Here is a 144,179-nt window from a genome sequence, read left to right as displayed (position 1 = left end):
CATGTCTGATTCTTTGTGACACCATGGACTGTATCACACTAGGCTTGCCTGTCCTTCGCCCTCTTCCAAATCTTGCTCAAACTTATGTCCATTGAGTCGATGATGCCATCCAACAGTCTAATCCTCTGTCGCTCCTCTTCTTTACCTGCCCTCAATCTTTCCCTGTATCAGGCTCTTTTCCAATGAGTCGGCTCTTCACATGTGATGACTAAAATATTGGACCTTCAGCTTCATCATCAGGCCTTCCAGTGAATATTCAGGATTGATCTCATTGAGGATTGACTGGTTTGATCTCCTTTCTGTCCAAGGGACTTTCAAGAGTCATCATCCCTTAGGTTCCTGTTGATGTAGTGATTGAGCGCTGGAGTGGGGCTTAAATTTCTGCAACAAAGCTTAAGAAAGTGCTTCAGGCTAATCTTTACCATTGAAATAGAGCTGGGAATCTTTAGAACTCATTTGTTATCTTTTCTATTCTTACTTCTCTTGCCTGATAACAGTAGTTTTGTTCTTTCAAAAGCATTATTGCTGAGACCATTTCAAGGGGAGCATTATAGCCAGGCTTAGATCATAAAATATCGTAAGGTCTAACATGGTTTACCCAATATCAAGATTTACCTGGTTCTTTTCTTCTGAGGGCCCTCTAGCCTATCTACTTCCGTTTCTTGAGATAAACCTTCTAAGCCTCCTCAATTCATTTTCTACAGGTTCCCAGAGTATACAGTGTACAGCACACAATTTTCATTTATAAAACTCACAATTCCTTCCTTAAAGCCTGCCTTTCCCACTATGGGCTTCCGTGGTGGCTCAGATGGCAAAGAATCTGCCTGCAATGCGAGAGACCCGGGTTTGATCCCTGAGTTCAGAAGATCCCCTGGAGAAGGCGATCTTACTTAGAGAATTCCAGGGACAGAGGAGCCTGGCAGGCTCCATGGGTCACAAAGAGTTGGACACAACTGAGTGACTAAAACTTTCAGTACTTTTTCCCACTTTGAACATAAACTATATGAAGTCAAGGAGTATCTCTTAGAGTAAAGAAGATATTCATACCTTTGGTATACAGTTAGCAACTTCTGTTGTTACAATGAAAGATGGACATCACAGTTTCCAACAGCCCAGCCTTTGCTGACTGACTAGAGAGTTTAAAAGTTTAAACATAAAAAGTTTAAACATCTGCCTACTCCAAAGAAAAGCTAACAATTAAATAGAAAGTCAAAATTGCAGATTTTGACAAGATTTCTAAGCCCCAGTCATACTGAAGAATCAGGAATTCTCTGTATGAGTCAAGTCTTCTCTTCTCTGGGTTTTTCCTTGCTGCCCTATCAATCTGGAAGCCCTTCTTCCTGTCTTACTCCAGCTAACTCCTAGGACCCTTCAAGGCTTAGTGTGCATATCACCTCCTTTAAGACTTCTTCAAATGCAGTGCCATGCTGGATGAATCACAAGCTGAAATCAAGATTGCCAGGAAAAATATCAACCATCTCAGATATGCAGATGATACCACTTTAATGGGAGAAATCAAAGAGGAGCCAAAGAGCCTCTTCATCAGGGTGAAAGAGAAGAGTGAAAAAGCCGACTTTAAACTTAACATTAAAAAAACTAAGATCATGGCATCCCATCCCATCACTTCTTGTCAAATAGAAAAAGAAAAAGTGGAAACAATGACAGATTTCATTTTCTTGGGTTCCAAAATCACTGTGGACGGTGACTTCAGCCACAAAATTAAAAGACGCTTTCTCCTTCGGAGGAAAGCTATGACCAACCTAGACAGTGTATTGAAAAGCAGAGACATCATTTTGCTGACAAAGGTCTGTATGGTCAAAGCTATGTATTTTCCAAGAGTCATGTACATATGAGATCAGTTCAGTTCAGTCGCTCAGTCGTGTCTGACTCTTTGCAACCCCATGAATCACAGCACACCAGGCCTCCCTGTCCATCACCAATTCCCGGAGTTCACCCAGACTCACATCCATTGAGTCAGTGATGCCATCCAGCCATCTCATCCTCTGTCGTCCCCTTCTCCTCCTGCCCCCAATCCCTCCCAGCATCAGAGACAGTTGGACCATAAAGAAGACTGAGTGCCAAGAATGGATGCTTTCAAATTGTGGTGCTGGAGAAGACTCTGGTGAGTCCCTTGGACTTCAAGGAAATCAAACCAGTCATTCCTAAAGGAAATCAACCCTGAATATTGATTTGAAGGATTGATGCTGAAGCTGAAGCTCCAATACTTAGGCCATCTGATGCAAAGAGTCAACTCATTTGAATAGACCCTGATTCTGGGAAAGGTTGAGGGCAGGAGGAGAAGAGAGCCACAAAGAATGAGATGGTTGGATGATATCACCAACTCCATGGACATGAATTTGAGCAAATTCCAGGAGATAGTGAAGGACAGGGAAGGCTGGAGTCTGTAGTCCATGGGGTTGCAAAGAGTTGGACACAATCAAGCAAATGAACAATAACAAACCCTTCTTTGACTCCCCAGACTATACACCTTTGCATGAACCAGTGAAGTTGCTCAGTAGTGTCCAACTCTTTGCAATCCCATGGACTGCAGCCTACCAGGCTCCTCCATCCATGGACTTTACCAGGCAAGAGTACTGGAGTGGGTTGCCATTTCCCTCTCTAGGGGATCTTCCTGACCCAGGGATTGAACCCAGGTCTGCATTGCAGGCAGATGCTTTACCATCTGAGCCACCAGAGCAATTAAATTATGAGAATGGATGCAAACCACTTAATGACTGTCAGAACCACAGTTCACTTCTTACCTTCTTCATGTTCTGTATGTAAAGACAAGGACACTATGTGGGTAGGGATTTAGTCCCTAGGGTGTTCATATTTCTTTAAAAATCTGGAAGTAGGAGTTTGTCGGGCGTTTGGCAGGAGCAATTGTTAGTGGGTGTCGCTGTCATGTCTGGTCGTGGCAAGCAAGGCGGCAAGGCCCGCGCCAAGGCCAAGTCACGCTCGTCTAAAAAAAAAAAAAAAAAAAAAATCTGGAAGTAGTTGGGAATGTAAAATGGTACAGCTGCTATATCAAACAATGCCAAGCTTCCAGAAAATTTTTTTTAATGCAAGTGCTATAGGATCCAGCAATCATACTTGTAGGTAGATATCCAAAAGAATTCAAAGCAGTATCTCAAAGAGATATTTGCACAGTAAAGTTCCATGGTGACTCAGGCAGTAAAGTATATACCTGCAATGCAGGAGACCCAGATTCAATCCCTGAGTTGGGAAAATCCCCTGGAGAAGGGAATGGCAATGCACGCAATACTCTTGCCTGGAGAATCCCATGGACAGAGGAGCTTGGCAGGATACAATCTACAGGGTAGCAAAGAGTCAGACATGACTGAGCAACAAAGCATGCACACATTCATTGCAACCTTATTTTCAATAGCCAAGAAATATAAGTAACCTAAATTTTCAGAGACAGATGGATAGAGAATAAGTGGTATATACATTCAATGAAATACTATGCAGCCTCAAAAAGGAAAATCCTGTCGTATGTTACAATATGGATAAACTTTTAGTATAGTATACTAAGTGAAGTAAGCAATTACAAACGTTTAAATATTGATGATTTAATTCATATGAGGAATTCTAGAGTAGTCTAGTCATAGAAACAGAAAACACAAAAGTGGATGGGGAGGGAAAATTAATGGCCGTTGAGTTTCGGGTTTGCAAGATAAAAAGTTTTAGAGATCTATTGGGAAATAGTTTGAACATATTTAACACTACTCAACTGAATATTTTAAAATGTTTTAGATAGTAAATTTAATGTTATGTAACTGCAACCACAATTAAAAACAAAATAAAATTTTAGACCCCTGAGGCAGTATGCTAAATAAAACACAAAGTGTAAGTTTGCAAAAGATATGTAGGCAACCATTTGGAATTTCACATTATTCATATTGCTATCTACTTCAGTAATGTGAACAGTTAGATAATCTGCATGATTTTTCATTTTGTCATCTGTAAAATGGCAGATAACAGCACAGAAGATGTTTGTGATGATAAAGGAGATTATGTGTGTATGCAAAGCACCCTAGTGTCTACCATACAGAGAGGTTCAGGGGTCCTTACATGTTCTCCCTCCCTGGTCCTCACCAGACTGTTCATGTGCTCAGCTGACTCCAAGGAGGAAAGAACACAAATGTCCAATAAAGGCAGATTAGATCCACAAATAAGTTGATATAAAAGGGCACTTTAAGTCATGCTTTTTATTTTATAAGACGAGTAAAGAAGATTTATGGATGGAGAGAAAATATTTTGCTTTTATCAAATCTCTAGCGATGGAGCCATTTGTGTGCATGTGTGTATATACACATATATGTCTATATATATATATACACACACATATATATAGAGAGAGAAGAGCATTGCTGTGTTTAAACTAACAACCTTCAGGGCATAAATATAACCATCTCTCTGAATCTATACATGCTTCAACTGCACACAAAAACAAAGAAGTTGAGGGGCTTTCTGTTCCCCTGAATGGTTCAAGCTCATGAAAAGAGTGGAGCTGGGATGTGGGTGACTTGGACCTGTCAGAGTCAAGCCTCTCCCCATGATGGCACAACTACAAATTATTTGGATGCTTCTTTGTTTTCATAATGCTAGAACCACCCTGAATATATTGATAGCTCTAAATCAGCAGAATTAAACATAGGCTTACTTTATGGAGCCAACAGAGGGACACTTACTCAGGTCCCTAAAGGAGGGATAGGGTGAGAATATTCATAAGTAGCATTGTTTGCAGTGGTGGGATGTTGGAGTCAGCTTGGTGTTTATCACTAGAGAAACTGATAAATAAAATATGGCAGATGCATAGAGTACTTTATTCAACTTATAAACAATGAATTATATGTGCACGAAAACCCACACGGATCTTTTTAAAAGAATGTTGAGTATAAAAGAGGTATAAAACATAGATTTACATAAAGTAAGTTTACATAACTTGGTTTAGATTTATTTACATAAATTAAGCATAGTTTAGATTTACATAAACTAAGGACAAAAGCATCCACAAAATGACATATTTTAGAAGAAACGCATATATCCAAGGACTTACACAACACACATTACAGTGGGTGAATACTGGGAGATGGGAAGTGCAAGTGAGGATAGAGAAGAAAAATGAAAATGGAGAGGGGAACCTTTTGTAGATTTAATGATAGAGGAGCAGAGACTAAAGGATATTATAAGGGTATTATGAACAGCTTACTTTTAGTAGAAACTCTTACCTCTCTCCTAGTCTTGGAGAAAAAACAACTTAATAAGTATCCCTAAATAAATCTTACAGGACAAGGAGTCTTGAGGTTGTGTGGTTATATCAACGTAAGCATCCCTATCGGAGGATGCTGCAGAAGGCTTGTCTCTAGATTTGTTATTGTAACTAAATGTGTCAGCAGACTCCTGTGGCGTGACATCCTCCGATCCTTCTCTTCTTGTATCTAGGCAGGAATTGGTTATTAGTCTAGGGGATAATAGCACGGGCTTGGAAGCTAATATGAGTTCATGACCACTGTATTAGGTTTCCTAGTACCAGAAACTGGTGGCTTAAAACAAAAACATTGTCTCCGAACTCTCCAGCGTAGATGTCTGAAATCAAGGTATAGGCAGGATCATCTCCTCTTCAAAGGACCTAGGGAAGAATCCTTCCTTGTCTCTTCTAAGTTTTGGGTTTCCAGAAGTAAGTGGTTCTTTCTTGGCATGTAAATGCATCACTCCAGCCACTGCCTGTCTTCACACTGCTTCCACTGTGTATGTCCACATGTCCTTAGTTTTCTTTTCTTGTAGAGACACCAGTCATTCGATTAGAGGTCAATTTTATAGAAGAAAAACTACATTCAGTTCAGTTCAGTCACTTAGTCATGTCCGACTCTTTGAACCCAATGGACTGCAGTGCACCAGGCCTCCTTGTCCATTACCAACTCCCAGAGCCTACTCAAACTCAACTCCATTGAGTCAGTGATGCCATCCAACCATCTCATTCTCTGTCATCCTCTTCTCCTCCCATTTTCAATTTTTCCCAGCATCAGGGTCTTTTCAAATGAGTCAGTTCTTGGCATCAGGTGGACAAAGTATTGGAGTTTCAGCTTCAGCATCAGTCCTTCCAATGAATATTCAGATTGATTTCCTTTAGGATGGACTGGTTGGATCTCCTTGCAGCCCAGGGGACTCTCAAGAGTCTTCTCCAACACCACAGTTCAAAAGCATCAATTCTTTGGCACCCAGCTTTCTTTATAGTGCAACATTAAAGGGAGGAAACTGAAATGCATATTAAGTGAAAGAAATCAATCTGAAAAAGACACAAACTGTATGATTCCAACTATATGACATTCTTGAAAAGGCAAAAGTGTGTAGACAGTAAAGGACCAGTCCTTCATGCTGCTGCTAAGTCGCTTCAGTCGTGTCCGACTCTGTGCGACCCCATAGACGGCAGCCCACCAGGCCCCGCCGTCCCTGGGATTCTCCAGGGAAGAACACTGGAGTGGGTTGCCATTTCCTCCTCCAATGCATGAAAGTGAAAAGGGAAAGTGAAGTCGCTCAGTCGTGTCCAACTCTTAGCGACCCCATGGACTGCAGCCTACCAGGCTCCTCCGTCCATGGGATTTTCCAGGCAAGAGTACTGGAGTGGGGTGCCATCACCTTCTCCCAGTCCTTCATAGGGACTGGGAAAGAGGGATGACTAGACAGAGCACAGAGGATTTTTAGGACAGTGAAATAATTCTGTATGATACAATGGTGGATACATGTCACACATTTGTCCAAACTCAGAATGTACAACATGAAGAGTGAGGCATAGTGTAAGCCATAGATGTTGGGTGATAAGATGTATCATGTAAGTTCATAGATTGTAACAACGGTGAGTCTGGTGTGAGATGATGATGAGAGAGAGTGTGCTTGTGTAAGAGCTTAGAGTGTGTGGGTACTTTTCAATTTGCTGTAATCCTAAACTGCACAAAAAAGGTTAACTCAACTTTTTAAGAATGAGCATAAGAGTCGGACATGACTGAGCAACTGAACTGAACCATTTAGATCCTGAACTATTTAGATCCTGGCTTGAATAAATCATTTGGAGAAGAGCAAGATGCCAGAGGGCAGGGGTGGCAGCCAAGAGGAGCTACCCCACATCAGAGGTAAGGAGCAGCAGCTGCACTTTGCTGGAGCAGCTGTGAAGAGAGATCCCATGTCCAAGGTAAGAGAAACCCAAGTAAGATGGTAGGTACTGAGAGACTGGATCAGAGGGCAGACAGACTGAAACTACAAGTTTGAAACTACAAACTTGCAATGCTGAAGTCTAAAAAATGGAACACTAGAGACTACAGTAAGTCCCCTAAATATGAACCTTCAAGTTGTTAATTTTCAAAGATGGGAACATGCATTTTCATGTCCAATCTCATAAGTTATTACAGTTCATGAATCTGGCATACATTGTCTTATATGTGCATCCACTCCAAGAGGTTGTGCTTTTCTGTACTTTACTGTACAGCATTGTATAGAGTACAGTAGTACAGTATCTTTGTTTCAGGCTAGATCTGCAAGAGGGACTCTTCACTGAACTTCTTGCTGTTCTTACTCACTTACTGTGCATACTTACTTACTGTGAGGAGCTTACTAATGAAGGCCTTGTGAAATTGGAGTCCCAGAGAAAGGACAAAGAGAGACAAGAAGGCCAAGATGAAGAAGAAGTAACTGAATAACCAAAGAGATTCAGGATGCAGGAAATGGCAAGATTCTCTTTCTTTGAGGAGGCACTGTTAGTTTTTGAGACACGAGACCTGAACTTTGGATGGTACAGGAAGGTTGCAGGCGCTGTTCAGAATGCAATCCAGCACTACTACATCATTCATGATGAGAAAAACAGAGCCACTACCCAGGCATCACTGGACCATTTTTTCAAGAGGGAAGACAGAATTGAATCCAACAAGGACCCAGAACCTGTGACATCAGTGTCAGGCATGAGTGAAATTGCAGCTTGCCCTCCAACTGCTATTGCTCATGATTCTTCAGCTCTTCCATCTCTCACCTCCTCTCCCTTCTCTAACCAGTAATTCTTCCTACCTTTTCACTTGATGCCAGCCACTATATGCCAGCTGCTGTACTGCACTGCCATATTTTTCAAGGTACTCTACTGTAAAATTAAAAATGTTTCCTTTTTTTGTGTTTGCTTTTTTAAATGTACTATTTGTGTAATAACTATTATAAACATATTACAGTACAGTATTATATAGCTAATTGTGTTTGTTGGGTAAGTAGGCTAACTTTGCTGGACTTACAAAAAAAATTGGACGTATGAACAGGCTCTTGGAATGGAAATCATTCATATGGAGGGGACTTACTGTCATACAAAAAGACTGGGGTGGAACTTCCCTGGTGGTGCAGTGGATAAGAATCTACCTGCCAGTGCAGGGGACATGGGTTTCATCACTGGTGTGGGAAGAATCCACATGCCATGGAACAACTTAAGCCCATGTGCTACAACTGCTGAGCCTGTGCTGTAGAGCCCATGAGCCACAAATATCAAGTCTGTGTGCTGAAACTCCTGAAGCCTGCACACCTAAAGCCTGTGCTCTGCAGCAAGAGAGGTCACTGCAGTTAAAACCTGCACACTGCAACAAAGGCTCAGTGCAGCTAAAAATAAATTTTTGAAAATTATTTTTGTAAAGACTGTGATGTAAGACTCATATGAACAGCTAACACAACATTAATGCAAAAGCCAAGGAAAGAAGCATATTTACAATCAATAAGTTCAAAATTTTTCATTATACATGTCAACTAAACCAAAAAAAATTAGGATGGCATAAAATTAAAAGATAAAGACTTCTATGTTTGTCATTTAAATACTGAAAGATGATATTTAAATTCCAAAAACACCCATCAGCCAAAACTTAAGGGAAATTTGAAAATATTGGATATCAATAATAATAACTGCTTGTGGTAAAACTGGAAAATTGAGGGAAATTTACAAACTTAAAATAGTAGGAAACTAGAATAGGTGAAAATTGAACTAAATTGCAAGATTAAAAAAATGAACTCAGAAAGCTGACAACATTGAAACTCTGGGTGGCATGGACTTAGCTAGAAAAAAGGTACAAATAAATAACATGATGAATGAAAAGGGGGTACAATCAGATAAAACAGGAATATTGTAGAACTTTCTCAATTAAATTTGAAAACTGAGACACAACATTTATCTTAGTAGTACCCAGACTCTTCTAGAGAACAGCAAAAAAGAAAGTATCTCAATATGCTTCAGGAGACTAGATAACTTCAATAACAAAGCAGAGGACAATGAGAAAAAAAGATATTTACTCAAACTCCTAAATATATAGACATGCAACAACCTTAAAGAAAATAGTAGCAAATCAAATTGCACAGCTATTTAAAGGGATTCATCAAGATCAACTTGGTTTATTCAAGAGTGCAAGGAGAGTCACTGAAAAACAAGGGGTATCCTAAAAAATTAACTATAGAATTACCATATAGTGCAGCATTTCACTTCTGGGAATATATACACAAGAACTGAAAACAGGGACAAGCAGTATTTATTTATATAATCATGTTCCCAGCAGCATTATTCACAATAGCCAAAAGGTGGGAGCAACCAAGTGTCCTTCAAAGGATGAATGGATAAACAAAATGTGATTTATATATATACAAAATAGATTATACAGCTCTGTGCTCAGTTTCTCAGTTGTGTCTAACTCTTTGTGGCCCCATGGACTGTAACCTGTCAGGCTCCCCTGTTCATGGAATTTTCCAAGCAAGAGTACTGGAGTAGAATGCCATTTCCTACTCCAGGATTCAGCCTTTAAAAGGAAGGAAAATATGATACATGTTACCACATGGATGAACCTTGAAGATATAAAGGTAAATGAAATAAGCAAGTCATGAAAAGACCAGTATTGTGTGAGTCCAATATATGAGAGACCTAAAATAGTCCAATTCAGAGAGAAACAAAGAAGAATGGTACTGCCAAGGACTGGGGAGGGGAAGGAATAGGGATATAGTGTTTAATGGGTAGAGTTTCAGTTTGGAAAGATGGAAAAAATTTGTTGTACCTGAAGCTACCAAGATGACTATGAAGAAGCAATGAGAAAAACTCACTAAGTAGAAGTTTCAACAGGGTTCCAGTGTTTTAATAACTTAGGGAATAAAATGCTGTTCCAGATTAGCAGATGGGGAGAATTATGTCCGTCTAGTCAAGGCTATGGTTTTTCCAGTGGTCATGTATGGATATAAGAGTTGGACTATGAAGAAAGCTGAGTGCTGAAGAATTAATGCTTTTGAACTGTGGTGTTGGAGAAGACTCTTGAGAGTCCCTTGGACTGCAAGGAGATACAGCCAGTCCATTCTAAAGAAGATCAGTCCTGGGTGTTCTTTGGAAAGAATGATGCTAAAGCTGAAACTCCAATACTTTGGCCACCTTATGTGAAGAGTTGACTCATTGGAAAAGACTCTGATGCTAGGAGGGATTGGGGGCAGGAGGAAAAGGGCACGACAGAAGATGAGATGGCTGGATGGCATCACCGACTCAATGGACATGAGTTTGAGTGAACTCCGGGAGTCGGTGATGGACAGGGAGGCCTGGCGTGCTGCGATTCATAGAGTCACAAAGAGTCGGACATGACTGAGTGACTGAACTGAACTATTTAGATCCTGAACTATTTAGATCCTGGCTTGAATAAGTCAGTTGGAGAAGAACAAGATGCCAGAGGGCAGGGGCAGCAGCCAAGAGGAGCTACCCCACATCAGAGGTAAGGAGCAGCAGCTGCACTTTGCTGGAGCAGCTGTGAAGAGAGATCCCATGTCCAAGGTAAAAGAAACCCAAGTAAGATGGTAGGCACTGAGAGACTGGATCAGAGGGCAGATAGACTGAAATTACAATCACAGACAACTAGCCAATCTGATCACATGGGCCACAGCCTTGTCTAACTCAATGAAACTAAGCCATGCCATGTGGGGCCAACCAAGATGGCCGGGTCATGGTGGAGAGGTCTGACAGAATGTGGTGCACTGGAGAAAGGAATGGAAAACCACTTTAGTATTCTTGCCTTGAGAACCCCAGAATAGTATGAAAAGACAAAAAGATAGGACACTGAAAGATGAACTCCCCAGGTCGGTAGGTGCCCAATATGCTACTGGAGATCAGTGGAGAAATAACTCCAGAAAGAATGAAGGGATGGAGCCAAAGCAAATACCCAGTTGTGAATGGGACTGGTGAAACAAGCAGGGTTCAATGCTGTAAAGAGCAATATTGCATAGGAACCTGGAATGTTAGGTCCATGAATCAAGGCAAATTGCAAGTGGTCAAACAGGAGATGACAAGAGTGAACACTGACATTCTAGGAACCAGTGAACTAAGATGGACTGGAATGGGTGAATTTAACTCAGATGACCATTATATCTACTACCATGGGCAGGAATCCCTTAGAAGAAATGGAGTAGCCATCATAGTCAACAAAAGAGTCCAAAATGCAGTACTTGGATGCAATCTCAAAAATGACAGAATGATCTCTGTTCATTTACAAGGCAAACCATTCAATATAATGGTACTCCAAGTCTATGCCTCAACCAGTAACTATGAATAAGCTGAGGTTGAACAGTTCTACGAAGACCTATAACACCTTCTAGACCTAACACCCCCAAAAGATGTCCTTTTCCTTATAGGGGACTGGAATGCAAATGTAGGAAGTCAAGAGACACCTGGAGTAACAGGCAAATTTGGCCTTGGAGTACAGAATAAAGCAGGGCAAAGGCTAATAGAGTTTTGCCAAGAGAACGCAGTGGTCATAACAAATGACCTCTTCGAACAACACAAGAGAAGACTCTACACATAGACATCACCAGATGGTCGACACTGAAATCAGATTGATAATATTCTTTGCAGCCAAAGATGGAAAAACTCTATACAGTCAGGAAAAACAAGACCAGGAGCTGACTGTGGCTTGGATCATGAACTCCTTATTGCCAAATTCAGACTGAAATTGAAGAAAGTAGGGAAAAACACTAGACCACTCAGGTATGACCTAAATCAAATCCCTTATGATTATACAGTGGAAGTGAGAAATAGATTTAAGGGATTAGATCCGATAGACAGAGTGCCTGATGAACTATGGATGGAGGTTCATGACACTGTAGAGGAGACAAGGATTAAGACCATCCCCATGGAAAAGAAATGCAAAAAAAGCAAAATGGCTGTCTGAGGAGGCCTTACAAATAGCTGTGAAAAGAAATAAAGCGAACAGCAAAGGAGAAAAAGACAGATATTCCCATTTGAATGCATAGTTCCAAAGAATAGCAAGGAGAGAGAAGAAATCCTTCCTCCGCGATCAATGCAAAGAAATAGAGGAAAACAACAGAATGGGAAAGACTAGAGATCTCTTCAAGAAATTTAGAGATACCAAGGGAACATTTCCTGCAAAGATGGGCTCGATAAAGGACAGAAATGGTATGGACCTAACAGAAGCAGAAGATATTAAGAAGAGGTGGCAAGAATACACAGAAGAACTGTGTATCTTGATCTTCACGACCAAGATAATCATGATGGTGTGATCACTCACCTAGAGCCAGACATCCTGGAATGTGAAGTCAAGTGGGCCTTAGAAAGCATCACTACAAACAAAGCTAGTGGAGGTGATGGAGTTCCAGTTGAGCTATTTCAAATCCCAAATGACGATGCTGTCAAAGTGCTGCACTCAATATGCCAGCAAATTTGGAAAACTCAGCAGTGGCCACAGGACTGGAAGAGGTCAGTTTTCATTCCAATCCCAAAGAAAGGCAATGCCAAAGAATGCTCAAACTACCGCACAATTGCACGCATCTCACATGCTAGTAAAGTAATGCTTAAAATACTCCAAGCCAGGCTTCAGCAATACGTGAACTGTAAACTTTAAGATATTCAAGCTGGTTTTAGAAAAGGCAAAGGAACCAGAGATCAAATTGCCAACATCTGCTGGATCATCAAAAAAGCTAGAAAGTTTGGGGAAAACATCTATTTCTGCTTTATTGGCTATGCCAAAGCCTTTGACTGTGTGGATCACAATAAACTGGAAAATTCTGAAAGAGATGGGAATACCAGACCACCTGGCCTGCCTCTTGAGGAACCTGTATGCAGGTCAGGAAGCAACAGTTAGAACTGGACATGGAACAACAGGCTGGTTCCAAATAGGAAAAAGAGTATGTCAAGGCTGTATATTGTCACCCTGCTTATTTAACTTATATGCAGAGTACATCATGAGAAATGCTGGGCTGGAGAAAGCACAAGCTGGAATCAAGATTGCTGGGAGAAATGTCAATAATCTCAGATATGCAGATGATACCACCCTTATGGCAGAAAGTGAAGAGGAACTAAAGAGTCTCTTAATGAAAGTGAAAGTGGAGAGTGAAAAACTTGGCTTAAAGCTCAGCATTCAGAAAACTAAGATCATGGCATCTGGTCCCATCACTTCATGGCAAATAGATGGGGAAACAGTGGCTGATTTTATTTTGCTGGGCTCCAAAATCACTGCAGATGGTGAATAAAGCCATGAAATTAAAAGACACTTACTCCTTGGAAGGAAAGTTATGACCAACCTAGACAGCATATTTAAAAGCACAGACATTACTTTGTCAACAATGGTCCATCTAGTCAAGGCTATGATTTTTCCAGTAGTCATGTACGGATATGAGAGTTAGACTATAAAGAAAGCTGAGCACTGAAGAATTGATGATTTTGAACTGTGGAGTTGGAGAAGATTCTTTAGAGTCCCTTGGACTGCAAGAGGTCCAACCAGTCCACCCTAAAGGAGACCAGTCCTGGGTGTTCATTGGTAGGACTGATTTTGAAGCTGAAACTCCAATACTTTGGCCACCTGATGCAAAGAGCTGACTCATTTGAAAAGACCCTAATGCTGGGAAAGATTGTGGGCAGGAGGAGAAGGGGATGACAGAGGATGAGATGGTTGGATGGCATCACCTACTCGATGGACATTGGTTTGGGTGGACTCTGGGAGTTGGTGATGGACAGGGAGACCTGGCGTGCTGCAGTTCATGGGGTCGCTAGGAGTCAGACATGACTGAGTGACTGAACTGAACTGAACTGAAGGCATTTTCAACGTAGATTGAGTATTCAACATTACAGAATATGCACTTTATTAGCTGGGACAATCATATTGTGATTATTTAAGAAAAAAATATATTTTAAGAGATAGATACTGAAATTTTTAAGGGTGAAATGGCATGGTGTATGTGATTTACTTTAAAATATTTCAACAAAAAGAAAAGCATAATAGATTAGGCAAATGAGGAATATAGTTCTTTTTGAATCTAGGTGATGGATATGAGAGTTTATACTTTTGTATGCTTGAAAGTACTCCTAATCTTCAAAAAAACAAAAGTCATTAAGAAAAACCACTGAGCTCTCCCAATTAAAACACAGATTGCTACTAAACCAAACTTCAGTTTTCTTACCCAAATGAGCAAATCAATCTATTGACACACAATTGTGGTGAAAGAAAGTACAGCATTTATTTGCAGGGTGCCAAGCAACAGAACTGGACATGGAACAACAGACCGGTTCCAAATAGGAAAAGGAGTACGTCAAGGCTGTGTACTGTTACCCTGCTTATTTAACTTCTATGCAGAGTACATCATGAGAAACACTGGGCTCGAAGAAGCACACGCTGGAATCAAGATTGCCAGGAGAAATATCAATAACCTCAGATATGCAGATGATACCACCCTTATGGCAGAAAGTGAAGAGGAACTCAAAAGGCTCTTGATGAAAGTGAAAGAGGAGAGTGAAAAAGTTGGCTTAAAGCTCAACATTCAGAAAACGAAGCTCATGGCATCTGGTCCCATCACTTCATGGGAAATAGATGGGGAAACAGTAGAAACAGTATCAGACTTTATTGTTTTGGGCTCCAAAATCACTGCAGATGGTGACTGCAGCCATGAAATTAAAAGACGCTTACTCCTTGGAAAGAAAGTTATGATCAACCTAGATAGCATATTGAAAAGCAGAGACATTACTTTGCCAACAAAGGTCCGTCTAGTCAAAGCTATGGTTTTTCCATTGGTCATGTATGGATGTGAGAGTTGGACTGTGAAGGAAGCTGAGTGCCGAAGAATTGATGCTTTTGAAGTGTGGTGTTGGAGAAGACTCTTGAGAATCTCTTGGACTGCAAGGAGATCCAACCAGTCCATTCTAAAGACATCAGCCCTGGGCATTCTTTGGAAGGAAAGATGCTAAAGCTGAAACTCCAGTCCTTTGGCCACCTCATGCGAAGAGTTAACTCATTGGAAAAGACTCTGATGCTGGGAGGGATTGGGGGCAGGAGGAAGAGGAGATGACAGAGGGTGAGATGGCTGGATGGCATCACCGACTCGATCGACGTGAGTTTGAGTGAACTCCGGGAGTTGGTGATGGACAGGGAGGCCTGGTGTGCTGCGATTCATGGGGTCACAAAGAGTCGGACAGACTGAGTGACTGAACTGAACTGAACTCAACTGTGTTCAAAAAGAACCAATACCAATTGGTAGCTCCAGTACCAATAATAAAGTAAACTTGTTTGTTTCCCACAAAAGGGAGACCTGGTGCTCCTGGTGGGAAGTGGGATGGAGCATGTTTCCCCAAGTGAACTCCCCAGCTTTCTTCACTCTGTCACTTTCTCTTGTTTCCAGTGAAGAATAATTTCTCCTCCTCTTCTGCTTCCTATTTTTATGTTGGGACAAATTTCTTTTCAGTGACCCTCTTGTCCTACAATAAGCACTGCTGGGCACCCACTATAACACGTCCCCTTACGGTTTCTTTTTGCAGGCTGCCCTTCACTCTCTTGAGTCCCTAGAATCTTACCCTCTGCTCAGATTTTTGTCTCCCCATTTTTCTCTGGTCAGTGAGTATCGCTGCCAAAAGTGGCATCTGCTGCTTCATTTAAAGGGTCTCTTTTTGGTCTTGTATGCCTTCTTGACTGTGAAAAACTGAAGGCAGTTTCTGTTGTATCAAGAGATATCAGCAGGGGGAAAAGACCCTCTATCTTCTATCAATCCAAAGAAATAGAGGAAAACAATAGAACGGGAAAGACTAGAGATCGCTTCAAGAAAATTAAAGCTACTAAGGGAACATGTTATGCAAAAATGAGCACAATAAAGGACAGACATCATATGGACCTAACAGAAGCAGAAGATATTAAGAAGAGGTGCAAGAATATACCAAAGAACTATACAAAAAAGATCTTCATGACCTAGATAACCACGATGGTGTGATCACTCACCTCTCACCTAGAGCCAGACATCCTGGAATGCGAAGTCAAGTGGGCCTTAGGAAGCATCACTATGAATAAAGCTAGGGGAGGTGATGGAATTCCAGTTGATCTTTTTCAAATCTTAAAAGATGATGCTGTGAAAGTGCTGCACTCAATATGTTAGCAAATCTGGAAAACTCAGCAGTGGCCACAGGACTGGAAAACGTCACTTTTCATTCCAATCCCAAAGAAAGGCAATGCCAAAGCATGTTCAAACCACTGCACAATTGCACTCATCTCACATGCTAGCAAAGTAATGCTCAAAATCTTCCAAGCCAGGCTTCAACAGTACATGAAACATGAACTTCCAGACGTTCAAACTGGATTTGGAAAAGACAGAGGAACCAAAGATCAAATTACCAACATCGCTGGATCACTGAAAAAGGAAGAGAGTTCTAGAAAAACATATACTCCCGTTTTATTGACTATGCCAAAGCCTTTGACTGTGTGGAGCACAACAAACTGTGGAAAATTCTTCAAGAGATGAGAATACCAGACCACCTGACCTGCCTCCTGAGAAATTTGTATGCAGGTCAAGAAGGTACAGTTAGAAGTGGACATGGAACAACAGACTGACTCCAAATCAGGAAAGGAGTACATCAAGGCTGTATCTTGTCACCCTGCTTATTTAACTTTATGCAGAGTACATCATGTGAAATGCCAGGCTGGATGAAGCACAAACTGGAATCAAGATTGTCGGGAGAAATATCAATAACCTTAGATATGCAGATGACACCATGCTTATGGCAGAAAGCAAAGAATTAAAGAGCCTCTTGATGAAAGTGAAAGAAGAGAGTGAAAAAGTTGGTTTACAACTCAACATTCAGAAAACTAAGATCGTGGCATCCAGTCTCATCACTTCATGGCAAATAGATGGGGAAACAATGGAAACAGTGAGAGACTTTATTTTGGGGGACTCAAAAATCACTGCACACAGTGATTGCAGCCTTGAAATTAAAAGACACTTACTCCTTGGAAGATAAGTTATGACCAACATAGACGGCATATTAAAAAGCAGAGGCATTACTTCATCAACAAAGGTCCATCCAGTCAAAGCAATGGTTTTTCTAGTAGTCATGTATGGATGTGAGTGTTGGACTATAAAGAAAGGTGAGCACCGAAAAATTGATGCTTTTAAACTGTGGTGTTGGAGGAAGACTCTTGAGAGTCCCTTGGACTGCAAGGAGATCCAACCAGTCCATTCTAAAGGAAATCAGTCTTGAATAATCATTGGAAGGACTGATGTTGAAGCTGAAACTCCAATACTTTGGCCACCTGATGCGAAGAATTGACTCATTTGAAAAGATCCTGATGCTGGGAAAGATGAAGGCAGGAGGAGAAGGGGACGACAGAGGATGAGATGGTTGAATGGCATCTTCGATGCAATGGACACAAGTTTGAGTAGGCTCCAGGAGTTGGTGATGGACAGTGTAGCCTGGTGTGTTGTGATTCATGGGGTTGCAAAAGTTGGACACGACTGTGTGACTGTTCTGAACTGAACTGAGACAAAGGTGCTCAGGAATCTGCTGGACAGAATCTTAGAGCCACTTCCTTCCAAGCAGCCATGTGCCACAAACCTGGTTGGGATGGTGGTCCTTTTATGGTCACCAAAACTGTTACATAGTTGAATTCAGGTTCACTTGCAGCAATGCAAATCTATTGACACAGGTTGTAGTGAAGGAAAAGTAAAGTATTAATCTTCAGGGCACCAACCAAGGAGTTGAGGTCCTTTGAGCATTAGCTGCCTATTCTCCTTCAGTTCAGTTCAGTCACTCAGTCATGTCTGACTCTTCGAGACCCCATGAATCGCAGCACGCCAGGCCTCCCTCTCCATCACCAACTCCCGGAGTTCACTCAGACCCACGTCCATCGACTCAGTGATGCCATCCAGGCATCTCATCCTCTGTCGTCCCCTTCTCCTCCTGCCAGCATCAGAGTCTTTTCCAATGAGTCAACTCTTCGCATAAGGTGGCCAAAGTACTGGAGTTTCAGCTTCAGCATCATTCCCTTCAAAGAAATCCCAGGGCTGATCTCCTTCAGAATGGATTGGTTGGATCTCCTTGAAGTCCAAGGGACTCTCAAGAGTCTTCTCCAACACCACACTTCAAAGGCATCAATTCTTCGGCAGTCAGCTTTCTTCACAGTCCGATTCTCATATCCATACATGACCACAGGAAAAACCATAGCCTAGACTAGATGGACCTTTGTTGGCAAAGTGATGTCTCTGCTTTTGAATATGCTATCTAGGTTGGTCATAACTTTCCTTCCAAGGAGTAAGCGTCTTTTAATTTCATGGCTGCAATCACCATCTGCAGTGATTTTGGAGCCCAGAAAAATAAAGTCTGACACTGTTTCCACTGTTTCCCCATCTATTTCCCATGAAGTGATGGGACTGGATGCCATGATCTTCGTTTTCTGAATGTTGAGCTTTAAGCCAACCTTTTCACTCTCCTCTTTCACTTTCATCAAGAGACTTTTTAGTTCCTCTTTACTTTCTGCCATAAGGGTGGTGTCATCTGCATATCTGAGGTTATTGATATTTCTTCTGGCAATCTTGATTACAGCTTGTACTTCTTCCAGCCCAGTGTTTCTCATGATGTACTCTGCATAGAAGTTAAATAAGCAGAGTGACAATATACAGCCTTGATGTATTCCTTTTCCTATTTGGAACAAGTCTGTTGTTTCATGTCCAGTTCTAATTATTGCTTCCTGACCTGCATACAAGTTTCTCAAGAGACAGGTCAGATGGTCTGGTATTCCCATGTCTTTCAGAATTTTCAGCAGTTTATTGTGATCCACACAGTCAAAGGCTTTGGCTTAGTCAATAAAGCAGAAATAGATGTTTTCCTGGAACTCTCTTGCTTTTTGGATGATCCAGCGGATGTTGGCGATTTCATCTCTGGTTCCTCTGCCTTTTCTAAAACCATCTTGAACATCTGGAAGTATAATCCACAAATCTAAATATCTTTGTGCTCCAAACAACATGGCTAAGACAAAACCAAGAAAAGACAAAATGCTGAGTGAAAGTAGAAATGTAAGAGAAAACTGTAAAGAATAAAATAAAAAACCAAGTAAGAATTTTCCTTAAAGAATCACCGTGTGCAAAATTAAGCATGAAATAGGACCTAGTGTGATGATTTTAAAAGATACATCTGTATTTCCATACAAATTGTGAAATTATTTGTTCTAGCTCTGTGAAAAATACCGTTGGTAGCTTGATAGGGAGTCCATTGAACCTATAGATTGCTTTGGGCACTATACTCATTTTCACTATATTGATTCTTCCAACCTGCCTGACTTCAGGCTCTACAACAAAGCCACAGTCATCAAGACAGTATGGTACTGGAACAAAGACAGAAATATAGATCAATGGAACAAAATAGAAAGCCCAGAGATAAATCCATGCACCTATGGACACCTTATCTTTGGCAAAGGAGGCAAGAATATACAATGGATTAAAGACAATCTCTTTTAACAAGTGGTGCTGGGAAAACTGGTCAACAACTTCTAAAAGAATGAAACTAGAACACTTTCTAACACTATACACCAAAATAAGCTCAAATGGATTAAAGATCTAAACAAAGACCAGAAACTATAAAACTCCTAGAGGAGAACACAGGCAAAACACTCTCCGACATAAATCACAGCAGGATTCTCTATGACCCATCTCTCAGAATACTGGAAATAAAAGCAAAAATAAAAAAATAAGACCTAATTAAAATTCAAAGCTTCTGCACAACAAAGGAAACTATAGCAAGGTGAAAAGACAGCCTTTGGAATGGGAGAATGTAATAGCAAATGAAGCAACTGACAAACAACTAATCTCAAAAACATACAAGCAACTCCTGCAGCTCAATTCCAGAAAAATAAATGACCCAAACAAAAAATGGGCCAAAGAACTAAATAGACATTTCTCCAAAGAAGACATACAGATGGCTAACAAACACATGAAAAGATGCTCAACATCGCTCATTATCAGAGAAATGCAAATCAAAACCACAATGAGGTACCATTTCACACCAGTCAGAATGGCTGTGATCCAAAAAGTCTACAAGCAATAAATGCTGGAGAGGGTGTGGAGAAAAGAGAACCTTCTTACACTGTTGGTGGGAATGCAAACTAGTACAACCACTATGGAGAACAGGGTGGAGATTCCTTTAAAAACTGGAAATAGAACTGCCATACGACCCAGCAGTCCCACTGGGGATTACTTTGCCAACAAAGGTCCGTCTAGTCAAGGCTATGGTTTTCCCAGTGGTCATGCTTGGATGTGAGAGTTGGACTGTGAAGAAAGCTGAGTGCCGAAGAATTGATGCTTTTGAACTGTGGTGTTGGAGAAGACTCTTGAGAATCCCTTGGACTGCAAGGAGATCCAACCAGTCCATTCTGAAGGGGATCAGCCCTGGGATTTCTTTGGAAGGAATGATGCTAAAGCTGAAACTCCAATACTTTGGCCACTTCATGCGAAGAGTTAACTCATTGGAAAAGACTCTGATGCTGGGAGGGATTGGGGGCAGGAGTAGAAGGGGACGACAGAGGATGAGATGGCTGGATGGCATCACCGACTCGATGGACGTGAGTTTGAGTGAACTCCAGGAGTTGGTGATGGACAGGGAGGCCTGACGTGCTGCAATTCATGGGGTCACAAAGAGTCGGACATGACTGAGCGACTGAACTGAACTGAACTGAACTGAATGTTCATATGTCATTCAGTTTTCATTGTAAAGTTCCTCGACTATAAGAAAGAAGATTTAGTTCACACCATTGATAGGAATTAGCTCTTAAGACTGAGATGGCTTCTTCTAGGTATTTCTTCTGTGATTATATGAATGGAATGAGTTATATATATATGAATTATATGAGTGGTGGGTTACTCATCATGTCAATTTTTTTTAAATGCACATGCCAATTATTATAATTATAATAATAGACAGGTAGACAGGTAATGCAACTGACTAGTATTTTTGAGGCCGGTAGGTTAAGCCTATGAAGTTTATCCAGCATTCAAGAACAAAAAGCCTACACAAGATATAGTATGGTGCCAAACTGGAAGGTTAAAAAAGAAACAGAGCATTTATGAATTGTTCTTTCTAGCAACAGCCATAGTGAATTTTCTCGCACTTTCTCCTTGGCTTTGTACTGTATTCTCAGTTCTGAGTCTGTGCAAGAACATGAAGGAGGAAAACTAGGGGAAAGACTGTGAAGCGAAGGCCCCCCACCCTTATGTTATGGCCCCCCCACCCGATGCTATGGCCCCCACTCCTGTGCTATGGCCCCCAAAGAGTTTAAGAGGCTCAGTTTCCAGGATTCAGGTTCCATATGTTCCAACTCTTCTGAGTCCTTGTACCCTGGGACTTCTGCTATTCAGGCACTCATCCTTCCTGATTCAGGCTGTTGGGTTGAGACCACCACTGTACCAGCTCTGTGACCTGAAGTAAATTAGCAAATCTCTCTGTGCTTCCATTTCTAAAATGTATGAAGTAGGCAAAATAGTACCTACCTCATGGTGTTGGGAGAACTTGAGATAATTCAGGTAAAGTGCCCTTCATGATGCTTAGAATTCAGTAATATATGCATATTGCAATGTTTGTTAATATGTGGAAGTATAAAGAATCAAAGGTACCCTCAACATTTGATGCACATTCTTTCAGATTTTTTTCTAGGACTTATACTTGCATAAAGTATGAACCTCTTATAACAGTGAACTCTCCTTCTTTAGGGATTTTCATGAGACTTGAGTTAAATATTAAAAAAAAAACAATTGAGGAATAGTTAGATATTATTCAAGTTTTTCAACAGTGAAGATGAAATCTCATCAAGCTAGTTATTTAAGCTCTTCGTACTTTCATTTCCTATACAATGAGAAATACGGTGGTACCTACCTCATAGATTATTGATTAAATGAAGTAAAACATGAAAAAGTGCTAGAATAGTGCTATGTCAGCCTCCTATAATCATCTAATAGTCTCATTATTATCATTTGTTTAAACTTGGCCTTTTTTTCTCAAATAGGTCTTACATATTTTCTTTCTTCAGTTAATATTATTCCTAGGTAAATATTATTTTCACTGCAATGTGAGTGATATTTCCCACACCCCAGTCTATGACTGATAAATTGGAGAGAAATAGCTGACAGCCTTTGGCTAGTAGCTCATAGTCTAGCATCTCCTGGGAAAGAGAGATCTTGTATGGGGAACACATGTATACCTGTGGTGGATTCATTTTGATATTTGGCAAAACTAATACAATTATGTAAAGCTTAAAAATAAAATAAAATTTAAAATAAATAAATTAATTAATTAACATAACACCTTAATTGAAAAAGTAAAGGCAAGCATGGTTTCTGTGAATGGCAGAGAAGGCTGTCAACCACATTTGCAGGGGGTGTCTGGGCAAGCTTCTTGGAAGTGGTCATAGGGGGCTGGGTCCTCAAGGAAAAGCATTTTTCACTTGTTTTTGGTACTATGCTCCCATCACTGCCTAACTCCTGTTCAGTTGAGGTGCCAAGGTGGTGGGTTCTACCACTGATGCCAGGAGTCAGTTCAGTTCAGTTCTGTTCAGTCGCTCAGTCGTGTCCAACTCTTTGCAACCCCATGAATCACAGCATTCGAGGCCTCCCTGTCCATCACCAACTCCCAGAGTCCACCCAAACCCATGTCCATTGAGTCGGTGATGCCATCCAACCATCTCATCCTCTGTCGTCCCCTTCTCCTCTTGTCCTTGATCTTTCCCAGCATCAGGGTCTTCAATAAGTCAGCTCTTCTCATCAGGTGGCCAAAGTATTGGAGTTTCAGCTTCAACATCAGTCTTTGCAAGGAACACCCAGGACTGATCTCCTTTAGGATGGCCAGGAGTCAAAGTGGAGGCAAAAGAAGAGACCAGGTTAGAGAGTCTGTTGTATCCATCTCTATCTGCCGGGGACTAGGCAGATAATCTAGTCTATCTAGAGACCCTGTCCCTTCACTTTTCACTCCTGTTGCTCCTAAATTCCACAGAGACCCACCCTATCCTAACCCACCTAACTCTGCAGCTAACGCAGAGCTTTCCTTTGGGGTGTAGCACTGTTTTAGCATTGTGGACATATTCTAACCTAGTAATCTTTCTCTAGAGGAAAGTGGTTTCTCTGAAGAAAGGACACCTAATTCCATATTGTATTAAAGATTCTAGTTTCTCATTTCAGGGTGAGGATGCTCTCCTGTATTTATGTAGTGAGATCAAGCAATTTCTTTTGAAGGAGATTTCATTCTGATGACATGAATCAGATAATGGAAAATGTGCACCATCTTCTGGCCAAGAGTGTAAGTACCTTTCTTGAAACTTTCTTTTTAAAACAGTGTTTATTGAAATATACTTGATGTACAATATTATGTAAGTTACAAGTGTACGGTGTACACAATTTTAAAGTTTATACTCCATTTATGGTTCTTTAATATTAAATACAGGTTTTTCTCTGCTTTTTTAGTTGCTAAATCTAAAGCTTTGCGAACTTCAACATGTATTCAGTGATAACTCACCTGTGGAATTAGGTGAAAAGTCAGATTCTGATTCCTAAGTGTGCACCTGCCTGCACCAGGATCATCATGTAAACTGTTCATGGACAACACTCTTGATAAACAGTAAAATTAATGGGATGAATGCCAAAATGTAAATTAATAATGGGTTTTTAAAAATCATTTTATGATTTCTTTAAAAAAAGGACTTTTTTTTGGAATTGCATGGTGGTCCAGTGGTTATGATTTAATGTTTACTTTGCTCTGGGCCTGGGTTTGTTGCCTGGTGGGGGAATCAAGATCCCACAAGTCACGTGGCCTGCCAAAACAGACAAACAAAAAGCCCCACATTTTTTTGTTAAAATGTGTAAGTTTGGAAAGTACAGCAGTATTATAGATGAAAATTAAAATCACATGTAACCCAGATAAAAGTATCAGTTCTTAATTTAATTTTTCTGCATTTTTCTGCATTTTATTTTTTGTCTCCAACAAAAACTCCTGTGAAAATATGGTTTGAAATAACTGCATCATTTTCTGCTGGTGACTATATGCCATGTAATGTTTAACTGATTCTACTTGAGATATGGAAGACCTTTACGCTGGTTTCACTGTTAGAAATCATAGTATGGTATTTGTATGACCATCCATTTACAATAATCTCTGTATAACAAAAGAGACTGAAATGCAGTACTTGGATACAATCTCAAAAATGACAGAATGATCTCTGTTGGTTTCCAAGGCAAATCATTCAATATCATGGTAATCCAAGCCTATGCCCCAACCAGTAACACCGAAGAAGCTGAAGTTGAACGGTTCTATGAAGATCTACAAGACCTTTTAGAACTAACACCCAAAAAAAGATGTCTTTTTCATTATAGGGGACTGGAATGCAAAAGTAGGAAGTCAGGAAACACCTGGAGTAACAGGGAAATTTGGCCTTGGAGTAGAGAATGAAGCAGAGCAAAGGCTAATAGAGTTTTGCCAAAAGAACACACTGGTCATACGAAACACCCTCTTCCAACAACACAGGAGAAGACTCTACACATGGGCATCACCAGATGGTCAATACCGAAATCAGATTGATTATATTCTTTGCAGCCAAAGATGGAGAAGCTTTATACAGTCAGCAAAACAAGACCAGGAGCTGACTGTGGCTCAGATCATGAACTCCTTATTGCCAAATTCAGACTTAAATTGAAGAAAGTAGGAAAACTACTAGACCACTCAGGTATGACCTAAATCAAATCCCTTATGATTATAGTGTGGAAGTGAGAAATAGATTTAAGGGACTAGATCTGATAGACAGAGTGCCTGATGAACTATGGACGGAGGTTCGTGACATTGTACAGGAGACAGGAATCAAGACCATCCCCATGGAAAAGAAATGCAAAAAAAGAAAAATGGCTGTCTGAGGAGGCCTTACAAATAGCTGAGAAAAAAACAGAAGCAAAGGAGAAAAGGAAAGATATTCCCATCTGAATGCAGAGTTCCAAAGAATAACAAGGAGAGATTATAAAGCCTTCCTCAGTGATCAATGCAAAGAAATAGAGGAAAACAACAGAATGGGAAAGACTAGCGATCTCTTCAAGAAAATTAGAGATACCAAGGGAACATTTCACGCAAAGATGGGCTCGATAAAGGACAGAAATGGTATGGACCTAACAGAAGCAGAAGATATTAAGAAGAGGTGGCAAGAATACACAGAAGAACTGTACAAAAATGATCTTCACAACCAAGATAATCATGATGGTGTGATCACTCACCTAGAGCCAGACATCCTGGAATGTGAAGTCAAGTGGGCCTTAGAAAGCATCACTACGAACAAAGCTAGTGGAGGTGATGGAATTCCAGTTGAGCTATTCCAAATCCTGAAAGATGACACTGTGAAAGTGCTGCACTCAATATGCCAGCAAATTTGGAAAACTCAGCAGTGGCCACAGGACTGGAAAAGGTCAGTTTTCATTCCAATCCCAAAGAAAGTCAATGCCAAAGAATGCTCAAACTACCGCACAATTGCACTCATCTCACACCCTAGTAAAGTAATGCTCAAAATTCTCCAAGCCAGGCTTCAGCAATACGTGAACCGTGAACTTCAAGATGTTCAAGCTGGTTTCAGAAAAGGCAGAGGAACCAGAGATCAAATTGCTAACATCCGCTGGATCACTGAATAAGCAAGAGAGTTCCAGAAAAACATCTATTTCTGCTTTATTGACTATACCAAAGCCTTTGACTGTGTGGATCTCAATAAACTGTGGAAAATTCTGAAAGATATGGGAATACCAGACCATCTGACCTGTCTCTTGAGAAACCTGTATGCAGGTCAGGAAGCAACAGTTAGAACTGGACATGAAACAACAGACTGGTTCCAAATAGGAGAAAAGTACGTCAAGGCTGTATATTATCACCCTGCTTATTTAACCTATATGCAGAGTACATCATGAGAAATGCTGGGCTGGAAGAAGCACAAGCTGGAATCAAGATTGCTGGGAGAAATATCAATAACCTCAGATATGCAGATGACACCACCCTTATGGCAGAAAGTGAAGAAGAACTAAAGAGCCTCTTGATGAAAGTGAAAGAGGAGAGTGAAAAAGCTGGCTTAAAGCTCAACATTCAGAAAACGAAGATCATGGCATCTGGTCCCATCACCTCATGGGAAATAGATGGGGAAACAGTGGCTGAGTTTATCTTTCTGGGCCCCAAATTCACTGCAGATGGTGACTGCAGCCATGAAATTAAAAGACACTTACTCCTTGGAAGGAAAGTTATGACCAACCTAGATAGTATGTTGAAAAGCAGAGACATTACTTTGCCAACAAAGGTCCATCTAGTCAAGGCTATGGTTTTTCCAGTCATCGAGTAAGGATGTGAGTGTTGGACTATGAAGAAAGCTGAGCGCCAAGGAATTGATGCTTTTGAACTGTGGTGTTGGAGAAGACTCTTGAGAGTCCCTTGGACTGCAAGAAGATCCATCCAGTCCATCCTAAAGGATATTAGTCCTGGATGTTCATTGGAAGGACTGATGTTGAAGCTGAAACTCCAATACTTTGGCCACCTCATGCAGAGCTGACTCGTTGGAAAAGACCCTGATGATGGTAGGGATTGGGGGCAGGAGAAGAAGGGGATGACAGAGGATAAGATGGCTGGATGGCATCACCAACTTGACGGACATAGGTTTGGGTAGACTCTGGGAGTTGGTGATGGACAGAGAGGCCTGGCGTGCTGCGATTCATGGGGTCGCAAAGAGTAGGACATGATTGAGTGACTGAACTGAGCTGAACTGAATTGTGTATAATTTGATAATTTCTTTAGAGTACACTAGTAATGAGTGTGGTACAGATTGATTCTTAAAATATTGTCAGCTCATTGTTTCCTCATTTAATATATTAGGCAGAATGTCAAAAACATGGAATTGTATAGATGAAAGGAGTCAATTCCTGTACAAACACAGCAATTTTTAATTAGAATCATAAAGTCTGTCCTTCCAAATGTTTGGTGGAATTTTAAAACCCAAGAGCTATTTCCTCTCCATGTATACTTTTTACTTGTGTTCTTTGTTTTCCCTTTTTCTTTTCCACAAGATAAAAATAATGTTGCATTTTGAAGATTTGTTATTCATTATAAGCCTAATCTTAAAGAAGAGGTTTAGTAATAGGAGAGTATAATGAGAAAAAGATACAATGTTCATTTTTCATAAGTGAATGTTATATAATATACCAAGTTAAGTTCAGTTTTATCGAGTGCTGACTTGACCAGGCACTGTGTTAGACTTCATGAGTATGAAGTGAGCAATGATCTAATTCATGACCTAGAGAATGACATAGGTATGAAAATAATTACAAAGTGATGCACACACTAGTAAAACAATGCAAAGGTACAGATGTAGTAATAATAGTTAATTTTACTATAGAGCACAAAGGTCCATCTAGTCAAGGCTATGGTTTTTCCAGTCATCGTGTATGGATGTGAGAGTTGGACTGTGAGGAAACCTTAGCACTGAAGAATTGATGCTTTTGAACTGTGGTGTTGGAGAAGACTCTTGAGAGTCCCTTGGACTGCAAGGAGATCCAACCAGTCCATCCTAAAGGAGATTAGTCCTGGATGTTCATTGGAAGGACTGATGTTGAAGCTGAAACTCCAAAACTTTGGCCACCTCATGTGAAGAGTTGGCTCATTGGAAATGACCCTCATGGTGGTAGGGATTGGGGGCAGGAGGAGAAGGGGACGAAAGAGGATGAGATGGCCAGATGGCATCACCGACTCGATGGACATGAATTTGGGTAAACTCTGGGAGTTGGTGATGGACAGGGAGGCCTGGCATGCTGCAATTCATAGGGTCACAAAGAGTCGGACACGACTGAGCAACTGAACTGAACTGAACTGAACTGAAGCACAGCTACTTTTACATATATGTCAACTCATTTAATTATTCTCTGTTATGTAATCCTGTGTTGTGTGTGCAAAGTCATTTCAATTGTGTCCAACTCTTTGCAACCATAGAGACCATAGCCCCCACCCTCACTGTACCCCCAATCTCCTCTGTATATGGATGGAAATCTCTAGCCAATAATAATGCAATGATTTGCCATGCTCTTCTCCAGAGGGTCTTTCCGACCCAGGGATCGAATCTTCATCTCTTACATCTCCTGCATTGGCAGGCGAGTTCTTTACCACTAGCACCTACGTTATCTTATAAGGTAGTTATTATTATTATCATTATCATCATCTTCTTCCCAAATTTACAGATGGAAACACTAAGCAGAGGAACTTGCTCAAAGATGTAAGAGCCAGGATGTGAATCTAAGTGTTCCTGCTCCAGAGTCCATGCACATAACAACCAAACAGTAATGTCCCTCTGTAATATCAAGGATGGTGTAATTAGGGAGGGGTAATTTTGAATTCATACTGGATCTGCTTCTGTGAATTTATCCTTTATCTTGCCCCTTTTGTTATTGTAGGCACACATAATGCCCTGCTTCAGGGAGATAGCCTGACCTTGCCCAACTGTGAAGGATTGTAAGGAAGTGAAACACATTCCCCTGCCTGAGACTTCCCACTTTAGGATATATCTGGAAGAATGAGATGGTCTTTTTACTTTGTTTCCTCATCTCAGATAGCTCTGAGGAACTGCTCCAAAGAAGAAGGGGTAGAGGCCAGTATAAATATGGGCTTGCCTAGTGGTTCAGTTGGTAAAGAATCCACCTGCAATGCAGGAGACCCAGGTTCGATCCCTGGGTTGGGAAGATCCTTTGGAGAAGGAAATGGAAACCTACTCAAGTATTCTTGACTGGAGAATTCCATGGACAGAGGAGCCTGGTAGGCTACAGTCCATGGGGTCACAAGAGTCAGACACGACTTAGCGACTAAGCCAAGCCCACCATACTTGCAATCTAGTAGAGGAGCAATACAATAAACAAACAAAAATACTGAAGAATACACAACTGCCTAAGTGTACTGACAACAAAGAGGAGCTCGGTGCTAAATAATCTGTCTGCAACACCAGAGACACAGGAGACATGGGTTTGATCCCTGGGTCAGGAAGATTTCCTAGAGGAGGGCATGGCAATCCGCCCCAGTGTTCTTGCCTGGAGAATCCCATGGACAGAGGAGCCTAGTCAGAATCCCATGGACACAGTCCATAGTCAGACACAACTGAAGCAACTGAGTGTGTATACAAGCACTAATGACAAAGAGCCAAGGATTAATATAAAAATAATAATACCAGGATAAGGAGGTTATGCTGGTGTTATGAAGAGACATGACATCTAGAGTTGAGGGAGGAGGAGAAGTTAATTAGGCACAAAAGTGGGAAGAAGACCTTGGGTGCAGATCCTGAGTTAGGAATTCCAGACAAGAGGAACTGAAAGAGTGGTTGCAACAGCAAGGGAAATGCTGATGAGAACAGATCATTCTAGGCCACATTAAAAGAAACTGAATTTATCCTAAAGTCAATGAAGGGTTTGAAGGAGGGGTGGGGAAGCAGTTACAAGGGCCTATGAACATTTCAAAAAGTTATTCAATTCAATGGAATATGAATTGAAGGTTGAAAGACTGAAAGAGCAATTAGAAGTAGCTCCAGGCCCGAAATGATGGTGCCTTGGACTAGGTTGGTGGTTCTGGAGATAGAGCATTCCTGGGAATGCTGCAGCAGAAATGTGGAAGCTGGGCCAGGCAGGGCCCACTCTGCACTGACATATCTCTCTACCCATAAATTTGTTCTAAAACATCTACAATCCCAGGGGCTCACATATGCATGACTTTACCTATGAATTTCTTAAACATCTGGTCTCTTATACACAAAGGAAAGACATCAAAGTTGAGCGAACCTCACATTTGTGCAACTCAAAACCTTGGTTTCTCATCTCAGATACCACTTTGCTTGATGCCCCTTGGGTGAGTCATGGAACCTCTCTGGGCCCCAGTTTTATCATCTGTAAAAATGAAAATCATTATACGACCTATCTCCTGCGGGTGCTAGGTAAAGAACAGCCGATGGAAGTCTTGGAATCCAATTTGTAATCCATGAATACTGTCTACACAAATGGCACAGCAAATGTCAGTACAACTCTGTGATTCATAAGAGAGGCTCAAAGTCCCAGAGCAGGATACTTGATGTGTGATAGTGTTGCTCAGAGAGAATGGAGCAAAGAATGATCTAAAATGCTTTAAATGGGTTTATTTTGATCTCAAAGTGCATTTTAAGAGCAGAACCCTATATTTTAATGTGCTGGTCCAGTGCTTCTGAAACTTTGATGTGCATTTGAATCACCTAAAGATCTTGTTAGAGCTTAGTCCATCTGAAAGTGAAGGGAGCTGGACAGTCTCTGTTTCTAACCATTTTTCAGAAGAAGTTGACCCTGCTAGGCCACACCACACTTGGAAAGCAAGACTCTGGCCTAACCTGATCGTTTATGTATTAAAATGCTGTCTCTCAATCTTTTCTGCAAAAGTTTCTTTATATTTCTGTGCTCTCAGTTCTTGGGAATTTGCAAGGTGGGTCCAATTTTCTGTTGTGGTTCTGAAGAGAGCAGTAGGGGGTCATGTCCCATGATGCCAAATTAGAGTCTGTTTCTGCATACAGTCAGCAAAAACAAGACCGGAAGCTGACTGTGGCTCAGATCATGAACTCCTTCTTGCCAAATTCAGACTGAAATTGAAGAAAGTAGGGAAAACCACTAGAAAATTCAAATACGACCTAAATCAAATCCCTTATGACTATACAGTGGAAGTGAGAAATAGATTCAAGGGATTAGATTTGATAGACAGAGTGTCTGATGAACTATGGATAGAGGTTTGTGACGTTGTACAGGAGACAGGGATCAAGACCATCACCAAGAAAAAGAAATGCAAAAAGCTAAAATGGTTGTCAAGGAGGCCTTACAAATAGCTGTGAAAAGAAGAGAAGCAAAAGGCAAAGGAGAAAAGGAAAGATATGCCCATTTGAATGCAGAGTTTCAAAGAATAGCAAGGAGAGATAAGAAAGCCTTCTTCAGTGACCAATGCAAAGAAATAGAGGAAAACAATAGAATGGGAAAGACTAGAGATCTCTTCAAGAAAATGAGAGATGCCAACAGAACATTTCATGCAAAGATGGGCATAATAAAGGACAGAAATGATATGGACCTAACAGAAGCAGAAGATATTAAGAAGAGGTGGTAAGAATACACAGAAGAACTACACAAAAAAGATCTCCACGACCTAGAAAACCATGATGGTGTGATCACTCACCTAGGGCCAGACATCCTAGGAAGTCAAGTGGGCCTTAGGAAGCATCACTATGAACAAAGCTAGTGGAGGTGATGGAATTCCAGTTAAGCTATTTCAAATCCCAAAAGATGATGCTGTGAAAGTGCTGTACACAATGTGTCAGCAAATCTGGAAAACTCAGCAGTGGCCACAGGACTGGAAAAGGTCAGTTTTCATTCCAATCCCAAAGAAAGGCAATGCCAAAGAATGTTCAAACCACCACACAATTGCACTTATCTCACACACTAGCAAAGTAATGCTCAAAATCCTCCAAGCCAGGCTTCAACAGTATGTGAACCATGAACTTCCAGATGTTCAAACTGGATTTGGAAAAGATAGAGGAACCAGAGACCAAATTGCCAACATCTGTTGAATCATTGAAAAAGCAAGAGAGTTCTAGAAAAACATCTACTTCTGTTTTATTGACTACGCAAAAGTCTTTGGAGAAGGCAATGGCACCCCACTCCAGTACGCTTGCCTGGAAAATCCCATGGATGGAGGAGCCTGGTGGGCTGCAGTCCATGGGGTCGCTAAGAGTCAGACACGACTGAGCGACTTCACTTTCACTTTTCACTTTCATGCATTGGAGAAGGAAATGGCAACCCACTCCAGTGTTCTTGCCTGGAGAATCCCAGGGACAGGGGAGCCTGGTGGGCTGCCATCTATGGGGTAGCACAGAGTCGGACACGACTGAAGCAACTTAGCAGCAGCAGCAAAAGTGTTTAACTACATGGCTCACAACAAACTGTGGAAAATTCTTCAAGAGATGGGAATACCAGACCACCTGACTGGCCTCCTGGGAAATCTGTATGCAGGTCAAGAAGCTACAGTTAGAAGTGGACATGGAAAAACAGTCTGGTTCCAAATCAGGAAAGGAGTACATCAAGGCTGTATCTTGTCACCTTGCTTATGTAACTTTATGCAGAGTCCATCATGCAAAATGCCAGGCTGGATGAAGCACAAATTGGAATCAAGATTGCTGGGAGAAATATCAATAACCTCAGATATGCAGATGATACCACCCTTATGGCAGAAAACAAAGAAGAATTAAAGAGCCTCCTGATGAAAGTGAAAGAGGAGAGTGAAAAAGTTGACTTAAAACTCAACATTCAGAAAGCTAAGATCATGGCATCCGGTCCCATCACTTCATGGCGAATAGATGGGGAAACAATGGAAACAGTAAGAGACTTTATTTTGGAGGGGCTCAGAAATCACTGCAGATGGTTAGTGGAGCCATTAAATTAAAAGATGCTTGCTCCTTGGAACAGAAGGTATGACCAACCTAGACAGCATATTCAAAATCAGAGACATTACTTTGCCAACAAAGGTCCCTCTAGTCAAGGCTATGGTTTTTCTAGTAGTCATGTATGGATGTGAGAGTTGGACTATAAAGAAAGCTGAGCACCGAAGAATTGATGCTTTTGAACTGTGGTGTTGGAGAAGACTCTTGAGAGTCCCTTGGACTGCACGGAGATCCAACCAGTCCATTCTGAAGATCAGCCCTGGGATTTCTTTGGAAGGAATGATGCTAAAGCTGAAACTCCAGTACTTTGGCCACCTCATGCGAAGAGTTGACTCATTGGAAAAGACTCTGATGCTGGGAGGGATTGGGGGCAAGAGGAGAAGGGGATGACAGAGGATGAGATTGCTGGATGGCATCACTGATTCGATGGACGTGAGTCTGAGTGAACTCCAGGAGTTCGTGATGGACAGGGAGGCCTGGCATGCTGCGATTCATGGGGTCGCAAAGAGTCGGACAGGACTGAGTGACTGATCTGATCTGAGCTGCGTTATCAGGACCATCACACACAGATACGCACACATGTCTAGGATTGTCAAGTATTGACAGTTGCTCCAAGGTACTTGATGTTGTGGTCCCAAGCTGTGGCTATCTGGAGTTGTTTTTTTTTTCTTTCATATATGGTAATATACATGTTTCAATGCTATCCTCTCAAACCATCCCACCCACCTTCTCCTACAGAGTCCAAAAGTCTGTTCTTTACCTCTGTGTCTCTTTTGCTGCCTTGCACATGGGATCATTGTTACCATCTTCCTAAATTCCATATATATGTATTAATATACTGTATTGGTGTTTTTCTTTCTGACTTAATTCATTCTGTATAATAGGCTCTAGTTTCATCTACCTCATTAGAACTGACTCAAATGTGTTCTTTTTAATAGCTGAGTAATACTCCATTGTGTATATGTACCACAGCTTTCTCATCCATTCGTCTGCTGATGGACATCTAGGTTGTTTCCATGTCCTGGCTATTATAAACAGTGCTGCGATGAACATTGGGGTACACGTGACTCTTTCAGTTCTAGTTTCCTTGGTGTGTATGACCAGCAGTGGGATTGCTGGGTCATATGGCACTTCTATTTCCAGTTTTTTAAGGAATCTCCACACTATTCTCCATAGTGGCTATACTAGTTTGCATTCCCACCAACAGTATAAGAGGGTTCCCTTTTCTCCGCACCCTCTCCAGCATTTATTGCTGGTAGACTTTTTGATAGCAGCCATTCTGACCAGCATGAGATGGTACCTCATTGTGGTTTTGATTTGCATTTCTCTGATAATGAGCGATGTTGAGTATCTTTTCATGTATTTGTTAGCCATCTGTATGTCTTCTTTGGAGAAATGTCTGTTTATTTCTTTGGCTCATTTTTTGATTGGGTGGTTTATTTTTCTGGTATTGAGCTGCATGAGCTGCTTGTATATTTTGGAGATTAATTCTTCAACAGTTGCTTCATTTGCTATTATTTTCTCCCATTCTGAAGGCTATCTTTTTACCCTGCTTATGGTTTCCTTCATTGTGCAAAAGCTTTTAAGTTTGATTAGGTCCCATTTGTTTATTTTTGCTTGTATTTCCATTACTCTGGGAGGTGTGTCATAGGGAATTTTCTTAATTTCTTCTATGTCATTAACTTTTTTAGGTTTTCCATGTCTTTCTAATCTAATTTTGATAAGGTATATTTTCATAGATGAGCATCAGTTTTATTTGCATTTTCAAATATACTAATTATATTAGTACATAATAGTCTCACATCTATCTGTCCTTCCTCTGCATATGGGGCAAGTTTCTCTTTGTCATTATTTTGTGTTGCTGTGCTTTTTCCCTCCTGTTTCTTCTTTAAAGGTAATACCGCCATCCATATTTTTCAGCTATTCAAATTTTAGAGTTACAAAGATAGCTTTTAGAGTTACATTTTTTTGTTTTCTTAATCCTTAGTTTCTGATTTTACTTTACTGTCTCCTTATTCTACTTTCTTTGGAATTTATTTTACTTTTCCTAACTTCTTGAAATAGTAATAGGTGAGTCCTTTTATACTTTATTTTATTTATTTATTTTGGTCACACAATGGAGTATGCAAGACCTTGGTTCTCCAACCAGTCGAACCCATGCCCCCTGCATTGGGAGTGCAGAGTCTTAACCACTGGACTGCCAGTGGTTCCCTTCATGTATTTTTTTCTCTTTAATGGCAATTAATATAACTGGGCTTTCCAGTGAAGTAGTGGATAAGCATCTTCTGTTTAACTTCTAGGATATTACACTCACTGGAGATAGCTTTTGGAATTTATTTTGCAGCTTATTATATTTATTATAAGTACTTTCCAAGAGACTTTTAACACAAAGGACTAGATAAGAATGCTGGGTGAGATCTGAACATGCAGAAATTGGACATGAAAGATTGTAATAACTGAGGAAAAATTGTAAGAAATTCTCAGATATAGGAAAAGATTAGGGGTATTGTCTAGCTGGAATGTATGGCAATAGGGTAGTGGTAGACCTTTGGAGGGGCTCCCCAGGTGGCTCAGTGGTAAAGAATCCATCTGCAATGCAGGAGCTGATGGAGAGGCAGGTTCCATCCCTGGGTCAGGAAGATCCCCTGGAGTAGGACATGGCAACCCACTCCAGTATTTTCACCTGGAGAATCCCATAGACAGAGGAACCTGGTGAGCTACAGCCCATAGAGTTGCAAAGAGCTACATAGGACTGAAGCAACTTAGCACACATGGAGACGTTTGGAAGCCAGACCAACTGGCTCTTGAATACAAGGCTAAAGTTGACTACAAGGCTAAAGAATTTCTGTAGTCTGAGGGAAGTCCTTGATGGTAGGCTTTTTTAGTATAGCATGCCACAAGCTCAGAAGGGGTTCTGGAGATGCTAGGACTAGGAATGTCAGATGCAGTGGATGGGGCAAGATGCCAGGGATGCCTGCATGATCAGAACTCAAGTCAGGTGAGATGAATGGGTGAACAGAGCTCTGAGGGTCAGGACAGGGAAGTAGGACTGAGGTGGTTTGTATGAAAGTAATCACAGGAGTCCTGATGTTCTAAGGCAGAGAAGGGAAGAGAGAAGTTGAGGATGAAACTGTATATAAAGGGATTTAAACAGAGGAACCCAAGAAAGGGATCTGGAGGAGGAGACCATGGAGAGCAGTCATAGAAGCCAAGGGGCAGAGCTGCACTGAGCCACAAGGAAGCAAACGGGTGGAGGAGGGAGGGTGGAGCTGAAGATGCCCCTTTCTAGAGGATGCCCTCACTGCTAATACCAAACCAGTGAGGCTTAGAGAGCAGAATGGAAGCACTGATGGGAAGTAAATTCTGAAGAGAATGGATTCTTAACCCTTCAGATCTTTTCATTTTATTCACAATTAACAAACAAAATATTAGAGAATTTCTGTTGCTATTGTTGAGACTAGGAGGTCAAACTTCACCTTACCTATCTGGGTAGCATGTGTTCAGTGGAAGATATTAACCGATGTCTTGTCAAAGAGAAGTCAGCCTAAAAAAAAAAAATAATAAAACCAAGTAGATGTTCTAATTGTAGAAAAGATTTGCTACAAATTTATTTCAAACAGAGATTTGTAAGAGTACTAAAATATTATTTGATTTCAAAGATTGTGGATATGCTGAGTTTTCCATGATGTGATGTGTATAAAAATAGCTTGCAGGCCTTCAATCAATATTAGTTATCTACAACCACCACCCACCTTCTACCCGCCCCATGTACCCCTCCCAATACAAATCTAGACAAATCAGGCCTGGTGTTTCTTCAGAAGGAGCTATTTTCTCCCTGCTTACAAATCAGATTAGATCTTCTTGTCTGGGGCCAGACACAGCATTTATCTCTTCTCGGCCTGCTCATTTTGCCGGAAGTCTGCAGCAGGATAATCACATTGGAAGCTTCTGGGAAGATTCTAGAATGGTATGGAGGGGTATGGAAAAGGTCACCTGTATAGTCTTTTGTGACTTACCTACCAGCAAATGTTCACACTGGCCATGGTGGGCTCTGGGACAAAAAGGGGAAGCCTAACCAGATTTTAGACACCTATGTAGCCCCATAATTGAGTCAAGGCTACACCATGGCCAGAAGGAGAGGGAAGGTGGAGGAGAGAGAACAAAGGGATTCCTCTGGGGTCAGTGATGAAAAGTTAATGCCAAGAGAACAGTGTGCATACATTCACATTATTGTGTTATATGGTTATGAGGACAAGGTTTCCCGTTGCAAGATTATTTTTTAGCATCCTGATAAGCAGCTGATCATGTCTGGGCCCTCCAGCTCTGAGCATCCCCCACTGTTTCATCTCTCATGTGGGTCACCTGATTCAAGAGAACTGAAACCATCTACAACCACCCAGAGACTATCTACAGTAACAGAATTTTCCTATTCTACTCTCTGCATCAACAAGGGTTGACTATTTCAGAGAACTCTTGCCCAGAAGATGAAAGCTGAAACTATTGCTTGTTCCTGCAAGTTTCCCAAAAAAATGATTTAAATGAACATTCAATTATTCAACTTTTCAAAAGAAAACATCAACTGACAATTTACTTTCCAAAATTCTTTGAATCCTTGCTGCTTCTCTTGCTGTGGCCATCGATCTTAAACTCTTATTTTGTGATCTTTACCCAATCTTAACCAAGCCCTTCCTTGAAAGAGTTTCTGAAACAGACTCCAGAACATTACAGACATCCTGACTTTGCCTTCTCCTCTCCAAGACACTACTAAGATTTTGCCTCACTGAGAAAAGGATGAACTCAGACTTAACAACAGGTTGTCCTGGTGCTATTTGGGGGAAAGGCAGCATTCAACAATCTCATCTGTCATCTCCACCTCCCCACAAGTTCTGGAACCCATCCAGGATTCACTCAAAGGGGATATGGGTTAGAGGTGCTCTGTTCAAGTAGTACAAAGACTTTAGTCTTACCTTCAACATACCATAGCCCAAGGTGATATGCCTGGCCCTACATGTTTATTCAATGTATTCCTGCTGCTGTTGCTGCTCAGTCACTGTTATGTCTGACTCTTTGTGACACCAAGGACTATAACTTGCCATGCTACTCTGTCCGCAGAACTTTCCAGGCAGGAATATTGGAATGGGTTGCCATTTTCTTTTCAGGGGATCTTCCTAACCCAGGGATCAAACCTGGGTCTCTTGTGTCTCCTGCATTGGCTGGTGTGATTTTTTCTTTTTACCAGAGCCACCTGGGAAGTCCTAGTCAATGTATTATTGTCTGCTCTTTGTCAGATCAGAGACTAGGCAATGGGACTTAAAAGCTGAAGTTACATGGAGTTTCCCTGTCTGCCTTCATTCCACATCTCTGTAGTGAGAAAAGAGAAATTAAAACAAAGTACATTGTATTATGTGCAATGATATTATGCAGAATAATGCTTCTTAAACAACGTGTATTTAAGAAGAAATCCCTCTCCACCTCCAAATCCATTGTGGATCAGTGCTATTATAAAATGCCATTGTGTTCATTATCTATGCCTGCTACAACACATTAGCACAAATTGAGTGGCTTAAATCAACAGAAATGCATTCTCTGGCAATTCTAGAGACCAGACATCTGAAACCAAGATGTTGGTAAGGATACACTCCTTTGGGGGCTCCCAGCTACTTGTGGCTCCAAGTATCCCTTGGCTTGTGGTTGTTGTTGTTGTTCAATCACTAAGTTGTGTCCAACTCTTTGGGATCCCATCGACTGCAACACGCCAGGCTTCCCTGTCCTATCCCAGAGTTTGCTCAAACTCATGTCCATTGAGTCAGTGATGCCATCCAACTATTTCATCCTCTGTCACCCCCTTGTCCTACTGCCCTCCATTTTTCCCACCATGAGGGTCTTTCCAATGAGTTGGCTCTTTGCATTAGGTGGCCAAAGTATTGGAACTTCAACTTCAGCAACATCTTGGCTTGTGGTTGCATCACTTTAACCTCTGCCTCCAATATGTATAATTCTCTTAAGAACTCTCAACATTGCATTTAGGGCTCACCTGGAAAATCCAGGATGATCTTATCTTGCCGTGCTTAATTTAATCACATCAGCAAGATTTTTTTCCAAAAAAGTTCACATTCACAGGTTATAAAAAACAGGACAAGGACATCCCTTTGAGGACTGCCATTCAATCCACACTATCCATAAACATGAATACATAGGAAAATGAAATTAAAGACAAACTCAATAGAAGCCCACAGAGTGCACAATGTCAAATTGTTGTAAAGTTTCTAGCCACATTTTGAATGGCACTGATGTGGAGCTCACAAAAGGTGCACATCATCCCTCCAGATTTGGAGTATCCATGGGAATCCGGGAGCCACCAGGAGGTCACGGAGGTCATGGAGTTTTCCCAGAGGAGGTTACACTGAGGCATAGATTTAAGAAATGGTAGGCATTAGCTGTGAGGAAAGTGAGAGCTAAGGGAAGAGCATCTTCAGAAGAGAGGGGAAAAAGTATGTGTTTTATTTTGAATTGTGTCCTACCTTCCCCCCTCAAAACACATCTGGAAGTCCTAACCCCTAGTACCTCACAATGTGACCTGATTGGAAATAGATTCTTTACAGAGGTCAGTTCATTTCAGTTCAGTCACTCAGTCATGTCCAACATTTTGCGACCCCATGGAATGCAGCATGCCAGGCTTCCCTGTCCATCACCAACTACTGAAGCTTGCTCAAACTCATGTCAATTGAGTCAGTGATGCCATCCAACCATCTCATCCTCTGTCATCCTCTTTTCCTCCTGCCTTCAATCTTTCCCAGCATCAGGGTCTTTTCCAATTAGTCAGTTATTCGCATCAGGTGGCCAAAGTATTGGCGTTTCAGCTTCAACATCTGTACTTCCAATGATTATTCAGGACTGATTTCCTTTAGGATGAACTGGTTGGATCTCCTTGCAGTCCAACAGACTCTCAAGAGTCTTCTCCAACACCACAGTTCAAAAGCACTAATTCTTTGGTGCTCAGCTTTCTTTATACTCCAACTCTCACATCCATACATCACTACTGGAAAAACCATTGCTTTGACTGCACAGACCTTTGTTGGCAAAGTAATGTCTCTGTTTTTTTATATGTTGTTTAGTTTGGTCATAGCTTATCTTCCAAGGAGCAAGTGTCTTTTAACTTCATGGCTGCAGTCACCATCTGCAGTGATTTTGGAGCCCCCCAAAAAGTCTCTCACTGTTTCCATATTTTACCCATATATCGACCATGAAATGTTGGGACCAGAAGTCATGATCTTAGTTTTCTGAATATTGAGTTTTAAGCCAACATTTCACTCTCCTCTTTCACTTTCGTCAAGAGGCTCTTTAGTAATTCTTCACTTTCTGCCATAAGTGTGGTGTCATCTGCATAAATGAGGTTATTGATATTTCTCCTGGCAGTCTTGATTCCAGCTTGTGCTAAATCCAGTCCAGCATTTTGCATGATACACTCTGCATATAAGTTAAAGAAGCAGGGTGACAATATACAACCTTGTCATACTTGTTTCCCTATTTGGAGCCAGTCTGTTGTTCCATGTCCAGTTCTAACTGTTGCTTCTTGACCTGCATACAGATTTCTCAGGAGGCAGGTCAGGTGGTATGATAGTCCCATCTCTTGAAGAGTTTTCCACAGTTTGAGGTGATCCACACAGTCAAAGGCTTTGGGGTATTCAAAAGTAGGAGTTGTTTTTCTGGGACTCTCTTGCCTTTTCAGTGGTCCAAATAGATGTTGCTAATTTGATCTCTGGTTCCTCTGCCTTTTCTAAATCCAGCTTGAACATCTGTAAGTTCATGGTTCACATACTGTTGAAGCCTGGCTTGGAGAATTTTGAGCATTACTTTGCTAGCGTGTGAGATGAATGAAACTGTGTGGTAGTTTGAACATTCTTTGGCATTGCCCCAGGTCAGGAACTGTGGCTGTACTTTGGTGGAGCAGCCAGGAGGAGATATTCCATGTCCAAGGTCAGAGAAACCCCAGCAAGATGGTAGGCAACAGACCGGTGGCTGCTCTGTGCTGGAGCAGCTGTGAGGAGATACCCCATGCCCAAGGGCAAAGGGGAAGCCCCAGCAAGATGGTAGGAGAGGTGAATTCACATTTAGAATCAAACCCCATACCAGCCAGAGATGCTCAGAGGGTTCAAACAAATCTTGTGCACACCAGGACCCAGGGACCCCACAGAAACTGAGACAGAACTGTGTTTGAGCATCTCCTGTGGAGGTATGGGTCAGCAGTGGACTGCCACAGAGACAGGGGCTCTGTGTGCAGCTGACTTGGATATGGTATCAGCCCTCTTGGAGGAGGTCACCATTAACCCCACCATAGACTTGTTAGAACTTACACAGGACTGAGAAATAGGCTCTTGGAGGGTACAAACAGAACCTTGTGCAGCAGAACACAGGAGAAAGGAGCAGTGACCCCACAAGAGATTGACCCAGACTTACCAGGAATGTCCAGCAGTCTCCAGCAGAGGCGTGGGTCGGTGGTGGCCTGCTGCCTGGTTGGGGGCAGTGAGTGTAGCAGTACATGCATGGGATCTTTTGAAGGAGGTCACCATTACCTTCATTACCTCCACCATAGCTTGCTGCTACTGCTGCTGCTAAGTCGCGTCAGTCATGTCTGACTCTGTGCGACCCCATAGATGGCAGCCCACCAGACTCCTCCGTCCCTGGGATTCTCCAGGCAAGAACACTGGAGTGGGTTGCCATTTCCTTCTCCAATGCATGAAAGTGAAAAGTGAAAGTGAAGTCGCTCAGTTGTATCCGACTCTTTGCGACCCCATGGACTGCAGCCTACCAGGCTCCTCTGTCCATGGGATTTTCCAGGCAAGAGTACTGGAGTGGGGTGCCACTGCCACCATAGTTTGGCCCCAGGTAAATAGCAGAGAGGGAACACAGCTCCACCCATTAACAGAAAATTGGATTAAAGATTTACTGAGCACGGCCCGCCCATCAGAACAAGACCCATTTTCCCCTTCAGTCTCTCCCATCAGGAAGCTTCCATAAGCCTCTTATCCTTCTCCATCAGAGGGCAGACAGACTGAAAACCACAATCACAGAAAACTAACCAATCTGATCACATGGATCACAGCCTTGTCTAACTCAATGACATGATGAGCCATGCCATGTAGGGCCACCCAAGACAGATGGGTCATGGTGGAGAGTTCTGACAAAATGTGGTCCAAAATGTGGAGAAGGAAATGGCAAACCACTTCAGTGTTCTTGCCTCGAGAAATCCATGAACAGTACGAAAAGGCAAAAAGGACACTGAAAGATGAACTCCCCAGGTCGGTAGGTGCCCAACATGCTACTGGAGATCAGTGGGGAAATAACTCCAGAAAGAATGACAAAACACAGCCAAAGCAAAAACAACCCCAGTTGTGGATGTGACTGGTGATGGAAGCAAGGTCCAATGTTGTAAAGAGCAATATTGCATAGGCACCTGGAAAGTTAGGTCCATGAATCAAGGCAAATTGAAAGTGGTCACACAGGAGATGGTAAGAGTAAATGTTAACATTTTAGGAATCAGTGAACTAAAATGGACTGGAATAGATGAATTTAACTCAGATGACCATTATATTTATGACTGTGGGCAAAAATCCCTTAGAAGAAATGGAGTAGCCATTATAGTCAACAAAAGAGTCCGAAATGAGATTGGTTGCAATCTCAAAAACAACAGAATGATCTCTGTTCATTTCCAAGGCAAAGCATTCAATATCACAGTAATCCAAGTCTATGCCCTGACCAGTAACACTGAAGAAGCTGAAGTTGAACAGTTATATGAAGATCTACAAGTCCTTCTAGAACTAACACCCCAAAAAGATGTCCTTTTCGTTATAGGGGGCTGGAATGCAAAAGTAGGAAGAGATACCTGGAATAACAGGCAAATTTGGCCTTGGAGTACAGAATGAAGCAGGGCAAAAGTTAATAAAGTTTTGCCAGGAGAAAGTACTGGTCATAGCAAACACCCTCTTCCAGCAACACAAGAGAAGACTCTACACATGGACATTACCAGATGATCAATACCAAAATCAGATTGATTATGTTCTTTGCAACTGAAGATGGAGAAGCTCTATACAGTCAGCAAAAACAAGACCAGGAGCTGACTGTGGCTCAGGTCACAAACTCCTTATTGCTGAATTCAGACTTAAATTGAAGAAAGTAGGAAAAGCCACTAAACCATTCAGGTATGATCTACATCAAATCCCTTACAATTATACAGTGGAAGTGACAAATAAATTCAAGGGATTAGATCTGATAGACAGAGTGCCTCAAGAACTATGGACAGAGATTAGTGACATTGTATAGGAGGCAGTGATGAAGACAATCTACAAAAAAAAGAAATGCAAAAAACAAAATGGCTGTCTAAGGAGGCCTTACAAATAGCTGAGAAAAGAAGAGAAGCTAAAGTTAAAGGAGAAAAAGAAAAGATCTGCCCTTTTAAATGCAGAATTCCAAAGAATAGCAAGGAGAGATATGAAAGCCTTCCTGAGTAGACCAATGCAAAGAAATAGAAGAAAACAGTAGAATGGGAAAGACTAGAGATCTCTTCAAGAAAACTAGAGATACCAAGGCAACATTTCATGCAAAGATGGGCTCAATAAAGGACAGAAATGGTAGGGACCTAACAGAAGCAGAAGATATTAAGAAGAGGTGGTAAGAATACATAGAAGAACTATACAAAAAAGATCTTCATGACCCAGATAATCACGATGGTGTGATCACTCACCTAGAGCCAGACATCCTGGAATGCGAAGTCAAGTGGGCCTTAGAAGCATCACTACGAACAAAGCTAGTGGAGGTGATGGAATTCCAGTTGAGCTATTTCAAATCCCAAAAGATGATGCTGTCAAAGTGCTGCACTCAATATGCCAGCAAATTTGGAAAACTCAGCAGTGGCTATAGGACTGGAAAAGGTCAGTTTGCATTCCAATCCCAAAGAAAGGCAATGCTCAAACTACTGCATGATTGCACTCATCACACACTAGCAAAGTAATGCTCAAAATTCTCCAACCCAGGCTTCAACACTGCATGAACCATGCACTTCCAGATGGATTTAGAAAAGGCAGAGGAACCAGAGATCAAATCGCCAACATCTGTTGGATTATCGAAAAAGCAAGAGAGTTCCAGAAAAACATCTATTTCTGCTTTATTGACTATGCCAAAGCCTTTGACTGTGTGGATCACAACAAACTGTGGAAAATTCTTAAAGAGATGAAAATACCAGACCACCTGACCTGCCTCTTCAGAAATCTGTACGCAGGTCAAGAAGAAACAGTTAGAACTGGACATGGAACAACAGACTGGTTTCAAATAGGGAAAGGAGTATGTCAAGGCTGTATATTGTCACCCTGTATATATGGGTGACAATATTTACCTTATATGCAGAGTACATAATAAGAAATGCTTGACTGGATGAAGCAAAAACTGGAATCAAGATTGCCAGGAGAAATATCAATAACTTCAGATATGCAGATGACACCACACTTATGGCAGAAAGCAAAGAAGAACTAAAGAGCCCCTTGAAGAAATTGAAAGAGAGTGAAAAAGTTGGCTTAACGCTCAACATTCAGAAAACTAAGATCATGACATCTGGTCCTATCACTTCATGGCAAATAGATGGGGAAACAATGGAAACAGTGAGAGACTTTATTTTGGGGGGACTCCAAAATCACTGCAGATGGTGACTGCAGCCATAACTTAAAAGACACTTGCTCTTCAGAAGATAAGCTGTGATGAACATAGACAGCATATTCAAAAGCAGAGATATTACTTTGTCAACAAAGGTTCATCTAGTCAAGGCTATGGTTTTTCCAGTAGTCATGTATGGATATGAGAGTTGGACTGTGAAGAAAGCTGAGCACTGAAGAACTGATGATTTTAAACTGTGGTGTTGGAGAAGACTCTTGAGAGTCCCTTGGACTGCAAGGAGATCCAACCAGTCCATCCTCAAGGAAATCAGTCCTGAATAATCATTGGAAGGACTGATGTTGAAGCTGCAGCTCCAATACTTCAGCCACCTGATCCGAATAACTGACTCATTGGAAAAGACCCTAATGCTAGGAAAGACTGAAGGCAGGAGAGTAAGGGGACGACAGAGGATGAGATGGTTAGATTGCATCACTGACTCAATGGACATAGTTTGAGTAAACTCCAGGAGCTGGTGATGGACAGGGAGGTCTGGTGTGCTGCAGTCCATGGGGTCACAAAAAGTTGGACACAACTGAGTGACTGAAAAGAACTGAACTTGCCATTGCCCTTCTTTGGGATTGGAATGAAAACTGACCTTTTCCAGTCCTGTGGCCACTGCTGAGTTTTCCAAATTTGCTGGCATATTGAGTGCAGCACTTTCACAGCATCATCTTTTGGGATTTGAAATAGTTCAACTGGATTTCCATGACCTCCACTAGCTTTGTTCATAGTGATGCTTTCTAAGGCCCACTTGACTTCACACTCCAGAATGTCTGGCCCTAGGTGAGTGATCACACCATCATGGTTATCTAGGTCATGAAGATCTTTTTTGTACAGTTCTTCTATGTATTCTTACCACCTGTTCTTAATATCTTCTGCTTCTGTTAAGTCCCTACAATTTCTGTCCTTTATTGAGCCCATCTTTGCATGAAATGTTCCCTTGGTATCTCCAATTTTCTTGAAGAGATCTCTAGTCTTTCCCGTTCTATTGTTTTCCTCTATTTCTTTGCATTGACTGCTGAAGAAGTCTTTCTTGTCTCTCCCTGCTATTCTTTGGAATTCTGCATTCAAATGGGCATATCTTTCCTTTTCTCCTTTGCCTTTAGCTTCTCTTCTTTTCTCAGCTATTTGTAAGGCCTCCTCAGACAACTATTTTGCCTTTTTGAATTTCTTTTTCTTGGGGATGGTCTTGATCACTGCCTCCTGTACAATGTCACTAATCTTCATCCATAGTTCTTGAGGCACTCTATCAGATCTAATCCCTTGAATCTATTTGTCACTTCCACTGTATAATGGTAAAGAATTTTATTTAGATCATACCTGAATGGTCTAATGGTTTCCCCTGCTTTCTTCAATTTAAGGCTAAATTTGGCAGTAAGGAGTTGGTGACCTGAGCCACAGTCAGCTCCTGGTCTTGTTTTCGCTGACTATATAGAGCTTCTTCTTTGGTTGCAAAGAATATAATCAATCTGATTTTGGTATTGACCATCTGGTGATGTCCATGTGCATGTAGAGTCCTCTCTTGTGTTGCTGGAAGAGGGTGTTTGCTATGACCAGTGTGTTCTTTTGGCAAAACTCTGTTAGCCTTTGCCCTGCTTCATTTTGTATGCCAAGGCCAAATTTGCCTGTTGCTCCAGGTATCTCTTGACTTCCTTCTTTTGCATTCCAATCCCATATAATGAAAAGGACATCTTTCTTGGGTATTAGTTCTAGAAGGTCTTGTAGGTCTTCATAGAACAGTCCATTAAATAAAGTACTGAGGGTGGGCCCTAATCCAATATGATTGGCATCCTTATTAAAAAAAAAAAAAAAAACAGATGCAGAGATAGACATGCATAGAAAGAAGATGATGAGATGACAAGGGCAAAGTAGCCCCATGAAGGAGGAGGCAGAGATTGGAGTCATGCTGTCAGACACCAAAAAGTGCGTGGGGCCCACAGAACCTGGGAGACACGCTCTGGCTGACCTCATCCCTTGGGTCACATGTCTCTTCCTTACTCGGCTGTTACTGCTTTTAAACCTAGATTGTGTTGACTGGGGGGTCACACTCAGGTGGCTTTATAATTGCCAGCCTGAATTGTCACCCTCCTTGCTCCCTAACTGAGCCCCCTTAGACCACTGTCTCCCTCCTCCTGAGTCCCGGATGGGCTCCTGGTGTGCAAACCTTGCCCTTTGGTAGGATTTTAATTACTTGTATCTCAGTTCTGTGACCTGCCTGACCAGACCTCTGAACCCTGAGACCCAGACACCCCAAATTATCCACCAGTGAGGCTCTGTCCAGCCTTTCCCTGACTCAAAGCACCATGTTCCAGCCATCCAGGAAAACATTGCGCCATCTGTGAATGGTAGCTCCTTAACACAAGGACAGAAGGTGTTGGTTACTAGGACACTGAGGTGATGCCCCCTGGAGTTGTGCAAGAGAAGTGACTAGAGTCACTGTAGACTCAAACATCCTTTGAGTGTGCCAGTGCCTCCTTCAGACAAGATCCCTTCTCTACTGCTGGACCCCTGCCCTTCTTTTTCACCCCACTTCACCAACTGGATGAGACCTGACCACATCCACAAGACCACTGTGCTGCCCAGTGAGTGTGGGGTACTTGGGGCAGGAGTTCAGGGAAATGACTTGGAGATGAGACAGCAGAGATGTCAACTTTATTGCTGATCACAGCTGGAAAGAAGGACATGATTTAAATGTACACAGTAAGTACCTCACACTTGAACCCAGAATCCCATATTCACTCTGGTCACAGGAAGAGAGCCTCAGTGTCTAGTGTTCCCATGATATTGTCATTTATAATATAAAGATATATAGGACTTTGTCCCATTTCTGGCACAGAGCTTCTAAAACCATTGGAATCTCTTAAGAGATGAGAGCCATAAAGGGGTCTTCTGTGTGCTAATGAACAACTTCTGGATGGCAGCTAAGGATGGGGACTGATTGCCAGGAGAACCAACATTGTGATTAAAGGGTTGGAACTTTTCAATCATACTCCTCTGACCTGACTTCTGAGGAGATGAGAGGGGCTGAAGATTAAGATCACTCACTATTGGCCAAAGATTTAATCAGTCATGCCTATGTCGAAACCTCCATAACAACCCAAGGATCAGAGTTGGTAGAGCTCCCCGGTTTGTAAATTCATGGAGATATAAAGAGTAGCGTGCTCTGAGAGGATAAAGAAGCTCTATGCCTTTTTCCCACTCCTTAGCCTATGTGTCTCTGCTGCTGCTGCTGCTGCTAAGTCGCTTCAGTCATGTCCGACTCTGTGCGATCCCATAGACAGCAGCCCACCAGGCTGCCCCGTCCCTGGGATTCTCCAGGCAAGAACACTGGAGTGGGTTGCCATTTCCTTCGCCAATGCATGAAAGTGAAAAGTGAAAGTGAAGTCGCTCAGTCATGCCCGACTCTTAGCGACCCCATGGACTGTAGCCCACCAGGCTTCTCCATCCATGGGACTTTCCAGGCAAGAGCGTCTCTACTGTTTTTTCCTGAGTCATATCCTTTAATGATAAACCTGTGATCTAGGAAGTAAATGTATCTCTGAGTTCTGTGAGATCCGCTAATAAATTAATTGAACCCAAGAGGAGGTCGTGAGAGCCTCTAAGCTACAACCACGTGATCAACAGCACAGGTGACAACCTGGGTTTGTGATTGGCATCTGAAGCGCAGGGCAGTCTTGTGGGACTGAACCCTTAACTTTTGATATCTGGTTCCATTTCCAGGTACATAGTATCAGATAAGTTGAAAGGTAGGACACCCAGGTGGTGCCCAAGAATGGTTTGGATGAGGGGAACATCCCACACACTGGAGCTGGTTATCAGAATCTTAGTTGCTTAGTGAGGCCTGGCTGGGCCTGCCCTGCTGAGCCAGCAGTGGGTGGAAAGCAGACCTGCGTGCATCCTCTATGGGAAGGCAGAGCAGACAGGTCCTGGCCTTTGCTCCCACCCTGTTCTGGATCTATAGTCCCCTGTGCTACACATAGGACCTTGTTTATCCATCCTACAAATAATAGTTTGCATCTGCTAATCCCAAAGTCCCAATCCTTTCCTCCCTTAGCCCCTTGCAACCACATATCTGTCCTCTATGTCTGTGAGTTTGTTTCATAGACAAGCTCATTTGTGTCATATTTTAGATCCACATATAAGTGATATCATATGTGCTGTGTTTCTGTTTCATTGATAAGTTCATTTGCATCATAATTTATATTCCACACATGTGATAAATGATATTTGTTTTTCTCTTTCTGACCTACTTTGCTTGGTATTATATTTCTAAGTCCATCCATGTTGCTTTAAATGGCATTATTTCATTGTTTTTTTAGGCTTCCATTTCATACATGTAATACATATATATATATATATATACACACACACTCATATATATTCTTTATCTCTCATCTGTCTTTATCCATTCATCTGTCAATGCTCATTTAGGTTGATCCCAATTTTTGGTTAGTGTAAAGAGTGTTGCTATGAGCATAGAGGAGCATGTACCTTTTTGAATTATAGTTTGGTCTGGGTAGTGGGATTGCTTTCAGTTCAGTTCAGTTCAGTTCAGTCCAGTCATTCAGCCGTGTCCAACTCTTTGCAACCCCATGAATCTCAGCACGCCAGGCCTCCCTGTCCATCACCAACTCCCGCAGTTCACCCACACTCACATCCATCGAGTCAGTGATGCCATCCAGCCATCTCATCCTCTGTCGTCCCCTTCTCCTCCTGCCCCCAATCCCTCCCAGCATCAGAGTCTTTTCCAATGAGTCAACTCTTCGCATGAGGTGGCCAAAGTATTAGAGTTTCAGCTTTAGCATCATTCCTTCCAAAGAACATCCAGGGCTGATCTCCTTCAGAATGGACTGGTTGGATCTCCTTGCAGTCCAAAGGACTCTCAAGAGTCTTCTCCAACACCACAGTTCAAAAGTGTCAATTCTTCGGCGCTCAGCCTTCTTCATAGTCCAACTCTAACATTTTTAGTTTTTTGAGGAACTTCCATACTGTTCTTCACAGTGGCTGTACCAATTTATATATTTACTAACAGTGTATAAAAGTTTCCTTTTCCGTACACACTCCAGCATTTGTTATTTGTAGACTTTTTAATGATGGCCTTTCTGACCAGTGTAAGGTGGTACCTCATTGTGGTTTTGATTTGCATTTCTCTAACAATTAGTGATGATGAACATTTGTTCTTGTGCCTATTGGCCATCTGCATGTGTTCTTTGGAGAAATGTCTGTTTAAGTTTTCTGCCCATTTTCGATTTTTTGTTATTGAGTTGTATATGTGTGTGCTTAACAGCTTAGTAGTGTCTGACTCTTTGAATTGTATGAGCTGTTTGTTGGAAATTAAGCCCTGGTTGATAGCATCACTAGCAAATATTTTTTCCCAGCCTGTATAATCTCATTTTAGACCCTTTAGATTGTCCTGGGATGCTGAGTGTATTTGTCCTATTTCTCCTGAAACAGATTAGAAATGTGCAATGGTGTAGACAAGTTAGAGAATTATTTGTTACTTGCATAGCAGATGGGGAATAAATAGTCAGGAGTACATAGAATCACTTATTCTATGATCCCTAGATTGTTGGCCTCATCTTCATGGATCAAGATTTATTGCTACCACATTCCAGCCAGTGAGAAGGGAGAAATGTATTTCCACTCTTTAAATGCAGGAACCAGGGTTTGCAGGGGCTCCCTGGTAGCTCAGATGGTAAATAATCTTCCTGCAATGGAGGAAACCCTAGTTTGATTCCTGGGTCAGAAAGAACCCCTGAAGAAGTATTCTTGTCTGGAAAAATCCATGGACAGAGGAACCTGGCAGGCTATGGTCCATGGCGTTGGAAAGAGTTGGACATGACTGAACAGCTAACTGTTATGTGGCCACATCAAGCTGTGAGGATTGCTGGGAGATGGAATCTGTTCTGGGTAGTGATGTGTCCAGCTAAAAGTTGGGGATTCTACTACTAAGAATGATGGGAAGACTAGATACCGGGAACAGAGGCACCAACATTTCCCTGTAACTCATTTTTGACCCTTCTCCACAATCCATTTGTCATTTTTGACCCTTCTCCAGAATCCATTTGTCATCACATCCTGGCCCATGACCACTCCTGGTGTCTTTCCCTAGTCTTTATCCCTGCTGATACCACAATGGAATGGCCCTTACAGCTTCATACCTTTTGTCTTATGAGAAATTTTTAGCAGATCTTTTTGCCTCCAGTCTCGTTCCACCCTCCTCCAGTGACCTTTCTAAAGTGAAAATCTGATTGTACGACTCCACTGGTGGTAAGGTCTTCAAAGGCTCCACTGCTCAGAGAAGTGAGATTTTAACTGCAAATTACTGAATCCCTGAAATTATATGCATATTTGGCACATGTGCATTTTTCCAAAGCAAGCTTCAGATTCAAGGAGTCCGTGATTACCCCTCAAGTTATAGGCTCAAGTTTAAATCCCTTATCAATGAAAAAGTGAGATGTGCCTACCAACCTTCTTCTCACATCTCCTCTCTGGACACTTGTCCTGTGAAACCTAAACCCAAGACCTCCTGAAATGACTCTGAAAGAGCAGACCATGCTCTTTCACACTCCACGTCTTTATGCCTACTATTCTAACTGGAATGCCTGGGCAAACTCCTACACATCCTTATGGCTTAGCTTAAAAGCTGACCCCTCTGGAGTCTTCTCCACTCCCTCTGGTCTGGCCAAGTCAGTTACCCCAGCACTATTTAGACTTCCATTATTCATCATAGTTGCTGTCAGCCTGTCTATCTCCTCCACCAGACCATGAACTCTGGAGCCTAGGACCCAGCATAAATAGTCCACAAATGTTTGTTGAGACAATGTCACTTATGCCCTCAAGCCTGGAATGTTCTTTCTAAAATGTAAATCTGAGCATTGTGTATTATGTCCCTATTTCCTTCATGTCTTGTTACAGTGGCTTTCTCTCTGGTCTCATCTTGCAATCCCTCCTTTTTTCTACTCCAGGAACACTGGAGTTCTTCTAATGCCCCGAATGTGTTCTCCTTTGTCTTGAGTCTTTAATGCACACTTCCTTAGCTCTTCTTTGCCAGACTAATGCCTAGTCATTCTTCAGAGAGCTTACACAGTCCTCACGAAGCCTTCCTTGATCCCCTCCTCACCCTCGACTAGGCTGAGGATCCCACCTGTGTGTCCCCATCACACCTTATATTTTCCAAGTGGCAGCATGCATAATTCTGGGCCAAAATGATTTGTCTCTCTTGCCTACTAACCTATAAGTTCCTGTGCCTAACTTGCCTACCAGCATGTCCCTAACCCCAAACACAGGTTTGGAAGGGAGTAAGTACCTAAGAAATCTGTGTCAAATGAAAGTTAGACAAATTAATTTCTCTTTCATAAATCAATAGCTTTTCATTGCCTTTAGTACAATGAAATCACAGCTTTAGGATCCTTTATGATCTGGTTACCATGTATTTTCAGTCTCATCTCTTCCAAACCCACCCTTTGGTCTCAGGGTCTCTCTCAAACTCTACACGGCAGTTCGATCAAATTGAGTGAAGGTCCTCCTTGCTGGCTCTCAAATCTTTCAGCCTTGGCAACTGCCAGACTCAGTTTTCTCCTCACCTCTCACTCACTCCTCTTCCTTTTCTGACTAACATCCAATAATGTTTGTGTTTTCAATTAGACCCCTCTTTCTCTAGCAGCCTCCTTTGACTTCCTAAGACCAGCTCTGGTGCACTTCACGGGCACCCCTGTAGTGTTCTGGGCTTCCTTCTCTCCACTCTGTTTCCCCAAGTAGATGCAATGACCATCTGAACTGTGTCCCCGATGTCTCTAATTTGAGCCCAGCACCTGTCCACAGTAGGCACTCCAAAAATACTTGTGAAATGAACTATTAGCAAGTATGTCTTGTCTTTCAAAAGTAGATTGCAAGAATTTCCTGCATTGCAGTGAGGGAAGCCAAAGTACCTGTGGGTCCCTCCCTAGGCCAGAGGTTAATACCTGTCTCCAGGGAGCCCAATTTATGCTGCTTGGAGGTTGTGCCATCAGATACTTGACAATTGAATTAATCGGTGGAACCATGGCTTAAAGTCCTCCAAAACCTGAGACTGGGGTCATGGTAACCTTAGACACTGGTTTTCAAGAGGGGACCACAGCTGCTTTCTAAAAGCCGGTACTGGGAAGAGTGTCAGCCACCTAGTCAGTCTCTGCAGATATTTGAGGAATGAATTCTAGAGCAGTGACAATGTAAAGAGGCAAGCTGTGCTTGTTCATCTCACCATGTTCTGGGCTCAGACATTTCAACGGAATGGCGTGGTTATAAGGGCTGAGGTCACATGGTGACCTCTATTCACCTGTATTCACATTCCAGACTCAAGATGAAAAGAAACTTATTTAAAATCTCAGAAAGGGTGGACAAGATCTTTTCGATAATGATTCAGTGGCTTCAAACTAAGAAAACCAGTTTGCCTTCTCTGGTAAATAAGCTGTATTTAATATAACAGCTGGACTCAAATGAGATAATTTTTTAAAATGTGACCAAATGCAAGTTGCCACCCAACATGAAATGCAAAAACAGACTCTAAATTGGCAACATGGGACATGGACCCCTTACTGCTCTCTGTAGAATCATAACAGAAGATAAGACTCACACTGCAAGTTCCCAAAGGCTGAGAACAAAGAAATGCAAAGAAATTTTGAGACAAAAGATCGAGAGGCAGCATTTTAATACATAAACGGTCAGGTTAGGCCAGAGTGTTATTCTCCAAGTGTGGTGTGGCCCAGCAGTATCAGCATCCCCTGAGAACCGGTTAGAAATGTAGACTCTCCAGCCCCCTTCCCTCCCAGACTGACCAAACTCTAATAAGATCTCCAGGTGATTCGTATGCACATTAAAATTTGAGAAGAACTGGGCTAGGACATTATTAATGTGGGGTTCTGCTCTTAAAATGCGCTTTAAGGTAAAAACAAACCCATTTAAAGCATTTTAGATCATTCTTTACTCCATTCTCTCTGGGCAACACTGTCACACATCAAGTCCTGCTCTGGGACTTTGAGCCTCTCTTATGAATCACAAGTTGTACTGACGTTTGCTGTGCCATTTGTGTAGACAGTCTTCATGGATTACAAATTGGACTCTAAGACTTCCATCGGCTGTTCCTTGCCCAGCAACCCCAGGAGTTAGTTAGGTTGTATGATAACTTCCGTTTTTAGAGATGATGAAAACGAGACCAGGACTCACTCAAGGGGCATCAAGCAAATTTGTATCTGAATCAGATGAGAACTCAAGCTTTTGGGTTGCCAATGTGAGGCTCACCCAACTATGATGTCTTCCCTTTTTATACAAGATGGGTTTTTTTGCATGAGAGATTTTTTTAAAAGAACAAATCCATAGATAGAGCCATGCACATGGTGGCCCCTGGGATTGTGGAAGCCTAAGAAGGAGCTTTTCAGAAGAGATATATGTCTATGCAGAACACGCCCTACTGGGCCCAGCCTCCACATTCTTGCTGCAGCCCACACTGGCAGGTTCTGCATCCAGGAGCCTTGGAAACCTCAGAACCTCATGAGGGCTCATAGTCCGCTCATAAAGGTGGAGTGGAAATGATCCAGGATTACCATGAGGGCCATGGGTACTGCTGCTTCCTCGGTGGGTAAAAAATCTGTCTGCAATGCAGGAGACCTGGGTTCGATCTCTGGGTAGGGAAGATCCCCTGGAGAAAGAAAAGGCTACCCACTCCAGTATTCTTGCCAAGAAAATCCCACGGACTGGGGACAGAGGAGCCTGGTGGGCTACAGCCCGTAGGGTCACAAGAATCGGACAAGACTTAGCAACTAAACCACCAAGGATACTACTACAAAAAAAAGAGGTGGCATCGAGATGACAAGAACCTACCCTGAGAAGGATGCTCACTCTGATTAATTTGTTTCTTTCACAGATTTAGAAGAGCTTATGTAACTGGGCTCTGCCTAAATACATGTGATGGGCTTCACTAGTTTGGATAACTTTCTGCTCAATTTCAATTTCCCTGGTGCAAAGTGGAGCCACCTGATGACTTGGAAATGGTCAAGACTGTGTATCTGGCACTGACACCAATGTGCTTCTTCCTACCTCATCTGAATTTAAGATTTCTCTGTCAACCCCAACTAAACAAAGGCCCCAGTGGGATTTGTTCAGTTTCACCTGCCTGCACGGTGATTCTCCTAAGGTCCTCCAGAGAATGATTGCCAGGGCAGCTGCTTAAATCCCACCCCTTCCCCACCCTTCCTCTCTAGACATGCATGTCCAGTGGGACATCTTCCTATATAATTGATTAAAAAACAAAAAGACAGTACATTTTAAAATTCCACGTAAAAAGTATTGCTTTGCTACTGTGCTCCTGCCTGCTTGCTCACTACACGGTTTGGCAAAGGATAGAGTCATGAGGAATTCAAGGCTGAAGATGTTTGGGAATATTTTTAGCCGACACCAATGTACCTGGCACCTTGCACCCCTCTACAGCCCAGAGTTTTGGGGCTTGGCCTAAGGCAAAAACTACAAAGCAGCCTAATGAGCAAAATTATACAACAGGAATGTATGTGCATATTCGACATTGTTTCTTCTTTTCAGGGGCAGCCCTCTGGCTATGACCCATGCCCTCTCCAAGGGCAACGGAGGAATCCAGACAAAGCTTCTTCTGTTCACAGCTGCCAGCTCTTCCACTGCCCCTATGGCCCCAGGGACCTGCCCTGCTTCAAGTGGGCCCGAAGCAGCCCTGCAATTTCCACATGGGCGGGTGATTTCAGAGCGATGGACAAAGCCGTTTGGCCAGCCTACAGGAGAGAAAGAAAAGGAAAAACAAATTTTTATCCCACCGCAGAAAGGAAGGGTGAGTTGGGAACCAAGGATATACACAGGGCATAGAAGTCTGTTTCAAGCTTTCTCAGAGGAGAGGAGGAGACTCCAATGACATGAGGTCAGAGAAACGGGCTCCCTTCTGTGGAAACAGAAGGAAATTTGTGGGAAACTTGTGCCAATGAAAATAAAGAAGTGTCACTTGGTTTTTAACACTTTTTCTTTTTAAATCGGAAAACAGAGGAATGAAAACAACTCTTCCATTATTTCATTACACAGACCGAAACGAAAGTTAGCATTTTGGTGAATTTCCCTCCAATCTTTTCTTCTATGCAAATGTGTTGTTGGTTTTTATGTAGAGGAATGATCATGTGTATCAATTTTGAATGTTGCTTTTATTTTTAACTCATCATGATATGCTATGAGATTTTCCCTGCTCTTACACAGTCATCAGAACATATCATTTTTCTTATCCACTCTGTAATATTCCATTATTTACTGAACTATTTTCCTTCTACTGGAGATTTAGGTTGTTTCCAAGTCTTCACCATCATAAACTTAGTGCAGAAAGCATGCTCCCATTCCTAATTATTTCCTAAGGATCAATTCTTTGAAGTGGGTTTGCAGCTAGGAAGGGCACATTTATTTTTACCTCCTGATATTTAATACCACGCTACTTTTCTCACTTCAGTTGCAGTGCAGGGAGCTGCCTCCTGCTATCTAAAGAAGCTGCAGGCAGAGCAACTCTCAGTAGGCAGCACCATCTCTACACAGAGATGAGGGGAAGGGCTACCATGATGCAGGAGATGCTGAGCTCCATGAGGGCTCCAGCCTGTACCCAGAATTATGAAACCATAACAGCTCCAAAACCCACTTTTCTGGCAACTCATTTGGAGGCAAAATCCAACCTAAGGTTATCTCTGGTTCTTACTTAGCCCATTTAAATGTGTGAATATTTTTACATCTTGCAGCATAAACATTAATAAGTTGACACATGGGGGCCACCTAAGATTCACTAGAGTGCTCTCTACTGCGGATGGGGGAAACTACTTCCTAAAATGTGGAAATGCCACAGAAGCAGGTGGGAAGTGTTCACACTCAGCTAAAACCCCTTCAGTCTCTTCTCTGAGCTTCAGGATGGAGTCCAGCTGCCACCAGGGCCCCACACACACGTAAATAGCTATAATGCATGGCCAGAGGCCAAACAAGCAGCAGAGAAGCAGACTGAGCTCCAGAGAGGATGACCACCCTGTGTGTATGGGGGAAGGGTGGGGGACAGGCCAAGGAAGTGGCCTTTCAGCAGACAGGCTTCCCCAAACAGACAAAGATGAAGTTTTCCCTGAAAAGGCCTCGTGACTCCTTGGGCCCTGCTTTTATCAGTCTTTGTAACTTGATATTTGTGGGATTATTTGACAAATCTCAGTCCCCAAGAGGTCAGACACTGGATCTGGCCTGTTCTGCTGGCCCAGCCCCTGGCCCCATGCCTGCGGTCTGTAGGTCCTAATATGCACTGTTGAAAGAGGGAATGCCAGTGACATTATAACAGAGAGTATTCAAGTTGATCAAGAACTTGAGCCACCTGAATCCTAACGAATATGTTCCTAGAATGGACAAGTCTGGAAGAAAGCAAAGATGTTCCTCAGAGGCATCTTGTGAAAGCCCCACAGAGGCACTGGGGTTTATTTAGGCCTGTCCCCTGCTATACTTCATCAACCCGGAGGCTTCACATAAACACAAACAGTGTGATTAACCAGGCAAGAGTCACAGGGCCAGTCCCAGGGGACATGTGCAACTTAGACAGGGCCCACCTGGAGATGACAGCCTACATCTATGGGCTCTTCAACTACAGACATAGAAAGTGGGGGGGCCCATTCAGTTCAGAAAGTGTGGCCAGAGAGACCACCTGAGGAGGGTGTGTCCCTGAGATGACTCTGCTGGAGCACTGGGAACAGGTCCATGGCACGCAGCTCTGGTGGAAGTCAGGAATGGCAGGTCCCTATTCAGCAGCACTGCAGGCCCAGAGAGATGGCAGGGGCTCGGGCAGCCAGCACACCTGTGTGTGTGTGTGTGTGTGTGTGTGTGTGTGTGTGTGTGTCTGGTGGGGGGTTATCTTGCAGTATGACAAGAACTCAACAAGAAGCCACTGCACATCAGGCAAAGATGGGCAAGGCATAGTCTCTGCCTTCTCAGTTCAGTTCAGATCAGTCGCTCAGTCATGTCTGACTCTTTGCGACCCCATGAATTGCAGCACGCCAGGCCTCCCTGTCCATCACAAACTCCCAGAGTTCACTCAGACTCACGTCCATCGAGTCAGTGATGCTATCCAGCCATCTCATCCTCTGTCGTCCCCTTCTCCTCCTGCCCCCAATCCCTCCCAGCATCAGAGTCTTTTCCAATGAGTCAACTCTTCACATGAGGTGGCCAAAGTATTGGAGTTTCAGCTTTAGCATCATTCCTTCCAAAGAAATCCCAGGGCTGATCTCCTTCAGAATGGACTGGTTGGATCTCCTTGCAGTCCAAGGGACTCTCAAGAGTCTTCTCCAACACCACACTTCAAAAGCATCAATTCTTCAGCACTCAGCCTTCTTCACAGTCCAACTCTCACATCCATACATGACCACTGGAAAAACCATAGCCTTGACTAGATGGACCTTTGTTGGCAAAGTAATGTCTCTGCTTTTCAACATACTATCTAGGTTGGTCATAACTTTCTTCCAAGGAGTAAGCGTCTTTTAATTTCATGGCTACAGTCACCATCTGCAGTGATTTTGGAGCACAAAAAAATAAAGTCTGACACTGTTTCCACTGTTTCCCCATCTATTTCCCATGAAGTGATGGGACCAGATGCCATGATCTTCGTTTTCTGAATGTTGAGCTTTAAGCCAACTTTTTCACTCTCCTCTTTCACTTTCATCAAGAGGCTTTATAGTTCCTCTTCACTTTCTGCCATAAGGGTGGTGTCATCTGCATATCTGAGGTGATTGATATTTCTCCCGGCAATCTTGATTTCAGCTTGTGCTTCTTCCAGCCCAGCATTTGTCATGATGTACTATTCTAGAAGGTCTCAATTTGATAAGTGTTTTGGAGGCACAGACCAGATAAGCCCTTCCAAGGGTGAGCCTCGGGGTTGGGGGCAGGCATCCATCTTCACCACCACCTCCCCATCTTTCATCACTCTGGCTGCCCCAAGAGTCTGGGTGATCAATTTCTCCAATTACCTTCCAAACTTGGGGAAGACACCTTGCTGGCTGTTCTGGGGGTTCTGCATTCACAGCAACCTTTAAATGTTGGCAGGATGAAAGAACCCAATTTCAAGACATGATTCCTCTCTCAATTTTCCAACAGAGCACCTAAGTCTCCTTGGAAACTGAACATTGAAACAAGATGGTGATCATGATAAGGGCTGGATGCCACCCCTCTATGCACAGCAGGAGGCACAGGGCTTGGTGCTTGCTGGGTCCCCAGTCAGCTGTCCCTATCTCCCACTGACATTTCTCACCCAAGTCAATTTGGGGAATTTCTGCTGGGAAACGTCAGCAGGCAGTAGGAGACTGACCTCTGTGAGCTGGGATCTAGAACCTTCTGTGGGCCTGCTGTCTGACTGCCCGGGCAACCCTCTGCTCGCTGGGCATCACCTAACCCTCTCCACCCTCCCCTAGGACAGGCTTCTGTCACCATCTCCGGTTTAGCTGCCCCGTTCCTACTTCCCCAGCTTCCAGCCCTCCCCCAAACTGCAGCCAGCCTGGTCCTCAACCCTAGTCTGGCTCTTCCTGATCCAGCACTTGACTTGGATGGCTTTTCATCCAAGTTCAGTACTTCAATATTCACCTATACCAGAGTTTCTCAGCCTTGGCACTACTGACATGTTGGGCCAGATAATTTGTAATTCTTCACTGATGCTGTACATTGTAGGATGTCCAGCAACATCCCTGGCCTCTACCCACTAGATGCCAGGACTGACCCCTGCACATACTTATGACAGATAAAAATGTCTTCAGACACTGTGGGATCTCCCCTGGAGGGAAAAATCACTCCCGAATGAGAACCATGTCTCCCTTTGAGGACCAGTCTTCTCTGATTGGCCCCTCCTAACTCCAGACCTTCATCCTCCCTATTCCCTCCAGACACTGTGCGCAAATGCCCTGGTCCCTACTCATTCATGTGGTGGTTGCTTTGCATTTGGTCTCATGGTTCACCTATTCACAACAATAAACAGTTGCCATTAACTAAATATTTCTTAGATATCTAATAGGGGCTTTACAAATGTTACCATATTAAGGTCTGGTCTATTACCATCCTCATTTACAGACCAGCATACTGAGGCTCAGAGTGGTTAGGTGACCTGCCCAAAGGCACAGTTACACAGCCCAGTTTCAAACTCATGGGTTTTTAAAAGTCCATGCTTCTAACCACCACTCAATTTGTTGGAAGAACCATGGAGTCCTCCTGCCATGGCTCTTCCTCCACCTCCTGAAGGAAGCCACTGAGCTCTCTAGTCTGTGGCAGACTCTGCAAGATACCCTCAGTCTCACTGCTTGATGATACCTGCTAACCAGGGACTTGCAAAGATTCTGTCACCCGTCCTGCAGGCCTGCCCTCTCAGGCCTCCTCCATTGTCGTGGTTACCCATAAAAGGGCCCTGGGCCTGTTCCAGATTAAAGGGCTACCTCCTTCAGCCCCAGGCCAACCCTACAGGGAGCTCATTGACACAGAGCCTTTGTCTGACTGTATCCCATCTGGAAAAGGAGGCTCTTACTTCCAGAGCCCACCACTGTTCCCAGAGGCATTTCAAGAGGTTCTGTGCTCTCCACTGATCACAGAAATGACTTTGGACAGAGCTGGGGTTCGGGGGACCTGAAGACAAGGGGCAGGCCTGCCTGCTGCCTGAGTGTGGTGGGAGAGACTTGGCAGCTTGAATCACTGATGGAACAATGGTGGGGAGTTCAGAGGTGGCCTAGTAAGACAGGCTGTCCCTGGGTGGGGAGGGGGCTCTCTTTCCCTCCCCAGGCCTTTGTCCCTTTTGAACTGTGGATGCTAAGAAAATACAGAGAAGTCTGTTTAAAGCATTAAATTATAATGCCAGCATTAAGGACACTGGAGTCAGACCTGGGCTTGAATTCTCACTCCAAGAATAAGAAGCTTGTGACCTATGACTGCTACATAAGCACTCAAGGCCTCTTCATTCTTGTCAGTACAAAACAGGGATGGCAGGCTCTACCTCACTGGATCTTTTTGATATTTATTGATTGATTTATTCATTTATTTAGTCATTTGGCACCCAGGATCTTCAGCGGTGGCATGAAAACCCTTAGCGGCAGCATGTGAGATCTGATTCTTTAACTAGGGATCAAACCCAGGCCCCCTGCATTGGGAGCATGGTGTCTTAGCTACTGGATCACCAGGGAAGTCCCCCTACTGGACTATTGAGAGGATTCATGAGGTAGTGCATAGAAAGAGTTAGTTTTTATGAGTGTTCTTAGGAGTCTGATGGAGCTGGTTCTACTAGCTAGCTGTGTGACCTTGAACATGTTACTTCACCACTTGGTACCTCCGTTTCCTCAAGAGCAAAGAGCAAATTGATGGGTGGCATCAAACGGTGACTCCGTTGTTATGGGGTTTAAACAAGATGGTCTGAGGTAACTGCTTGGTATAGTACCTGGCACCGAGCCATCACGTGACATGGGTTAACTCTTCACTACTGTTATCTCATTATGGTCACCACCACCATCATCACCATCCTCATCGTTGCCATCACCATCGCCTTACAAGAAGACTGTCTGGCAATGCAGCTTCAGGCAGGGTGTCTCCATGAAATGGGCCCCTCTGTAAGGTGGGCCACTGTCCAAGAAGGGACATGATTTGCACATGGTTCCCTCCTCCTGCCTTTTGGGAGCCCCATGGACAGCAGAGCTTCCTTGCTCAAGCTGTGCCTCAAAGGACACATACTGTTATTGCCATGATCAGATGTGCTTCAGGGCTGAGAGCAGGCCTGGACATAACCCGTCAGAATGGTGTAAAAGGCTAGAGTTTGGGGTTTCCCAGCTGCAAGTCTCAGCATTTACATGGGTCATCTCATTTAAACCCAAGAACAGCCTTATGAGGTTAAATCTGTTGCTGCTGCCATATGCTTCCTTGAATTCTGCTGGCTGGCAAGGTACTTTCCAGGAAGGAAAGTGGAACACCCACTTGTTAATTGCCTATAAGTCTCACCTTGTCAGTAAGGCTGCTGTCGCAGGTTGGATGTGCCAGGAGCAGCCGCACCATGTCCGTGTTGCCATGGCAACAGGCCAGCATGAGGGCGGACGATCCATCATGGTCCTGTAGGTTGACATCTGCCTGGCAGCTCAGCAGCGCCTGGACCATGTCCCCCCTGTCGTGGCTGACTCCCAGCATCAGCGCCGTCTGGCCCCCCTGCACACAGAGAGCAGGGGTGTGGTCAGGTTGTGGCTGATGGGAAGGACCCCCTCTATAGCCTACGTGTAAGCAGGAAAGACTTCTCTGGAAAGTGACAGTTGATCTGAATCTCCATGGTATGGGACATATCTTCCTTAGCCTGGCAAACTTCTACTCTTTCCAAGACACCAGTCAAATGTACATCCTCTCTAAAGCCCTCAACTTACACGCCAAGCACAGGTTTCATAACACAACACTTACCATTTGGTACTGCAACCTCTCTCTTTCTCATGGGCTGTGACATCTTTGATGGCAAGGACTAAGTCTTTTTCATCTCTCTCTCCAGCACCTAGTCCCAAGTACATGCTGATAAATGTTGAATGATGGAATAAACAAAGGGTTTAAAAATCAGGAACATGGCTTCTGACTGCCTGCCCCAGCCTAACTTCCTCTAAGAAGCCTGGGATTGCTCTGAACGCCTCTGATATTTTCAGCTGAATGATACCCAGAACGCTCTTTTCTCACCGAGCTCTCTGCATGGTACTAAGGTCATCGCTAACCCACAACCATTGACAACACTCTTTCACTTGCTTGTAATAATCAGTGCACACGGCAATGGATCAGAGTCAGAAAGTGAGACAAAGCTCTGCTTCTGCTGTTTCCTAGTGTGTGACCCTGGCCACGTCACTTGGGGTCCCAGAATCTTGGTCAATCTTGGTCAGAGTATTTGTGAAAGTCAAATGAAATAAAGGGTATAAATATAAAAATGTGTGGTAGCTATTTTTTCTGATAACAAACTGATCATCATTTCTCCTGGATTTTCCTGTATATACACAGTACTCTTATATAACTTGATTATATATTTTGCACTCATGATTCTCTCCTGGGTTCCAGGCGGGTCAGGTGGGTCTCTCTGACTGAGTGTCAGGCTTTGTAAGGTTGTAAGAATGAGGTAAGGGCTCTGTTTTCTCTCCCTTCAGGTCCCCTGTGACTCTGAGCACAGTGTCTTACATGTAAAACATGTTGGCTGATGTGTTCACTGATTAAGGCTCCAAAATGCCGTCACTGATAGATTATGTTTCCCTGCCCAGAAGGCTGGGGCTTAGAGAAAAGGGGGTTTCAATCAGAAAAAGGCTGTCCCTATCATATACTGCTTATGTGAGTCTGGATAAGTTAACCTCTTGGTGATTTTTGCTGATCTGGTAAAACAGGAATGCTTAAGGATATTACGTACCCCCTGGGGCTATTGTGGGACCTGCATGCGGCCCAAATGTTATGTGTGTGAATGTGTTAGACACTCAGTTGTGTCCCTCTCTTCGTGATCCCATGGACTGTAGCCCTCCAGGCTCCTCTGTCTGTGGGATTTCACTGAAGTGGGTAGCTTAGCCATTCCCTTTTCCAGGGGATTGTCCCAACCCAGGGATCAAACCCGGGTCTCCTGCATTGCAGACATATTCTTTACCATCTGAGCCGCCAGAGAAGCCCAAATGTTGCATACATTTTAGCTATTGTTGTCTTTTTGAGTGTTAGAGATAATGTCTGACCACTGTGGCAATGTATCATTAGATGTCCTGGTTCCCCATTTCTCTGGAACTCAGATCTTTCCAGAGAAGACTCTTTGCTCTTTAGTTTGCTTATACCTGATCCGGAGGTAATGCTTGTTGACTGTACTAACCAGACCACAGTTTTCCCTCCAGGCCCCTCTCTCCGAGTGGTATGAAAGCCAGATGTCATAGACAGACGATTTCCTGTCTGCCCCCTGCCCGACTTGGGACCCTTTCCTTCCTCACCCCCATCCTGGCCTGGTTCCATACAATTTAATTCAACAAACATTTACAGAGCACTGTTACCAGCGTGGTGCAGTGCCGACCCTGGAGATACAGAGAGAAATAGGTAGCTTAGCCCAGGAGACTCCTGGCCTCCCAGCTCACTTCTATCTACCCTGATGCCCATGGCTCCCTTAATACCTAAAACCCCCAGGGGGCGCTGAAGAGCACAGCTACACTGTAATCCTTTTCTTCCCTTGGCAATGTGGGATGGGTCCCTTACTCTTCTAGAGCATTGGTTTCTCCTCTACAAGAAGGGCATATATTTTGATCATTAGCGAGCATTCTGCCTTCAAGAGGACCAACTGAGAAAAAAGATTTACTATGTTTATGGAAAACATTATTTGAAGTGAAAACAGCTTTATTGAGTCCTACAGTGTAAGCTATAGGTGAGTGAAAACACTTTAAAACCAGAAAGTAAGCTATGAATGCCTGATTTTTGCCACCAATAGGATCGCTATTGTGTGAAGTGGGCAAAAGGACTTTGCCATCAGGTTTAGCTGCGATCACCTTGGGCTGGGGTGGAGAGCAGAGTTAAATGGATTGTTGGGAGACAGTTTTCTATGGTATCTTGGTTTGCTGCAATCCTGTGAGTGAGGGACTATCTGGCCTTTTGTTTCACTGTCTTTTTAAGGAAGAACGTACAGTGAACAGCACTGGAGGACAGAGGTAGTGTCTCCTTCAGAACAGAGGGTAGTCATGCTTACTACCCAGTATGGAAGATTCAGGCTCCCTAAGCTCAGGGTTTCTCTCTAGTAACACAGCCCTCTCTGTGCACAGGGATCTGCTCCTCCTCACAGCGCCCTGTAGCTATTGGGACTCTGGGAACAGGTATAAATAGTGATGCTCTGACTACTGTTACCACTGGAAGTACCACACTGTCCTTTGGCAATAGGAGTCCTGTGTCTTCTGCCAGCATCCATGACACTGTGGCAGCTAACTTGTTAGCTTTAAGGGAGAGTACAATATCAGACCCTTCATAATTCTTGAGAGTAGGGCTATACCTATGATCACTCTAGGGGGAAAAGGAGAGTGGAATGCACTCCACTTATTCTCCTCTTGGTCAAAGATGGGCAAGTGGCCTCTTGAAGAGTTCCCATGTTCCATATGGAGCTCCATCTGACTCATAGCCCTACTGGCTAAGGGTTACACCTTTGTTCCATATTCTCAAGTAGAAGGGCCCTGCAGCTGAACAGAGACAACCCAACCCTCTGAACTGCTCTGTGATTCATGATCCCTCTATGTATCACCTCCAGGGGCTTTCTAGATCACAAGTAGCAAATGCCTTGTCCAGATGCTATCTGTGGGAACTTTCAGTTCAAGGAGTCCGGAAGGAATTTGCCAAGTTTCAGCCCAGAACATAGATTACAAGTTCATAACCTCTGTCCCAGCCTGTCTGGGCCTCAGGAGGCTCCAAGGAAACCAGAAGTCCAATCTTTGGATAGATGCCAGTTGGAGGGCCCAGACTTCTCGGGCTAAAAACTGGATCCATGGAGTTCCTCACCCCACTGGCAGAATAAAACTAGGAGGAGCCACATTCATTAAAGAGGAGATCATGTTCACTCCTCCTACCTGAGTAGCTTGGATGTTCACATTCCCTTCTCTTAAGAGCTTCCAGACAACAGCCATGTCTTCATCGGTCTCGGCAGAAGCCAGGGGAGTGATCATCACAGCAGTATAGCCAGCTTTGTTCTGATGGTCCACGTTGCAGACACCTGCAAGAGAAACACTGAAGCTGGAAGAGCTCTTAAAATGCCGGAAGCCAAGCTTTAGCCTGTTCAATAGGAGGCTTCCCGCTGGTTAAAGGGCCACAGAATAGAGCAATTCTTTCCCAGTGGTGGAATCTGTATTCTACATTTTTAGCAGCCTTTAACAGTGGCTACTTTTCTGAGGCTACCTAGCAAAAAAGGTGCAGAGGAGAGTCAGAGATGACCTAGGCCTATGACCTTGACTTTACTTCCTAAAGTGGGGCACTATTATTCATATTTTACAGATAAGGACACTGAAGGTGTCCTTCAGTGGAGTGAAGAAGGTGAGTGAAACTCTGTCAATGCCCCAGTGAAGGAGAATCGAGAGCAGGACTCACTCATTGGGTGTCAGGTCTATCTGACGCTAGAGCCCATCACTCACACAGCCTCACGTCGCCCTCAGGTGTGCATTTCGGGTCTTGCTCTGTGTCTACGTATAACTCATAAACCACTGGCTGTGGTTGTAGGTCCTTTCAAAGGCCTAGTGATACCTTGTGAAATGGACCAGAGGACATGAAAAAATGCCCCAGGATAAACACAGAAATCTTCTGGGAATAACCAACTCATTTGAGAAGTACAATAGAAAAACACTTCACAAATCTTTATATTAAAGCAATTAAGAATATACATTTCACAAAAGAATGGAAAACTGGCATATTTTTAAGATGAAGTATTACATGAGAACTCAAGGGAAATTTCTGCTTCATAACCCTGGGGATATGCATTCACATCCATCCCCACCAAAGGAGATGGAGGAGATCATCAGCCTGTTGCCTGAAGGCTCCCACCTTTTAAGGGCAGTTGTTGTTGCTTAGTTGTGTCCAACTCTATTGTGACCCCATGGGCTGTAGCCCACCAGGCTCCTGTCCATGGAACTTTCTGGCAAAGAATACTGGAGTGGGTTGCCATTTCCTTTTTCAGGGGATCTTCCTGACCCAGGGATCGAACCCATGTCTCCTGCAGACTCTTTATCACTAAGCCACCAGGGAAACCCTTTAAGGGGTGTACAACTTGGAGAAGGAAATGGCAATCCACTCCAGTATTCTTGCCTGGAGAATCCCATGGACAGAGGAGCCTGGTGGGCTACAGTCCACGGGGTCACAAAGAGTCGGACACGACTAAGTGACTAACACACACACACACAGCGTGAAAAACTAAATCTTCCCTGTGCTATTGCTCAGGAGAAAAACTCTGTGTCTCTTTAGGCCAGTAATAAAACTACCTCAGTAGAGTAAGTCTGAGACTTCCTTAGCATTTTTTCTGTAAAAGGGAGATAATAAAAGAACCTGTAAGGTTACTGTGAAATTTAATGAGTTAATATATTAAGAGCACTTAGAATGGCAGCTAGCACATAATAAACACTCAATGAGCATTAACTGTTCCTGCTATTATTGTCCAGAATGGTATTCTTATCGTCACATCCTTACTACTTGCTCTTGAAGACCCAGATATTCATTAAAACAAATCTGGTTTATGACAAAGTGTTAGTTAGACTTACTCATAAGTTCTGTGCAAGGGGAAAAAAATAATATTTGGCTGACAGTCCCTCCACCCCAAACAATTCTTCAGAAATGTGTCATAATGGACCAGGATGCCAATGGATACAGTTGTGCTCATGAATCAGCAGTTTCCTCACTGAAGCTTCCCTGACCACTGTCATGACCAACTGAGCTATGAAAGGCAAATATCAGCTCCATTCAATGCCTTATAACCCCGTTCTGATAAAGATGGGAATATTTATCTGCATTGCCTGGTTAATGACTTTAAAATTTTTACCCCATGACTATTTTATGTTTGCTTTTAAGATGTGTAAATGAGCCTCAGGTTACGACTCTCTATGCTCTCTTCAGAAACGTGACTCAGTAGAATGACTAATTCCCCCCCAGGGGCTCTGAAAAAGGACTGAGGACCCCCCACACACACTTTCAAGGCAATGTTTCTGAGCAGCTCCAGTGACCAAACCAGCCCTCCCCAGAGGTGAGGGGCAGACTCTTGACTGAACATTCTCTGAGTCAGCCAGCTTCTCCTCTACAGAGGTGTCTCGGTAAAACAGAGCACGGTTCACAAAGGACTAGGCTGGTGGAGGTGCACCCATGACCCTATTCTCAATAACGATGAGTCACTTCGGTGCAGCCTTTTACAGTTTGTAATGTGCTTTCCAGATTCTGCACAAATGGCTGGGAAGGGGGCCCAGTTGGGAGTGGGACAGATCTGCCCTCCTCGACACCCCTTCTACAGTGAGGGAAAGGAATGGGACTCTCAGACCGTCTCCCCAACCAACCAACCCACCCCATTCTTTATGCTTGTGGCTGTTTAGCTATTTCAGCATGTTAAAGGGAAAAGCTTCCAAACCACTTTATGGTTGATGAGTATTGACTGGATCTCAGAAAACATCAGCAGAAATTTATAACAACCAAATCAAAGGTGATCTGTTCTTTGCGACTTCATGGACTGTAACCCACCAGGCTTCTCTGTCCATGGGATTTCCCAGACAAGAGTATTGGAGTGGGTTGCCATTCCCTTCTCCAAGTGATCTTCCCAACCCAGGGATTGAATGTGTGTCTCTTGAGTCTCCTGCATTGGCAGGAGGATTCTTTACTACTAACACCATCCAGGAAGCCTTTTAAGCAGTAGCGTTGCTGTTATACATGTTCCATAATGAAAAGCCCTAAGACTGAATACAATAATTGGAACCCAGAGGCATAGGAGGGTGTCTTTCTCAACTGAGCTACCATTTTGATGGTATCCATGGAATGGTGAACCACTCCAGTGTTCTTGCCTGGAGAATCCCAGGGATAGGGGAGCCTGGCGGGCTGCCGTCTCTGGGGTCACACAGAGTCAGACATGACTGAAGCGACTTAGCAGCAGCAGCAGCAGCATGAATCCATGAAGAATGTTAGAAATGTAACTTTATCTTCCTCTGATGATGTGGGATGCAGAAAGAACTTGAGGTTATCATTACATACATCACCTTTCCACACAGGTAAAGAGCCTCAAGGCTACTTAAGAGAATTTTGAAGAATGGGAAACTTACTGGAATTTAATCTAACTCCCAGGAGTCATCCATCCACACTTTCATCTAACAAATATTTTCACTCAACACCCACCATGAGCCAGGAAATGGACCAAGTGCTGGTGATACTGAAAGGAATGAGACAGGCAGAGCCTCTCCTGCATTAGCTCAGTTCTGTTAGAACTCAGATAGAAGTGACAAGCAGAGATCACCTAACGAAAGAAATAGGATGTTCCACTAGAGAGAGATGGGGCAGCCACTTTAGATGGATCACTTTCTGAGGTGACATCTGAGCTGTGACTTGAACAATGAGAAGGGACCAGTCATGAAAAGAGTTTCAGGTGAAAGGATCCAGATGGAAAGAAAATGCAGAAGTCCCAAGGTGGGAATGAGTGTGGTGACTCTGAGGCCACGTGGCTGGAATGGAAGGAAGGAGGGTACATGGTGGCTGCAGAGAAAGGAAAGGCAGACAGGCCTGGACCATCTGGGATACCTGAAGGCCAGGCTGAGGAAGCCGCCTTCTGATCCAAGAGTAAGGGGAAGCCATGGGAGGGATTTAAGCCGGTGGAGGGGTGAGGGGAATGAGATTCACATTGCAGGAAAGTTGTTGCATCTGGAATTTGGACTTCCTGACACCTGTTTAAACTTCCCCTGTAGTCTCTAAATTAGGATTACACATCTAGCATGTGCTTTGATTCCTGGATTCCACAGTATGGACTTCAAACCCCAGCAGTGCGCTTAGTCATTGCGTGATCTGTTGACTTTTCTGAGAGTCACTTTCATTGTCTATAAAAAAAGGGATAATCATTCTACTAACAGGATAGTTATGAAGACTAAATGAGATCTCAGGTGCCAGAGGCTTAGTAGAGGGAGGGCCTAATCCATGGATATCATCTGGGGTTTTATATCTCTTGTAGGTACCATCCTAAATATCCTTCATACAGCTTTCCTAAACTCACAGATGACATTTGACTGGGACCCACACACCTTCAGTCAGTCCCATCACCCTGCACTCATACCACCACTCCTAGACTGCTTGATATTGTCACACCCTCTGTTGAAACTCCACTACAAGCCCTGTGGTATTGTATCAGCAGACACAAAGGTTTTTATTTGACTCTTAACTGCCTTTTCCAGCTCCTAAGAGGGTCAAGGCCATTTGCAATGATTCTCCACCAGAGGGAAGAGTCTTCCCTTTCTCCAGATCCTGAACAATGAAGAATCTAATGCTCACTTCCCTTTTCTCCTCCTCAACATCTCTCTGGACCTTCGCCCACCTCCTTTCCTTTTGCTTCCATCTCAGAAAAAATAAATATCCCAGCAGCTTGCCTAGGCTGATCTCATCTGTCTCTGCTGTGGATTCCAGGTTTTTCCAGCTCCTGAAAGACCATGCTCTATCAAGCATCTTCTCTCCTCTGTATCTTTAATCTCTCTCTTTATTTCTCTCTCTCTTTCTCTGTGTGTCTCTCTTGAATTCTCAGACAACAAATATATTCAGATCTCTGCAATCCAGTTTCCTTCTAACAACCCCCTGAAACAATTGTTTCCAAAGTCACCAGTGACCTTTTTCCAAACCTGCCAAATCTTGGCTTCATCTGCCAGAGACACTATAGTACAGTATTTGACCCAGTGAACAATCTTTTTCCTTCTTGACATGATCCTCTTCATTGGCCTGGGACATTTCTCTGTCTGCAGGAAACTACCCACTGCAGTGCACCTTCCCTGCTCTCTAAGTGTTGTGTTAGTCATTAAGTTGTGTCTGACTCTTTGTGACCCTATGGACCATGGCCCACCAGGCTCCTCTGTCCATGGGATTTCCCAGGCAAGAATACTGGAATGGGTTGCCATTCCCTTCTGCAAGGGATCTTCCTGATCGAGGGATCGAACTTAGGGCTCCTGCATTGCAGGTGGATTCTTTACCATCTGAGCCACCAAGGAAGCCCTTCCTGCTCTCTCAGCAGAATGTTATCTCCCTTCTTTTCAGTCCTGAAATCACACTCTACACCTCTCTCTTGGGAGTCATCATCCTGCTCCATCCTGACTGTCAAGCTGTAAACTCCTGGGAAGGCAAGAGCTCCATGTAGGTCACATCTGTGGTGGTAGGCAGTATGGACATCATACATAGTCTACACATATCTGAGGAAGGATGAATGAATCAAATTGAGTCAAATTGATTAAATGGAGCTATGGCCTTAAACTCTTGAGAATCCCTTGGACTGCAAGGAGATCAAACCAGTCAATCTGAAAGGAAATCAATCCTGAATATTCATTGGAAGGACTGATGCTAAAGCTGAAGCTCCAATACTTTGGCCACCTGATGTAAAGTGCCGATTCACTGGAAAAGGCCTTGAGGCTGGGAAAGACTGAAGACAAAAGGAGAAGGAGGTGGTAGAGGATGAGATGGTTAGATAGTATCACTGACCCACTGGACATGAATTTGAGCAAATTCCAGGAGATAGTGAAGGACAGGGAAGTCTGGCGTGCTGCAGACTCCAGGGCAAAGAGGTGGACACAACTGAATGTCTGTGTGCACATTTGCATGGCCTAAATTAAAAAGTACTTATGAAGATGGTAAAATGTGACCTTTCCTAGAGGAAGTGTGGTATAGCACTGGAATTGGACAAACTGAATATAAAGTCTGACTCTACCACTTACCAGCACTGTGATCTGAGCAAATTTTATAACTTTCTGAGCTTCAGTTTCCTCAACTGTAACATGAGAATAACGATACCTACATCACAAATGTGAAGAATACATGATATAATAAAGGCAAAATGGTCTGGCCCAGCTCCTAGAGTACTGGAGGAATTCAGAACAGTGAAAAAGCTCCTTGCTGCAAAGAAGTGGTAACAGAACTGCCCTTCAGAGAGGGACCCAGGTAGCACAGGTGCCAGCGTTTCTGACCTGTCTCCAGCAGCAGCTTCACGATGGAGAAGTTAGAGTGGGACACACTGTAGTGAAGAGCTGTGTTCCCGTTGCCGTCAGCCAGATTGACAAGCAGCTTTAGCAAGTGTGGGGAGTGAGGCTGGACCCCGTGGAGGTAGGAGGCCACTACGGCAGGGCTGGATGACTTCCGGCTGGAGATGCGGAACCACTCTTGACTGATGGTGTTCAAGCTCTGCTTCTGAAATACCAACACATTCCAATTCCAGAAGGTTACCTACCCAGGTGCTCCAGCTGGGGTGTCAGTTTCCACTGGGAAAGGTCAGCTTAGGTTCCTTCCATGTATATCCCTTCAATTCCCTCCAACTCTCACTGCAATTTACTCCTGCAGGGCTCAGAGCTAGAAGGGTGCGGGGGTACCCAGCACCACTCTTTGAACCTGCGGGATTGGCTCCCCCATCATGTTAGGTAGACAGGAGGACTGGGAGAGCAGCACAACAGCCAGTAACACGACACTTGGGGACAGCTTGAGTCCACTGTACATTTAGATCACATTCCCCATAAGCACAGGATAACCAGGACCCCCTCTTTCACACATTTACACCAGCCTGTGTTGACTAGCCCAGACTCCACTGGGGTACCTGCATGTTTTTAACAGGCATAGCTGGAGAGTCACGACATTAATGGGAAAAATGCACACTGAAAGCTAAAACAAACAACATGCCCAACATATGCATGAAGTAAAATCCAAACAGATGTGCTTGAAATATTTTTGGCTTTGAAGCTTTGCTAGGACTTTCAGAGAAAATGGTTAAACAGCCTATGGCAGGATCCCACTATCTGCAATATTCCAAGTAAGGAGAGTCCCAGAGCAAATGACACCAACTCTGCACGTGACATGACCTAAGTGTTTTAAATGGAATATGATTAGATTATTTTCCTAAAGGGAAGGAGAAACAATGGGCCTGTGATTGTAAGAGATGAGTTCATATTCATTCCAGAAAGGGCACTGGACTGGGAGTCACTAAACTTGTAGGGCCCAGGCTTAAGTCCTGGCTCAGCTGCATGGCCTTGGAAGTTCTAATACATTTTGAATCCTTCTCATGCTATCTACAAAATGAGGTTGAAAAAAGGGCTTGGTTTCCAACCTCTCATGCTCTGCCAAATGAGGTCCCTGCACACCCTGCTTTGTCTCTAAGGTGGGGAGGGGTGTTCTGTGCTTTGATCCTAATGTGTGTGACGTCAGGTTGGCATGTCCTCTAACTGCTTTTCTACACAGAATCAGTGGACTCTTTTGTGACTGAAACATTTTTTTATGTATCAGAATATCTCCTTTACCTATGGAATCTTCAGAAGAATCTGGAGAAAGACCCTAATATTAAGGAACATACTGGAAGATTTTAATTGAAGATCTAGGAAATAACTTAGCTCTGTAATTCATTGAAGAATAAGTAGCAGGAGTTTTAATCAATATCCACACCACATATTGGTTCTTTAACAATCTGGGAACAAGTTATTTGCCAAATCAGCGAAGATAAAATACTAATGAAAATGGACTAATCGATCATTTTTACTCCTAAGGCTTTTCTGCAAAGGAGAACAAAATGGGCTTTAAAAATGCTTACATACTGTTACATATTGGGTCTTATCCGTGGCCCTCACGACATGGGAAAATGCGTCTATATCAGTACCTCTTGATTCAAGCAGAAATTAATCCTTAAATGTTTAATCTCTGTGGGCCATGATGGTGTTAGGGAGCAAATAGATGTATTTGCTTGCTTTTGGTCTCTTGACCCACAGGTGCACTTCAAGAAAAACAGTCAAGACTACATAACAAAATGCCAGGGCCTGAGGAAGTGGAGACGTGCAGTTCACCACTCTCATTTTATTAATGAGGAAACCAGAGCCCTGAGCATTGAACTGACTCACTCAGTATCTCACAGATGGCAGTCCGGGGAACAGAACCAAGGTTTCCATTCCACCTGCTCTTTTTCTCTCTACCCACAGTTCTATCAAACTGTGAGGTAATTTTGAGCCTAAGCCACAAATGATCCCATGACATATTCGGGGCGGGATGCCTAATAACATTTGGTAAATGCCTCTGAGCCCCAGCCCTGGTTCCTGTACACATGCACAGGTTCCACTTTCTCAACACAATCCATCACCTTGGGCAGCAAATTTGGGCAAATGAGACAGCACACAGCAAAGAGGGGTCCCAAGCACACCCACAAAGCTTCCTCAGTTGCAAGACCCAAGTCGTCGAGTGGAACTAACAGCTTAAACAGTACAGAAATCTTTACATGACGATGACAAATCAGAGTACCAAGAGCTGGTCAGTGGTCGTCCCAGTTTCTGGCAGATGTTGGCTCAATACCCGGCATGCATTAAGGAATTCTTCTGAGGGTTTATATCTAAAGAAAAAAATTAATTCATATATATATATATGTATCAGTCTCCATCTTGATAAAAAAAAAAAGTCCCCTACCTTGACTTTCACTCTCATTTTTCACTTTCACTTCTCAGCAACTCAGACATCCAAACTAGGCAACTTCTCAGGGTCAGGGGCATTCCTCAGAAACACTGAGTGAATACAGCCTCCTGTCGAACAGGGCTGACTTCTGAACAGGGCTGACTTCTGAACTCTTCTGAAGAATGAGCCAAGCATATTTCCCTTTGGATCCTGCTGTTTTCAGGGGATGAGGTCAAATCACCAAAGCATTTTAGGGGGCCATGGGCCCCACTGTAATTCCTGACATGCTGGGAAAGGGAGGGTTATCTTTCTGACTTTGGAGCAAAAGTTTTCTGCCTGAGTGACTTAAAAAATGCAAAGGACCCACTCCACAGCATCAAGTTTCTTCAGGTTATTCTTCCATGAAGGATATAGTAAGCACTAATAGAGTCAATCGAATGAAAATTGATAGCACCAGGGCACTCTCAATGATACGCATTATTGCTGCACTGGTAAAAGGGCAGGCTTGGCACTGAGAGGCCTCGGCTGGGAGTCAATGGCATTGGTCACCATGAAGCCCCACTTTCACCAAGTCCTTACAGCGCTGCTATGATGGAGCAGCCCTGTGGCCCTGCTGGACAGTCAGCTGCCATTCACTCCTGTCTCTTCTTCAGCAACCGGGTTGAGGATGGTGATAATGATAATTAATGGCACTTACTACTCTCACTTCTCCCATTTACGGGGAATCTACTATGTGGCAGGCCCTGCACCAGGCATTTTACATACTTTTTCTCATTTAGTCCTCAGACCAAATCTATCAGGTTGCTACATTTTACAGATGAGGAAACTGAGGCGACCACAGCTTAAGTACCTTGTCTAAAGTAATACTGTGGCAGATGTAGGATTTGAAGCAAGTATGTCCACTCCAAAGACAGTATTCTCATCATCATGCCAAAGGACCTCCCATCACTTTAAAAGACCAGGTTATGTCAGCATGGCCAATGAGAGAGGCAGAAAAACATGTGAAAGAATTACAAAAGACCTAAATCAAAGGACTTCCCTGGTGATACAGCGGTTGAGAATCTGCCTTCCAACGCAAGGGACTCGGGTTCGATCCCCGGTTAGGGAACCAAGATCCCATAAGCCACGGAGCAACTTATCCCATGCTATGTAACTACTGAGCCTGTGCACTCTAGAGCCTGTGCTCCACATCAGAAGAAGCCATAGCACACCACAATTAGAGAAAACCCATATGCTGCAATACAGACCCAGAGCAGCCCAAAAGGAAGAACCAAAGTTGAAATACTCACTCTGCTAGTTGTGCCACCTAACTTCCCTAAGCCTCTCTTTCTACATCTATAAAGTGGGTCTTCTAATAATTACTACCTTACAGATTGTTAAAAGGATTACATCAAGAAAATGCATGTCAAGTCCTTTAATTTTCAGTGCTAGGACCATGTTAGCTTCATATGCAGAGCTCTGTCTATGACAGTATAATCCATGAAGGCAGGAGTTAGATCTGTTTCAGTCAACCAATGCATAGAACCTGGCATAGACTAGAAACTCAAATAAATACTGTTGAATAGATGGATAAAAGAATTAACAAATAAACAAATGACTGGATACAAAGGTGAACAAATACACTCACTCTTTCTCAAAGGATCATGTGCCCCATGGGTCCCCATCTAACTTACCTCTCAGTCTTGGGATGAGGGAGCTCTTCGCCAGGCCCAGTTTCCTGGTCTGTGTCGCGGGTGCCCTCAGGGGTGCCCTGGCCCACCCTACAGCTGAGGTGGGCATCCTTGCCCCGCCTGGGTTCTGGGCCATCACATTTCTTCTCAGCCTCGCTGTCAGACAAGTCTTCTGGGGAGCTGTCCTCACCACTGGTCTCCTCACTTGAGGTGGTCTCATAGCTGTCGAAGGAGACAGGGTCACTCATTCTGTGCTTCCTGCCCAGTGCTCATGTCAACACAGGTGAGAACTCAGTGGATTTTAGATAACACTGGCCTGCTCACTAACCTTGTCCTTCATTGTCTACGCCTGCAGGCCTGGGCAAGGGGACTCCCAGGAAATTTACTGTCAGAGGAGCATGCTTTTAAGAGCTCTAACACTAGAGGCCATTGGAGAGTAAAGGTAATTAACTAAGCTCTTTGCAACAAACATACAAATAGCCCATGGCCTAATTGGCCATGCATTCAGATGATTCAGAAAGGCAATCCAAGGTTCTCATGAAAGCATTTAATTCTGGAATCCTAATGTCCCGTACAGAGAGGGAACCAGATCTAGGCAAACATCCCCGACCCCTACACTGAATTCTCTGAATTGCCTGACAAATCCTCACATCTCCGGGTGATAGTGAAGCCTCCCTTTAGACCCCTGTTCTAGCCCAGCTTACCCCTGGCAAGGGTGGAACCATCTGCATCTACTCCTGGGACACAGCTGGGAATCCTGAACCTAGCACCTGCCTTTCTCAGTCGCTATTTCATCCACAGCTTGGAAGAGCAAAAGTGTGGGTGTAGGTCACGTGACTCGTGGCTTTCCCACCCTGGCAATGATCCTTATGTTCAGTTATATGTAACTCTATAGAGGTGGTAGACCAGACACCATGGAGGAAAGTTCTGGAAGACTTATTGATCTCTCTGCTGATGGTCAACAAGAGACCTCTGATGGAGGATGCTCCAGATAAGATGAAGACTTCAGATTCTTGGCCCACTGGACACTTCCACAGAGACGAGGCGAGACCAGTGCCATTCTCATGCTCTGTCTCTGAACAGTGGTCCCTATGCAAGGACCCTGTGCTGAATGAATTTGCAGACCCAACCTGCTCGCTGGTATGCTTGCATTCTGTCTAGTTCAAACCCCAGATATTTCTTCCTCTACTGTGCTTGGAACAACCTTTTGTTTTTGTGACTAAGAAAGTGGGGGGATATATTAAATTTACCAAACAGTTCTTTATCTTAGAATTGTTTCCATGAAAACTCCAAAATCCCTGTCCTCACTGAGCTGAATCTCTAAGTAGGGGGTGGGAAAAAATAAACACATGAACAATGTATTCAGATAATCATAAGAGCAATGATAAACTAGTAATGGGCCATGGGATACTGTGATGGGAGGAGGGGCCACTTTATTTAGAGCAGAATTTTTTAACATTGGCAGCATGTTAGAACTATCTGAGGGTACTTAAAATTTCCAGTAGCTGTACTGCACCTGAGACTAATTAAACCAGAGTCTTTCATCTGGGAGGGGCTCAGGCATTGATATTTTTCAAGGATGCCCCAGGGTTTCCTAGGCTCAGTCAAGGTTGAGAACCATCACATCAGAGTGACATGTACTGACAGTTATCTGCAAGAGGAGCATTAAAAAAAAAATCAATATCTTGGGATAAACCATAATGGAAAAGAATATTTTAAAAAGAATGCATAAAAAATAAATATATGTGTAAAAAAAAAGAAAAGAGCACTTTAAATGGTGTGTATGCTCAGTTGCTCAGTCATGTCCACCTCTTTGCGACCCCATGGACTATAGCCCACCAGGTATCTCTGTCCATGGGATTTTTCAGGCAAGAATACTGGAGTGGGTTGCAACTTCCTCCTCTTTAAGTGGAGGGAAAGGCAAATGCAAAATCCCCAAGCTCAGCCTAACCCAGCATGTTTGAGTGAAGAAAGGCCAGAGCCTGTGGAGGGGGGCGAGGAATGTTATAGTTACAAGACAGACTTCCAGGTTTTGGCACAAAGCTGGCACTTTTGCAAGTATTTAAGCAGGGAAGAGGCCGGACCTGCTTTAGGCTTTGAGATTAGGCTGATTCTCCTTTCTGGACACAAGCTGGTAAAAGAAAAAAGTGGTTTCTCCTGGGCCACAATATCTGACAGCTGAAGGAGTGGGAACAGCAACCCACCTATGACCCCACTTCATCTTTTCTGATGTTGCCCTCACAGAACATCAAACAGTAGTGACGACACCCTTGTCTGAATCTGGTGTCTTCCTTCTGGTCTAACCCAAATTAGCCAGGGTTCCAATCTCTTCTGGGCACTTCCCAGGCACATCCCTGTGGGCTTTCCTACCATCCTCTGCTTCTTTCTCAACTAGAGTTCAGCTCAGCCTGTCCAAGCTTTCTCTTTACTTTTTTTGTTTCAACTCTACCCAGGTCCATACTGTGAGTTAAGGGCAAGGACCATGATTTATTTGAACTTTTTTATCCCTACCACCAAACACATCATTGGTATTTAATAAATGTTCGCTAAATGACTGACTGAGAAAGTATTCTAAATCCAGCGGTTTACTGTCTACCCTATATAAGGTCTGGTTCAAGTTCTGAGTCAACAGACATTGGTTGTTTTCCTTCATCCTAAAAAACATCAGTTTGATTTGCCATAAGTTAGTCAAAGGAAGGAAAAAATTAAAAGGATGAAATTTTAAATTCTACAAATTAAGGGTTTGTCAATTCAGTGTTGTGGTTCAGATTAAATGTCTTCCCTCAAGGGCTCATGTGTCCCCCAACTCCCAGAAGGTACTGAATCCTGGCCCCAGGGACACAAAAGCCAAGACATATTAAGAACACAGGATCCAACAGAACTACCACGTCTGGCAGGCAGCCAAACATATGCAAACCCGAGAGGGAATTTTAAAGGGCCGTTGAGATTAATTCCCTTGAAGAAGAATGAAAACCAGATGCTTTCCCCTAGGAAAAGAGTGTTCAGGACAACAGTGGGAGAGGTGGTGTGCAGGGCAGTCTGGGCTTCACGAGCGATGCTTACCCACCGTTAACCCCAACAAACTGAAGGTTCTTTTTGGTCCCATTACCTCCTGCACGGAAGCCATAGTCTTTCTTTTTCATTATGGATTTAAGGCTGGTCGACGGGGAGATCTCTAGGCAGACACAACATCATAGGTTAGCATGATCTGGGGAATACCCCCGAGTGCAACAGAACTGTGACCCTCGCTTTGAGGGGACACAGGCTGGAGGTATGTGAAGGGGTAGAACAGGAACTAGGCAATATAAATAAAATATTCTGAGGGTCTTTGAGGGGCGTCGGACTTCTGGTCAATGCTAGTCAAATTGTTCCTGTTTACAAGCCCTCTACATGAAGATGACAGAGAAGAGTTATTGGAGAGTTATTGAACCATGTGGGTGGCGTGGGTGCCATTGTTGTCCCTAACTCAGTCTGGGGAAATCTGAGGCTCAGATGTGCTGAGTGAATGACAGAGCAGCAGCAGAACTTAGGCCTCCCGACCCCTGATCCAGCACCCACTTTTGCACCTCAGAGGCCCTTCCTGGCTCACAAGTCAGTTAATATTTGTGATGTGGGGCAGGCATGGAAAACACATGAGCAAGAGCACACATCTTATTTTGCTGTTCTCAAAGGTACAGGGGGCAATTCACAAGGGCTAAGACTAGAACTAGCACCGAAATAACGAGAAAGCCAATTTGTGCTCTGCGGCAGGAAGCAGACTAACACGTTGCTGCCCGTTTAGCAAAGCAAAATATGGTTCCACTTAACAGGGAAGAGTGTGTGATCTGTTACAGGAAGAACTGCTGCTCAGCCAAAGCGTCAACTTGCACATGTGAGTATGGAAGTCTCTCCTTCTATCTCTCACACACACACACACTGAAGTTCAGTAAAATATTTCAGATCTCGATAGAATGTTCTTCCAAAACAAGGCTACAAAAAACCTCTAATGTGCAAGAAGTAGGGAGGACCGCAGGAATGCAAGAGCCCAAGACACAGTCAAGGAAGGCAGAGGTTTAAAGCACTCACAGCCAGTGCCAGGGCTGCCTGCACACAATGCAAATGAGAATGAGGCACCCCTCTGGGCAGACACAGTGCTGCGGGCTTGGCAAGTGTGGGCTGTTTCAGCTCCTATTTACCCTCTGGCATCTTTGTGCCCTGTGCTATCTGAACAGCTGTACGTGGTGGCCCTGCAGTCAGTCCCAACGTTAGAGCAAGGACAAGAGGAGGGGTACCAAGCCTCCACTGTTCCAGAGATCAGTTTTTATTCCATTGGGCTCCCGGATGTGTTTGAATCTTTTTAAAAAACATATGCATGCAATTAAAACCCTTTTTCCCATTTGACTCCTCAAGTAAAGGAGAAATGGTTCCCAGTCTCAGGCACCAGTATTTACCCATCGTTGGGGAGGAGGAGGGGCCTGGGGGCTCCTTCTGGGGTGGAGCCTGGGCCGAGTAGGCAGACAGAAGCAGGTTGAGGGAGCTCTGTAGCTGACTCTGGATGCTGCTGAGTTTGGAGGCAGGCTGCTTGATGGCGCGGGCCAGCTCAGGGTATCCGTGTTCCAGGCAGCTCCACTGCTCCTGCAGGAGCTCTTGGATCTTCTTAACGTATTGCCCAATAGTGGCGTCGGTGGGGGAGCTTGGTGGCCTTCCAAGGCGCTCCTTCCCCGACAGCTCTGGACCAGCCTCCTCCCTCCCTGCTGGGGGAGCCTTTCTCTCACCACTCCCTGGAGATCCTCCTACTCCCCTGTCCAGACCCTTAATTCCCACCGAAGGACCTCCTGCCTGCTCAGAACCTCCCTCTTCGATCCTGAGCTCAGTAGAGAGGCAGCTGTGTAAAGAAGGCATGAGGACCGTCTCAGAGCCCTGTGGCAGTGATGGCTGGGGTGGTGACACAAGTCCTGCTGGGCTCCCATCCCCTCGTTTGTGACTTTCCCACCCCCACAGGAGGCCATTCCCCTCTCCCCTGGCTCCCCAGCTTTCAGATCCCATGCTGCCCAGAAGGCTGACCCCAATGCTCTTGTCACACGACTGTCTGGTCAAGAGCCCTTGCAGGGGGTCAGTGTTGACCATGGCATCAGTCTGGCCCTGAGCATCTTTGGTGTTCCCACCGCTAAGCTTTTCTACCAGTTGAGCTACAGTGCACTCTAGCTCTTGAATCCTCTGCCCCTTCGCCTTGATTTCCTCTTCCTGCCGCTGGAGGGCAGCTCTGACCTGGGCCAGTTCCTCAGTTCTTCCAGACAGTTCGCCTTCAAGGTCCGAGATCTGCTGCTTCAGGCAGGAGATGCTGCCAGGATCCAGGGAGGCAAGGCCCAGGCTTTCCTCCGTGACGCGGATCCCGACGCTTCTCACGTCCACCTCTACAGGTGGTGGTGGTGGGATTTCGCTGATGTTGAGCTCGATTTCTTCTAGGGGGAGCTCATTCTCAGGGATGGGTGATGGCAGAGGTGGGGGGCTTGGTGTTGGAGAGCTGGGGGTTGTGACCACCACCTGGGCTTCTCTGCTTTCCTGTTGGTCTTCTGCATCCTCTAGAACCACAAGTGCATTCTGGGACAAGAAAGGTGGACTTGGGAAAGAGAGGTGATTTGGAGCCTCTTTTTCGCTTTCTGGAGGCTCAGGCCCCTCCTGGATCAGCTCCGGAATCCCTGGTACTAGGTCTCCTGACTCTCTGACTTCCGGTTGGGTTGCTGCTCGCGGAGTGAAGTTGGAAAAACCTGCAAATCCTTCCGCGGGCCCAAAGGCACCATCACAGACAACATCTTCGCCCTGAAGTGGAGGGAGGACGGGCGGGGTGGGGGGTCCTGAGTTTAGGCTTGGGTCCTCCGAGGCCCTGGTTTGCAGCAGCGTGGCCGGCATGCTGGATGCTCTCAGAAGCTGGGGCCGTCCACTCCCGGAGGTGAGCTCAGCCTCCCCGGGAGCCGCAGCAGCCTCTAGCTGTCTGGCCGTCTCCATCAGCAGGGCCTTCCGGTGGTAGCTCACCTCGCTGCCGCTGGCGGCTTGTGGGGCTTGGGGGTGATCCCCAAGGGGCAGTGGCTGGGCTCGGGCCTCTGTCCCCAACACTTTCCTCGACACCATGGGGGACCAGTTCGGGTGGGAAAGAACAGCATGGGGGCGAGCCCCGCTGTCGGGAAGGCTGAAGTTTCGGGGCAAAGTGCTGAACTTGGCTTGCTTGGCCCTTCTGTGGATAGGAATCCTTTTGATGGTGTTTCCCTTCTCGATGTCATCCACATACTTGAGGAAGTCCAGGTCCAAATGGAAGCCATATGGGGTCTCCACAGAGTAGGGGTGGCTCTTTGGAGGGTCTTTCTCTTCATCCCCCTGAGAGGACTGGTCTTTGGCTGGGAGACAGAAGGCGTAAAAAAGAAGCACAAAGTTAATAAGAAATGTGGGACGGTGAGACCTAATATGTGCGATTTTTACTTAATGCTCTTATATAAGTGTTCTGCTAAATGTTCCAACCTCTGAATTATGCTGAGATGTTCACGGACTTTTGGCTGTGCTGAGAAACCCTGTTATTAAATCAATGTGGACTTAGTCAATGTCTGCAAGGAAATAGGTGAAGGGAATAGTTTCCAATCTGCACTATGTCATCTCAGCTATGATTGTGGAATGGGCCTTCAACTCAGAAAAATAAAATAGTCTCATACTGTTTTTCTGTGGTTTGAGTCATGTAATTGCTGAATTGAAGTAGCCAGGAATTTGCCAAATAAGGGTACTAATTGGTAATTGTGACTATGGATGTTTTCCCCGCATGAGATACACAATTTTCTCAACATTAAAAAGAGAACCTTGCATTATTCAAATAGGTACTACTAAATCCTGCTAAAGCCAGAGATATCAAGGAGTCATGCTTCCTACATTATTTAAGCTTCCTCTGATGGCTGAGCCTCTAGGTATGTGAAGCTCAGAAGGAAAGGGAACATATAGTTACACTCAGCCTATACTCTCTTCACCAGAAAGAAACATGGTGCTTAACAAACACGTTTTACTTTCAAAAGCTTATGCCAAGTACGGAAATATCACGTTTTTCACAAACTGGAAAAAAAAAAGTGGTGGAGGAATATGGGACAATTAATGTAAAAAGAGACATTGACAAACATCCTCCAAGAGGTGTGGGACTCGTGATTTTTCAGGGCAGCCCAAAGTACCAGGGAATAGCACAATGAAAAAGGTCTCTATCATACCAAAGCACACTGATCTTGATTCCAACAGAGGATGCTAAGAACAAGTCAGTTCCTTGATTATCTGAATCCATAGGGATTTGTCTCCAAGTAGCCTCTTCCTCTGAAGAAGGCAATGGCAACCCACTCCAGTACTCTTGCCTGGAAAATCCTATGGATGGAGGAGCCTGGTAGGCTGCAGTCCATGGGGTCGCTAAGAGTCGGACACAACTGAGTGACTTCACTTTCACTTTTCACTTTCATTCATTGGAGAAGGAAATGGCAACCCACTCCAGTGTTCTTGCCTGGAGAATCCCAGGGACAGGGGAGCCCGGTGGGCTGCTGTCTATGGGGTCGTACAGAGTCAGACATGACCGAAGCAACTTAGCAGCAGCAGCAGCAGCAGCCTCTTCCTCGAGTTAAACAGTCTTTGTTCTTTTGATGTTCCTCACGTGACACCCCCTATTATCTCTGTGACATTCTGCTAAACATCCTCTGGAAATGCTGAGCTCAGGAGAGAACGTTATTGAAGAGCACAGAGGCCAAGAATATGGACCCTGGAGCCTGGTCTATATCTCAGCTTTGTGACCTTGGGGAAATTACGTAGCCTCCCTACATCTAATCATCTGTAAGATGGCAATAATAATAGGAAAGATGAGACTTGTGGACTGATTAATTAATACATATAACATGCTTATAACAATGCCTATCACATGATAAACATTTAATACACACTCAATACTGTAGTTACTATCTTTGTGGAAGCTCAAATCAGAGAGAACTGAAGCCCTCTAATGGAAGCTGATTTGCTGGGTACACAGGAAGGGATTCTCAAATTCTTTTGTATCTAACTGGTTGCTTGACTCTAAGAGTGATAGGCCTTGGAGGCAAAAAAGACAAAATAGCAGTAATTCAGTTCACTTACCTCAACCACTAATTTATTGAGCATCTGTGTTGGTTGCTAAGACAGATCCTAAGGACACTAGAGATAAATCAGGTATACCACTGCTCTCAAAAAAAGTATGGTCAAGTAGGAGAAACACCAACAAGTATGATGCAATGTGACAAGGATGGCAACAGATACATGCTCAAGGGTCAGTCTTCCTTCCTGACTTATTTTCCTAGTTTCTTCAGAATAACTTCCTTGGACTTAGAGGCGAATTATGCCTTGGTTTGAGAGAGATGACTTCACAAGAGTGAAGCCATGTAACTGGGTATTAAATGAATAAAGAGCAATTTTTCAGGAGAATAAGAGAGTGAAGGACATTGTGGCTGTATATTTCCAAGGTGGCCATTATCAATTCCTACCTTCTCTAGACAGGCAAGGGAATCCCATATGAACACGTGGCATCTATTTCTTCACCCTTTTGAATCTTAGCTGGCCTGTGAGTGCTTAGACCAAAAGAAAATAGCAGAAATGACACTGAGAAAATCCCAAGGGTAGCTCATAAGAAGTCTCTTAAGTGTCTTGTGGGTCTCTTAGAATGCACACTCAGTGGGAAGCCAGATGCCACATAAAGGGATCCAGCATCCCTGAGACTGCCATGCTGTGAGGAAGCCCAAGAAGCCCCATAGAGAGTTCATGTGGAGAGAGGGAGAGAGATGCCTAGCCAGCCTGCGCTGTTCCAAACATCCTGGCTCAGGTGCCAGGTATAAGTATACTGCCAGTGTAAGTCAACTTCCAGATGACTCCAGCCTCAGCCCTCATCTGACTTCATTGACAACAGGGACTCCAAGTGAGAACCATTCAGTTGAGCTTGTGTTAATAATGCATGATTATTTTACTCCACTGAACTTTGGGGTGGTTAGTTATGCAGCAATAGATAGCCAGGGCAGATCAGATATATGTCAGAAAATGAGCAAATGCTTTGAGGTGTGAAAAGTGAAAGAAAGTGAAGTCGCTCAGTCCTGTCCAATTTTTTGCAACCCCATGGACTATAGCCTACCAGGCTCCTCAGTCCATGGGATTTTCCAGGCAAGAATACTGGAGTACATTGCCACTTCCTTCTCCAGGGGATCTTCCCAACCCAGGGATCGAACCCGAGTTTCCTGAATTGCAGGCATACGCTTTACCTTCTGAGCCACAAAGGAAGCCCCTTGTGTGAAAATCCATGGTAATTCAGGGTTCTGTAATTGCAGTCATATGGCTGAAACTTAAAATGTGGAAGAGAAGGGTGAAGAGTAGGAAAAGCCAAATTTGAAGGTCATCAAGACCCAGATTAGGGAGCCACTTGTATGCTCGCCACCAAGCTTTGACTTTACTCTCTAGGCAGTGAGAGCCATCAAAGAGTTTTACACAAGGAAGTGACTTGATCAAATGTGACTTCACAATGATCATTCTCGCAGAGGATTAGAAGATGGACAAACCAGAAACCCAAGGATCAGTTGGGAGACTGCCGACATGATCCAGGTGAAACAAGCTAAGGGAATGGAGAGAAGGGGCAGGTTCAAGAAGAGGTGCACGTGATGGCATTACCTGAGGCACATAGGACTGCTTTTTCCTTAAAGGTGATGACATATTTGGGCTGAGCTCTTCCCACTTGCTGGTGTGATCTATCCTTCTGGCCAGTGTCACATGCTTGGGGCACAGGAACTGTGTTTATGGAAGTACAAGTATCTCCAAAGAACTAAAGAAGTTAAGTAGACACACGAAGTCTGAACCCTTGAACACTGACACAGTCGACCCTACCAGCCTCAAAGCTAAGTAAAATCTCAAGGCCTGTGGGCGATTAAGTCACAACAGGGAACAAAGCAAGGCATTGGTGCTGATCTACAGGGATGGGTCCAAGTTGGGTTCCAGAGTTTCTGTGCAAATACCTAGACTCCAGGCAGGAAAGGAGTAAACACTCCTCCAGCATCCAAAAAATTCCAACTAAGTTCCCATTCACCCACTTAATTTTTTTTTAAACCAACCTGCTTTTCCTCAAAGAGGCACACTGGTAGTCTCAATAAATGACAGCAATTGCTCTCTGTTAGTTTCTCAGCTGCACTCGGCTATACTCTTAAGCCTACTGGTCAACTTAGCAGCCTTCTGGACTTCAGGAACAAGCCAAATCAGAGAGGAGGTATTTGTGTAAAGTTAAATAGGGAGCAGATTTATGACCCAGAAGGCAAAGAACACTACAAAGGAGAGACTGCATTATTTATCTGCTTATTGCCTCAATTCGGTGGAAATGCAGTGATTTGCCCATCAGCCGCTGGGAGCAGGGCCAGAGCACAAATACAAAAAAGGCATCAAATGAGAGACAGCAGATTGAAAGGGGAAGTATTCCACAAGCGAGATTGAGGTGAACCAAAGAAGTCTGTAAGACTGAGTAGTTACCCCGATGATGGCTTTAATAGGTGCTTCCCAAGGTAGGGGTATATTTCTCTCTCAGTCTCTCTCTCTCTCACACACACACACACACACACACACAAGTACACTGTACTGTTGTCCTGCCACCTACCACTCTGTGTTCCTTCTCTTTCTCCCACTGCAAGAGGAATGTTGGACCTTGAATGAAGGATCTTGATCTTATATACTGGGAGACCTGTGTTCACATTAAGTTCTGCCCCTTTTAATTCTACCTGGTGATAGGTATGCAGGAGCTCAGAATTCCAGGCATTGGGCCAGGGCACGAATTAATTAGGAGGGCTGTCTTCTCGAAATGAACTTCAGATCAGACACACCAACACATAGCCAAACTGGCTGGAGTTGAATCCTGCCTCTGTCATCTCCTACCTCTGTGATTCTGGGCAAATTACTTAAATTCCCTATACTTTAATCTCTCCATTTGTAACACAGCAATAACGAGACATAACTCAAAGAGTTTTTGTGATTGTAGGCACTGATGAGCAGAGAACATGACACAGGTACTCAACAAAGGGGCCAAAAAACAAGGATGAGCTGGTTCCAAATGGGGCAGTGGGTTTTCACTGAGACTGAGCGCTCTCTTGGAATATTTAACTCTGTGTTAGGATGACAGCTTCAAGAGGGAGTGAGAGTCCAAGAAAACAACTCTGAAGAACCTGGGGAAATGAGTCAGGGGAGAAGGAAAAAGTAGGATATATGAGGCTCCAGTATTCTCACCTGGAGAATTCCATGGACAGAGGAGCAGGCGGGCTACAGTCCATGGGGTCGAAAAAGAGTCGGACACCACTGAGCAACTAAATGGCAACAAATATGAGGCTCAGAGCCATCTAGGATTCCCTAGAGAGTCTTGGTCTGAAAGCACCCACATCACCAGACCTTGAAAAGGAACCTACAGATGCAGTCATGAGCCTAAGAGTTACACACAGACTCGAGAAAAGAGATTAGAAGTAGACCAGGCAAGGAGGGAGGTGCCGCAGTCATTGCCCTGAGGGACAAAGTGAAGTGCAGGACAGGTAAGTCAAGGCATTTAAAATGATGGGGAAAGTCCAAAAGCCTATACTCAGTTTCTGGAGGAAATAGGAAAAACAGAATGGAGAGAGAAAATAGCGAAAACTACAACCGGAAAGAAGAGGAATTAAATGAGCCTCCTCAAAAGACCAAGACAGCGGAAACTCTTTTCCCTCTTCTGCCTTTATTTTGTGAGATGTGTGGGCCTGAAGGGAGGGGTGCCTTTCTTAGCTGGTTGTGGGTGATCACGTGGCAAGCAGCTGTGCCGAGGATGCTGAGCAGGGACAAATGAGGCAAGCAGAAATGACAGGCCCCCAGGGCATTAAGGGAATTAGCTGGTGTTCTGTGGGACCACTTCCAGGGATGCACTGAAAAGGCAGCTCTCTGGGGAGAGAGGCAGACTTTTGAAATAGATGGTAACTGCGTTTGGAAAGGAGGATAGAACGGAGCTGGAGCTGCTGTCCAGAATTTAAGCCCTGCACCAGTGAAGGGCCATCTAGGCTCTCCTGTTTCCTGTCATTCAGTGATTTGGAAAAAAACATTTCATTAGAAGTCAGGGGATCGGGGTCTAGTCCATGACGTTTGGCATATTTCCTAGAGAGGGGAAAGGAGGATCATTCCTTGAGACATTTGTTGGGCTAGGTAGTGATTACTCAGCAACCTTACATGCATTATCTCATTCAGTCCTTCACCATCCCTGTGAAGTAGGTATTAGTATCTGCTTATAGACGAGGTGTCGGAGAAGGCAATGGCACCCCACTCCAGTACTCTTGCCTGGAAAATCGCATGGACGGAGGAGCCTGGTGGGCTGCAGTCCATGGGGTCGCTGGGAGTCGGACACGACTGAGCAACTTCACTTTCACTTTTCACTTTCATGCATTGGAGAAAGAAATGGCAACTCACTCCAGTGTTCTTGCCTGGAGAATCCCAGGGACGGGGAAGCCTGGTGGGCTGCCGCCTATGGGGTTGCACAGAGTCGGACACGACTGAAGCGACTTAGCAGCAGCAGCAGAAGCATAGATAAGGTGTAGCAGACTATTAATAAAAATAGCCACAATTATAACCCACCCTTGTGTACTTCCCTCCCACACTGATCCTAGCTTGGCTTTGTGACTTGCTTTGGCCAGTGGGTCAACAGCAAATGTGACATATGCAGAGACTTGAAAGTTGCTTGCACACAGGAGTTTGTCTATTCTTACTGTGCTTGAAAACCCTTCTGTCAACAGGTGAACATACCTCAGCCAGCCTGCTGGACAACAAAAGAGACACGGCCAAATCATCGCCAGTGCCCCAGGTGATGTGGGGTCAACCACCAGACATATGAGTGTGGCCATTCTAAACCGTCAGGTCAAGTCACCCAGAAGACCATAGACACATAAATAAGTCCAACAGCGATCAGTCACATTGGCCCAGCTCAGAACAAAGGCTCGGCCAACCCAAAGAATCTTTTGAGAAATAATAAATACCTTTAAGTCGATATTTTTTTTGAGTGGTTTGTTATGCATTAAAGCTAACTGATACATGAAGGAAGTGAGGCTCAGAGAAGTGAAATGCCTTGGAGGATCACTCAGGTAGGAATGTTGGCTCATTTTACCATATCATGCCTTGTCTCTAAAATGAGGTTAATGAGGGAGGTCATCCTGCTCCCTTCTTGGTGCCAAGAAAGGATGAGAAACACTCCAAAAATTACCCAAGTCCAATATAAACATAAGGCTTCATTTTCATTCCCTACCACCTTCTCTTGTTCATGCCTGAAATACATGGTTTGGGTTTCCCAGCACCGCCTATATGGGGAAGGTCTCCCATGTTTCCCCTAAGCTATCCAGTATTTATAGTAATAATCTCTTTCCAACCCAAGTGCTCACTGTAGACCAGGGAATACAAAGAAGCCTGCCTACCATCTGTCTTCTCCATCTTAGGGATTGTTGACCACCAATGTCTCAGGCACTCTTCATCCGGTAAGTCTGTAAAATTCGTTGGAGAGTTCTGAAAGGAAGAAGGAAGGAAAAGTGGAGATTCTCATTACAGTTAGAATAAGTATAGAGGGCCCCTCCTTACCTTTCTCCCAGGGTGCTCATGAGCTCATAGCCCTCCAAGGAGGAGGGCTTTACACAATACCTAGAGTCCAATCTTGGGTGTGTCTTCATGGGATGTTAGCAGTGGTTGACACCAAAGGAAGTCTCTGGTCAGACTCCCTCACTGGGCAGATGAGGAAGCTGAGGCTTAGAAGTAAACTGTTCTGTGCACCACCTCTCAGCATATTAGTGAAGAAACTGGGCCTGCGGCTCCAACAAGCAGCTATCCTTAATATCAGGAGCTGAAATCTACTCACTTCCATCACAGAGAACGAATTTTAAACCATTTTGTGGAAAAGTTGGAACCAGAGAACCTTCAAATGATCTGTGACATCCCAATCAGACTCAAGACAAAGATGAACTAACTTGAAGGACCGACAAGGAGCTGATAGTTCAGGGTGATTTCTAACCATGGGCAGAACAAGGAGGCGTTCATTTGACCTAGGTGGCCGGAAGACATCGGTGACTATGCAAGCAGAATGCTCTCCTGACTCGGAATTAGAGTCTCTTGAGGTTTGATCATAAATTCTCCCCAAAGTTTCAATCCTTTTCCAGAACTATTTCTTCAAATGGTATACAGCCTGGCTCCTGCCCCCAATACAATAAATCACCCAAGAAATTGGCTTTTTATGATTGTAACTCCACACACATCAGAATAATAAATAATCTGTGACACCTCAGCAGTGGAAGCAGGGTTGTTTTAGGAATCCTGATGTGCTTGACCACAACCTCTGGATCAGAAAAACGTACCAGGGATGAGGGAAAGGCTGGGGGGAATTAAAGTGAGAGAAGGATGACAGGAAGCCCCCAGCAACCCGGGATAAAAAATGGGAAACAAACAAGCAAACTGGAGAAGAGGGCTGGGAAATATGAGGCCTGCCAAATTAAAGGAAGTCTGAAGTCTGCCTGACGGAAAGTTTGGTGTACACTCTTTCTGTAAGCGAGGCTACTGTCTCCAAAGCTATCACCCACTCCTGTCTTGGTCTCCCATAACCACAGTCCACTCAGAAGCCAGAGGGCCTCTGCCACTGCAGAGTGATGGAGCCTGGAAGGGCAGGCAGGGTTTCTATAGGCAGAGACACTCCTTACAGAAGGATCACAGAAACTGAGTCACTTACCTTGTGGCAACAAGTACTTGAATTGGGGGGCAGCGTGGAGCTGGAGTAGAGAAATTAGGGAGAAGAAAGATAAATGCGGATGGTCCTGGAGGCTAAGAGTGGCCACTAAGGGGGCAGACAATGGGAAGTCATGGAAGGTCCTAAGCAGGGGTGAGGGAGGGTCACCCTTGCTAGAAAGAGGAAGTTCTGAAACAACCTATGTGTCCATTAACAGATGAAGGAGTAAAGAAGATGTGGTGTCTGTGTGTGTGTGTGTGTACAGGTATATACACACGGAGTGGAATATTATGTAGCCATAAATAGAAGGAAATCTCACCATTTGTGATAACACAAACATGTACTGTATTTGCCTTTGACTTAGTCCACTGACCATAATGCCCTTAGGTACACCTGAGGACAAATACTGTATGGTATCACTTACACATGAAACTTCATTAAAAAAAAAATGTATAGACACAAAGAATAGATTGGTGGTTGTCAGAGGCAGGGGTTGGGTGGGTGAGGGGTAGGCAAAATTGGTGAAGGAGCTCCAAAGATACAAACTTCCAGTTCTAAGATAAATAGGACCTGGGCATGTAATGTACAGCATAGTGACTATAGTCAGCAACACTGTATTGTATTTTTTGAAAGTTGCTAAGAGAGTAGATCTTAAAAGTTCTTACCACAAAAAAAATAAAAATAACTAGGTGACATAATGATGTTAACTAAACTTACTGTAGTGGTCATTTCACGACATATACAATAATCAAATCATTATGCCGGACACCGTGCTAGATGTCAATTATACAACTACACAGTGTTAGATGTCAATTATAATTCAATTGAAAAAAGAAAGAGAAGGTTCCTGGGCAGACGACACTGCTGCCCATCTCAGTGCCCCGGCTCTGCAGTCCACAGCCGATGACGGGGACTCCCAGGTGCAGTGGGGGGTGGGGGGGGGCGGGCAGGAGAGGCCCAGCGGCTCCAAGGTGAAAAGTGTGAAGGAGAAGGGTGAGGACAAAACCCTATACATGGCCCCTTCAGCATCACAGCCTCTTCTCTCCCTCCGTATCCCTCTTCCTCCCACCTCATAACATTACTGAGTAACAGGCAGAGCTTGGAGCCCTTGGCATACTCAAATGACCTCATGCAAGCCTCACCATAACCCCAAGAGGGTTATTATTGTCACCCATTTTCCAGACAAGGAGACTGAGGCTATCTACAGCCATACCACCCTGAATGCGCCCAATCTCATCTGATCTCAGAAGCTAAGCGGGGTCGGTCCTGGTTAGTACTTGGATGGGAAACTGAGGCTGAGAGAGTTTAAAGGCCTGCCCCAAGTTACATAACAAGCCAGAGCTGGTGTAGGATTTGCTCTTAAGTCAAGTCGACTCCAAGCCTGTGCTGGGAACGAAAGTGATTTGTAAACATTTGTCCACTAATATAAGCAAGCCTGAAGACTGAGCCCTAGCTCTCTTTTGTGAGGGAAAACGTTCCTGACTCTGCTTCTTTGCTTCTCCCTCCAGTGCAGATGACGCATCTTCTGGGCATGCATAAGGAGGACGGCTCCCTTTGTAAGTCCTTCTGGCCAAGTGCAATCTGCTTCTCTGAGGCTGGACACCAAGTAACAAAGCTCCTCCTAAGCAAGAGGGTGCAGGTGAACCTCCGGCTGCAGAAACTCACTGTCACCTCAAGGAGTTCAGTCACACCCACTGCCCTTGGTTAGAATTACAATTCAGTCCTTCATATACCAGGTCATAGAGCTTCAGATAACTTTGCAACACACTTGGGGTCAAATTTCATTAAAAAAGAACTCTATAGAGACCTCTAATTGTTCTCTTAGACTTGAATTTTGCTAAAATTAATCATTCCAAGGCAAGAGAAATTAAATGGAGCTGATACCCCAACTCTCTGAAGAACAGGGCCAAGCAAGCTTTCATTCTAAAGCTCTAAAGAAAAGGGAGCACTGTCGTGTCTGTATCATGCCACTTCCATCCCTACCCACCCCAGCCTTCTCCACTTTGGCCCAGGGTCCTCACTGTGAACATCTCAGAATTTAGCTAAGGGAGTTTTCTTCCAGTGAGTGGATGTTTGATGTGATTAGGAGAAGGCAGTGGCACCCCACTCCAGTACTCTTGCCTGGAAAATCGCATGGACGGAGGAGCCTGGTAGGCTGCAGTCCATGGGGTCGCTAAGAGTTGGACACAACTGAGTGACTTCACTTTCACTTTTCACTTTCATGCATTGGAGAAGGAAATGGCAATCCACTCCAGTGTTCTTGCCTGGAGAATCCCAGGGACCCGGCAGCCTGGTGGGCTGCGGTCTATGGGGTCACACAGAGTCGGACATGACTGAGGTGACTTAGCAGCAGCAGCAGCAGGGGAGTGGAATCAAAGACTAAATGCTCTATCAACACACGCTACTTTGTTTGCAATACAACAGAATATGAAAAATAGCTTTGTTGGACAGAATTCCCCTTTAAAATGGAATTTTGCAACCTCCTGGAGCATTTAATATTTTGACATAGAAGCAGTTTATTACATCTTCTGTTAAACTGTCTGCCCAGTGTTCGAACCTTGTAACACCTAGTCGTGTTATGTAACTTTCATTTGTTTATGGCCTATCCCAGGATCAAGTATGCCCAGTTAGCTCCCAACCTCTCTCACGAGCTCATCATATTCTAGATGTTTTGAGTATGTACAACTGTATCTTTTTCCAGTTTTTCTCCCCTATTAAGCTTGTGAAGTTCAGAACTCCTACACAATTTATTTTCTGTAGACACTCCCCCAACCCCATCCACCTCCATCCTAACATGTGGCAGATCATCTCCAAGTTGCAGATAAGGAACAAAGACACAAAAAAGCTATGCGGCCAATCCAAATTTATCCAGTTAATTAGGGGCAGTCCACCCTGCCTCTCAAAGCCAATGTGCAGTGAAGAGATGAGGACTGAGGCTTTCAGTTCAAAATTGACCAGAGGCAGTCATTGGCAGACAGCAGTGATGGCCCATATGTAACTACCAGGCCACGTTAGAAACGGTTCCAGCACAGCCCATGCCCAGGAGCATGGATTTCCTTGGGTCAGCCCAGCGCCAGCAGTATATCCCCACACTCTCTCCCTCCACACTGATTCTTTTTAATGATACCATTTTTAACCTCAAATCCAAATACAAAGAAACCTTCCTCTATTTAGCCCTGAAACTGAAACCTAGCTCTGTACTTGTGTTCCTTTCAAACGTCTCTTTATTCTGCAATAATAAAAATGCCATATTTCATCCCAGAACAGGCTGCATGCCAAAATAAATAGCACCTTGGATTTCCTTAAAAAGAAAACTTGGCTCAAAGCACAGCCTTATTGCCATGAGAATTCTTGGAGAATTCAACCTAACAAAGTCAAATATTTAGCAAGGTAGTGCACCAACAGCGATCTGTCAATCCCTGCACGACCTCTTGCAGAGGCAAAAACGCTCTTTCCAAAAGAGGAAAAAATATTACTTATACCTGGTTCCGATCTCCCCAAATGATGAGAGCTTCCCGCTTCCCCACTACAGGGCCCCACGCCTCCAAGTGGAAATGTCCCCTGTGCTAAGAATCCGGAGGCATCTGACAGAGCTGCTTAAGAGGGCTGAAGCACAGGCACCGGGGGAGTGAGACATACTCCTGGAAAAGCTTCCACCAAACGAGTTCTCCAGCGGGCTCGCTCCCCACCGACCCCAGGAAACAAAGAGATAATTCACGCTCAATAAATAACACATTAACACAATCTCATTAACACAATCTCATTAACTCCGTTCCCACATTTTTCTGCATGTGTCTGTCATTTTTGCCTGCATTGCAGCAGCTGAATCTGGAGCTTCATGAAGAAGAGAGAACTGTAAGGAGGGAAGCAGTGACCACAGTACCTTCCCTTGGCATCCTTCCCCTGCCCCAGCCTGGAGCCAGAGAAGTCACCTCTTCCCGGGGGCTCTGCTGCTGGACCGGAGCTGATCGCTCCTGAGTTCAGCACGACAGCACTGGCTCCCTAGCTGTTAAAGATTTGGTCAGGTGATCTGTGACCTTGCTGGAAAAGCAAACACTGACTTCATTTTGGCTCTCAGAAAGAGGGGACTGGGGTCAGAAAGGAATTTGATGCTCAATAAGCTGAGGATCAGAAAGGAATTTGATGCTCAATAAGCTGATACTAGATCTTGCAGAAAGAGGAAAACAGCACAGATCATTCGATTAGAAAGTTTGTTCTCAGAGCTGCTAGCAGTTTAGAGGGATGCATCTGAAGACGCTGAAATGGTACACACCTTTCTCCCTGGACTCTCCCAGAGCTAGGCGCTCAACTGGGACAGGTGTCATAATTAATTATGCTTTTCCTCCTCCCTCCCTGCAGCTGAGCGGCTCATTAATAAAATTGTTCCTAATGAGAACACAGCATCCTAAAGAGCTGAAACCCTCCACTGATGCATCTCTTTCTTCCAGTCTCTGTCTTAGAAACTTCCTCCCCCGCCCACCCACCTCCTGGATCCCACAGCGGAGCAAGGCTTCTGTGAGCAATCCCCAGACTGCTCACTGCCTCCATCAATCAGCGACTGGAAGTCTATGGGGCAGAGCTGGAAGAAACAATGACCAGTGAGCGCCTGGGGCCAGACAGGCAGCCCCCGCTTCCCGCTGCTCTACGAATCTGATGCCCCAGCACTGATACGCACCCAATTCTGGCAGAAAGAGAAAGGCAAGGAAGTACCTTCTGTAAGGATCCAGCTCCAGGCAGGGCTTCCAACTGTAGCGCGGACCAGTGACTTCAGAGGGGCGGGTACAGGAGCCGGGGAGAAGGCAGCTGTGCAAGAGCAAGGTCTCAGGGTGTCCCAGCCAGCCCACTGCAGCCGCAGCTCTCTGGAGCAGAGGCAGGTGTGAGGCGCAGGCACAGACGCTCTGCAAATCTAGCACCACCACCAGACCTGAAGGAGATACAGGGGGGTGGGTGCCTTCCAAATGGGCCAGGAAAGCATCTGGGCTCCCGTATACAGTCTCAGCAAAAGGATTAGAGGACTTTATCCCCTTGACCTTCCGTGGCTCTAGTCAAAGGAGGCTGTCCTTGGAAATGAAGCCCTGTCAGGAAGACATGTCGAAGCAGCTCTGACCTTTGAAGACACTGCCTGTCAAGATGTGTTCTCAGAGGCCAGGGCAGATTCCTGTTTAACCCACACTGAAACTGATGCCAGAGCTGAGTGTCACCCTGAAGTGCTGACTGCATCCAGCCCGGGACACTGGGAAGCACTTCACCTCCAGCTTAAGGCAGCCGGGCAGGGCTGAGCGTCCCCACTGGACAGGTGAAGAAAGTGAGAGACAGTGACTTCCCTTGGCTCACCCATGAGCGAATCTGGATTAAAATGAAGATTCCTGGGATAGAATTCTGTGTTTTTCCTACTACACTGGATCATACTCTTACTTTCCTTGGCAGACTCTAGAGCATCTTGCTCAAGGCAGAGGTTAACAAACTTACTGAAGGGCATGGGATGATGTGATGCACAAGGCTAGGAAATGCCAACATTCACTTGTTTCAACTGTTAAAAGTATTTAACTAGCATGCAGACCAAACCATCAAAATTTAAATCAGAAATACACTTTGCGGTTATACGAAAAAATATACAGAGGTGCAAACTGTCTCTCTGATAGCTTTTAAATGACCATCAACCATCCCCTCAGAATTAGCTAGAGAAATGCTAGAAGCATAAGACATTTCACCAGGAAGCTGAGTTAAAAAGAGCTCTCCATTCACTAGGTCCTATGACTTTCTAGCCACCTACTCTGCCTCTCTGATTTTTCTATGTGACAGAGGTAAGCCCTCCCATTTCCTCTCCCAAGATAAACTCTTCCTTATTCAAGACAAAATGGTGAGAGGCTTGCTCGCAGAACTGAGTCTTTCTTGAAGCAACTAACATTCTTCTGGGAACACTGGCCAGTTCCCATCTGTCCCCTCAAGCTCTGTTCAGCATCCCCCCACCCCGCCGAGTGCTGTAGCCAGCCTTCCTGTTTCCACTGCTCCTGTCAGCCCTCGACTGCCGCAGTTATCACCTGAATTCTAATTGCTGCCTCTGCGTCTGTCTCCCAGACCAGCATCATGAGCTCGACATTCCATAAAGGTTGTCAAACTGAACTTATCCACGATACCAATGGCTATAAACTCAGGTGACCTCTTCAGATACTCCCTTAGGTACCAAGAAAGCACCTCTCCTTTCCAACAGGTGCCAGGCCTCTCATCAGACTGAAAAAAAAAAAAAAACTCAGCAGAATAAGGGAAGGAAATAATAGCCCCTAGCAGTGCCATGGAGAAGGCAATGGCACCCCACTCCAGTACTCTTGCCTGGAAAATCCCATGGACAGGGGAGCCTGGTGGGCTGCAGTCCATGGGGTCGCTAAGAGTCGGACACGACTGAGCGACTTCCCTTTCACTTTTCACTTTCATGCATTGGAGAAGGAAATGGCAACTCACTCCAGTGTTCTTGCCTGGAGAATCCCAGGGACGGGGAAGCCTGGTGGGCTGCAGTCTGTGGGCTCGCACAGAGTCGGACACGACTGAAGCGACACAACAGCAGCAGTGCCACAGATCAGCTTGGCTCAGGTATCAGGACAGCAGAGTCACAGGAAAATACATACACGCACACACATATGCCTCGAACCAAGTCGCCCTTCCTCCTTCAGATCTCTTTCTGAAGACAGGTAGCACTTTCAGTTCTCTGCACTCCACACAAGGTACTGGTTTAGGCACGGTGCTGACTGCCTATATCTCTAAGAGGAGAGGAGATTCTTCTGTCTTTTCTGTCTTTTGCCCTTACCCAGTACACACAGTTTACTCCATGGTCAAGCGTAAAGGTGAGCAGAAACAGGAATCTTATCCCCATCTTCCAGATGAGAAAACAAAGTTGGTTCCCATGGTTACAAAGGTAAGAAAAGGCAAAGCCTCGATGCAAACTCAAATATTCTGTCTTCCACTCTAATACTCTTTCCTCTAAATCACAAAGCCTGAACTGGGTATGTGGGTGAATTCAGGAGACACGGGGCTCCAGGATGTAAGCTTCAATGCTAGTGCTCTCAAGGCAGAAGGTGATCTCGCATTTAGGGAAGATCTTCATGGGAAAAGCCAACGACCTTGGAGAGGAAATCTGAGCTTCCTCTCCACAGCCTCTGGCCCTTACCATGTTGGGACACTGGCATGTCTCTACCCCTACACCTCACTCAGACACATATCTTAAGACTAGTAGCCAATTTCATGTTACCACCAAGCTACCCAGACACACTTATCCAAGAAAACTTTTCCATCAGGGATTATTTGTCTGGGGGGAGGTTTGACTCCTTTTGCAATTTAGAAACCTCCAAATTCTATGGCCCAGGTCCCTTTTGCTCCATGATGAAGAAAAGGTAGGCATCTAAGTCAGACAAGATGGCACCAGGCAAGAGGGAAAAGAGGTGGAACTATCTGAAGAATGTGCCTTTTATCTAAGCGGTTCCTTAGGCTTTTGCACTTTGCCCAGAGAGGTCAGGTATTTGGCAGTCTGTGCGATTACACAGGGCTGGGAAGTAGCACACTGCTTAGGGACACGTACTGCTGAAACAGCTTCAGAGCAGACTGGTTACAGCCATTCTGATGGAACACAATTTCACTGGACGCAGGAAGAAGTCACTCGTGGGAGATCGGTGGGTGTAGCAGTCCAGTGGGAATGAGCTATTCAAATGGCTGACCCTTTAAGGCAGATGAAAATTTCTCAGGGAGGAAACAGGGCCTGTTGCAGGGAGTGAGGAGGCTGCAGTAAACAATGTTCCTTGGAAAAAAAGAAAGGCATCAGGGTCCCAGGGAAAAGACCTCTACTCCACATCCCTCCCCTCACAGAGATCCTTCCAGAATGCTCTTAGTCTCTGACTTAAACACACTGTAAAACTGAGACACCAGTAGACAAATAAGGAAGGGGCTGCTGCTGCTGCTAAGTCGCTTCAGTCGTGTCCGACTCTGTGCGACCCCATAGACGGCAGCCCACCAGGCTCCCCCGTCCCTGGGATTCTCCAGGCAAGAACACTGGAGTGGGTTGCCATTTCCTTCTCCAATGCATGAAAGTGAAAAGTGAAAGTGAAGTTGCTCAGTCGTGTCCGATTCTTAGCGACCCCATGGACTGCAGCCTACCAGGCTCCTCTGTCCATGGGATTTTCCAGGCAAGAGTACTGGAGTGGGTTGCCATTGCCTTCTCCATTAGGAAGGGGCACAAGCAACCAATTCAGGAAAGAAGAAATACCGGTGTTTACTATTAGAAAAATGTTTAACCACATGAATTAATCATCAAAAAGATGCCAGAGAAACATCAGAAGGGCATACTATTTATCTACCCTACACTGTGCCGGGCACTCTAGGTCCATTTCGAAACCAGCCAATTTAATTCCCACAATGACCCTATACAGTAGTACTGGTTATTTCCATTATTTGAGGACAAAGCTGAGGCTGAGAGCAGTTGCCCAGATACTGAGACCATCAGCGCCAAGATTCGAATCCAGGTACCGTTTTGCTTTCAACCACAGTTTGATACAGACTCTCTCACAAGTTAGAAAAACAAGTTTTTTTTTAAAGAGAGGTCCTCAGTGTTGAGAAGTGTGATAAGGGGACACTCTCCTCCCCTTCCCAGAAGATGGCAGCAGAGTCAGGGCAGCTGCAGCCCACATAGGGGCAGGCCTCTCCCAGCACCCGGCTTGTGTGTGCAACTGCTCTGGCTTAGTCTGTGCATGCGCACAGGCAACTGCAAAACCAAATACAACAAAATGAAACAGTGATTTCTTTTGTTGGTCTAAAAAAGTCATCACTAATAGGACGTATTCTTGGAAAACAATAAATTACTGGGGTTGTTGGGGGGAGTGGGAAATCACCATCATCCCCCCATCTTGATACAACTCGTTTCATGCCCATCTATTTTGCATATTTTAACATAATTGAAGAGCAATTTGTATGGTGGCTAAGAGTCTGGACTCCAAGTCAAGAAGCCATGGCTAGAATCCCAGCTCTGCTAATGACTGGGCAACCTTGGACAAATTACTTAAACTCTCTGTGTCTTCCCTGGAGAAGGAAATGGCAACCCACTCCAGTACTCTTGCCTGGAGAATCCCATGGACAGAGGAGCCTGGCAGGCTACTGTCCACGGGGTCACAAGAGTCGGACATGACTGAGCGACTAAACTAGTAACTACTACTCTGGGCCTTAGCCGCCTCACTTGTAAAATAGGAATAGTAACACACTGTACACATCATGGATCTGTCAGGAGAATTAAACAAGATGACAGGTCAACAACTTAGAGGCTGGTATATAGTCTGTGTTTAATAAATAATACATATAGTATCTATTAACATAATGATACAAGTTTAATTATGAATTTGATTTTGTATTTAAAATTTTATCATGTAACATTTAGAAAATACAGTGATACCCGATTTATAGTGATTACTGTAAATGGCTGTGCAAGATTCCATGGACTTAAGCCTTATTTTCCAAACACACTTCCTCCTGGAGATCATTTCATCTCAAGTTTAACCCTCCCTGCAATGCTACCCAGATCAGCCAGCCTGTCAGACAGGCCTATGTGCAGGTCTCCAGGGAATATCCCAAGTTCAGGTGCTGGAACACAGCTGCCACATATGGTGATGAATGATTAAGAGCAAGGATTTCAAGGTAAGATAGACCAAGTTCAAATTCTGATTGTGTGACCCTGAGCACATTTCCTTATTCAAGAAGAGCCCAGTTCAGTACACAGCTGGGAGAACCGCACGAGATAGGTACATTTAAGTGCTTCTGCCAATGCTCAGGATTTAGTGAACACTCAGTAAATGTTAGCTATGATTACTTTTTAAAACCCACAGTGTTTTAAGCAAGGAAAGGCCAGGAATTGCATTTATTTTATTTATCTCCTTATTCCTAACAGCTGGCACGGTAGGAACACAACAAAAATGTGTTGAATTAATGAATAAATAAACAGATTAATGGATACATCATAGAGACTGCCAGAGCTGGAAAGGATTTTTTAAAAGCCTTATTTAGATATAATCTACATACCATACAATTTACCCATAAAAATTATACAATAGCTGCAGCATACTCAGAGATGTGCCAACATTGTCACAACCTAATTTTTTAAATTGTTGTAAAATATTGTTCAGTCGTTAACTTGTGTCTGACTCTTTTGGAATCCCATGGACTATAGCCTACCATGCTCCTCTATTCATGGAATTTTCCAGGCAAGAATATTGGAGTGGGTTGCCATTTCCTTCTCCAGGGGATCTTTTCGACCCAGGGTTCAAACTCGCGTCTCCTGCATTGGTAAGTGGATTCTTTACCACTGAGTCACTAGGGAAGCCCATGGTAAAATATGTTGTGTGTGTGTGCTTAGTCACTCGGTCGTGTCCAACTCTTTGTGACTCCATGGACTATACAGTCCATGGAATTCTCTAGGCCAGAAAACTGGAGTGGGTAGCCTTTCTCTTCTCCAGGGGATCTTCTCAACCCAGGGAGCAAACGCAGGTCTCCTGCATTACAGGCAGATTCTTTACCAGCTGACCCACAAGGGAAGCCCAAGAATACTGGAGTGGGTAGCCTATCCCTTCTCCAGCGGATCCTCCCAACCCAGGAATCTAACTAGGGTCTCCTGCATTGCAGACAGATTCTTTACCAACTGAGCTATCAGGGAAGCCCAAAATAAGTTAATACATACCATAAAGTTTACTATTTTAACCATCTGTAAATGTAGAATTCAGTGGCTTTCACAATGCTCTGTAATCATCACTACTATCTATAACCCAAACATTTTCATCATCTCCAACATGAACTCTATAACCTATTAAAACAATAACTCCCCATTTCCTCTTGCTCCCAGCTCTGGTAAGACCTATTCTACCTTCTGTCTCTATAAACTTGCCTATTCTAGGTACCTTCTGTAAGTGGAATTATGTAATATTTGTCCTTCTATGTCTAGCTTATTTCATTTAGCATTTTCAAGGCCCATCCAAGTTGCAGCATACACCAAAATTTCATTTCTTTTGATGATCAAGTAATATTCCATCATATGTACATACCACACCTTGTTTATCCATTCATCTATCAGTTGACACTTTCGTGGTTTCCATCTTTTGGCTATTGTGGTAATGCTGCTGTGAACACTGGTGTACAAGTATTTGTTCAAGTTCCTGCTTTCATTTATTTTCGATATATACCTAGGAATGAAACTGCTGGGTTATATGTTAATTCTATGCTTAAATTTTGAGTAACTGCCAAAGTATTTCCAAAACAGCTACACCATTTTACATTCCCACCAGCAACACATGAAGGTTCCAGTTTCTCCATATCTTCACCAACATGTTTTTTTTTTCAACTAAAAAAAATCACTATAGGAATCCTAGTAAGTATAGTAGGTGTGCAGTGTTAACTCATTGTGGCTTTGATTTGTATTTCCCTAAATGACTAACTAATGACTTCCCTTAGAAGTGGCTTAGACGGTAAAGCGTCTGCCTACAATGTGGGAGAACCGGGTTCAATCCCTGGGTCGGGAAGATCTGGTGAAGGAAATGGCAATCCACTCCAGTATTCTTGCCTGGAAAATCCCATGGACAGAGGAGCCTGGTAGACTACAGTCCACAGGGTCGCAAAGAATCGGACACAACTGAGCAACTTCACTTAATGACTAACTTATATGCAGAGTACATCATGAGAAACGCTAGGCTGGAAGAAGCACAAGCTGGAATCAAGATTGCTGGGAGAAATATCAATCACCTCAGATATGCAGATGACACCACCCTAATGGCAGAAAGTGAAGAGGAACTAAAAAGCCTCTTGATGAAAGTGAAAGAGGAGAGTGAAAAAGTTGGCTTAAAGCTCAACATTCAGAAAACGAAGATCATGGCATCTGGTCCCATCACTTCATGGCAAATAGACGGGGAAACAGTGGAAACAGTGTCCGGCTTTATTTTCTGGGGCTCCAAAATCACTGCAGATGGTGATTGCAGCCATGAAATTAAAAGACGCTTACTCCTTGGAAGGAAAGTTATGTCCAACCTAGATAGCATATTCAAAAGCAGAGATATTACTTTGCCAACAAAGGTCCGTCTAGTTAAGGCTATGGTTTTTCCAGTGGTCATGTATGGATGTGAAGGTTGGACTGTGAAGAAATCTGAGTGCCGAAGAATTGATGCTTTTGAACTGTGGTGTTGAAGACTCTTGAGAGTCCCTTGGACTGCAAGGAGATCCAACCAGCCCATTCTAAAGGAGATCGGTCGTGGGTGTTCTTTGGAAGGAATGATGCTAAAGCTGAAACTCCAATACTTTGGCCACCTCATGTGAAGAGTTGACTCATTGGAAAAGACTCTGATTCTGGGACGGATTGGGGGCAGGAGGAGAAGGGGACAACAGAGGATGAGATGGCTGGATGGCACCACTGACTCAATGGACATGAGTTTGGGTGAACTCCGGGAGTTGGTGATGGCCAGGGAGGCCTGGCGCGCTGCTATTCATGGACAGAGTCGGACACGACTGAGTGACTTAACTGAACTGAACTGAATGACTAATGATTATTGAGCATCTTTTCATGTGCTTATTGACCATTGGTATATTTTCAATGGAGAAATGTCTATTCAAGTCCTTTGTCCGTTTTTTAATTGGGTTGTTTGTTTTTGTTGTCAGAGTTCTTTATCACATATCTGATAATGGGTTAGTATCACTAATATCATTAACCCATAATCAGATATGTAATTTGCAAATATTTTCTTCCATTCTGTAGGATATCTTTTTGCTTTCTTGACAGTGTTCTTTGATACACAAAGGTTATGAAGTTCAATTTATCCATATTGTTTTTTGTTGCCTGTGCTTTGGTATCATGTCCAGGAAATTATTGCCAAATTCACTGCCATAGAAATTTTCCTCAATGTTTTCTTCTAAGAGCCGTATAGTTTTAGCTCTTAAGTTTAGGATTTTGAACCATTTTGAGGTCATTTTGAACCATTTTGAGGCTTAAGATAAAGGTGTCATTCTTAGAAATGTGAATATACAAATATTCCCGGAACTCATTATTGAAAAGTCCACAATCAAATTTTAGAACATTTTCATTACCCTCAAAGGAAATTTCATACATGGGATTTCATTTTTATAAGGAATTAGGAACATAATAAATAATTGAGAATTAATAAACCTTGGCATTCATACATGAAAATTAGTTTATTAGAAGAGTTTACTGAGAATATTAATTCTCTGTTCTACAAAAGTATGACCTCCATCCATCAGTAAACAACACTGCAGAACTAGGGTGTACGCATGCAGGCAAAGAGCTGGAAATCCTGCACTTTTCAGGAAGGGTGCTTTGTTATTACTGCAAAAGATATTTGCTGTGTTTTTTTGGGCTACCCAGCGCCATGTGAACACCCTTCCTATGTCTGGGTTATTTCCTTCCTTAGGAGTTCTACGTCTTCAGGGTAGAACACAGAATTTACAGTGCCAGCCTCTTTTACAGTTAGGACCCCGTTGTGGGACCTGCGCTCAACATGCAGAGGCTCCCAGGCCAGGCCTCAGCTTGGAAGTGCCCTGGAAAATCCAGGGCTGAAGGCAAGCAGTCCTGGGGAGGGTGGTGGAGTGACTTGACATCCTCTAATAAATTCCTCTTTGACGTAAACTTGCTAGAATCAGTTCTGTTGTTTGCAACTGTGACCCTTGAGTGCTACAATGAGGCATCAGCGTTGGCTGGGTTTTTAATTGTTCTATTCCATTAATTTACATTACTTGGAGAATTACCCTTCAGAGTTCCTGCTGATTGTTTTGTCCTGAGGATTTACTGCACCATGTCGATTATTTTTCTCTTCCCCTTTGTCCTTTATTACCAAATTCTTTCTCACCCAAAAGTGAGAATCAGTGGGCTCAGTGGGCCACAAGATCTTTCACTTGGCCAAACTGGGCTACAGTCCAAAGAGCTTGGAACCACAACTGGGAGTAAATCAAGGAATTCAGCCTCTTCTCCTTCCTCCTGGGTCACTTCAGTGAAAGTATCGTAAGAATAAGCACATGTACACCCTCTGCAGTGGGCTGCCCCTGAACCTACCCTCTTTGGGCAGCCCCCACTCCCAGCATCACGGTCTTGATCAGGCTCCAGCGGAAGACTTCATAGGCATCAGGCTGGCTTCAGAACACGGCTGCAGGTGCAGACACTTGAGGGCTTGTGTGGGCTGCGGCATCTGCCTTCTGGGTTGGGAGGAAGATTTTTCTTGGCACAAGGAAGTCCGTTAAACAAAACTGAACCTGATAAGTCATCTCCAGATACCTGGGTGAAGCCAGTGATGTTTCCAAACTTTCCAGGCAAGTTGGAAGGCTTTTTATTATTATTTCACAAGGTTCCGCCTGGCCCTCTAGCTAACACAGTCGATAAAGGAGCGGGCACCTGCGATGTGGGTCAGACAAGGGCGATGAGCATTCAACCTCAGCAGCATGTGGCTGAAGACAGGCTGGGTGTCATTAAAGATGAAGCAGAGAGAGGCAGTGAGAGAAGAAGGGCTCGAGAAACTTCTATCAACCTAAACTTTCCTTGTTGATTGGTTCATTGCCAGTGTGCCACATGGCAATACAAAGGAAGGTTATACGCTATTCTGGTTTAGGTTTTGTTTTGATGAGTTTTGTTTTAAAGTCATTAAGGAAAGGTGTTTCCAGAACTGACATCCCATGTTTGTATCACCCCATAGCAGCTCAAAAGTGTCATAAAATGGTTACACATTGGGAACATATAACAGGTAGACATTCATTGAAAGTGAAAGTGTTAGTCGCTCAGTTGTGTCCAACTCTTTGAGACCCCATGGACTGTAGTCCACAAGGTTCCTCTATCCATGGAATTCTCTAGGCAAGAATACTGGAGTGGGTTGCCATTCCTTTCTCCAGGGGATCCTCCCAGCCCAGGGATTGAGTGTGAGTCTCCTGCATTTCGGCTGAATTCTTTACCATCTGAGCCACCAGGGAAGCCCAGACTTCCATTCAGTTTAGTTCAGTTCAGTCTCTCAGTCATGTCCAACTCTTTGCAACCCCATGGACTGCAGCATGCCAGGCCTCCCTGTCCCTCACCAACTCCCGGAGTTTACTCAGACTCATGTCCATTGAGTCAGTGATGCCATCCAACCATCTCATCCTCTGTCATCCACTTCTCCCACCTTCAATCTTTCCCAGCATCAGAGTCTTTTCAAATGAGTCAGTTCTTCGCATCAGGTAGCCAAAGTATTGGAGTTTCAGCTTCACCATCTGTCCTTCCAATGAATATTCAGGATGGATTTCCTTTAGGATGGACTGGTTGGACTTTCATTAGGTAACTCCAATTTAAAAAAAAAAAAACACGCACACACAAAGATGTTCACATTTTTTCTTCCAGTCAGATTTTAGGAGTTTTTTTTTTTTAATTGAGGCCCCTCTTTTATACTTTTGGGTCTCCTTTAGGGCACTAGCTCAGAGCAATGCAGGTGGTGGAGTGTGCAATTAGTCCTTCTGATGATCTGCTGTTGTCTGCACCTGAAGCCGAGAAACACAACACAGGACCTTGGACCTTATCTTCATTTACTAACGGGGCAACTGCAGCTCAAGGAGTTGCCCATACCATACAGCAAGGCCAAGGTCAGATTCTGCCCCCTAGCCGCCTTCTTTCCTTTATAAACCTCGTGCTGATGGCCCTGGTCTGCAGGGTAGCATTGTAGAACACCACATTGATGGTTTCTTTGAAAACAAACAATGTGGCTGGTGTCCCCAGTTTATACAGAGGATAATGCACCGATGTGGGTAAATTGAGCAGGTGACCTTTGCTTGCAGCCTCTAGCCACAGGCAAAGTGTGATGCACAGCAATGGAAATAGTTGCCACTGGCAATTAGGCACATCTTGTGCACTGGGTCCTTGACCCATCCTCATTCAGCCCTGGAATGGTACTAGCTCAACTCCCCTGTAAATGAAGTAAAGATGGCCACCTCATGGCCCGGCCTCAGCTCGGGATGTGTTCAAAGAAACAGCAGTTAAGTAGAAAAAAATGAATTGGAGGCAGTCCAAAGCTTCACTGCAGTCTCTAGAGAAAACACGAAAGGGGAAGTGCATTCTTAGCACAAAGCCAAAGTCTTAAAGTTTTTCTTTCCTGTCTCTGCTCTTCTCAGTATCTATTTCCAGCAAAGCAACTGCTCCAGCAGCCGTGTGCTCTGTTCCCCAGCATCCCTAAGCAAACTCTCCACCTGGCTCTTCCCTCCCTCCCCTCCCTCACCTCTGGCATCCACTCACCCATCCTCTGCCATCTCTCTCTCTCTTCTTGTCACAGTCCTAATACTGGCTCCATTTGTCCAGAGATTTCTCGTCACTGGATGACCCCAGGTGGCATAATAATGGAGGGGCAAGAGCCAAGCAAGCTATGCCAGAAGTTTTCTTAGAAGGGAATTACTTGAAAGCTCTATGGGCAAAGAAATTTTGAATACTTATGCATTTACATTTTTAATTCCCTGTCACATCCATTTTACAGATTCAAAAACTGAGGCATCATCATCATAATAGTCACTACTCCTATTGTTATAATAATAAAATTATTGTTAGCCAGACACTGTCCAATGTTGTACAGTGATAATGTTCAATTTCATAATGACCATATTTGGTAGGTACTATTATATCCTTTTCACAAATGATAGGCTCAGGACATAAAGCTAGTAAGCTGCAGGTTGGAATTCAAATGGAGATATGTCTCACTCTAGAAACCAAGCTTTAAACCACAGTGTTCTCTGCTTTTCAGGTTTTAGTTCTGCAGTTGTTTGTGAAGTGAGTTGCCCGTGGAGTCAGAATAGAAAGAGAAGGAACAAGACAGGATTTAGCAAAGGAACAAATTTACCGTTTAATTCCATCACCACTCATGCTCATTAAATATAGGATCATTATTAACATATAAACAACATTTGGGGGCGTGCAATAGGTCTATAAATAAGATGCATTTATTTGCAAAGGACTAGACTAAGAAATGCAGTGACATTCTGCTTAACTTAAAATTATTTAATCAATACAATACAATTACTTTTCAAATAATCTTTGAAAGTTCCAAGGAGTCTTGAAACATTTAATTGCTATTTAATCAGATAGCAGCAGTCAAATTACACAGATGTCAATTTTAGAGAAAATGCTCTTTGCAGATCTATTGCTCTGTCAAAATTTCCATTGCAAGCATGTATTTTCAGAGTTTTAGGTTACAAATTAATTTCCTTTCTTTTTTGTTCACAGGGGTGAGGGTGATGTGGCCGCTGCAGGGCTTCACAGCTCCTTTCTCATGTAACTTAGGAAAGAGATGCCTTTCCTGAGAGTGGAACATTTCCCCCCAAAGCAGTAGGATGCTGCTGCCAAAGACTTAGTGCAGGACCCAAGTCCAGCCCAGATTCCCCTTAATGGCTCCACATATATAAACCAGGAGCAGCCTTGGGCCAAGACGTGAGCCAGAAGTTTGCCTGGATCCTACTCACATCCACTACACCTATTCTGAGGAACCCATGAAGTGAAGGCAATAGATAAGAATGGAACAAATACCCAGAGAAACCCATAAGTCAAAAAGACTCATGCACTTTGCACCCTAATCTTCACTGCAGCACTATTTACAATAGTCAGGACATGGAAGCATGGAAATGTTCTTCCAGAGAGGAACAGATAAAGATGTGGTACATATATGCAATGGAATATTACTCCACCATAAAAACGAATGAAATTGAGTCATTTGTAGAGACATGGATGGACCTAGTGTCTGTCATACAGAGTGAAGTCAGAAAGAGAAAAACAAGTATCATATATTAACACATATATGTGGAATATAGAAAAATGGTATAGATTTATTTCCAAAGAAAAAGAGACACAAACATAGAGAATAAACATATGGATTCCAAGGGAGAAGGTGGGGGGGCGGTGAGATGAACTGGCATATTGGGACTGGTGTATATGCACTAACAATATTATGTATAAAATAGATAACTAATGAGAATCTACTGCATAGCACAGGGAACTCTACTCAATGTTCCATGACCTAAATTATGGAAGGAAATCCAAAAGGGAAGCAATTTGTATATACATGTGGCTGATGCACTTTGCTGTACAGTAGAAACTGGCACAACATTGCAAAGCAACTATATTCCAATAAAAAAAATTTTTTTTAAAGACTAGAACAATGAATACAAAAATCAGGATCTCTGGGACAGGAATCAATGTTTTACAAGCCCTCCAGGTAATTTTTAGGCACTCTATAGTTTGAGAAGTCCTGCTCTAACTTACTTTTATTTTTTTTTTCATTTTTTTTTATAAATTTTATTTTATTTTTAAACTTTACATAATTGTATTAGTTTTGCCAAATATCAAAATGAATCCACCACAGGTATACATGTGTTCCCCATCCCGAACCCTCAAAACACTTTGGGACTCAGTTCAGTGCTTCTCAAACTGTATTACGCACATCCAACACCCACAGATCTTGATAAAATGCAGATGCTGAGTCAGTGCGGGTGGGGTAGGGCCTGAGAGTCTGTATTTCCAACAAGCTCTCAAAAGATGCTGATGCTGCAGATCCCAGCACCAAGAAGCCAGCCTGTGATGGGTGTCTGTCTGGTTGGGAAGTGATGGGAAGGTATCCAACAGACCTCAGCATAATTCCTCACTTCGTGCTTGCAAGCTATGTGACCTTGGCCATGTCACTCTACCTCGGAGCCAGTTTCCTCAGCTATGAAAGGGTATAGACAGTAGCACACACCTTAGAGGCTGATGTTATGATGGTAACATGCCTGGACTTAACACAGCATCGGCATGCAGAAAACACTCCAAGATAAGCCGTGGTTGCTGTGGTGTCTGAGGGAAGGAAGGGAGTAGTAAGTGTTCAATAGTTGTTCCCTGTATGGTCATTATTCATTGAGAGCTGCCATGTGGCAGGACAGGCCCTGTCCCAGGCAGCACCATACCACTTCCTCCTCCCCGACGGCTCTGTGTGCGAGGTCAGGTGTCATTTGTCCTGTTCTGCAGATTAGGAAGCTGAAGTTCAGAGAGCTTGAGGAACTTGATTCAAGTCACAAAGACAATGAAAGGCAGAGCTAAGGCTGAATCAGGTCTTCCTGCTAAGTTTCTATGCCCAGACTGAGGCATGCTTCTGCCCACACCGGCCTGCAAGCCTAGGTGGGGGGAATGGTGGTGAGCTGAAAACACGTACCTCTCGGGGGTGATACTATGCAGGACTAGGTGGTAGAGGGGGCGGACAGGCAGGGCAGACAGAGTCCTTGAGGTGGGAGTGCTGAGCTGCGGAGGGACATCAGGCCCCAGAGAAGGAGTGGGGCCAGGCTTCACAAGAATGTGGACACCCAGCAATAAGGAACTTGCTTCCCTGGTAGCTCAGATGGTAAAGAATCTGCCTGCATTACAGGAGACCCAGGTTCAATCCCTGGGTCGGGAAGATCCCCAGGAGAAGGAAATGGCAACCCACTCCAGTATTCTTGCCTGGGAAATCCCACAGACAGAGGAGCCTGAGGGCTACAGTCCATGGGGTCACAAGGAGACACGACTGAGCAACTAACACTTCACTTCAATCAGGAATTCAAAGGGATGAGGGCTGTGTCCCTCATGCCCAGGACAGTGATGACCCATACCCGTGCTCCTTGAAGATGTCACAGTGACATGAATCAATTGATGGATGAATTAATATTTCAAAGGCAGCAACTGATTTGGAATTGGTAGACAGGATGTGTTAGAGTGGAGAGAGATTTTCACTTCTGGACTTTTCCCCTTTAAAAGGGGAGCAGTTCCAAATAGAAGAACAACAGGAATATTTCCCTTGGAGGGCAGCCAGCGCACACAATGCCTCCTTTTCTTCCCAGGGCAGGAGGCGTTAGAGGCCCAGGCCCTGGGCAGGCGTGTGCAGCCTGGAGCCTGCCCGACATACTTACCCACTTGTGCTCTGGAGCACAAAGCCCCCTGCCTGCCAAGCCCAACACAAATGCCTCCTTCACCGCAGCCCTCTGCTGGGTGCAGTGTCAGCAGCTGCTGCCTTTGAAAGTCCCCCTCCAGGGCTATAGTGAGGCTCTTGTGGTGGGGTGTCTCCACTACTGTGTAGAGACAGGAAGTAGTGATGCTTTCTCAACCATCCAGTCTGCTTTGCAGGCCATGAGGCATGGAGTTAAACAGCCCAGCAGCTTGAGAGAAGGAAAGGGAAGCTTCCTGTTCAAACAGCAGCCTCTATGAATGATGTTCAATTAGCCACTGATCAGAAACTATTCTTCAGGCCCAGGGATAGGTTCGGTGGATTCACAGATGAAGAAGCCAGGGAATAAAGATCCTTCAAGGAATTCATGGTTCAAAACAAGAGGTGAAGACCTAAACAAAGACACATGGTGTCACAGCAGTGGGCAAAGGCATGATGGAGGACCATGAAAGCATCACAGTGCAGTATCTCAGCTGGGTTTTGAAGGATGAATAGAAGTTTGCCAGGTAGGCTGGGAAAGCAGCCCTCTATCCCAGAAATGAAAACGGGTACACTGGGCTTGAGGAATGACCAGTGCCCCGGGCCTAACGTGCAGGTGTGAGGGGCCCAGAAGGAAGAAGGCAGGAGCTGGAGGTCAGCTCGTTTTATCCTGTTAGAGAGTTGGAAAGTTGCAAAGGTTCTTCTACAGGGAAGAAACCAGATGAAGGCTGGGTTTCAGATATAACTCCAGCTACAGTGAGGGAGGGTGTGTGTCCTCAGAGCCTGGCCCGTTAGTAGACAGTAAATATTTATAGAATGATTTCAAGAGGGAAGAGAGAGGAGCAAATCCAACCAGCAGGCTGGCCAGACTTCATGCTTTCCACTAACTGCTCCTTTTATGTATGTATTCTTTTTTCTTTTAAGAGAACAGCCGCTTTTCTTCTCCTTTATTGAACCATCACAAATGTATATAATCTGAGATTGCAGGCATAATTACATAATGTCTTATACTGCTGGCAGGTTCCTGAATGTTGGCTTGTCTTCCAGAATAGTTTTGTCAACTCCTTGACAGCTGGGGCAATGTCTCTGTGCTCTCTCTGCACAGCCCACAGCATCCATCGTGTGCTGAGCACACAGTAAGCCCCCAGGAAGCAGAACCATGAAAGAGATTCGTGGAGCATAAGGGTGGGACAGGCTCTTGCAATTAACGGAAGCAACTCTCTCATTTTACAGATGAGGAGCCTAAGACCTCAGAAAGGGAAACAGATAACCTCTTGGAAAATGTGTTCACATTCCTACTTCTAGGCACTGACACTTCACAGCAGGGGACTTGGTCTCAGTGAAGGTTTTCAAGTGCTAACACTAAAGGTTAAGGCACAGACTCAGAAATAAACCAGGGATGAGCCTGGATAACAGCAGGTAGAACAACAACACGCAGACCACATAGGCACAGAAGGATGTGTTCTTCTAAGGATGAGTATATAGACAGTACATACTCAATTCTGAAAACAGCATAGCCCAGTGCTGGAACTGCCAGAGGCAGGAGAGCATGAAGATCAGCAATGTGGGCTTTAGAATAAAGCAGGCTTGAGTTCGATTCCCAGCTCTGCCACTTACCAGCACGCGTTCAGCAAATTCCCTAAACTCTGCCAGTCCCTGTGTCCACAAACTGAAAATAGAAAAACAAAAACAAAAGCAAACACCCGCAACTTCCTCCTTACAGGGCTGTACAGATGAATGGGGATGAAGTATAGCAAATGCTTGGGCTTCCCAGGTGGCATGAGTAGTAAAGAACGTACCTGTCAATGCAGAAGACGCTGGTTCAATCCCTGGGTCAGGAAGATCCCCTTGAGAAGGGAATGGCTACCCCGCTCCACTATTCTTGCCTGAAGAATCCCATGGACAGAGGAGCCTGGCGGGCTACAGTCCATGGGGTTGCGAAGAGTCTACACGACTGAAGTGACTTAACCATTTGTTAATGGTCCATTTGGAGGCTGGACCATTTGTCCTCAGGAACGAATGTGTCTGCCTAGTGTGTTCACCCAAAGAGAAGGGTTTATCCTCCAAGGATGACCGAGCAGACAGTAGAAAAGGTGGGCCTGGAGCAGGGGAGAAGCTTGAAGACAAGAGTGTAGATTCTAGAGTCATCCATATTGGTATGATTGGTGTGATGGTTATAAAGGTGGTGGGAGTGAAGACCAAGAGCGAGCAGGAGAGGAATGTGGGAAAAGTTCAGTGAGGAGCAGGGGAGGAAGAAGAACATGTGCCTTGCATCCTAAAAACCCAAAGGTGTAAGTCTTGAGAAAACCCATGTCAGCAAAGCAGGGGGAAGATGCCCGGAGTTGACAAGTGGGTAGAAGCAGCAGGTGGGGCTACTCTTCACTACTTCAGTGGAATGCAGGAGAGACAGGGCAGTGCCCAGGAGCACCCCATTACCATCACAAAATAAGCCTTCTTGGTTTAATAGTGAATGAAGCCTCATAACTACTCTTGCCAAAACCATAGCCACGAACTACATGCGACTACTGAGCATTTGAAATGTGGCTGGTTTGAATTAAAAACTTTCCTGTAGCTCAAACAGTAAAGAATCTGCCTGCAATGAAGGAGACCCGGGTTCAATCCCTGGGTCGGGAAGATCCTCTGGAGAAGGGAATGGCAATCCACTCCAGTATTCTTGCTTAGAAAATCCCATAGGCAGAGAAGCCTGGAGGGCTACAGTTTGTGGGGTCACAAAGAGTTGGACATGACTGAGCGACTAACACTTAACACTTAGTCTGAATTAAAATGTGATGTGAGTGTAAAATACACACTTAAGATGAGAAAACAAATGTAAATATCTCATTAATTTTTTGCTATTGATTTCATATTAAAGTAAGTGAGGGTAAAATGTGCACTTACGATGAGAAAACAAATGTAAAATATCTCATTTAATTTTTGCTATTGATTACATATTAAAATAATGATATTTTGTATGTACTAGGTTAAATAAAAATATATTATTAAAATTAATGTCACCTGTTTCCTTTTTATTTTACTTAATACACTACTAGCACATTTTAAATGTGACTTGCATTATATTTCTATTGGGAAGAGCTGGTCTATAAGGCTACTCTGATACTAAACACAGCTATATAAATGGAACCGGCCAGTACTCTAATAGAAGCAAATGAGGTTATCTGAAGATCTCTCTCCTCTATTCTCTGAGAGAATGGGAAACAGAACTGATTATTTTGATCTGTTGGATATGGGAATAGAGGGCCCGAGAGATGTGAGCTAAATTAGAAAAGGGATCCGCTGTGGGATGTGGAAGAGGATTTTTATGGTGCACTACTGACTGAGGCCAAAAAAAAGGGCTAAATACCCAAAATGAGACTGCATCATGTTGGAAAAGCCCATAAATCTGCAAGTGACCACAAAGGCCAGCCTCCCTTCTGGCATCCAGGCTCTGCACCAGGCTATTCTCAACCCGCCAGCTCCCAGCCTCCACTGACCTTGGGGTGACCTCCAAACATGTCCCCTTCGTCTGCTCTCACCAGTCCCTCCCAGTACACTAAGCCCCACGACTACATGCATTCCAAAGAGTCTTCCCCACTGGCCAGAATGAGAGCCCCTCCCGCAGCCCCCGCCTTTCAGGAGCTTCCTGCCAACAATTAGACAAACAGGCAACATGATACAGCACGACTAGCGTGGACTTCGAGCCAAGAAATCCCGATTTGTCCAATTTCTGCTGTGTGAGCTTGAGTCGTATCACAGCTCCTCTGGGCCTCCGCTGCTTCATTTGTTACATTATACAGACCTAAACTTAAAACAAGCGCTCGACTATCACATCCAGGGAGATCCAGACTGCCGTGCGCTTGCTGCTACCTGGAGCTGGCCAAACACGCCGTGTCCGAGGGCACTAAGGCTGTCACAAAGTATATCAGCTCCAAGTAAATATAATATGCCTAGCCGCTGTTAACGGAGAAGGCAATGGCACCCCACTCCAGTACTCTTGCCTGGAAAATCCCATGGTGGGCTGTAGTCCATGGGGTCGCTAATAGTCGGACACAACTGAGCGACTTCACTTCACTTAAACTTGCTAGAGGGTTCATGAGATATCAGAGTAAGAAGTCTTTGTTAATGATGTGTTACACAAAGGAAAGAGAATATGGTAATCTAATGGAAGGGGAAGGAGAGAAGTGGAGGAGAGAACTGCGTAGCAGGAGGCTGTGCCATTTGCAAAGACAAGGTATGAATCCTCCTTGTACTAAGAGGGGCAGACTTTGCCCACTAGTAAGAGGACGCCCCCACGAAGGGCAGGCGCAGGTCACAGCCTTCCTATCAGACATACCCTCCTACCAACATACCTGGCTTCAGGAATTTTCCTGCAGCTGAATAAATAAACATGAGTCCAGAGAAAACTTCCTAAACAAAACTGGAATGTGTCTGCTAATGAACTGTTTGAGATTTTAATGTTACCCAGCACTGAAAAGAGGATTTTAAACTCCATTGAGAAAAGCTGTAATTCACCCCAGATTCACCTTCATCTCTCCCAACTCCCCACCACTTCTCTCCCAAGGGGGTGAAGGGTGGAGAATGAGGAATCCAAGGAATGAAAGACATTTTCTCGATGGTGTAATGGGCTCTGGTGACCCGATATCCAATAAACTGTGCTGAGTACATTAGCGTTCTATTTAACCCTCATCCGATTCTTGGAAGGAAGGAATGAGTATCCCCATTTTATAGAGGAGAGTAGTGAGGTTCAGGGGAACACAGCAGGGGACTCAAAGCTAGCACTTTCTATCCAGTGGTCTCTTGCATTGCAGCCTCTCCTTACATGGGCCTGGAGGGGATGTAATGACCTATAACATGCTCAAGATAGAGGTTTAAGAGAAACACATAGCAGGACAGTATGTAAAAACCTTTTTATTAAAAATTTCTATCCAAATAGCTATGTCAGCATTTACCTAGATATATACAAGGACATGGAAAAGGCAATGGCACCCCACTCCAGTACTCTTGCCTGGAAAATCCCACGGACGTAGGAGCCTGGTAGGCTACAGTCCATGGGGTCGCTAAGAGTCAGACATGACTGAGCAACTTCACTTTCACTTTTCACTTTCATACATTGGAGAAGGAAATGGCAACCCACTCCAGTGTTCTTGCCTGGAGAATCCCAGGGACAGGGGAGCCTGGTGGGCTGCGGTCCATGGGGTCACACAGAGTCAGACACGACTGAAGCGACTTAGCAGCAGCATACAAGGACATATCTATAGCTCATATATAACCACATCCAAATCTAGAACAATAGACCCCATAGACTGCAGCCCGCCAGACTTCCCTGTCCATGGAATTCTCCAGTCAAGAATACTGGAATGGATAGCCATTCCCTTCTCCAGGGGATCTTCCCAACCCAGGGATTGAACCTGGGTCTCCTGAATTGAAGACAGATTCTTTCCCATCTAAGCCACCAGGAAAGCTTGTACCTCATATATAGCCATATCCAAGTCTAGAACAATACACTCCAAATTCTCCCATATGCCATCACCACCATTTTTTGACAGTTTATGGAGTGTTTTCCTTCATATAGTTTTACATTATTTTAAATGTTTACTACTAACTGGTATAATATTTTAAATAATTAATTAAAAAGTAAAGTCAGGTATGACTAAGTATAACAACAGTAACAGTAGAGTTTATTGAGCCTTTCAAATTATAAAGACCACCCACTCACATACACACACACACACACACACACACTCCAAAAATTATTCAAAAAATAGAAGGAATTTTTTCTTTTCCACTTTTTTTCTTTATCAATTTTAAAAACCACACAAATTTTACCTTGTCCTTCAAGAGTCTAATTTTTTTACGATTAAAAGTCAATAAAATAAGGTAGCAAATGTCTTAAAATGCAATAAATATTTGACAAGGACAGGTGTTTTGGTGTCCTTCCCCAGCAAAGACCAGAGAAGGCGATGGCACCCCACTCCAGTACTCTTGCCTGGAAAATCCCATGGACAGAGGAGCCTGGTGGGCTGCAGTCCAGGGGGTCGCTAAGAGTCGGACACGACTGAGCAACTTCACTTTCACTTTTCACTTTCATGCATTGGAGAAGGAAATGGCAACCCACTCCAGTGTTCTTGCCTGGAGAATCCCAGGGACGGGGGAGCCTGGTGGGCTGCCATCTATGGGGTGGCACAGAGTCGGACACGACTGAAGTGACTTAGCAGCCCAGCAAAGACAGAATTCGCCGTGACTGAGAGGACCGGGTATAATGACTCACACCAGGGCCCCACCATCTCCATCTTTCCAGGTGTCCACTTCCACCCTTCACTTCCTAGAGTTTCCTTCTCAGGCTATCATGCATCAAGCATTGCATTTTCCCCACCTAACTGCTACTCCTCAATTAAAATTTACCCAAGGAGTAGTAAAATTCATTCCCTAATCTAGTAAGGAACTGCAATGGCTTAGTTTCTTTCTCTTTCCTTGTAATGCATTTTACTAGGAGCTTTCTGAACATACTGTTTGAAGATTGGATTGATGGAGTTTTCAAGCTAATTGGCCAGCAGGAGATGCAACCTGTGACTGAAGGCTGTCATCCTGAATGTCCACCACTCAGCCTCCAGCCAGGTGTTGTCACGTGGGGCCAGTGTTGCCAGATCTGATTGTTTTTTCAAAAAACGTCAGGAATGTGGATTTATGTAAAATCTGATCTTTAAAAAAAAAAGAATAATATTGTGCAGATCCAACAAAACTCATATGCAAACCAGATATCATCTATGTACTCACCAGTTAGAGATCAAAGTGGTCTCAGCCCACTTTTCCAGCCTCACCCTCAACTGCTCTGGCCCTGAAAAGTGCACCCACACCTCACCTTATGCCTGAACACCTCCATGTTTTGGCTCACCTTGTACCAACCCATTAACACGCCCTTCTCTAAGCCTTCTCTACCAGCATCCTTCCCATCCTTCAAGGATCTGCCTAGATTGTGCCAACTGTTCCCAATCTTAAATATCAATCTCAATTAATAATGCCCATCCTCCAAAATGCTACATCCTGCCATCGTATTTCCATTGACTCCAGCACTTAGTATGTTTTGCCTCTCATTGCCATTTTTCCTGCATGGCTAAATATTGCTGGTAAAAAAATAAAATAAACTGGAAGAAAGGAAGGACTTTTTTGGTGTGTGCCAGCTATGACTTTGGTATTATTCTCATTTTACAGGGGAGAGAACCAAAACTCAGTGAATCAGTGATTGTCTTGAGCTTTCTGTACATCCTCTAGCTGTGCATCTTCTAGACTTCCTTCTGCTCCCTCCACACAAAATCTTACCCCTTCCTTCTCTATTTGGTGACTCCTACTCAGCCCTCAAGATGCTTTACCTACCAGCATCTTCCCTTCTCCACCCACCAGTCAGGAGGGGTTCCCCTCCCCCAAGTTCTATGTACCAAGAGCATCCTGTAAGAACATCCATCAGGGCACTCATCAAACTGTCTTTCCATTAGCTAACTAATTCTTTGTCTCTATTGAACTGGAAACTTCTTATCCAGCCCAGTACCTAGCCCAGGCACTTAGGGCTTCCCTGATAACTCAGTTGGTAAAGAATCCACTTGCAATGCAGAAGACCCTGGTTCAATTCCTGGGTTGGGAAGATCTGCTGGAGAAGGGAGAGGCTACCCACTCCAGTATTCTTGGGCTTCCCTGGTGGCTCGACTGGTGATGAATCTGCCTGCAATGAGGGAGACCTGGGTTCGATCCCTGGGTTGGGAAGATTCCCCTGGAGAAGGGAAAGGCTATCCACTCCAGTATTCTGGCCTGGAGAATTGCATGGACTGTATAGCCCATGGGGTCGCAAAGAGTCAGACACGACTGAGCAACTTTCACTTCACATCACTTCACCTAGCCCAGAGCAAGTGATCAGTATTTATTGGATGGCTGGAAGGAAGGGAGGAAAGGAATGATGGAGGGAAGGAGGAAAAAGGGAAAGAGAATAAAAAGGATAGTAACAGCCCATAGACCACCAACACATGGAAGCTGTAATGGAACTTCACAACTGCAAGCCCCATTTCTGGGCTAGAATTGATGCTGGCTCTTTTGTGCTCTGCCTCGAAGTGGAAGACTCCCATTGCAGCCCCTTCTTTGCCACTCCCACAGTGGGGCAGGCAGGTGGCAAGGTGGCAGGTTGCTGCTTGGCTTCGGGGTCCCAAGAACCAGCATTCACCTCCACTTCTCAACCCTGGTCTCCAGCTCGAGGGAAAGCGATTTTGTGCATCAGCCAGGCTCTGCTTTAGAAGGATAACTCCGGTTTGATGGATTGAGAGTGGGGATAAGCCTTCCCCAGAAGCTGGCAGGAAAGCACACTGGAGAAGGCCAGGGCACGGGGAAGGGAGGACAATCCTCACTGCCCAAGGGGGAGAGGGCCATCTTTGTTCCCAGAACCCTGGAAGTGTGGCGCCCTGCTCTGGGAGTTGCTGGGAAACTCCTGTGCCCCCCACCCATTCACCCCTCCTATTCAAGGCCAGGAAGCTGGGCCAAAGCTGCTTCTGCTCCCAGATCCTCTCCCTGCCCCAGCCCGAAGAGAACTATCCTGCTCTCCAGAGACACTGCAGAGAATCTCCCCTGGCTTGATGTTCTCAGAAACCCAACTGCCTCTCAGAGGAGCAGTTTATACCACTCAGTGAGACCAGAGGGATAAGGAAAAACTCCTGTCTCCTCACCACCACTCCACCAAAGTCAAGCTGGGGAGGGAGGCCAAGGATGCCGCTCCTCCTGGGAATGCATAACCTCAGAGAAATTACCTAGAAGGCAAAGGATCCTCGATCCAGGGAGAGGAAAGGTCACAGGGTCCACCCTCTCCCAGGGCCCCTCCCACCCAGACTCCACATCCAGGCAGCTGGGGCAGAGGAAGCAGAGTGCCCCTCGTTTCCCCTTTCTCCTCCATCGCCTCCCTAGTGACCCACCCAGATGCTCCCCCAAGCCCTCAGGGGCTTTCAACCGCCCCTCCAGTTTAAGTGAGAGCCTTGGGCAGGTCTGGCACCCAGAGTCAGCACTTTATCTCAGTAAATCCTCAATAAACCAATAAGGTGGGATCTTTCACCCTGTTTTAAAAGTAAAAAAATGAAGATCAAAACCATCTTATAATTAGAAAGGGGAAAAATATCTTAAAATGAAAGGAGACTACATTAAAACAAAATTCTTTAAAAACCAAACAAATAAGTGCCAAAATTTTAGCTAGAGAACCAGATAATCCTAACTGCTTAAAAAAAAAAAAAAAAAAAACCCCCTCCCCCTAATTTTATTGACTGTATTATTTGTACACGCTTTACGTGTACTATCTCATTCTATTCTTGGGGTAACCCCATAAGCAGTCTCTTATTGTCTCCATTTTACAGATGAGAAACTGGAGGCCAAGGAGAGTGTGACTTAACCGAAGCCCTGGGACATTCTGCTCCTCCAAGGGGCCACAGTAGTTGGGTAACTGGTTACCCTTCAGGGTAACATATTTGCATTTTAACAATAGCTCTATGGAGAAGACTAAGTAATTTAAAGGAATGAAATGACTCTAATGCCAGGAATTTCGGGCCTCAGCTCTGCCAGTGGGCAGAGTTCTTAGATCAAGAGCCTTTTGGCACCACAAGGCATCACCCGAAGGCGGCCACCTACAGGCCTGGCTAACACGGGGCTCCATTCAGCAGCTGGCAAAGCCCAGGGCTGCTGCTGCTGCTAAGTCGCTTCAGTCTGTCCGACTCTGTGTGACCCCATAGACAGCAGCCTACCAGACTCCCCTGTCCCTGGGATTCTCCAGGCAAGAACACTGGAGTGGGTTGCCATTTCTTTCTCCAATGCATGAAAGTGAAAAGTGAAAGTGAAGTCGCTCAGTCGTGTCCGACTCTAGCAACCCCATGGACTGCAGCCCACCAGGCTCCTCCGTCCATGGGATTTTCCAGTCAAAAGTACTGGAGTGGGGTGCCATTGCCTTCTCCGAGGGGGTAGAATGGGAGAGAAGATGAAGTCAGAAGGCCAGGCCTGAGGCAGGGACTCGTGTGGGGCAAGTAAGCAACTGCAGAAGCAAGTGATTCCAGGTGCTCCACAAATGTCCCCTCATCCCCAAAATATTAGCCTGCTTACCAGTGTGGAAGGGCTTCCCAGGTGGCAATAGTGGTAAAGAATCTGTCTGCCAATGCAGGAGACTTGAGATGTGGGTTCCATCCCTGGGTCGGGAAGATCCCCTGAAGAAGGGAATAGCAACCAACTCCAGTATTCTTGCCTGGAGAATCCCACGGACAGAGGAGCCTGGCAGGCTACAGTCCATAGGGTCACAAACAGTCAGACACAATTGCAGCGACTTAGCACGCATGCCCGCACACCATCGTGGAAGAGACACTTCCAGCATTAGTGTCAGGACCAGGCAGTGCGCTGGTGTTAAGAGGTCTGTGTTCTCATTCCAGCTCAGGTCTGCACTCCCAGACCTGCAGCCTACCCACACCAGTCCTCAGTATCCTCTCTGCAAGCAGAGGGGGGTGGTCCAGGTAACCACTGAGGTTTCCTAGAGACCAGCTCCAGGTGATGGGACCCAGAACAAGTGTTAAGGGTGGGAAATGGGATGCTGAAAAGGGGGCTGAAGGACACTGTTCACTAGCTTTCATCAGGGCTCTACTGGAAAGGACTCTGCACGAGATGCTGCACCAAGCACGGGGATGAGGAAGGCAGCGTCTACCCAAGCAACACTCAAGTGTCTCACAAGTAACACTCCAGAATTCTCCAGTAAGAGAAGCGATGCCTGCTGCCCACAGGCCAGGTTTGGGGGTTTCAAGGAAGCCCTTCTAGAACAGCCTGTGTGTGAAGAAGATGGGGACAATGTCCCGCTGTAAGCAGAGAGAGGAGGCACTTAGCCAAAAAGAAGCACCAGAGAGAAGACATGCAAATTTAGGAAGGGTGCACTATTACGCCCCATTTCACAGACAGGAAAACCAAGGGTCAGCACAGTCAGAGCCAGGTGACAGAGCCGGAGTTAGGACACAGTTCTGCCTGACCACAGCTTTCCTCTTAACGTTTATTCTGTCCTCACTCCTGGAGCATGTGTGCATGTGAGTGGATTCAGGGTGGAAAGTGGAAGCAAGGAGGTGTGAGAACAGGCAAGAGGCCAGAGGGAAGGGTGGGGAAGACAGGAATGGATAGTAAGCACTTTCTTACCAAAACAAATTGGCAGCCATAGTTTTCCCAAACAGACTCTCCTGTGGTTGCCTAGAGCCGTTTTTAAGGGCACAGGATTCTGGAATCAGGCAGATAAGTGCTAAGCTCCAGGCTCCACCAGTTAATACCCTTGTGACCTAGAGCAAGTAATCAACTTCTTGGAGCCTCACTTTACTCATCAATACAATGGGAATGACAACAATTATCCCTTACTGAGTAGTTGGTAAAGATTAAATCACTGCTCTGTTTAAAAGGCTTGGCATCGTGTCTGGCACATGGTAAGCAATCAATAAAAGATAGCAAAAAAAACAACCACTAGTCTAATATTGCTCCTGGTGACCCTCTTCCCTCCAGGCTTCCTCCTCAAAATCAACATCTGGTGAGTCCTCCCACATTCTCATGGACTCCCTCCCTCCTCCATTCAGCCTTCTTCTATTCCCGCCATTTCAGAACCCACTTCAAAGCTATCTTTCCCACTGCTTCTCTTTCTTCCTAGGATCCTAGCTTGCATTTGGTTGAGTGATGATTCATCACTTAATCTACACAAGCTCCTTAACTTCTCAAGAACATAACTGTCCATTCTGTGACTGCTTCAATGGACAGGTTTGCATGGGATTGGTGATCAAAGCTCAGGTTGGTGGGTCTGCTAATAAGAATTACTGAACTACTTGCCCATGTGTGCCTGCAATTTGTAAACTTATCTTTGGATATATATTAAAACCTTCTACCCAAACCACAAATTATGTGCTTTTGCAAATTTGCCAAACTATTAAATGAAATTTACTGCTGCTCAAGAATGTCTTGTACTAATTAGACAGAGATAGATGGGTATATGAAAGATTAAGGCAAGGGAGGGTGGGAAATTGGGAACTAAAGCTTACTGATTTTCCATGACGGGGTGGTCTTAACCCTTTTTTGTGCCACGGAATTCATTAGCATACTGAGTAAGCCTACTGGACCCTTTCTCAGAACGTTCTAAAATATATAAAATAAAATACATAGCTTGACCACAAAGAAACCAATTACAATGAAATATAACTATTAATTTTTACAAAATGAGTGTGCAAACAGTAGTATATGTTCTTTATTAATGCATTAAATAACAAGCTCTAGCGGCAGGTGTAATAACTGCTCTAATTTCAAAGCTGCGATGAGCATAAATCATAGTTCTAGATATCTGCAGCAGCTGAAATGTGATATGAAAATATCTGTGATTTCTCCTGGTGACAATGTCACAGGTACTGTAAATACTCTGCTCTGTTGCCTACATTCATCATTGAAGAAAATGCTAAATAAAGATGCTATATTTTTTCCCCATCCAAGTTCACAGACTCCTTTGAATTCCGCAGATGGGCCCCTTGAGGCTGTTAACCCCAAGTAAGAATCTCTATTAGAGCCTTCATAACTCAACAGGTATCTGTACTAGGTATATCCTGAGTTCCTGCTTGCTTTCATCTCCTTCTCAAGGGATCTTTACCCACACAGCCCTTCCTGCCTCAGAAGGTCAAGTTATGCACATACAACCCTCCTCTGGCCTCCCCTCCCAGCTGATTGGCCAAAGCTGACCAGAGACTTGCCTGGAGAGAAAGCCTCAGCTTCCAGAGAATCAAGCTCAGACAATAGGATTCTCCCTGAAACTTGAACTCAGAGACAAAGGAGAGGACCCTGTGACAGTACAGAGAGGTGAGGGTAGGGGAGACGGATGCAGTGCAGGTGCTGAGTTGAGCCAATGGCACTCAGAGTGAAGACCAGTGACCAACAGCACCAGGGGAATAACCTCAAACTCAGAACCTTGCCCCCCGCCCCCCACCCCTACCCCACCCCCACCCCGGCAACATCTTGAGGATGCCTGGCCTCCTTCCAGGCCTCTGCTTAGATATCATACTGCATTCATGGTTCCTCACTCTTTTCATTAGAACCAGCTTAAGGGAGTCTCTTTTCTGTATCAGAATAGCCCTGAGTCAGTATCATCAACAGCAAATACAGAGGAGGAAGCTGAAGGAGTCACTTGCTTGGGCCCACAGGGCTAGTAATCCTTTTCTGAGGAAGAGAGAGGTGATGGCCTTTATTATTTATCTAGTTAAAATTTCACAAATGATAAATGAAAACAATCTCTTAAAAAAGTCAGCCATTACTGCTAAAATGTCCTTCTGCTACACATCTGTACTGCCCTAAGAAGTACGGCCCTGATCGCAGTAGGCTCTACTCAGCCACCACCCAGCGTGAAGTGCCTTGTCTTTTAAACCTTTCCCCAGTTGTAGGATGGCTATATTTTCCAAGGTGGATGACAGTGGGGTGTTAAGGACCAACCAATGAACATAGCACCTGGAAACACTCAACCCTGCTGTCCGGTCCCCTGCTATGAAAATCCAAATAGATTTCACTGTGAGTCGGCATCTCTGGCTTCTGGGCAGAAACCAAGCTGTGAAGGAGAACCGGCACCAAAGGCTGCTCTTTTATCTTTGCATGGAGCAAATTCTCCCCAATGTCATAATTCTCTCCCCCTTGTCACTTGACGTCAAAGCAACAAGCTAGAAATACAAAAACATACCAAAAGAGACACCAGAGATCCTTCCACACAATGGAGGGAAAGCCACAGTCACATAAAAGAAGACAGATACATATATATACATCCATATATATATGTATATATACACATAATCCCCAGAAAGAGAATCAGGATTTGTGTCTTTTCCCACAGTACTTGTGTCCCCAGAAAGCTAAGTGAGGGGCAAGCCCCAGGCCCCAGAGGCCCAGCAAGGTAGTGAGGCATTCCTTTTGAAAACAGACTTCTTTCCCTTGGAGAAGGAATCTTCAGCCAGCCTCTTCAGACACCACCAATCTATAACCGCGTGTATATCACATTAAGCATCTACTTGAAATCTTGGGAAACTGTGACAATCTTATTTTCATTGGGAAGGTACTTCTTTCCTTTAATTGTACTTTGAAATATTATCCATGTAGACTGGAAACTTCACAGAAAGGCTTATTATTAGTTATCTAAATCTAGTCTAAACAGTCTAAACTCTGGGTCTGGATGATTAGCATTCTGAAGCACAGAGAGGTTATCAGTCCAGTTGAAAATCACACAGCTGCTGAGCAGTAGATCGAGGCTCCAATCCTGGAGCTTCCCACATACTCTACCACAGAATAGCACCAAGTGACCTCCGGAGACAGAGAACTCTGTCAGTCTCAATTTTATCATTTATTAGTTCCGTACACCTGGGCAAGTCATTTACCATCTCTCATTTTCATCATTTATACATCTGAGATTATGACTGCAACTGTCTCAAGGATCACTGCATGCATGAAATGTGCCATGGCTTGACACACCTGGACCCATTATTAGATTGTACTGCTCCTGTCTCACATACAGAAGTGAGTGTATCTGCCATTCGAAATGTGATAACTGTATCCACACAGCTGCCCAGAGATTAGCAAGAAAAGATTGTTATCAAACCCATCTTACAGTTAAGAAAACTTAGTATCCCCAGAGATGACCTAACTTGCGTGAGACCAGAGTTTTAAAAGTGAACACATTCTTAATTATCCTTACTGTCCTCCTTACCACATTCCCTGAGGAAGGGTTACCTCTTTCCCCTTCCCCTACAGAGCAGCACCATCTATCACTGGCTCACCCTCCACAACCATTCCTTATAAACTGCAGTCAACACAGTGTCTGGCACAACACAGAGACTCGATGCAGTTTTGAAGAATGCACGAAGTAGTGAATCATTGAAGATCCTGATCTGCAGTTAAGAAGGCATTGCATGGGCGCAGCTGCCTGAAGCACGCGTCTTGCTGCAGAAAGCAGGAGGCAGGCAGGCAGAAAGCAGGAGGCAGGCAGGCCAGAGCTCCAGTTGCAGTGAGAGAGAACCCCACTCCCTCCATGCCTTCTCCCAGCCAGCTCTACGGGGAAGAAGCCTTCGAAAAGATGGAAAGCTGGGCCCCTGATCTCAAGAGTCCTGTCCATAGTGTTTCCAAACCTGGCTTACATGGCTCAATCCAGAGCCCAGAAGACAACTGTGGTGCACACGTGACCCTCCTCCAGCTAAAATAGATGTAATAACATTGTAGGCAAAGGGCAGTAAACAGGCCGGGGAGATGGCCCATCTGTCTTCCTAATTGTCAACTCTGCCCATAACAAGATTTGTCTCCCTGTCACACCTTAGGCTGCCACTGAACTGAAGCAAAACCAAGATATCCATCTTCCAGCTATGAGCAGCGGTCTTCATAAGGGGCCAGGGACAAAAAGAGGCTACTTGACTACAAGAAGCAGAGACAGCTGGAAGGGACACTGGCCTGAGAGTCAGGAGGTGGAGGGATGGGGGGATGACGGGGTGTGTGTGGAGACTGGGATGGGGGTGTGTATCCATACTTCTGACCAACTGTAGGTACTCAGGCAGTTACTGGCCCTCATTGGACCTCCATTTCCTATAAAATCGAAGTTCAAAGTTCTAGAAAGTGGGGTCAATGAGGGGGGAGGAGGGCTGTGAATCACATGATATTGTATGCAAGGCATTTTAGGTTATATGGAAGACATTTGGAAGAGCAGATCCATAATTTGCATCAGAATCTCAAAGATATATGTAATACTCAACACCCACCTTCCATAAAAAAGTTAAGAAATACTAGGCTAGATGGTTTTCATCCAATAAGCAGTTACTTGGCACTTCTATGTGCCCTTCTCTGTGCTCAGCACTTGAAACACAAATATGACAGGAAAGCCCTGTCTTTACGAAGTTCAGAGCATTTTACTGCTCGATGTGACAGAAGCTTAAGAAACAAAGAAGAGGGAGCATTTGACTCTGATCCAGAAAAGGCCTTCAGGGTCCTGGGGGAATCCTAGGTTAAATGTTGATATTGAAAGTTGAGTGTGCATTCACTGGGTGAATAAGTAGGAAGAGTATTTTAGCAAAAGGGCAGCAACTGTTTCAGAAACTGAAGTATAATTGTGAGTAGGACAAAGAAGATGCTCACTGAGGGAAGGGGTGGGTGGAAGGAGAGATAGAAGCCAGAAATGAGGCTGGAAAAGCAAGGAGGGTCCAGATTAGGAAATGCCATATAAACCAACCTAAAGAACTTTACATTGTAGCCAATGAGTTCATTCAAGTTTTAAAAGTCTAGGATGAACTACCATGATCAGAATGAATCTTCACGAATTTTGGCAGAAGCCTTAGTCCTTTGTGAGCACAGTGGGTAACAGGGAGCAAGTAGAGGAAAGAACTGCTGCCTCTTGGCAATCTGAGGGGGCATGGGCTGTCTGCAAAGGTGCTGGTTGTCAGTGCATGCATGACTCACCCTCCATGACCCTTCCTTATAAATGTCAATCAGCACAGTGCCTGGCACAACACAGAGACTCAATGCAGTTTTGATGAATGCATGAGTTAGTGAATCATTGAAGATCCTGATCAGATAAGAAGGCATTGCATGGGCGCAGCTGCCTGAAGCACGTGTCTTGCCACAGAAAGCAGGAGGCAGCCAGGCCAGAGCTCCGGTGGCAGCAAGAGAGAACCCCACTCCCTCTATGCCTTTTCTGCACTGGCATGTCAGTCTCTTCTTCTCTCCCAAACTGGGTGACTCCAACTGCTGGTGATTATAGCTGAGAAAGGAAGGTAGTGACTGGCCCAGGTGATGGGGTTCAGAAGTAAAGCACATGCCATTTGGGCCCCAGGTCATCACTTGGTAAACAGTCTTTCAACCCACCTAAAGGACTCTGCTTCTTGCCTCAGGGCTCTCTCACATGCTGCTTCTTCTGCCAAGAAGACTCTTTCCATCCTCTTCAAGTAGTTACTTCTTTTTCATGGGAATATAGTTGCTTTACAGTGTTATGTTACTTTCTGGATTACAACCAAGTGAATCAGCTGCATGTATACATACTTTGTATCAGCCTTCTGAGTGAGTGACTACAGTATGTATCACAGATTCTTATAGCACCTTATCCTTTCCTTTCAACCAATTCAGCACAGTTTGTAATCCTATATTTATTTGAGTGATTTTATTCTTGGCTGTGGACTGCAAACTCCATGAGACCAGACATTTCTGTATCTTACTCCCTTGCTGGTGCCTGGCACAGAGCAAGTATATGTTGACGAATTATAGACTGGTGTGGACCATGAGCCATTCCCCATTCTCACTGCCTTTAACATATCCCATAACTCACATTTTGGTCCAGTGAAGACGAGGTTTGGAGAGGGGCAGGAAGGTTGGACCTGAAAAGGCAATATCAGAATGAACTTTGCCTCTGTTGCAAATACAGCTCTGTGTTCTCCTGTGTCCTGTCTTGAAAGACTCTAAAAGAACCCACATTTGGTTTACCAAGGAGGATCCCTGGGAACCCTTTTTAAGATGCTGTCTCTCCAAGCCTCAATCGGTCACTGGCTGCATCCGATCCTCTCCGAACCTACTTGGTCAACAGGACCTTGTCCTGCTTCAACCGGTCATCCTCCGAAAGGAGAACGGGTCTCCTCCTCCCTCTGCCTCTCCTCCTCCTGACCCTCCAAGCCTAGGGCGTCTGACAACCAAAATCTCTGGTTCCCTGGATCTGCAGCCCTGGTAGATGCTCAGGGCAAATGCAAATTCAGACCTGGTGTAGGGGCTATGGGGACTGACTTTCCAAGTCCCAAGCTAAGCAACTGGCCACTCGGCAGGTTCAAAGTACTTGGGGTCAAAAGTTTGACCTTAAGGGAGAGGTGAGAGGGAAGGAATCTCACCAAGCCGCGTGCAGGCTCGGTTAAAGCGACCTCAGCGGGGCGGCGGCCAGCACATCCGGCCCCCCAAGAGGCCCCCTTGCCTCCACCCAAGGTCGTGGTCCTACAGGAGCGCTGGAAAGTTCAGCCAGGGGCCGAGGGGTACCAGGGCAGGAGCCAGCCGGGGGCCAGCTTTTGCGGAAGAAGGGAGGCTAAGAGCTCGATTCCAGGTACAAGAAGGAGCCGGCGGCAGGGCGCCCCAGTCCGACACGCTGCATCCCGGACCGCAGGGCCAGGCTCGAAGGCGCTGGGCGGGGGCTGCACCATCCGAGCCGCAAGGGCAACGCGGCCTCCCTCATCCCCATCGATCTCCCCGGTCCCCGACACAGGGGCGCAAGGAGAGGGTGGGGCGGAAGGCGAGTGGCGCCTGCCCTTGGACAGCCCCTTCCCCGTGCGGTCTCAGACCTCGGGCGGGGGCGCCTGCTTGGCCCAGGCTGCCGCAGCCTCTGCTTTAGGGGAGCGGGGGCTGCGGCGCGTAGAGGGGACGAGGCGGGTGACAGAGACAGAGAGGGGCGGCCGAGCTCCAGGGCCAACACCCGGGTCGCGCCGGGCCAGTACCGGCAGGGCCAGGGTGGCCGAGCGCCTTACCTTGAGCCGCGGGGAGTCCCGCGGGGGGCGCCGACTGTGCCTGGGGCTTCGGGGCGCACGCAGCCTCCGGGTGCACAGTCCCCGTCCCGGGCGCGCTCCCCTAGGCTGGCGCACCCTCGTCGTCCGGGGCGCTCACCACTTCGGACGCCCTCTCGCCGGCGGGCTCGGCCTGAGCCAGGGGCGCACACCCCGCGGGGCACACCCACCGCGGCCGCTGCGGGACTGGCCAGGCGCGGGCAGCCCAAGCTGCGCCCGGCTTCTCCGGCTGCCAGCACCACCCGAGTCCCCGCCTTCGCCAGGGGGAAAAAAAAAAGACTCCTGACGCGGCGCGGGCTTTGGTGTGTAGGAAGGGGCGGCATTGCGAAACCGAGGGGAGGGTCTTAGCCTTGGGAAAATCAAAAAGCTTTTGGATGGAGTTTGGAAGAAAAACTTTTTGAAAAAAGACCCAAAAACTCCTAACCTGTGTATAACGCTTTGCAGATTTCCAAAGTGCCTTTATATGTATTTATCTTAGTTCATCTTCACTACAACAGTAACTAACTGTTGGGGCATTTCTATCCTCTTAGGTTTGGGAAGACACCATCACACAGGGTAATCATTTGACCAAACCAGGACTAGAATCCAACCTGGGTAGCGGAGCACAGCGAGGGGATATACAGCCCTCTGGGGTTTTCTCATTGCAGAAGGGGAAGCAAGGTGGGAGTGAGTGTAACCCAACTTTTCTCTCTCCTAAGTCATTTCCTTTTCCCTTTGCTTTTCTGCTTTCCAGCCATTGCTTTGGCCCCACTGTCTCACTTCACACTTGCACTGCCCACAACACCTTTTATCAGTTCGAAATATTTGCAATTCAGTCACTAGCCTTGAATGACCTGCTCACTGAGTACAATACTGTGCACAACAAACAGGAGAAAGGAGCTGTTACTGCCCCATTTTGCGGGTAGGGACGAACTAACATGGTAGGGGTAGAATGTATGAGTCTGTGGGACTTCAGACCCCAGCACTGACCCACTGTGCACACCTTTCGAAGGCTCCATTGGTGCCAGGTAAAACCTAACCAAAGGTGTTTCATTTTTGAGATTGAAATTGTGAAGCGGGGGAGATAATTTGGGGCAAGAGACACTTCTGGGACTTCCTTTTTCACATTTTGATGGAAACACAGTTATAATGATGTTTTGCTTCCTCTAGGGTGCCCATATAAACAAATTCATGGCCCTGGAGTCACAGTAAATGGTGCAGTCTTGGCCTCGGTACTGGGAATGATAGGGGGCAGTGAACTTGAGGGCAGCTCCAAGCTCCTTCCCAAGTGAAGGAGCTACTGCTAACCAGCTCTTGCCAGTTTTTGCCAGTCAGAGCAACAAGTTAATATGACCAGATGGACACAGAGAAGATGTAAATCCAGATATCTAAGTCAGGTTTCCCAATTTATTGATAACTCAGGAAATCAACCCTGAATATTCATTGGAAGGACTAACGCTGATGCTGAAGCTCCAATACTTTGGCCACGTAATGCAAAGAGCTGACTCATTGGAAAAGATCCTGATTCTGGGAAAGACTGAGGGCAGGAGAAGGGAGCAACAGAAGATGAGATGGTTGTACGGCATCATGTACTCAATGGACATGAGTTTGAGCAAACTCCAGGAGATAGTGATGGACAGGGAAGCCTGGCAGTGCTGCAGTCCATGGGGTCGCAAAGAGTAGGACACGAACTGTTAGGTAGTTAGGATAGAAAACAGGAGTCCAAAATGGCGGTGGCTAAAAGACAAGGAAGGGAAAAGCCCATGAAAATAGAACAAAGGAAGGTCCGAGGACCGAGGACCCAGTGAAGACCTCAGGGAGAAGAAACAGCACTCCTGGCTAAGCCAAATTTGCATACGGTAGGCCCAGGGGGAGGGGAAAAAAAACATATAAAAGGAGGAGCCAAAGCGCTTTCTTTCTCTCTCCCCCACATGTGAACTCTTTCTCTCTCACTCTCTCTCTCCCCCACGCTGTGGGGCACTCTTCTCTTCGCATCTTTGGGTCGACATGCCCTCATGCCTCGAGGATGGATTCTCCTGTTATTATCTAAATAAAATAGAGCTGTGACACTGAGCTATAACACTGATTTGTCTAAGAGCTATAACACGGTCCGTTCCAGACCTGAGAGCTAATAACATGGTCTGTCCAAGACCCAAGAGCTATGACACGCCGAGGGCTTTAATGTCCGTCACTCCAAATCTTTGTTGTGACGAGACAGAACTGAGGAGTATACACTCGCCTGACACGACTGAACAACTGAACAACAACATTTTGAAAATGCTAAGCACTTGATTTATAGGTCAACAAGTGATGGGCTATACTGTCTCTTCAGTAGTGTCCGACTCTTTGAGACCCCAGGGGCTGTAGCCCGTGTAGGGCAGAGACAGGCTCCTCTGTCCATGAAATTCTCTAGGCAGGAAAACTGGAGTGGGTTCCCATTTCCTTCTCCAGGGGATCTTCCCAACCCAGGGTTCGAACTCACCTCTCTTAAGTCTCCTGCACTGGCAGCCCAGTTCTTTACCACTAGCACCACCTCGGAAGACCATAGGTCAACATGGTTCAAGTCAAATGAAATTAGTTTATGGAACAGATCCAGCCCATGGAGCAGGGGTTGGTGCCCCTTGGGTATGTCACAGGATTTCATTTAGGCTTCCCATGGCCCCTGTAGGATGGACCCAGCGCAGATTACTATTTCCATTTTATGTAAGAGGAAACCCTGGTTCAGGAGGTTTCCCTAAGGAGCTCAAGGTTGCACAGCTAATTGCTAGCGTTGAAAGTGAAAGCTAGGCAGTCTGAGTCCTGATCTTGGAGCCTTTTCTTTTTGCATCTTCTGATCTCAAGCTTTTCACCCCCACACCCCCACCCCCTGCCTGGTTTCTAGGCATTGTGAGCCAAGTTCGGCATGGGGCTGGCATTAGGATGTGGAGACATAGCACCTTTCCTGGGAAGACAAAGCTGGAGTGCCAGACTGCTGTCCTCGAAAGCTCAGCCTGATGACTCAGAGAGGAAGCTGTGTCTTGAGGGTAAAGCTGAGTCAGAGAAAACAAGGCCTGAACTGGGACAGCCTCAGCTTCTAAATCCCAGATTAGACTGAGAAACAAACTAAGCAAATACATCCAGCCCCGCCCCCCAGCCCCTCACAAAATCAGCAGCCATGGACACAGAGACACTGACTAGAGCGCTGCCTATTTCTCTTGTCATGACTAGGAAAGCACCAATCAGATCAGCCGCTCAGTCGTGTCCGACTCTTTGCAACCTCATGAATCGCAACACGCCGGGCCTCCCTGTGCATCACCAACTCTCAGAGTTCACTCAGACTCACATCCATCGAGTCAGTGATGCCATCCAGCCATCTCATCCTCTGTTGTCCCCTCCTCCTCCTGCCCCCAAACCCTCCCAGCATCAGAGTCTTTTCCAATGAGTCAACTCTTCGCATGAGGTGGCCAAAGGACTGGAGTTTCAGCTTTAGCATCATTCCTTCCAAAGAAATCCCATGGCTGATCTCCTTCAGAATGGACTGGTTGGATCTCCTTGCAGTCCAAGGGACTCTCAAGAGTCTTCTCCAACACCACACTTCAAAAGCATCAATTCTTCGGCACTCAGCCTTTTTCACAATCCAACTCTCACATCCATACATGACCACAGGAAAAACCATAGCCTTGACTAGACGAACCTTTGTTGGCAAAGTAATGTCTCTGCTTTTCAATATGCTATCTAGGTTTGTCATAACTTTCCTTCCAAGGAGTAAGCGTCTTTTAATTTCATGGCTGCAGTCACCATCTGTAGTGATTTTGGAGCCCAGAAAAATAAAGTCGGACACTGTTTCCACTGTTTCCCCATCTATTTCCCATGAAGTGATGGCACTGGATGCCATGATCTTAGTTTTCTGAATGTTGAGATTTAAACCAACTTTTTCACTCTCCACTTTCACTTTCATCAAGAGGCTTTTTAGTTCCTCTTCACTTTCTGCCATAAGGGTGGTATTATCTGCATATCTGAGGTGATTGATATTTCTCCCGGCAATCTTGATTTCAGCGTGTGCTTCATCCAGTCCAGAGTTTCTCATGATGTACTCTGCATATAAGTTAAATAAGCAGGGTGACAATATACAGCCTTGACATATTCCTTTTCCTATTTGGAACCAGTCTGTTGTTCCATGGCCAGTTCTAACTGTTGCTTCCTGACCTGCATACAGATTTCTCAAGAGGCAGATCAGGTGGTCTGGTATTCCCATCTCTTTCAGAATTTTCCACAGTTTATTGTGATCCATGCAGTCAAAGGCTTTGGCATAGTCAATAAAGCAGAAATAGATGTTTTTCTGGAACTCTCTTGCTTTTTCCATGATCCAGCAAATGTTGGCAATTTGATCTCTGGTTCCTCTGCCTTTTCTAAAACCAGCTAAAAAGTGGACCCTTGGCAGTCCTAGGGAGAGAGGATCCCTTGAAGACAGCAGGTCTTCTAGAATCTCAGGTTTGGGCATCTCCACTGCAGGACCCAACCTGGACCTTTCATATAGTGAGTCTGAAAATCTGATTTAGAATGAAAACACCACCCTGCTGGATTCTGGAGCTCCATAATCAAGGAACTGAGCAACAGGCAGAGAATGGAGTACCTCCTTGCCCCCACCTTTTGCTCGAATTTGAAGAGGTGTGGCTCCGACCATAAAGAATCTTCCTGCAATGCAAGAGACATGGGTTCGATCCCTGGGTCGGGAATCCCCTGGCAAAGGAAATGGCAATCCACTCCAGGATTCTTGCCTGGAGAATCCCATGGACAGAGGAGCTTATCGGGCTGCAGTCCATCAGGTCACAAAGAGTCAAACACGACTGAGTGACTAACACACAGACACACAGTAAGAGAATTACCAAGTATCCGTCATCTGCCTTGAATATGCAAGGCTCTGGGTCGAGGATCTTACATACATGATCTCACTGGGGCAATTTAAGCTGTGAAATGGCTATTAATATTATTAATTTAATATTAATATTATTCTCCTCTCAAGGATGCTGAGGCACAGTATCACTTGCCTGAGGACACAGCTAGTAAGATGGGGAGATGGGGGTCAAACATGGGTTTTGGTGACTCCAAAGGCTAAATCCTCTCTAACTGAGGGACTGGAAATTATAGCCAACCTGGAAATAGGTCACTCAGATCCTTCTTTGAGAAAGGACACCCCAGGCAATGGTGTGTTGATAATGTTTAGTAACTGACTCCCAAGGGGGAAATGTGTGCATAGATACTCATTATTGGAAGTAGTTCTGTAAAGTGGCAGCAAACACTGAAATTGCTAGTATTGAACAATTGATCCCAGGGGAAATACAAAGTTAGGGCACATTTTCATCAATTGATCAATACATAGCCTTGTTTTGTGTTTTTTAAATAATATATATATATATGCATTATATCTTGATTATGTATCACTGATTCATTAACATTAAACTAATGGCCAACAGTGCTGTAACTCACACCTGAACAAAGGTTACCAACACACATATTTTCTCCAAGAAACAGTCTTCTTATGCTTAGGAATACTGGTAGCAGTTTAGCACTCTGCTGTGGTGCTGTCTTAAACATTGAAATCACCTGCAAATGGCATGAAAATGCACAAAAGCACCACCAAATAGATCATAAATAGGATGCTTGCTTACAGCATGAGACTAAAATACGAAAGCAGAGGGTCACCTTGCAACCTCTGCTGGGAACATGATTCAAAATTTTGGTAAAAAATTTGCACATAACTGCAAATGTGCTGCAAGCATTGATTTGGGGTTACAAATAAATGTTAGCAAATAAGTGAATTTGCAAATACAGTATCCACACATTATGAGGAATGGCTATACACCTATATATCCATATGTGCCCTCCAACCTTCATATTTGCTAGCTATCCCTCCAGGTTTATCCTCCACTATCCTGTAGTCATGTATGGATGTGAGAGTTGGGCTGTGAAGAAGGCTGAGCGCCGAAGAATTGATGCTTTTGAACTGTGATGTTGGAGAAGACTCTTGAGAGTCTCTTGGACTACAAGGAGATTCAACCAGTCTATTCTGAAGGAGATCAGCCCTGGGATTTCTTTGGAGGGAATGATGCTAAAGCTGAAACTCCAGTACTTTGGCCACCTCATGCGAAGAGTTGACTCATTGGAAAAGACCCTTATGCTGGGAGGGATTGGGGGCAAGAGGAGAAGGGGACGACAGAGGATGAGATGGCTGGATGGCATCACCGACTCAATGGACGTGAGTCTGAGTGAACTCCGGGAGTTGGTAATGGACAGGGAGGCCTGGCGTGCTGCAATTCATGGGGTCGCAAAGAGTCGGACACGACCGAATGACTGATCTGATCTGATCCTCCAGTCAAACTGGACAGTTAACCATTTTCCAAATATGTTTCACACTTATCTAGCTTGTAACTGAGTGTGGGCCATTGCCTATACCCGGACTCTTTATTATCTGCCTACCAATACATACACACACATTGTCTTCCCATGTCTGAATAATTCAGCCATGCAACTGTACCATCTCCATAAAGGGCTTCCTGATGCCCCAATAATGGGATTTCTCCATCCTTAGAACCACAGTGGCATACATCAGACACCACTCATGCTCTACTGTGTGGTCAGGGCCACTCAAGATGGCTATTGTCTTGCTTTCTGTACATCTCCTGCTGTCCAGTCCCTGCTTCACCTACACCCTACTCGCATGACTATTCAATCCTGTTAATCATAGGGCTTAATGTAATGACCTGTGGTGCTTACCCCTACCCCAGTTGCTGTTTTCCCTGGTAACTGAAGAGCTTCCCGTAACTGATAGGTTCCCTCCCCAAACCAGAAGATAGCTGTTTTGTGCTGCCTACGTCTGCTGTACCTGGTGGGGTGCCACACCAGGACTTCGCTTTGGACTTGTACAGTTTCCTCCCATACAGCATCCCTGGTAGCTCAGTGGTAAAGAATCTGCCTGCCAATGCAGGAGGTGCGGGAGACACAGGTTTGATCCCTGGGTCGGGAAGATCCCCTGGAGTAGGAAATGGCAATTTGCTCCAGTATTTGCACCTGAAAAATCCCATGGACAGAGGAGCCTGGCGGGCTACCATCCATGGGATCGAAAGAGTCGGACATGACTGAACCACAAGAACACATGCTATCCAGTGTATCATTAATGTCTCCATCATTGTCTCTAGGTTCTTTCTTTGCCCTTGCAGCTGGGCTATGACAAGCTTTGCAGGTTTGAGAGGTACAGCCTAACATCTACCTTGTTTTACAAGGCAGCCTTAGAGAGCTTCAAAAAACACAACTCTGAACATGCCACTCTCCCACTTAAACCCCTCAATGGCATCCCATTGCTCTTGGGATAAAGTCTAGATTCCTTTAAGAAGGCTTAGGAGTCTAGCCCCTTCCTACCCCTCCATGCTCATCTTGTGTCACACTCATCTTCTCTCCTCTAGCCATGTGAGACTCCTCTTAGTATCTCAAACACCCCAGGTTCTTCCTTGCCTAGAGTTTTCTGTGTGTATTGTGTTTTCTTCTGCTTGGAATTTTCCTTCCTCCAAATTCTTTGTCTGGATAATTAATACTCATACCATGAGTCTCAGCTTAAACATCACTTTTGTAGGGAATCTCTCCGATGGATCCCAACCTCCCGCTGAATTAAGTTAAGAGTTCCTGGTCTCCAATATCATCTCTACTTTTCTCATAACAGTCAGCACAATTTAAATTACGTGTTATTGCCCATTTCTCCCACAAGACTGTAATTACATGAAGAGAGGTCTGTATCTCCTTTGATGTATTTCATCATCTAGTTCAGAATATGGCACATATAAATGTAAATCTCTCAATAAATATTTTATGAATGAATAAGTAACTAAACCTCCATTGTCTTGAGACCCATTGGGGAGTGATAGGATAGCGGATAGATTTTGAATAATCAAAATAATTATGGGGATTTCAGATTTTCTTTTACTTACTTGTGATGTTAAGTTACTAGTATGTTGGGATTTTCTACCACACACTTATTAATAATTATAAATTCATAAAGATTATCCTTATTATTAAATCCAAAAGGAAAATGTCCCTACTATATTATAGCAGTCATAAACATCATTTAGATAATATAGATTAAAATGTGAAGGATAACCAATAAGCTTTTAGAATATAACATAGGAGAAGACTCGTGTCCTAGAAGGAGGCCAATATTTCTTAAACAAAGCACTAACCCTTAAGAAAAGTATTGACAAACTTGGAATACTTTGAATTTAAGAACTTCTACTCATCAGAGCTTATTGACACAAATAGCAACCATTTTGTTCCCTCTTGGGGAATGGGTTGACTGGGTTCAGCTGGGCAAATCTGCTGCTCCATGTGATGCTGGTTGGGGTTGAGGTGTCTAAAGCTCATCTGAGCTACAACATCCAAGATGGCTCTTTTACATGCCTGGTCAGTCCATGGTGGTTACTGATGGGGAGCTCCGCTATGGTGATTGACTTTGGAATACCTCCACATGGCCTCTCCACATGGCTCAGACTTCTCAGAGACTGGAGTCTCAAGAGTAAGTCTTTCAAGAGGAAAGAAGTAGAAACTGCCCAACTTCTCAAAGGCTAGGACCAGAAGTGGTGCAGCATCACTTTCAACATGTCTTATTGGTTAAGCAGTCACAGGGCAAGCCTAGATTCAGAGGAAGGGAGTAATGAACACCAATTCTCAATGGGAGAATGAAAAATAATTTATAATCATCTTTAATCTACCACAATACCATTAAGAATGTCACAGCAAGCCACAGATGATGAGAACTAATGTTCAGAAATGTTATCAGTTGGGATGGACATAGATATGTCATATAGAGTGAAGTAAGTCAGAAAGAGAAAAACAAATATCATATATTAATGCACATAGGTAGAACCTAGAAAAATGGTATAGATGATCTTATTTGCAAAGCAGAAATAGGGACACAGACATGGAGAACAAATGTATGGACACCAAGGGGGAAAAGAGAAGGTGGGATGAATGGGGAGATTGGGATCGACATATGTACACTCCTGATACTATGTATGAAATAGATAACTAATGAGAACCTACTGTATAGCCCAGGGAACCGTACTTTGGGCTCTGTGGTGACCTAAATGGGAAGGAAATCCAAAAAAGAGGGGATTACATATAGCTGATTCACTTTGCTCTTCAGTAGAAACTGCACAACATGGTAAAGCAACTGCTGCCGCTGCTGCTGCTAAGTCGCTTCAGTCGTGTCCGACTCTGTGCGACCCCACAGACAGCAGCCCACCAGGCCCCTCTGTCCCTGGGATTCTCCAGGCAGGAATACTGGAGTGGGTTGCCATTTCCTTCTCCAATGCATGCATGCATGCTAAGTCGCTTGATTCATGTCCAACTCTGTGCGACCCCAGAGACGGCAGCCCACCAGGCTCCTCAGTCCACAGGATTCTCTAGGCAAGAATACTGGAGTGGGTTGGTAAAGCAACTATGCTCCAATAAAAATTAAAAAAAAAAAAATTATCAGTTGAATTGTGTTCCTCTCTCTCAACTTCATATGTTGAAGTCTTAACCCCTACTACCTTAATATGTGACTTTATTTGGAAATAAGGTCATTGCAGATGTAATTAGTTAAGATGAAATCATATTAGAGTGGGTCACTAATCCAATATGACTGGCGTCCTTATAAAAGGAGAAATTTGGGTATGGAGACATGTACACTGGGAGAACACCATGTGAAGATGAAATCAGAGATTAACAAGCCAAGGAATTACCAAAGCTTGCCAGTAAACCACCAGAAACTGGGAGAAAATTGTGAAATAGATTTTTTTCTCCTAGCCTTCAGCAGGAACCAACTCTGCCAACACCTTGATCTCAGACTGCTAGCCTCCAGAACTGTGAGACAATACTTTTCTGTTATTTAAGCCACCCAGTTCGTAGTACTTTGTTATGACTCCCCAAGGAAATTAGTATAATATATAAAGAATGTCTACAAAGCAATAAGAAAAAAAATCCAGTAGAGAAATGAGAAAAAGTTTAAACTAACACTTCAAGAAAAAAGATATTCAAAGGCCAACCATATGAAAAAATGCTCAACATCACTAATTATAGAGAAATGTAAAGTAGGCCTCCATGAGGTCTCACTGCACACTCTTCATTCACTGCACACTCTTCAGACTAACTTTTATTTTAAATGTTAATAATAAAAAGCATTGGCCAGGATGTAGAGCAAATGGACTTCATAAACATTGCTCCTGGAATGTAAGTTGCTAAAAACTACTCATAAAAATAGCAGGGGACTTCCCTGGTGGTCTAGTGGCTGTGACTCCAAGCTCCCAATGTCGCGGGCCTGGGTTCCATCCCTGGTGTTGGAACTAGATCCCACATGCCACAACCACGAGTTTATATGACACACCTAAAGATCCTGAGTGCTGCAACTAAGACCCGGTGCAGTGAAATATAAAAACAGTAATTTTTTTTAAAGAAAGAAAACTGTCAGAATCTAATGGCTCAGTAAGTCAGTCCATTCACAGACATAGACCCAATAAAAAATGTGTACATATACACAATATGGGGCATAACCATGCATGGTTATGGCACTACTGTTCTTAATTTCCCCAAACTGGAAACACTTTAAATTTACATCCAGTGCAGAATGGATAAACAAACTGTGGTTTAGTCATGCAATGGAATACTATGCAGCAGTGAGGATGAACGAAGCTTTGCTACATTGAAACAACATGAATGAGTTTCACAGACATGAACAATGAGCATCAGCTACAAAAAGTATAGACTGTTTCCATTTAATAAATTTCAAAAGCAGGAAAAATTGCTCTGATGAAAGAAATCAGTGTACTGGGTATCTTTGGAAAAGATAGAGCAATTAGGAGGTAGCACCAGGGAGTTTTGAGAAGGGCAATTTGTCCTTTCTTTTTCCAATCTGGGTGATATTTATAAGACTGTGTTACTTTGTGAAAATTCATTGAATTGTACTTTGTGCACTTTTTTGTGTGTGTTATATTTAAACGTAAATTTTTTATTTAAAAATTAAATAAATACATTCCAGAGTGTCAAGTCATCTTTACCCGCTGATAACTGGAAATACTAGTCATGCTTTAAACATTTGTAATGATTTATAAATGTGTTCTACTGGAAAGTTGTTCTGACCGTGTTTGAGGTTTTGTGAAGAAGAGATTACAAATTCAATCCCTCTTTTTATATAATGAAATGTTGTTTTATATGTGAAACATTCAATGTTGATTATTTAAAACTTGATTAAATTCATAGAGTAGACAATAGCACATTAAGCAAGGAATTTGTAGTTAAGTTGGGAAGCACAGATGATCCATTAGATGGCAGAGTTAGTTGTCAAACACATCTCAACAGCATTAGCTTGAATTCTAATCTCCATATAGATAGCGGCCTCCACTCCAACATTCTTGAACATGTAATTCCTCCAACCCCAGGATCTCTCTCTCTGACCTCCAGGTTATTTCATTTATACCATTGTCTGCCTGGGACTATCTTACATAGCTCTTGATATAGCTAACCCCTGAGTGTAGTCAGATATCACCTGACCCTTGTGATAGACAGTCTCTGAGATGGTGCCCAGTGAGCCTCTTCTCCTGGTCTTCATGCCCTGTGCAATCCCTCCCCTCGAGTGTGGCCTACACCTAGTGATTCACTCCTAACAAGTGAAATATGACAAAAGTGATGAGATATCACTTATAAGACTAGGGTACAAAAAGACCGTGGCTTTCATCATGGCTCCCTCTCTTCTTGCCTTACTGTCACTCTCCTCTCAGAACCCTTGCTCAAGGAAGTCAAGTGCCTTGTTGTAAGTAGCCCACATGGCAAGAAGCTGACGTGTCTGGCCAACAGGCGGTGAGGACCTGAGGCCTGCCAACAGCCTGGTGCGTGGAGTATTGATTCAAGATGAATCCTCCCCAAGTTGAGCATTGAGATGACTGCAGTCCCAGATGACATCTTGAGACCTTGAATCAGCTAAGCAGTACCCAGATTTCTGACCCACAGAAAGGTGACCTAATACATGTTTGCTGTTTTAAGCAGCTAAGTGAAAGTGAAAGTTGGTCAGTTGTCTCCGACTCTTTGTGACCCCATGAACTGTATAGTCAGGGGGCCTGAATTCTCTGGGCCAGAATACTGGAGTGGGTAGCCTTTCCCTTTTCCAGGGGATCTTCCCAACCCAGAGGTCGAACCCAGGTCTCCTGCATTGCGGGTGGATTCTTTACCAGCTGAGCCACCAGGGAAGCCCAAGAAAACTGGAGTGGGTAGCCTATCCCTTCTCAAGCAGATCTTCCCACTCCAGGGATCGAACCAGGGTCTCCTGCATTACCAACTGAGCTATCAGGGAAACCCTTAAGCAGCTAAAGTTTGGTGTGATTTGTTACACAGCATTAGATGACTAATCATCCCCCAACTTCACTTTTCCCACTCCAGGCTGGACTCATTTTCTCTGTTGTACCTGACACTTCCCAGAATCACAGCATTTATCACACATTATAGTAATCTACTGCTTACTTGCCAATCTCTCCAGTTCCTAGAATTTAGCTGTACTCAATAAATGTTTGATTAACACATGGAAGAATAAATAGATAATAGTTGTTTAACCTTGGGAAATAACCTGATTCTTAATGTTTTCATTTGTAAAGTGATAAATAAAATTTGTAGAACAATTTAAGAGAGAAAAAGAGTATACCTTGGTAAATAATTAGATGTGAGAGGTGAGGAAAAAGGAAGAGTCAAAGTTTGGACAACTGGTTCTTCCTAAGAGAGAAAAAAATAAAGAGTACCAGAGGAGGAAACCATTTACAGTGGAATATGGTGAGTTCAACTTTGAATACGCCAAAATTGAGGTATTTTTGAACACATCAAGCAGACTGATGTGTTACAGCCTGCAGCTTAGAGGTCTGTGGTAGGATAGATTTGTGAGTTAATGGCATGCAGATGGGGACTGAAGCCGTGAGACAGAGACCAAAGAATGAGATAAACTTTTGGGTTGAGAATAGACCCTTAGGGAACATTCTCATGAAAAGGAGGACGTGTACAGAGGTCTGTCTAGTATAGGGAGAGTGTGGTAACCCAGAAGCATGGATGCTGGTGGTTTCACAAAACAGGTAATGATCAATAATAATAAAAAGAACAGAGATGAAGATATTAACACCCCTTGGAATTGAAGATTGTATCTTTCAAAGATAACTGTAACCACATTTTCCATTCCATGTGCTCTTTAACTTTGTTCCATTTAGAGAGGGGTAAATATTATCTCCCTTTGATTCTGGGAAGTCTTGTGACCACTTTGACTAACAATTCATGGTGGAAATGAGGCTATGGGACTTCTGAAGCTATAAAACTCACAATTTCTGAGTCATAACAAGCAATGCCTCTTCCACTTCCTTTCCTGAAATGCTAGAGCATGCCTTGTATGAAGCCAGACTACTCTGAGGCCGCCATGCTGCAAGGAAGGCAAACCACATAGAGAGGTTATATATAGGTCTCTGGTCACCATCATGTAGCAGAGAACAAGCTACACTTGATCAGTCTGACTTCCTAACCCTCTGAATACAAAAGCTGCAAGGAAGGCAAACCACATAGGGAGGTTATGTATAGGTCTCTGGTCACCATCATGCAGCAGAGAACAAGCTACACTTGATCAGTCTGACTTCCTAACCCTCTGAATACAAAAGCATAATAAAATTGTTGTTTTATGCCACTAAATTTTGGAATAATTTGTAATTTACTACACAGTGACAGTACCTAGAGAGCTTCCCAGGTGGTTCAGTGGTAAAGAATCCATCTGCCAAGCAGGAGATCCAGGTTAGATTCCTGGATTGGGAAGATCCTCTGGAAAAGGAAATGGCAACCCACTCTAGTATTTTTGCCTGCAAAATCCTATGGATCAAGGAGCCTGGCAGGCTACAGTCCATGGGATTGCAAAGAGTCAGACACCACTTAGCACAATGCTAATAGTACCTAGAACAACACAATAGTACCTAGAACAATCACTCAGAGAAAGTCGTTTCCACGGAGTAGTTAGGACACAGACACCAGAGTGCAGTGGGTTGGGGAATGTGTAAGAGGCAAGGAAAGGGGGGGACACATGAATAGGTTATAGTAAGGGGAGCTCAAACTGGAGGATAGAAGAGGGCTTAGGAGAGTAGACTTATCCAACTTATCAGCTGGAGGAGACTGGACAGGTTTATAGGATAAGAGGAAAATATCAAAGAAGTATAAGAGTCAAAGCAGAGAAAAGAGGTTATAACAGAGGAGATGGCAGGAGGTCTAGGGCACACTTGAAGAGCTGGACTTAAATGGTCTCTATGGAGAGTGGAAAAAATAACTGGAATTTGTTGGGGCAGGAAAGCATGCCAGCATAGCAAGTAAGGAAAATGGTGGTGCCAGTGTGAGTGCAGGTCACAGGTCATCTATCAGGTCTGGGCTTCCAGCCCAGGGATGATTGACTGAAGGAAATGGAAGAATCAAAGGGTCAGCATTTCTTGGAGGCCAGAGTACAGGTATCATGGGTATGAGATCATGAAATCACCAAAAGACTGGGAGAATGCAACCATAAAGGAGGTTACTAGAATCTGAATGACCCAGCCCTGGGTCTTGACAAGATCCAAGATGGGGTCTGGGAATGATGGCTGAAGTAGAGTGGAGGTGAAGTCCCTTGGTACTAAAGAGGTCTAAGAAATAACAGTCCAGTCAGTTGTCTGCCTGGGCACTGAAATCTCTTAGGATGATGGAGGACCTGAACAGGAGAGGAATACTGAGAGCCAGGCCATGAATGATTAAGTGAGTGAGCACTGGACAGTTTTCAGGGTTGGGGAGAGATGTTGGATGGCATGAGGCTCTAAGAAAGATATGAGTCTAACAAGCAGGGGTGTGGACGTGACAATGGAGAGCCAGGACAACGCAACCACCATGTCTGCCTCCGAGGCACAGGGTATGGGCCTGAGAGGGTGAGCAACTTTGTCCTGAAGGGCTACATAGAAAGTGAAGACGTCTGTTAAAACAGAAGGTGATGAGAGCCTTCTATAGGATCTGGGGATAGAGGGAGCATGTGTTCACAGTGGATGGAGGGTTCCTGAGGGTGCAATGGCTAAATAGGGTTTGAGAGCAGCTGCTAAGTCGCTTCAGTCATGTCTGACTCTGTGCTACCCCATAGACAGCAGCCCACCAGGCTCCCCCCTCCCTGGGATTCTCCAGGCAAGAACACTAGAGTGGGTTGCCATTGCCTTCCCCATTGAGAGTAGAGTGAGTCAGAAATATTAGGGCAAGAAATGGTGGGAATGAGGGGGGCATAGAATTTGAGGTCAGGGAAGAGACCCTTGTTCTAGGCAGAGACTCTGTTAACGTATTTAGAACAGAGGCAAGCGCCTGTGTTAGGTGTGCAGTGAGGGCCTTGTTCTAGATCACGGTTCTTGCCCTCCAAGTCCAGTGCCCCACCCTCAGGCAGGCCTCTCCCATCAGAGTCAGGAAGCCCCCAGGCCTGGCAGATGACTGTTTTCCTAGAACTCTGTAAAGGGGGGTGGTGGGCGGTGGTGGGGGCCGCGCCTGGCTGTGAACCCTTCAGACAGCCTGGGCATCTCTGACTCAGGAAGTCACACACAGCAATGGATCTTCCTGTTATTACTGTTCTGCTATAAATAAACCAGAAAAATGTGAGAGTTCTTGAACTCTCCTGAGAGGAAGACAATAAAAAGCAATCT

General features: G+C 44.4%; 1 protein-coding gene across 2 annotated transcripts; it reads right to left on the bottom strand.

Annotated features, from left to right (window-relative positions):
- Nucleotides 1-53,525: 53,525 nt before the first annotated feature.
- KANK4 (KN motif and ankyrin repeat domains 4) lies at nucleotides 53,526-128,721 on the bottom strand. 2 transcript variants are annotated; one of them, XM_027537061.1, is made up of 11 exons: nucleotides 128,458-128,721; nucleotides 94,716-94,929; nucleotides 88,714-88,801; nucleotides 79,693-81,633; nucleotides 78,326-78,437; nucleotides 75,266-75,484; nucleotides 73,446-73,533; nucleotides 71,144-71,363; nucleotides 65,051-65,193; nucleotides 61,470-61,670; nucleotides 53,526-55,237 (listed from the first exon to the last, which is right to left on the bottom strand). In XM_027537061.1, exons 3-11 carry the CDS (start codon nucleotides 88,727-88,729, stop codon nucleotides 55,133-55,135), a joined length of 3,045 nt encoding a protein of 1,014 aa, XP_027392862.1. In that variant the 5' UTR covers nucleotides 88,730-88,801; nucleotides 94,716-94,929; nucleotides 128,458-128,721; the 3' UTR covers nucleotides 53,526-55,132. The 2 variants fall into 2 exon arrangements, with proteins under 2 accessions (XP_027392862.1, XP_027392861.1); XM_027537060.1 differs by lacking the exon at nucleotides 94,716-94,929.
- Nucleotides 128,722-144,179: the final 15,458 nt, after the last annotated feature.

Source organism: Bos indicus x Bos taurus, chromosome 3, assembly GCF_003369695.1.
Source record: "Bos indicus x Bos taurus breed Angus x Brahman F1 hybrid chromosome 3, Bos_hybrid_MaternalHap_v2.0, whole genome shotgun sequence".
NCBI classification, from domain to species: Eukaryota; Metazoa; Chordata; class Mammalia; order Artiodactyla; family Bovidae; genus Bos; species Bos indicus x Bos taurus.
Note: the sequence above shows the minus strand (reverse complement) of the source record. Positions and strands in the feature narration are given on the sequence as shown.

Bases quoted from the DNA above. Each gene is read 5' to 3' on its own strand.
- KANK4 (XM_027537061.1), bottom strand. The intron at 75,485-78,325 runs GTAAGCATCGCT...CTCCTTCGACAG, and splicing joins TTTGTTGGGGTTAACGGTGG to CTATGAGACCACCTCAAGTG. The intron at 55,238-61,469 runs GTGAGACTTATA...TCTCTCCTGTAG, and splicing joins ACAGCAGCCTTACTGACAAG to GCTGGCCAAACGGCTTTGTC.